We start from the raw sequence: 144,179 nt of genomic DNA on the forward strand, positions 1-144,179 counted from the left end.
TGATTAGGAGAAGAGATTCTGGCTCTGAACTTAACATAGTGATTGATCAAGAATTTAACCTCTGGAGCCAAACTGCCTGGCTTTGTCTGCCATTCGAGGACTTTTCCCAACCTCATTTCTCACTTTGTAGTCAACCCAAAACACCTCCCTCCGTCTCCCACCTAGCTTTTGTTTCTCACTTAACTTTTAAAGTCCAGCTCACATGTCACTTTACTCACTTCCCAGAATTGTAATCTTCGTTTCGGAACTGCTCTTGCAGGTCAGCTATGCGTCTCAGTACCTGCTTTTGTACCATTATGTGCGTTTTTTCTCTTTTTATAAAAAAATCTCTTTCAGGGAACGCATAGTTCTTGAGGGCAGGATATTACTGTTTTATTTTTATATCTCCAGTAAGTCACAGTGTGACTTGCACTGTGGTTGCTCGATAAATGTTAGGTGAATGACATCAATTTACAGAAATAAATCCAACTCTGAGCGTCTCCCCTTGAGGACCGTGTTTTGTTCATCTGCACGCTCTCCAGGTCCCGCACTGCGCCCAGGACCAAGAAGACGCTGGACCCTTATTAGGAGAACCGAGGCAAGAGCCGGCTGGAGCCGCCGGGAACCCGCTTGCCCCGCCCACCCGCCTAGCGCCGGTGAGCCTGCGGCTCCCGCGAAGCGCGGCCCCGCCCCCTCGGCGCCAGGGCGCACGCGCAGAGCTGGAGCCGGCGCGGAGGAGGGGGCGGCCGCGGCTGTCCAGTCTCCTACCCCTCACCGCGCGCGCGCGGGGACCCAGTAGCCGCGGCTGCTTCGGTTGCCGCGGTCGGTGGTCGTTATGGATTCTCCATGGGACGAGTTGGCTCTGGCCTTCTCCCGCACGTCGATGTTTCCTTTTTTTGACATCGCGCACTATCTGGTGTCAGTGATGGCGGTGAAACGTCAGCCGGGTGAGTGCGGGGTGCCGCGGGCCGGACCCCTCAGAGTGCCCCTGACGGCGAGGACCGTCTAAGTCGGGTGGGTCGGGTGGGCGGCTGAGTGGCCGCTAGCTCAGACAGTTCGATGGTAGAGTTGGAGGGGCGCCAAGGGCCGGTTGGTCTGACTTACTGAGTGCAGATGGGGAAACAGAGCGGGGGAGGAAGGAGGCTCTAGTACTCCTCAAAGGAGGCGTGACCTGGGGTCCGCGACGCCCTAGCCTGGGCGAGCAGGGCCGACCTTGCCAACTGCCCGCATCAGTCCCAGGACTGACAGAAGCTGCCGCAGCGTTTCGGAACCACAGATATCCGCACCAGCCCAGGGCTTGCGCGGCCTCCTGGCGGTACCGCCACTCGCTCGCACAGTGTTTGAAAGTCACGTGAGGAGACAGCAGGTTTCTGACTCAGTCTCTTGGAGTAATAGATGGTTGCGGACTACTCTCCAGTTATGAAAGTTGTAGAAGCACTGAAACAAAAAGCCTCCTGTAGCCAGACCAGGATACCCCTTCACGCAGTGTCCTAACACCCTGCCTAGCTTGTGAGAAGCGAGTGCGTTCCCCTTTTCACAGTCACGATGGACACTGTACAAGCAAGAGTTAACCTGGCGTAGTTTCACTATCTGCAGAATGGGGATATAGTCTTGAAACAGCATTTTGAGTTCCTTTAGCAGTGCGATCAAGGGACAGTAGTTGTATTTTACTGGATTTTACACCAGGGTGCGTTTGCTCTAATACTGCTTTACTTTTGTAGTTATTCTACTGTCCTTTTAGTTGTATGGACCTCTTCTTTCTTTGAGGTCAGGCATTTCTTTGCGTGCTTTCTTTGTGTTCTTGCTGTCTTTCATCTGCCTTGCCCTACAGATAGTTGATGAGTGAGGTCTGGAGGATGATGCTGTATCTTTCTTATGGACTACTTACTGGTTTTAAAAAATCCTGAGACCTCAGAAATATTTTTCATTTATGTTGAAGTTTGTAGCTCAGTTTAAATCGTTGGTACAAATTTTGACCTGGATGAGGATGGTATTACTGCATTAAAGTAGAACACATTATCTGCATAAGATATTATTTCCTTGATTTGAAAAAAGTAAGTTTTGTTGCTACTACATGTTCAGAATTTGATTAAAAAAAATTTTTTTTTGTATAGGCTGAATCAGATGTTTACACTGTGGTCCAGGGACCCATGGGATTCTCTGACACTGCCATTAAAATTACTTTCATAATAATATGCAGATGTTATCTTTTTCACTCTCATTTTTTCAAAAGTGTACAGTGGAGTTTTCCAGAGGCTACCTGAATTGTGATACTGCAACAGAAGGAAGTAGATATGAGAATCTAACAGTTTTCTATTTGAAGCCAGACATTTGTTAAAATGTACAACAGTGTGATTCTTCTCACTAAATGTTTTTTGTTTTGGAAAAGTTATTTTTCATCAAGAATACATTATCATTATTATTATTATTATTTTTGAGACGGAGTCTCTCTGTCGCCCAGGCTGAAGTGCAGTGGCGCGATCTCGGCTCAATGCTGCAACCTGTGCTTCCCAGGTTCAAGCGATTCTCCTGCCTCAGCCTCCCGAGTAGCTGGGATTACAGGCGCCTGCCACCACGTTCGGCTAATTTTTGTATTTTTAGTGGTTAAGACGGGGTTTCGCCATGTTGGCCAGGCTTGAAGAATACATTATTTATGTTAACATTTAATACATTTACTTTTTAAAAAATGAAAACATGAAGAACAATTGTTGCATAGTGGACAGGTCTATGCAGTCCTATCCCCAAAGGCTGAGGAAGCTGAAAGGCTGAGGAATCCAGTTTCTTAGAAAGAAACCTTTCAAAGGGACTTAAGAACAGAAGCCATGTCTTGGGTGGCCCCAAGGAGATGGTGGATCACCCCGTTACCCGACTCCCAACCCCCAACCAGAGATGTGTAGGACAGTTGCTTAAGAGCAGGATTTATGGTGAGTGAAATAGCGTCAAGGTTGTTTGACCTAAGGGCAAGATTGGTAAGTGTATACTTTTACACAAGGAACAGTAGATAAAATATAAATCTTAGAGGCAATCCCAGAACTGGGGTTAATCATAAGTCAACATGGCGGATGTTGGAGTTGCTTTAGCCTCCACAACTATTTAAAATTTTCTCAGTTATAATTTCTAAGATGCTAAGTATTGATACTTGTAGCCAACATAAACAAAACCTTTTGGCGTTGTCAAGAAATTTAAGTCCGATTTTTTAAAATGTGTAATTTACATAGAGTCTGTTCACCATTTTTAATAAAAAGTTCTGTGTTTTTGGACAGACACATACAGTCATTCAACCACCATCACAATCAAGATACTGAACAGTTTCCTCACCCACCCCAAATTCCTTCCTGCACTTTTGTGTAAGCTGTCCCCTATCCTTGGCAAGCATTAATCTGTTTACTAATTTTTAGGGATGTAGAGGGCTCCTGAGATTCCAAAATTTGAGAACCACGTGATTATTGAATACTAATATAGTATCATACAGTACCAGTACTTGTAAAGAGGTAAAAATGATAGAATTCAGACACAAGAGTGAACAGTGTACCTGTTTAGCCTTTTACCCGAAGTGTGTTAGACTGCCCATTTCCTTTGACAGTTCTATTATTGGTCTTCAATATCTTGCCATTCTGATGATCAGAAAACAATTTTTCATTTACATTTGTCATGGTACTTATGAGTTTGTGCCTCTTATTTGTCATTTGTATTTCATGTAAATTGCTTAATTTTTTTTTTGTCCATTTTCTTATTGGGCTGTAGGTTGTTGTCTTCTATTGACTGTCTTTGTGGATCATGGATATTCATTCTATTTATGTCTGTAGTCCTTTTTTCCCATAACTCTTGCTATCTTTTAACTTTGTTTATATTGTCTTTTATGGCAGAAGTTTAAAAAATTTCATAATATTTTTACTTTTTCATAAAAAATCTATTAATTTTTTTCTCCTATGTCACTATTGGGATTTGTGTATTTTAAGAAGGGGGTTTCTCAGGTCTAAGGTTATAAAAATACTCGTCCTTGATCTTTTTTAAAAAAATTCTATAGTTCTATAAAAGTATAGGTTTGTAATCTATCTGCAGTGTTTTTTGTTGTATAGATGTTCCTTTGCAAGTCTGTTCATGGCTGGATAGAACAGTTGGAACTCAATGATCTCAGCAGAGTATGCTCTATGCTCATTGAACTGGTTCTGCTCTAGACCTTTTACTAAGATCATCCCACACATGCATAGACCTCTGGAATGTCCTTAGTTCTTGTTTGTTTTCTTTAGCCTCCCATTTTTTTTTTTCTGTGAGCTACTGAAATCCTTCCAATGAATTCTTTATGGCTTAAGTTTGTTGGTTTTTGCTGCTTGTAGCCAAGAACCCGGGTTCCATTTCTTTTTCTAGCCTCTTTATATTAAAGAGTGTTTTGTTGAATACTAATGATAGTGAGTGACTTTGTCTTACTCCTGATATTCCTGAATTTAATGAGAATGCTTTTAAAGTTTTCTCAAGAGTGATGTTTGCTATAGGTTTTTATGAGGGACACTTTAAGGAAGTTTTACTTTATTCCCAACTTTCTAGGATATCCCTATATCTTTACACCATCCTGGTGGAGAAGGTGACATATTTTATCAAGTGCTATTTTTTTTTTTTCGAAATCTATTGAGATCATATTGGGTTTCTCATTTAAAAATGTAATGTAGTGAATTACATTATTACATTTTTAAAAAAATGATGAATCATCCTTATATTCTTGGACTAAACTACTTGATACATTATTTTAATTCATTAGGGATTTTGATTTGGCAGTACTTCATGTAAAATTTTTGCATTTATGTTTATAATAGAAATGAGCCTATTAGGTTATTTTATTGTGTGACCCTCAGTTTGGGCCCAAGGTTATGCTGTTTTTGTAAAATAGATTGGGAAGCTTTCCATTTTTTAAGCTTGGAATGGTTTATTTAATAGGCATTGCTTGTTCTTTGATATTTGGTAGACTTCAACTATGTAGTTTTATGTTTCTTGGTATATTTTAATGGGTAAATCTTATTTTTTTTCCAATCCAGACTTAAGTCATTTTGGTAATTTATGTCTCTCTCAGGAATCATCTATTTCTTTTAGACTTGGAAGTCTATTGGAGTAAATGTTTACATTATATTGTAGAAAATTTCTCTGGATTCTTCCGTAGTTAATTCTTAAATGTTATCGATTTCACTTGAATCTTCTGGATCTTAATCACTTTATGTCCTATGGTAATTTTTTTACACCCCATATATGTCTTTTTTTCTTCTAACTCATTTTGAATAAGATACATTTGTTCAGGCTCTGTCAGTAGATGGAGTGAGTAGCTTGTATTACTCTCTATTTATGTGGTCAGCATTCCTTTTTCATAGTCAGAACTGAAGCTAATATGTGTGTACTCCTCCTACTCCAACACCATTTCTTTTAGATTTTTACTTAGAATATGTATGCATTACTTAATTGGCAACTTTTTCCTATCCCCCCAGTGATTGATTCTCTAGAACTCCCACCTACAGTAGACTATAATTCTCATATATACTACTGCCAGAGTTCTTCATATATTTACCCTCTCAGACGTGTTACTCCTTGAGACTTTATTTTGGTATGCACTCTACCACTAACAATACCTCACTCCCTACTTTCCCACCATTTATATCGGATCTTTTGTACTGTCTGCCTAGATCTTAAAAAATGCCACCAGAGGCAAAATGATAAAGGGGATTAACTCTTTTCTGCCTAAGGTGTGAAGGACTGCATTCCATTTTTGTTTGGTTCAGGTTTTTGGCTTTAAAATCCCAGGAAAGATAATACTCCTCCAGCCTTCTATGTAACTTTTGATTCATAAACAAAGACATAAAAGACATCAGGTAGTACAACAAGTGGGATTAATTTTTTTCTTTGTTTACCTCCATTTGTCTCATGAACAAACATGTGAATCCTCCTGAACCCTTGCGTGTGATTGGCTATAGTTTTCAGTTTGGGCTGATAGTGTAAGTTTTTTTTGTTTGTTTGTTTTTCTTTTCTCCGTCTCCTGGGCATTTTATTAGGAAGTTGGAATATGCTGTTTTGGTGGTTGCCAGTGAGAAGCCATTTTAACAGGAAGTTTACATCATTTCTTTTAATCTATCTTATCTTACATTTTAAATGTCTCTGAAGTCTTCATTAAAATAAACACATTTCTTCAATCCTACATTCACATCAAACCACCATTTTGTATAAGACTTCCTGACTACAGTAATTTCTATTACACACAAAATGTATTGTTTTACTCTAAATTCTGCCATGACTATTCTGCTAACCTCTCTCGAGTCATACATAATTAATTTTAGCAAATATTCATTGAAACTCTGTATTGGGCATTATATTAGATGTTTAGGATACCGCAATGAAAGATGCTGTTATAGCCCTAAAGAGACTTATTGGTGCTTTTTCTTTATTTTTGATAGTGTCCCATAAGGTTGCACTACCTTTTCTACACAATAATAGTAGCCATCATTGATTTTAGATACTGGGAGAACATTTCAGTATGTTAATTCTATTCCTCACACTTTCCTGTAAGGTAGGTATTATTTAACTCATTTTATAGATGAGGAATAGTTTTAAGGGATAAAATAACCTCCCTTAAGTCACATGGTTTAGTATACTATGGAGCTAGTTCTTGACTCCAGATCTGGTTAATTCCAAAATTTCTTACTATTCTGTGCCTTATCTTTGCATGCCCATTTACTGTTCCTGGTTTCAATAATTAGCAATTTCTCAATAAGGTGTCACTTGACATGGTTATTTTCTCCAATGATTTCTGTCGTTTCTATGATTTAAATCCTGGAATAAAGTTTGTCATTGTTCCTTTCCTGTAATTTGTGGGAGATGAAAGTTTGTAAGTCTAGAATTTATCTGTTCTGGGCATCCTGGAAAGGTGGCAGCAGTGGTGGCAGCTGAGTTTTGCAATGTCTTTATGAATCCCTGTGTAAAAACAGGGAAAAGTGCAAAAGTCATAAATGTACAGCTCAGTGGATTTTCAAACACACCCATATGCAGATAAAAATAGAACATTTATGACACTCCCCAAAGCCCCTTTGTTACATGATTTAAAGAGCCAGAGGCCGTGTGCACGGGTTCATGCCTGTAATCCCAGCACTTTGGGAGACTGAGGCAGGTGGATTACTTGAGTCCAGGAGTTTGAGACCAGCCTGGCCAACATGGTGAAACCCTGCCTCTACTAAAAATACAAAAATTAGCCAGGCGTGGTGGCACGTGCCTGTAATCCCAGCTACTCAGGAGGCTGAGGCACAAGAATTGCTTGAACCTGGGAGGTGGAGGTTTGCAGTGAGCTGAGATTGTGCCGCTGCACTCCAGCCTGGGTGACAGAACTAGATCCTATTAAAAAAAAAAAAAAAAAAAAAAATCCAGGTTTTAGTCCGGGATGTTTCAGAAATGACAGTTCATAATTTACTTCTGTGAGTTTAAAGAATTTTGCTTAAATTTATTTAATATTTTTTAAGTGAAAGAAAAGTTAGAATATTTGGGTGACCTGTCACAAAATATTAGTCAGGGAGTATGTTGTGGTAGAAAGAGCTCATAAAGTCAGGAGACCTGCATCTAGTTCAGAGTGTATCAATAATGGGCTAGGTAGCTTGGGATAAGAACTTAAATTCAGTATTTTATTTGTGTAATGAATGAGCTGTCTAGAACACCACCTGAGCAGTGTTTCCTCCACAGGGGTTTCAGTGTGGGCTCTAAAGAGCTCCTCCACCAAGTTTGTAAATTTTAATAATTTCAGCCTATTGTTCCCCCAGAGTAGTAGCTGCTTTCTGGAACTGAACTCTGTGATAACATAGTATTTACTTTTTGCCTTTTCAATAACCTAGTTAACAATTTTATACCTACTGAGTTCTATTTAAATAATGGTATTTTCTATCTCCTGACTAGACAGAAACCCAGGAGTAGGGTTTGAACTTCCTACTTTCTGGTTCGCATATATCTTATTAAGATAACTGAAGTACTTGCTACTTGCCACTCTTCAGACCCGGTCAGTGTAATGTCATCAGTGCAGCAGATCAGTGTGATGTGTGATCTCTCAATGTGATCAAAATCTCTGGACTATTTTAGAGAGCAAGAGTGTTAACATAGACCTGGAGCAAGACTGTAATGGTTGAACAAAGCACAAAGTGCTTCTGAGATTTTTTGCAAATTAATAGGAAGAAAAAAGCATTTGCTTCCAAGTTATAAGAATTGTGTTGATTTGACCCCGTAAAAATACTACATCTTAAATACTAGCTGCAATTAGAGTCACGACCTTTCTGTGTTTATAATTCATAGCCATTCTCCAAGATCCATCTGTCTTATATTTCGATCAAACAGGTAAGTTAGTGGAATGTGATAGCTATCACCACCTTTTTGTCTTTGGTTGTGGCACCAATTTCTGTGGTATTGTTTTTGGTTACTTTGTTGGTGAGGAGAGGAATATCTAGGGGCTTCTATGTGATCCATTATACCATATTGCTCCTTATGCCACAAATCAGAGAATCTGTATGGGCATTGAGTCAGTTGCCAAGTATGTCTGTTCTAATTACTCATTAAGGAACTGGGGAATAACTACAAGGTGAGTGTGTGGATCTACCTGGCCCACTATGATTCAGACTTGATCTAAGCCTGGTTGCACTGGCTCACGCCTGTAATCCCAGCACTTTGGGGGGCTGAGGCGGGAGGATCACTTGAGGCCAGAAGTTTGAGACCAGCCTGGCCAACATAGTGAGACCCCATCTCTGAAAAAATTTAAAAAAATTTAAAAACTAAAAAAATCCCCCAAACTTGATCTAAAACTCCTTGAATTGTGTCATAGATAATCTGTAAGCCTCTGTTGCCTACATGATTATTTTAAAATAATTTTGATGAAAAAGCGTACTTGAGGCATATAGGATATGTGTTCATTTTTCTCTCTTTTTAAAAAGAAGATAAATCTATAAAGGGGAAAGACTAAAGCAAAAGTAAACTAATATGTAATTTAAAAATATGTAATATGTAGAGTTGAAGCTTTAAGAAGGCTAGAACATTCCCAGGCTTCTTTCTAGAAGTTATGTCAGCCACTAGCAAGTTGAATGTCAACTGTTTTGAAAATAGCTACAGTGCAAGTAGTTCTTAAAAACAGGGACACACTCTGGAACTAAAATAGACTGAGTACAAGAAAATAAAGAAGTCATGTATGCAGTGCATTAACAAAATATCTTTCTAACTTTTGTTAAAACTGTAAGTTCATAAAACTATTAAGCGTAGTCTAATGATTCATTTTGCCAGAATTTGGGATTATTTTGTAGATGTGATTTTAAGTATATTTATGGAAGTACAGTGTGACTTTATTTCTCTTTGTAGCTTTCATTTCATGATGAAGTTGTTTATTTATTTATTTATTTTTGATACAGGGTCTCACTCTGTTGTCTAGGCTGAGTGCATTGGCACTATCATGGCTCACTGCAGCCTGGAACTCCTGGGCTTAAGTGATTTTTCCACTTTAGCCTCCTGAGTAGCTGAGACTACAGGTGTGTACTATCAAGCCTGGCTAATTTTTTATATTTTGTGGAGACGGGGGTCTTGCTATGTTGCTCAAGCTGGTCTTGACCTCCTGGACTCAAGCAGTCCTCCCAGCTTGGCCTCCCAAACCAAAATGTTGTGATTGCAGGTGTGAGCCACCATGCCTGGCTGAAAGTATTTTGATATTAAAGTTCATATGTGATTATTTGCATTTTAAACATCTTATATTTGGAATTAGATTTAGGTCTCAATGTGACAAATGTTGCTAAGAATTTTGGGGAAAATAATTCTATTGATAGCATATTTCAAACATCTTAAGGTAGGACAGAGAAATTTCTTTTTTCTCTTCTAAATGCCAGTACATTAAAATAAAATAATTTGAGTTGGAAGTCAGGTGTGGTGGCTCATGCCTGTAATCCCAGCACTTTGAGGGGCTGAGGCGGGTGAATCTCTTGAGGCCAGGAGTTCCAGACCAGCCTGGCCAACATGGCGGAACCCTATCTCTACTAAAAATACAAAAATTAGCCTGGTGTGGTGGCACGTGCCTGTAATCCCAGCTACTGAAATAGTCTTCTATTTCAGTTCAAGACTTGCTTGAACTCAGGATGCTGAGGTTGCAGTGAGCCGAGATCACTCCACTGCACTCCAGCCTTGGCAACAGAGTGAGACCCTGTCTCAAAATAAATAAATAAGTAATTAAGTAAACAAATAAATAAATATAGTTTGAGTTAGAGACATTGTTCATATCTAGAATGTTTTATTGGCCTTTTTTTGGGTGTTTTTTGACTTTGACATTTAAAAAATATAAGCCAGTTGTTGTTGTTGTTTGTTTTTTGTTTTTGTTTTCTCAGAGTAGCCCTCAGTTTGGGTTTGTCTGATTCGATTAGTTCAGGTTGTATATTTTTGTAAATACCACAGAAGTGGCTGGGCTCGGTGGCTCATGCCTGTAATTCCAGCACTTTGGGAGGCCGAGGTGGGTGGATCACGAGCTCAGGAGTTTGAGACCAGCCTGGCCAACATAGTGAAACCCCGTCTCTACTAAAAATACAAAAATTAGCTGGGCGTGGTGGCAGGCGCCTGTAGTCCCAGCTACTTGGGAGGCTGAGGCAGGAGAATTGCTTGAACCCAGGAGGTGGAGGTTGTGATGAGCCAAGATCGCATCACTGCACTCCAGCCTGGGAAACAGAGCGAGACTCTGTCTCAAAGAAAAAAAAAAAAGAGATACCACAGAAGTGATGATGTGTTCTCAGTGTATCATATCAGAAGTCACTTGATGTTATTTACAGTGATGTCTGCAAGGTTTCCCCCACTCTCAAGTTATTATTTTCCTCTACAATTAATAAGTAATTAGTTAAGACTCGTGTTGAGGTAGTATAAATATCTATTCCTAAGAAACCTTTCACCTTTAGGTTTATTTTGTTACTCTGTTTCTCACATGTCTTGTTGAAAGCTTAGTTTATTTATTTCAGCTTCTTTATTTTCCAATATACTTAAGATTGTAAATTTTTCTTAATAAATCACTTTGACATATTGTCTGGGAGTACTTACTGTAGGGTTTGGGATGGAAGGAGACATTAAGTGAGAATATTGTTTATAATAATCCATTACTAGGAAACTGGCAATGACAGCCTAAACAGAACAGAGTATTTTAAAGGTGCCAAAGTGCCAAAAATCACCCATTAACAAAATGTTTCCAGTCTTGCTTTAAAGAATAAAAGATATGGTTTTTAATGATTTTGACTGGCACACCTATGAATAATAGTTGTTGAAAATTATGAATTTAAGAAGTTTATTTGTTTAGTGCAACTTGTACTTTGGGGCTTGTTTAATAAATGTATAATGATCACAGACCGTATTTTACTTTACCATTTCAGGAGCAGCTGCATTGGCATGGAAGAATCCTATTTCAAGCTGGTTTACTGCTATGCTCCACTGTTTTGGTGGAGGAATTTTATCCTGTCTACTGCTTGCAGAGCCTCCATTGAAGTTTCTTGCAAACCACACTAACATATTACTGGCATCTTCAATCTGGTAAGCTGCCATTATGGTGACCTATGGGACATTTAAACAATTGTGTTGTAAATTCTTAGTAAAATGAATTTTTTTTTCTTTGAACAATATTTTATGTGCTTGAAAAGTTAATGCATCTGCAAGGAAGGAACCCAAATAATGCTAAAGGGTTTTTTTTTTTTGAGACGGAGTCTCGCTGTGTTGCCCAGGCTGAAGTGCAATGGCATGATCTTGGCTCACTGCAACCTCCACCTCCTGGGTTCAAGTGATTCTTCTGCCTCAACCTCTGGAGTAGCTGGGATTACAGCACCCACCCTCATGCATGGCTAATTTTTGTATTTTTTTTTGTTTGTTTGTTTTTTTTTTGTTGTTTTTTTTTTGTTGTTTTTGTTTTTTTTTCTTTTATTGTAATTATTATTATTATTATTATTATTATACTTTAGGTTTTATGGTACATGTGCCCAATGTGCAGTAAGTTACATATGTATACATGTGCCATGCTGGTGCACTGCACCCACCAACTCGTCATCTAGCATTAGGTATATCTCCCAATGTTATCCCTCCCCCCTCCCCCCAACCCACAACAGTCCCTGAAGTGTGATGTTCCCCTTCCTGTGTCCATGTGTTCTCATTGTTCAATTCCCACCTATGAGTGAGAATATGCAGTGTTTGGTTTTTTGTTCTTGCGATAGTTTACTGAGAATGATGATTTCCAATTTCATCCATGTCCCTACAAAGGACATGAACTCATCATTTCTTATGGCTGCATAGTATTCCATGGTGTAGATGTGCCACATTTTCTTAATCCAGTCTATCATTGTTGGACATTTGGGTTGGTTCCAAGTCTTTGCTATTGTGAATAATGCGGCAATAAACATACGTGTGCATGTGTCTTTATAGCAGCATGATTTATAGTCCTTTGGGTATATACCCAGTAATGGGATGGCTGGGTCGAATGGAATTTCTAGTTCTAGATCCCTGAGGAATCGCCACACTGACTTCCACAAGGGTTGAACTAGTTTACAGTCCCACCAACAGTGTAAAAGTGTTCCTATTTCTCCACATCCTCTCCAGCACCTGTTGTTTCCTGACTTTTTAATGATCGCCATTCTAACTGGTGTGAGATGGTATCTCATTGTGGTTTTGATTTGCATTTCTCTGATGGCCAGTGATGGTGAGCATTTTTTCATGTGTCTTTTGGCTGCATAAATGTCTTCTTTTGAGAAGTGTCTGTTCATGTCCTTCGCCCACTTTTTGATGGGGTTGTTTGTTTTTTTCTTGTAAATTTGTTGGAGTTCATTGTAGATTCTGGATATTAGCCCTTTGTCAGATGAGTAGGTTGCGAAAATTTTCTCCCATTTTGTAGGTTGCCTGTTCACTCTGATGGTAGTTTCCTTTGCTGTGCAGAAGCTCTTGAGTTTAATTAGATCCCATTTGTCAATTTTGGCTTTTGTTGCCATTGCTTTTGGTGTTTTAGACATGAAGTCCTTGCCCATGCCTATGTCCTGAATGGTATTGCCTAGGTTTTCTTCTAGGGTTTTTATGGTTTTAGGTCTAACATTTAAGTCTTTAATCCATCTTGAATTGATTTTTGTATAAGGTGTAAGGAAGGGATCCAGTTTCAGCTTTCTACATATGGCTAGCCAGTTTTCCCAGCACCATTTATTAAATAGGGAATCCTTTCCCCATTTCTTGTTTTTCTCAGGTTTGTCAAAGATCAGATGGTTGTAGATATGTGGCATTATTTCTGACGGCTCTGTTCTGTTCCATTGATCTATATCTCTGTTTTGGTACCAGTACCATGCTGTTTTGGTTACTGTAGCCTTGTAGTATAGTTTGAAGTCAGGTAGCGTGATGCCTCCAGCTTTGTTCTTTTGGCTTAGGATTGACTTGGCGATGCGGGCTCTTTTTTGGTTCCATATGAACTTTAAAGTAGTTTTTTCCAATTCTGTGAAGAAAGTCATTGGTAGCTTGATGGGGATGGCATTGAATCTGTAAATTACCTTGGGAAGGATGGCCATTTTCATGATATTGATTCTTCCTACCCATGAGCATGGAATGTTCTTCCATTTGTTTGTATCCTCTTTTATTTCCTTGAGCAGTGGTTTGTAGTTCTCCTTGAAGAGGTCTTTCACATCCCTTGTAAGTTGGATTCCTAGGTATTTTATTCTCTTTGAAGCAATTGTGAATGGGAGTTCACTCATGATTTGGCTCTCTGTTTGTCTGTTATTGATGTATAAGAATGCTTGTGATTTTTGCACATTGATTTTGTATCCTGAGACTTTGCTGAAGTTGCTTATCAGCTTAAGGAGATTTTGGGCTGAGACAATGGGGTTTTCTAGATATACTATCATGTCATCTGCAAACAGGGACAATTTGACTTCCTCTTTTCCTAATTGAATACCCTTGATTTCCTTCTCCTGCCTAATTGCCCTGGCCAGAACTTCCAACACTATGTTGAATAGAAGTGGCGAGAGAGGGCATCCCTGTCTTGTGCCAGTTTTCAAAGGGAATGCTTTCAGTTTTTGCCCATTCAGTATGATATTGGCTGTGGGTTTGTCATAAATAGCTCTTATTATTTTGAGATACGTCCCATCAATTCCTAATTTATTGAGAGTTTTTAGCATGAAGGGTTGTTGAATTTTGTCAAAGGCCTTTTCTGCATCTATTGAGATAATCATGTGGTTTTTGTCTTTGGTTCTGTTTATATGCTGGATTACATTTATTGATTTGCGTATATTGAACCAGCCTTGCATCCCAGGGATGAAGCCCACTTGATCATGGTGGATAAGCTTTTTGATGTGCTGCTGGATTCTGTTTGCCAGTATTTTATTGAGGATTTTTGCATCAATGTTCATCAAGGATATTGGTCTAAAATTCTCTTTTTTTGTTGTGTCTCTGCCAGGCTTTGGTATCAGGATGATGCTGGCCTCATAAAATGAGTTAGGGAGGATTCCCTCTTTTTCTATTGATTGGAATAGTTTCAGAAGGAATGGTACCAGCTCCTCCTTGTACCTCTGGTAGAATTCGGCTGTGAACCCATCTGGTCCTGGACTTTTTTTGGTTGGTAAGCTATTGATTATTGCCATAATTTCAGCTCCTGTTATTGGTCTATTCAGAGATTGAACTTCTTCTTGGTTTAGTCTTGGGAGGGTGTATGTGTTGAGGAATTTATCCATTTCTTCTAGATTTTCTAGTTTATTTGCATAGAGGTGTTTGTAATATTCTCTGATGGTAGTTTGTATTTCTGTGGGATCGGTGGTGATATCCCCTTTATCATTTTTTATTGCATCTATTTGATTCTTCTCTCTTTTTTTCTTTATTAATCTTGCTAGCGGTCTATCAATTTTGTTGATCCTTTCAAAAAACCAGCTCCTGGATTCATTTATTTTTTGAAGGGTTTTTTGTGTCTCTATTTCCTTCAGTTCTGCTCTGATTTTAGTTAGTTCTTGCCTTCTGCTAGCTTTTGAATGTGTTTGCTCTTGCTTTTCTAGTTCTTTTAATTGTGATGTTAGGGTGTCAATTTTGGATCTTTCCTGCTTTCTCTTGTGGGCATTTAGTGCTATAAATTTCCCTCTACACACTGCTTTGAATGCATCCCAGAGATTCTGGTATGTTGTGTCTTGGTTCTCGTTGGTTTCAAAGAACATCTTTATTTCTGCTTTCATTTCGTTATGTACCCAGTAGTCATTCAGGAGCAGGTTGTTCAGTTTCCACGTAGTTGAGCGGTTTTGAGTGAGATTCTTAATCCTGAGTTCTAGCTTGATTGCACTGTGATCTGAGAGACAGTTTGTTACAATTTCTGTTCTTTTACATTTATTGAGGAGAGCTTTACTTCCAAGGATATGGTCAATTTTGGAATAGGTGTGGTGTGGTGCTGAAAAAAATGTATATTCTGTTGATTTGGGGTGGAGAGTTCTGTAGATGTCTATTAGGTCTGCTTGGTGCAGAGCTGAGTTCAATTCCTGGGTATCCTTGTTGACTTTCTGTCTCGTTGATCTGTCTAATGTTGACAGTGGGGTGTTAAAGTCTCCCATTATTAATGTGTGGGAGTCTAAGTCTCTTTGTAGGTCACTCAGGACTTGCTTTATGAATCTGGGTGCTCCTGTATTGGGTGCATATATATTTAGGATAGTTAGCTCTTCTTGTTGAATTAATCCCTTTACCATTATGTAATGGCCTTCTTTGTCTCTTTTGATCTTTGTTGGTTTAAAGTCTGTTTTATCAGAGACTAGGATTGCAACCCCTGCCTTTTTTTGTTTTCCATTTGCTTGGTAGATCTTCCTCCATCCTTTTATTTTGAGCCTATGTGTGTCTCTGCACGTGAGATGGGTTTCCTGAATACAGCACACTGATGGGTCTTGAGTCTTTATCCAATTTGCCAGTCTGTGTCTTTTAATTGGACCATTTAGTCCATTTACATTTAAAGTTAATATTGTTATGTGTGAATTTGATCCTGTCATTATGATGTTAGCTCGATGTTTTGCTCGTTAGTTGATGCAGTCTCTTCCTAGTCTCAATGGTCTTTACATTTCGGTATGATTTTGCAGTGGCTGGTACCGGTTGTGCCTTTCCATGTTTAGCGCTTCCTTCAAGAGCTCTTTTAGGGCAGGCCTGGTGGTGACAAAATCTCTCAGCATTTGCTTGTCTGTAAAGTATTTTATTTCTCCTTCACTTATGAAGCTTAGTTTGGCAGGATATGAAATTCTGGGTTGAAAATTCTTTTCTTTAAGAATGTTGAATATTGGCCCCCACTCTCTTCTGGCTTGTAGGGTTTCTGCCGAGAGATCCGCTGTTAGTCTGATGGGCTTCCCTTTGATGGTAACCCGTCCTTTCTCTCTGGCTGCCCTTAACATTTTTTCCTTCATTTCAACTTTGGTGAATCTGACAATTATGTGTCTTGGAGTTGCTCTTCTCGAAGAGTATCTTTGTGGCGTTCTCTGTATTTCCTGAATCTGAATGTTGGCCTGCCTTGCTAGATTGGGGAAGTTCTCCTGGATAATATCCTGCAGAGTGTTTTCCAACTTGTTTCCATTCTCCCCATCACTTTCAGGTACACCAATCAGACGTAGATTTGGTCTTTTCACATAGTCCCACATTTCTTGGAGGCTTTGCTCGTTTCTTTTTATTCTTTTTTCTCTAAACTTCCCCTCTCGCTTCATTTCATTCATTTCATCTTCCAGGGCTGATACCCTTTCTTCCATTTGATCGCATTGGCTCCTGAGGCTTCTGCATTCTTCACGTAGTTCTCGAGCCTTGGTTTTCAGCTCCGTCAGCTCCTTTAAGCACTTCTCTGTATTGGTTATTCTAGTTATACATTCTTCTAAATTTTTTTCAAAGTTTTCAACTTCTTTGCTTTTGGATTGAATATCCTCCCGTAGCTCGGAGTAATTTGATCGTCTGAAGCCTTCTTCTCTCAGCTCGTCAAAGTCATTCTCCGTCCAGCTTTGTTCCGTTGCTGGTGAGGAACTGCGTTCCTTTGGAGGAGGAGAGGTACTCTGGTTTTTAGAGTTTCCAGTTTTTCTGCTCTGTTTTTTCCCCATCTTTGTGGTTTTATCTACTTTTGGTCTTTGATGATGGTGATGTACAGATGGGTTTTTGGTGTGGATGTCCTTTCTGTTAGTTTTCCTTCTAACAGACAGAACCCTCAGCTGCAGGTCTGTTGGAGTACCTGGCCGGCCGTGTGAGGTGTCAGTCTGCCCCTGCTGGGGGGTGCCTCCCAGTTAGGCTGCTCGGGGGTCAGGGGTCAGGGACCCACTTGAGGAGGCAGTCAGCCCGTTCTCAGATCTCCAGCTGCGTGCTGGGAGAACCACTGCTCTCCTCACAGCTGTCAGACAGGGACATTTAAGTCTGCAGAGGTTACTGCTGTCTTTTTGTTTGTCTGTGCCCTGCCCCCAGAGGTGGAGCCTACAGAGGCAGGCGGGCCTCCTTGAGCTGTGGTGGGCTCCACCCAGTTCAAGCTTCCAGGCTGCTTTGTTTACCTAAGCGAGCCTGGGCAATGGCGGGCGCCCCTCCCCCAGCCTCGCTGCCGACTTGCTGTTTGATCTCAGACTGCTGTGCTAGCAATCAGCGAGACTCCGTGGGCGTAGGACCCTCTGAGCCAGGTGCGGGCTATGATCTCCTGGGGCACCGTTTCCTAAGCCCGTCGGAAAAGCACAGTATTCGGGTGGGAGTGGCCTGATTTTCCAGGTGCTGTCTGTCACCTCTGGAAGGGGAACTCCCTGACCCCTTGCGCTTCCCGAGTGAGGCAATGCCTCGCCCCTGCTTTGGCTGGCGCACGGTGCGCTCACCCACTGACCTGCGCCCACTGTCTGGCACTCCCTAGTGAGATGAACATGGTACCTCAGATGGAAATGCAGAAATCACCCGTCTTCTGCGTCGCTCGCGCTGGGAGCTGTAGACCGGAGCTGTTCCTATTCGGCCATCTTGGCTCCTCCCCCTAATTTTTGTATTTTTGTAGAGATGGGGTTTCACCATGTTGGCCAGGCTGGTCTTGAACTCCTGACCTGAGGTGATCTGCCTGCCTCGGCCTCCCAAAGTGCTGAGATTACAGGTGTGAGCTACCGCACCCAACCATGCCAAAGGCTTTAAGTGTAAAGTATATCTCTTTCTTTTTTGTCTTCCCTTATCTTCTCCCAGAAACAATTATTGTCTGCCATTGTCTTATGTACCTTTTTTGTTGTTGTTGTTGAGACATAGTCTTGCTATGTGCAAGACTGCAAGTGCAGTGGTGCGCTCTTGGCTTGTTGCGGGACGCAGAGGATTAGAGAGACCACTATGGGTGAATACAGGAGGATATTTATTGTGAGGTACACACTGGCTCAGTGGATTTACCTCCAAAAAGCTGGGCCTTGAATAAAGACAGAGTGAGGTTTTTATAAGCGGGCTTATAAGAGCAAAACAAAGGTAGTTAATCATATAGTGCATAACTTGTGGCCTTGCATAGCTGGTGGCCTTTTAGCTGTGTCAAAAGAAAAATAAGAACTGGCTAAATACAGGCATTTGTAAAACACAGTTATGCTTAAGAGGCAAGGGAAAGGAGTAACAATAAAGGAATTTGTCTTTCTCTCTCTTTTTTTATTTTCCTTAACCTTGCTCTGGAGGGGGCGGGGGTGTCTGGAGCCCATTCCTCTGGCCTTGGCTTTTTGGACAGCGTTATCTTATAACTGTTCTTGAAGTGAGCTGCTAAGCAGAGGAAAACTTTTTTTTTTTTCTTTTTAACCCTTATTACAGGCTCACTGCAACCTCCACCTCCTGGGTTCCAGCGATTCTCCTGCCTCAGCCTCCCAAGTGGCTGAGATTACAGGCACGCGCCACCACGTCTGGCTAATTTTTTCTATATTTAGTAGAGACGGGGTTTCACGATGTTGGCCAGGCTGTTCTCAAACTTCTGACGTCAAGTGATCTGCCCGTCTCAGCCTCCCAAAGTGCTGAGATTACAGGCATGAGCCACCATGCCCAGCCTGTCTTATGTATCTTTAATAGAAGCATTTCCAATATGAAAGGGCATTAAGTATTTGGCCCTAGAGTTTATCTTGTGAACCTAACTGATACACGCAGATATACAACATGATAAAATCATGTATGTGACCAACTGAAACTAACCAAAAAGTCCAAATAATTATGGCTCATATTTAATTATTCTTCTCATACTCTGTTGATTTTATGAGATCTTTAAATTTTATAATTTTGAAGTGAAGAAAAAAATGTTACCCGGAATTGCTTTGAATTCTTGCAAATCCAAATTCGTTATCCTTAAGAGGATTGATCCATCAAGTTTAAAAAAATCTGTAATACAAATTATAGTGTTTTTTTATATATAAAGCAGAAACTGTTTTCTATTAAGAACCATATCATTAAATATATAACAGGAACACTTACAGTTCATTTTTATTGTGACAATTTTAAAATGAATATGTAACCAGTTCTAAAAGGGATATTACAAATAATAGTAGCAATGGGAAAAAGTAATCCTGGGAACCTATGGCAGTGTTGAGTTGTCACCATATGTCAGTTAAGTTCTTTATATTCATTGTCATATTTAATCACAGGAGTACTATAAGGTAGCTATTATTATTTCCATTTGACAAATGATAAAATTGAGGCATAGGGAAATGCTGCTATAACTTTCTTGTCTAGTAAGTGGTTGAGCTAGAATCAAAACAAAAAGTTTTTCACTTTAGAGTCTTCACACTTTGTAGCCACTATCTCTCACAGATTTGTTTAACCATCTCTTAAAGTGTAGTCTTCCAGTTGCTATGTGTTTTAAAAAACTTTCCCAAAGACTCTTATTTCTATAACAATATTTTTAAAAGTTATTAGCATTTTGGAAGAATTTTTTGATGTGTATAGATGCTGAGACCATACAAAAAGGAAGATATCCAGAATTTGATACTTTCTGTTATTTCTACTTCTGTTCCTATAATACTAACCTCCTGGATGATTGCAGGAGCTTCCTAAGTGGTCTTGCTGCTTCTTTGATTATCCCTTTGAGTCTATTCTTTATTCTTCATGGAGCAGACAAAATTATTACAGTTGGCCTTCTATACCCATGGGTTTTGCATGCTTGAATTCAACCAGCTGCAGATCAAAAATATTTGGAAAAAAATCCAATAAAAAATAACAATGCAACAATAAAAATAATGCAAATAACAAAATAATGTGTAACAACTATTTATATAGTATTTCCACTGTATTAGGTATTATAAATAATCTAGAGATGATTTAAAGTATAGTGGAGGATGTGTGTAGGTTATGTACAAATACTCTGCTATTTTATATAGGGACTCTCACATTCACAGATTTTGAAGGAGAATCCTGAAACCAGTCCCCTCCAGATACTGAGGGACAACTTAAGTTAGAACATGTCACTCATGTGCTCAGTAACTTCTTATCTTATGAAGAACAATATCCCAAACTTTTACCATGGCCTGTAAAACCCTGCAAAATATTCGCTTTCACTTTCTTTTATGTAACGTCTTACAACTCTATTCTTGCTCAATTTGCTCTAGTCACATGAGCTTTGCTATTTCTTGAACGTTCCAACGTAAGGTATTCTTCTACCTCAATGCGTTTGTACTTGCTTTCTTCTCTTTGTAATCTTTTTTTCTTCAGAAGTCTCATATTTTGTTTTATCAGAGAGGCCTTCCCTGACTAAAGTAGCACCTCCTCTCCCATGACTATCACATCATCCTTCTTTATTTTTCTTCTTAGAGTTATTGCTATCCAACATGTTATCTGTTGATTTTTTTTTTATGTTGCTCTAACTGTACTGGAATAATAGCCCATCAGATAGTGAGCCATCATGCCTGGCCCCTGGCTAATGTTTAAAATTTTTGTATTTGTTGAGATGAGGTCTCACTATGTTTCCCACATTGGCTGTTTTTTTTTTTTAATATAAAAGTTATTTATTCACTATACATAGAACATGTCCCCTATAAAATGTACGTGTAAATCACTAAAAAGTAAAATTTGGTGAACATTTTCTCAATTACAGAACATACTACATCAGTTGGGATAATAGCTGTCTACCTTAAAATAATCTAATTATAGCACCCAGTCTCCTTTATATCTAATGCAAAGTTAAATACTTATTTTGGGGGTTATTTCCTAGTATGTGTTTGGTGAGGCTGAATAAACAATTTAATATAACTCCAGTATATTACAGTCACTGTGCAATAAATCAGTTTATTACAGATTAAAACAAATCATTTTTTAATTATTTGTAATAATGGGATCAAACAAACACTGGATACTTTTAAATGGCATATAACCACACAATTACTTATCTTTGGTAGTATATTGGGTTCTATAATTATATTAAGATATGAATGGTATAAAATATTGTTACGAATAATACACCTCAAACAAAACAATTAGGCCATACTGTAATCATTCACTAGATTGTACTCAGTAGACATTTACTGAATAAGGTAATTATCTATTTTTCTCCTCAATTAACCAGTACAATGTTTTGCCCACAGTGTCAGCGCTCAATAAATATTTGCTGAACGTACTGACTAGGATAGAGGTGAGAAGAGATGGGCCCTCTTAGCTGGATGTTGAATATAATTGGAATTTACCTGGGAAGGAGAGTAGTTAAGGAAGATGTAAACTGCATGTGGTGTACAAGTAAATAAACGCAGATGCCAACAAAGCAAATGATTAAGCAGAAAACACTGACACCAAAATAAACAAAGGCAAGATTTGCCACTAATGGCGAAAATGGAACTTTTATATTGGACCATACCTTTTCCCACCTAAATCAGTTTGAGGCAGACCAACAGAGGCACTGTAAGAGACTACGGCTGTCTTCCTTGATATTCAGACATCCTAGTTTCCAATAATTTATTATGGATCTGTTAACCATGAATCAGTATACACTTATTCATATTTAGGGATTAGTTTCCGCAAGTACAAAGTTGAATTTCCTTTTATTTGTCCTAAAATGCTTACTTTCAAATTGAGGGGACTTCAATTATTCCATGTAGTTTCCGATAACATTCTTTTATCTTTTCAGACCAGAGTCAAAATATTTGTACAGTATTCATACTGCAGCACCTTCCACACACCCCTTGGTCGCTTGAACTGCCCTTCTTTGGTTCTTTTTCCACTTTCAGATCTTTCTTGAAGTCTAGTAAGCAGAACTGTACTGGATATTCCAGCTACAGTTTGGTCTGTCATTGTCGGAATGGCTTCTGCTACTCCTTGGTCTTCCAGCCAGTCTATTTCTAGGATTATATGATCTTCTATAGTTGTTATGAAAAGACTGACTTCTTGATCTCCTTCTTTCATAACTTCGGCTTCTAGGATGTCTGTATCTGTCATAATCATCATAGCGTGAAGAACTGTACATATTCCTCCCTTCCTTGGCTTTCGTCTGATTTGGTGTCTTCCGATCCCCCTTGGCAAACTGTATTTCAATCTGCCCTCCACAAATCCACTTTCTGTCCAAATTATATAAAGTGTCTTCAGCATCATGAACACCCTCAAATTGAACATAAGCAAATCCCCTCTTGGACGGTAAGTGTGGAAATCAAGTGGAACATACACATCAACTATAGGATCATAACGACCAAGTTCACACCGTAAATCTTCAGACCTGGTGTCGTTGGCTGTGTTCCTGACAAACAGAGATGTGTTGGGGGGACAGCACGTAGTGGGACATGAAGGCTGCGTGTCTCCACTGGGTGCACTAACGGGCCCAGCAAACCATCCATGGCTCTGGCTGCCAAGCCTCAGACACACACAGCCAGAGGGCTCCGCTATGGCAACCGCCTCTTTTCCTGAGACTTCACTCCCGCCTCCACTGCCCCGCTCCTACCTCTGCGCAAAGCTGGGACCACAGTGATTCTTTCCCGCAAGATCACCAGGCAGCTGGTGATTTTTTTAAATGCAAAATTTCAAGTAATAGTGAATTAGGTACAAAAAGTATTTATAAAATTATGCAAAATAGAATTGTGATATAATGAAGTTATAGATCCATCATTTAGATTAGGAAAAAAAATTGTCACTTAAATAAATCTTTGTATTAAAAAGTGAAAATAGCTGGGCGCGGTAGCTCAGGCCTGTAATCCCAGCACTTTGGGAGGCCGAGGTGGGCGGATCACCTGAGGTCAGGAGTTCGAAACCAGCCTGGCCAACATGGTGAGACCCTGTCTCTACTAAAATTACAAAAATTAGCTGAGCGTGGTGGCCTGTGCCTGTAGTCCCAGCTACTTGGCAGGCTGAGGCAGGAGAACAGCTTGAACCTGGGAGATGGGGGTTGCAGTGAACCGAGATCGTGCCACTGCACTCCGGCCTGAGTAACAGACCTAGACTCTGTCTCAAAAAAAAAAAAAAAGAAAAAATAAAAGAAAAGAAAAAAGAAAATACAGAAAACCACAAAGCCAAACATAAGACCTAATGAATTATTATAGGGTACATCCTTGTAACCACTACCCAAATCAAGAAATACAACTTTGCGCCTGGGACAGTTGCTCACGCCTGTAATCCCAGCACTTTGGGAGGCTGAGGCATCGCTTGAGCCCAGGAGTTTGAGATCAGCCTGAACAACATGGTAAAACCTGGTCTCTACCAAAAATTAGCTGAGTGTAGTGACGCATGCCTGTAGTCCCAGCTATTTGGAAGGCTGAAGTGGGAGAATCACCTGAACCCTGGAAGTCGAGGCTGCAGTGAGCTGTGATTGCACCACTGCACTCCAGCCTGCACGTAGGAGTGAGACCCTGTCTCCAAAAAAAAAAAAAAAAAAAAAAGAAAAGAAAAGAAATACAACTTTGTCACTTACCTGCTTATCTTAGAAGTCCTTTCTGTGTGTCCCATTCCAATCATAACTCCCTTCTCTCTCTTTTTTTTGGAGATGGAGTCTTGCTCTGTCGCCCAGGTTGGAGTGGAGTGGCTCTCGGCTCACTGCAATCTCTGCCTCCCCTCCTGGGTTCAAGCAGTTCTTCTGCCTCAGCCTCCTGAGTAGCTGGGACTAAAGGTGCATGACACTATGTCCAGCTAATTTTTGTATTTTTAGTACAGCTGGGGTTTCACCATGTTGACCAGGCTGGTCTCGAATTCCTGAGCTCAAGTGACCTGCCTGCATCGGCCTCCCAAGGTGCTGGGATTACAGGCGTGAGCCACTGTGCCCGACCGACTTCCCACTTTAAATAACCATTATGATAACATACCAGTATCCTGACTTTTATGGTAATCACTTTTTTGAATATTTTAATAATTTTATCACTCAATGCTTATCCTTAGATACTATAGTTTAGTCATGCCTATTCAAAAATTTCATTTGTTTCTTAAGCTTTTTAAAAAAATAGTTACCCCTTCATTTCTTTCTTTTCCTTAAACTTTATCTGTTGAAAACCAGAGCCAGTCAATTTGCATTTTTCCATAGTCCACAGTTTGCTGATTGCATAATCATGGTATAGATCATTATATTCTTCTGTTCTTTGTGTTTCCTCACAGTTGGAAGATTGATGCAGAATCCAAATCAGATTTAGGCTAGATCCCTTTACCAAGACTTCTAAGAGGTCATGTTTTGTGACATTAGCACCCTTTTACATTTAGTGCCTATTAATTAGGAATTGCAAAATGAAGATAGTCTAGTTTTATCTTTTCTTCTTATTTATTAGTTGTAATATTACTATAAATGATGACAGCCGCAGGCCATCTGGTGTGGCTGCTGCCATCATGTCAGCTGCTTCAGGGAGGGCACAGGGAGAAGGCGGACAGCCCCACACCCCCCACAGCCCACCAGCCACCCTTGGGGCCTCCACGATGCGGCTGGGCCAGGCTGGTTACTGCACTGGCCGAGGGGGAGCTTCAGGTCGCCCCTGAGCTTTGGAGCCACAAAGGGAGCTTGCACGGCAATGTTGCCCCTGTCCCGGAAGCCAGCCCAGGCCCAGTGAGGACCTGGAGCCCCCACCCTAGGCTGTGAGGGGACTTGGCCCAGTGCCATGCACCACGTTGCTGAGGGAGCTGGGGACATGTGGGAGCCCTGCGCCTTCCAAGTTGGTGTGGCTGGAGCTCCCCAGGTGCAACTGCAGCTGCCCAAGTCATGGCTGCAACCCTGGCACCCCTCTGCTCTTGGGAGCCAGGAGTAGGCAGTAGAGGGCAGGGCTGCAGCCTTCAAGTAGTGGCTGCAATCCCTGACCTGCCGCTCCACGGAGCAGGCGGGATCCCCGCTCCAAACCCCTCTCCGACAGTTGCAGCTCCCCAAACCGGGGCTGCAGACCCAGGCATACCTGCACTCTTGTGGGGTCTGGGAAGGGCCCCCTTGCTGTTGCAGGCTTGGAGGTGCCTGCTCCTGCTGCCTGGCCTCTCCCCAATCTTGGAGTAAGGTGGGGGCCGGGTTGGGGCTGAGCCTAGGTGCTGTCACAGCCTGGCTGGGTGTGCCCTTGCTTGGGGCAGTGCTGACGTGCCAGCCCCCTGCCACCTTGGCCCCCTCTGGACTTTGGGTGCTGAAGAATGCGGGAGGGGAAACTGAGGGGTGGCTGAGGGTGGCCAGGCACTGGCCTGCAGGTGCCCCTTGGTGCCAACAGCCTGGACACGATGGATGACGCGGGAGGCAGACAGGCTCCTTGGTGGAAGGGGGCGGGTCCCCAATGAAGCCCCACCTTCAGGCTCGGGCGGGTCTGAAGCCTGGAGCTGGGCTGCCAGTCCTGACACCAGAGGCGGAACTCATAGTGCCTTTTCCTGGGCCCACCCATGGTTTCCTGTGGCTGCTCATGGACAAATCAGCATGCATTTCTCTCCTCTGAGGCCCGTAAAAGCTCTGGGCTCAGCCAGGGCAGGGCAGAGTAGGAAGAGTTGACTGTATGGCCAGTTGCAGAGAGGACCTACCCTCTTTGGGGCCACCTCTGCTGAGAGCTGTAGACATGGGGATGACCAGCTGCAGGGAGGAGCTGTCCTCTCTCCTGAGAGCTGAGCACAGAGGAGTTACCCTCTCTGCAGGGCCTCCTCTCTGCTGAGAGCTGCAGATGTGGGGATGACCAGCTGCAGATGTGGGGATGACCAGCTGCAGAGAGGAGCTACCCTCTCTGTTGAGAGCCGAGCACTTGTTGGGATGACCTGCCTACAAACCGCAAAGAGGAGCCTCCTCCCTTCTGAGAGCTGCAGAGACAATGGGAGGACCTGCTTGCAGAGAGGAGCCACCCACCCTCCTCTCTGCTGACAGCTGCACACTCAACAGGATGACCTGCCTACAAAGAGGAGCTACCCACTGTGGGTCTTCTCTGAGCTGCTCTAACACAAAACAAAGCTTCTCTTTGTCTTGCTCACCCTCCGCTTGTCTGAATACTTCGTTCTTCCTGGATGCAGTTCAAGAGCTTGGTCAAGGGTGCCACCAGCCACAAAGGTTTCTGCCCAGAAAAGTGACATCCCAAAGATCCCAAAATACAAATAGATACTTCCTGTTTATCATCTATTTGGAAACCAGCTATACAGTTCATACTGGAAAGGTAATGCTTGATTCTTTCCCTTCATTTACCAGTTTTCAGTATAATGAACTGGATCTCTGTCATCCTCTAAAGATACCAGCTTAAATAAAATAATTATGAGCTCATGGACTAACCATATTTCATTGGTTTCAATGAAATTTCAGTTATTTTCATATCAAAGCTCAAATTATCCCATCTTCAGCCAGTGAAAGCCTCTTCAGATTGACTCCTGAGACAGATTTTGAATTAGTTTACTTTCTACCTGGTGGTGTAAGATTCATCGTGTGCTTTTCTTCTGGAATCACTTGTTTCTCTAAGACGTTCTGGTTTCTTTTGGTGAGCAGTGGCATATCAAGACCACAATTTGAGTGCTAGAGAGGCTCACTGTTATTGGGTTGATCATTATGTCTAGGCCTTTTTAGTGAACAGAGCTAGGAAAAATGAAGATAAAATAACTCATGAGTTCATATTCATATTTCTAATTCAAATTCAGGACCATATAGCTTTTTAAAATTTTTTCCCTGTTACATATATATCTTCTTTCTTCCACCCTAAGAATTTGGATTCTTAAGGACATAGGATGCGATTAAATTAATATATTCTAACATTACTGTTTTTTTCTCTATTATGCACACAGTAGTCTTAGAGTAATGTTAAAGACTACCAAAGAAATGATTAGAGAAAATTATTATTGCATATGTTCTATTAATTCTCCCATTTTAACAATAAATGTACTATTTTACACTGTCATTTTAAATATATTACTCCATTTTCTTCTGGCTTAAAGCACTGCTGTGAAGGTCTGGTGATCTTTTAATTTTCTTTCTCTGAAGATCTTTTTTTTCTAGATCCCTAAAGATTTATTTTTTCATTAAAGTCCGGTCATTTAAATAAAATATCTTGGTGTTGGTTGTTGTGCGACAGTATTCTCTTCTACATGGTGTGTTCTTTTTGGTACCTACACTTTTTTTTAATTGAGAAAGTAATACTGGTATTTGTATTCTTCCTTTGCATTGGTTAAGAACTCTTATTATTGGTATATTGGCTCTTCTTTGCCTTTCTTCAAGGATTTTTTTAAAATCTGTATTTCTAAAAAAATTAACCTGCTTTTCACTTGTTTTTCTCTTTTCTCTTTTCTCCTGCTGTTTCTTTGAAGACACTATCTGTTATGTTTCTCTTTGTGTTTTCTGGTTTGTTTTTTATTTTGGAAATGATTTTTTTTCTTTTATCTGTTATTCTCTCCTGAGTGTTGAATCTTTGGTTCTCAGTTTTGCTTATTCTTATGTGTGTTCTTTTATGTCTTACATGACTTTCTTAATGGCTTTAGCTTGTTTTGAAATAGGTTACAGTTTTGATCTGTTTTGTTTGCACATTTTCCCTGAGTGCTTACATTGTCTATAGGGATTTATTCTGCTTATTTTTTTTCTTGTAATAACTTTGTATAGGATTTGATCTTGATACTTTTGGTCATTTTTATATGGAATTGGCTTTCATAAACTTGCAGAATGTGGTGGAAATATTTTCTGGACTTCACAGAGCTACTGCTTTTGTTTTTATGTAGTGTTCAAAAGATGAGGACCTGCTTTTTGATATTTCCTGGATCTCTTACCTTCCTTGGCTTGGTGTGGACCTTTTCTTTCTTCTGTTCTATTCTGCTCAGGTTTGATTCTTCCCAGTTTCTTCTCAGTGTGGGGAGCTCAGGCTTGATTCTTCTCAGTTTCTTCTTAGTGTGGGGCTTATTACAGAAGAGAGCCCTGGTGGATCAGTTTCAAAAGCTTAAAGCTCAGAGGGACTAAATTGTTCCAACCCTTTCAGAACTTCTTATCATGGGCTCTTTGTCTTATCTGTTATTAGAGATGCCAGAACGTCTGTCAGTTGTAGCATTTGTGTGTGTGTGTGTGTGTGTGTGTGTGTGTGTGTTTCCAAATGAGTCTGCTCTGCTTTCCAGTGAATACCCGTTAGCTATTTTGGTATGATTTTGGTCTTAAGTTCATCAGTTGCCACCTTGTTGCTTTCTTCTTTCTTCCAAGTAGTACAGTGTTGTGGGTGTTGGTGATTTTTCTCTATCCACTTGCATTTTGGGGTTTGAGGGGATACCTTGTCACATAGTTTTGTTGTAAGTACAGTTGACCCTTGAACAACATGAATTTGAACTGTGTGAATCCACTTATGTGCAGATTTTCTTCTGCCTCTGCCACCCCTCAGATAGCAAGACCAACCCCTCCTCCTCGTCAGCCTACTCTTTGTGAAGATGAAGAAGAATGGAGACTTTTATGATGATCCACTTCCACTTAATGAATAATAAATACATTATCTCTTCCTTAACGTTTTCTTAATAACATTTTCTGTGGCTTAATTATAAGAATACATCGGGGACAGATAGGTGACAGTGAAAAAATTATGTAATACATATAACATAAAAAAATCTGTTAATCACCTGTTCGTATTATTGGTAAGGCTTGTGGTCAACAGTAAGGTATTAATAGTCAGATTTTGGAGAGTCAGAAGTTATATGTGGATTTTTGATTGCATAGGGGTTGGCATCCCTAACCTCCATGTTGTTGAAGAGTCAACTATTGTGCATGGGATTTTGGTTTTCCTATCTTGTTTCTCTGTATGTTTTTATGGTAATTTGAAGAGTATCAGAATGTATGCAGCCACTACCATCTTCTCAGAACCCTTACCATTAGTTTTTATATCCCTTCTATGGTCTCCTCCCATTCCATCTCTTTTCTTCCGCCTTCAGAGGTAACCATTATCTTCAACTTCATGATGCCCAGAGAAATAACTAGAAGCAATAAAAATGCTCATCCACAGAAGAAAAAATATGGAATTAATATAATGGCATTATCTAATAGAGTTTAAGACTCACTTTCCTAAAATAAGTCTTTAAGCATATAACAAGAGAAAATGTTGCTTATGTACAGATATGTGCAAGAATGTTTTTAGAAACACTATTTATAATACGGAAAACTGGGAACAACTCTCTGTCAGCAGAGAAATGGAAGGATAAATTATGGCATATTAATTCTGTTATGGTAAATGCTGGTGAAAATTAGTAATTATAACCACACACAATAAGAATAAATCTCAGGAATAGAGCTTAAACAGAAAAATACATATGATTCTATTTATAAAACCTTTAACAACTGTATTGTTTATGGATATAAACATATGCTAAAACTACATAAAAAAGCTAAGATTTGTATTCAACATTATGTTACTAAGATTCATCTGTGTGTTTGTATGTAGCTGTAGAACATAACTTCCCCCTGCTGTATAATCCATTATATTAATATCCATATTTTATTCTTTTGTTGATGGCAGTTTTCTTGGTTCTAGGTGTTTTGTTAGGCATTACAAAACAACAATAATAGCAATTACATAGCATTTACTGCGTCCCAGTTTTCTAAGTGTTTTGCTTATATTATCTCACTTAAACCTGACAAGACCCCTGTGACATAGGTATTATTTTATTCAATTACATGTAATTGAGCCATGGAGGGGTTAATAACTTGCCTAAGGTGTCACAGTTACTGAGTAGTTGAAGCTGGGATTCCAACCTGGCGCAGCTAGTCCTTTAATCTGTACTTACACAGTACATTGGTTTGTACTCTGGAAACAGGAATGTTATCTTTGTCTTCAGAGATCCTTAAATATAAAAAATTTATGGCTTAAAGACATAGTGTATTTTACTATTTTCTTTTTTAAAGTTTTCATATTTAGAACAAATTTGTAATCTTTGCTTCATTTGAGGGTTTTTTTTTTTTAGATGGGGTCTTGCTCTTGTTGCCCAGGCTGGAGTGCAATGGCACAATCTTGGCTCACTGCAACCTCCGACTCCTGGGTTCAAGTGATTCTCCTGCCTCAGCCTCCCAAGTAGCTGGGATTATAGGCGCCCGCCGCCATGCTGGCTAATTTTTGTGTTTTTTAGTAGAGATGGGGTTTCTCCATGTTTTGTCAGGCTAATCTTGAACTCTTGACCTCGTGATCCTCCCGCCTTGGCCTCCCAAAGTGCTGGGATTACAGATGTGAGCCACTGTGCCCTGCCCATTTGATTTTAATTTGAGAGATAAAATGATGTTAGAAATGTTTTTAAACAAGCAAGCAAGGTAATCTTTAGTACAGTAGCTCATAGTGTATACATCTGGAAATTAGCACCATCTACTGGCAAAGAGAAACAATAACTTGGTATGTCATAGTATTGTGTACACTTTCATAGGTTTTATTTGTTTTGAAAAGCTGTTTCCAGGGGAAATAAATATTTTATAATTTTTTGGTATGTTTATTTTTGTTTCCTATATATTTTTCTTAAAATTCCAAGTATCAATTACTTATATATGGCACATTTGTGTAACTGAGACTACATTTAGATGAGGAAAAATACAACAAAAGGTATCATTTTATAGTTGTCATTCTGTCTGTATTTTTCAAAGCATGTACGAAAAATTTTCAATTTATTGGAGTGATAAGAGCAAGAACAAAGCTGTCATATTGGACTAACATGAACTGTATTTAGTTTATCATTGTGTTTTGTCTTAGTTAAGTGATACTGTCTTCGATAGAGGAGTGGAATTGATAGTAGAGTGAAAACAGAGTTCTCAGTGACTAAGCCTGGGAAGCTTCTCTCTGTCTAACTTTTTGTATATACCTAAATTCTACTCTCACTTTTTCTTAAACTGGTTGAGATTTCATTTGTTTGTGGCCTAGGGTCTTGTTTGTATCCCGTTTGAGACGTTTATTCTTTCGTTATTTTTTCTCTCCATCAACTTAACCTATACAAGTTAAATGTATGAGAAGTCAACTGTTTTCTCATTCCACTTCCTCTCTCATTTTGTGATATGTTTTCTTTAGGCATTTTACAAGTTAAAGTTACCTTGGATATGATAATTTTAGTTAAAGGTGAAATTATGTTTACAGAAGGGTTACAAGGTTATTACCTAATAAGTGTTGGTTGAGGGATTTATTAAAAGAATTTTAAAAGCTAATTTGTTATAGAGCAGCAATGGTTGTTGAGTGTGCCAGTGGTCTGATATGTTTACTTGTAAGTCTACTGAGCACAATAAACAATTGTTCTTTTGCCCTGTGGCTACTTAACTCTCAAATGAAAACAGTTTTTTTGTTTAAAATGTTAGCTTATTGTAGGTGTGCTTTAGAAAGATCTGATTAAATAGAAGAGTTGCAATAAGTGGAAATTTTTTTATGTCTTATACTATAATGTCACATAGTTGAATATAGAAGTCCAAGATTGCTATTGTAATAGTATAACTTTTTAACTCACGTTAAAGTTAGGCTTAGTGTAAGGAATGAAAATGGGTCATTTGTAACATTCTTTTGGTTTTTTTTTTGAGTATTTTACTTTTGGGTGCTCATTACTGCTAAGGTGAAAACAAATCCCCCTTTCTTAATGTAATCTATAATAGATATAAAAATACATTTAAAAATTAAGTGTGTATACTTTTCCCCCATTACCTAAGCAACTTCTTAGAAATTAGTTCTATATTCAAAGAGAGAACTATGCAGAGACTTTCAAATTTTCTATGAATGTGTAAAAATTTTAAATCATACTAGTTGTTTTTAAAAATCTTATAGAACATGTACAATTTTAAAGCCATACAAATGGTCTTCAGAAATCTTTTTACTACTCTCAGATAGTTTATTCTTTTTTTTCAAACTCTTTAATTATCAACTAATGCTTTGATTTGCTGTATTTTGGATTTTGAATCCAGATTGACTGCTAATAAATGATTTAATTCAGGGCTACTTTTCATCATGCTGAGTTTTAGGTTAGAGGGTAACAAGATGAATGATTCCTGTCATCTAAGAACTATTATAGTTCATTATGAGCATTATAGCCTTTATTTTATATTATAAAGAAAAATGTATAAAGAGCTATTTTTAGGCATAGGAACCAATTGGTTTAGTTTTACAGAGCCATCAGAATGTAGTCTGAGCTGAGATGATAAAATAAAATAAGAATCCCAAAGTCAATGACTATGGTAATATTTGAGTGGCACCTTGAAGAACAGGAAGGAATTGGTAAGTGGAGATGAAGAAGAAAGGGTGCTTTAGGCTAAACGGACTATTGTATCTTTTTATTTAGTCGCTGAAGCAGTATTTTGGCAAACATTTCATATTTCATGAACATTGAAGAATTCTGACTTTATAAATCGTGAATTGCAATAAGATTAATAGCTTCTTTTAAAAGAGATATGATATTCTTTCATGCCATGTCTTTTATTTACCCCATTAGAAAGAAGATATGTTCTACTTTAAGCACAAAATTGTCAGCCAGAGTATTTGGAGAATGGAGAGAAAAAAGCAGTATGTTTTCCAATAGATCTTAACTGCTAGTATTTGAACAGATGCTTAGAACAAATGAAGTTTAAAAAAATAATTTACCAGAGATGGGATGAATTATTTTTAATCACAGTTTAATTTGGTTAAAACTTAAGCTTAGTGAACTAAATTAAAGAACAGCTTCATTTATTTCAGCTGTATAGAAATGTGTTTTTCCTTAATACAAATCTGCCTCCTTGTGAGCCATCATGTTCCTTTGTATAGATTGTAGTTTGTGTCCTGCACAGTGGGGCACAGGTGAATATGTTACTTGAGATTGAAATGTAGCCCTTGCTGTTACCAAAGGACCCTTTCTCTAATTCATTTTCCCAGAGGACAAAGACACTGTGTAGGAGTTCCTACCCCTGGAAATGATTATACATTTGTTTTGTTACTGGATTCAGCACTTAGCTTCTAGAACAATATAGGCACAAATTAAGAACTCACTAAATATTTCATGTATCTATAAAGTATTCAGAAGTCCACAATTTATATTCTTCTCTGATCATGACTTTTTGGCAGATGACGTATGTTTCATGTGATTTAAAAAATTGCCTCCCTACCCAAGTTGTGCTTTTATTGAAATCAAGTTAAATGTTTATATGGAGAATTCCATTCGTTGTGTTTTGCCAAATTGTTTTTGCTGTTAGGTTAGATTTTAATTTCTGTTCTTCCGATTCCATTAATATATTAAAATGTTTACATTTTGTTTTCAGGTATATTACATTTTTTTGCCCGCATGACCTAGTTTCCCAGGGCTATTCATATCTACCTGTTCAACTACTGGCTTCGGGAATGAAGGAAGTGACCAGAACTTGGAAAATAGTAGGTGGAGTCACACATGCTAATAGCTATTACAAAAATGGCTGGATAGTCATGATAGCTATTGGATGGGCCCGAGGTAATATTAACAATATGTGTTCATAAATATTCTGTTATTGGTGTATTATTAATACCATTACTGAACAATTCTCTAGTTACATTAATGGATCACATACTTTAATAACAGAGACTTTTTGGAAGGTAAAAACCTTGTTTCTGTTGGCTGGTAAAGTTAATTCAAAACTAGTACTAGTCATAAGCCATTATTTTGAGCCTGACTATCTTATGATAGAAAATTTTTATGATTGGTTTGATTAAGATCCCCAGAACCAGAAAGATTTATAGTTAATTAAGGTATAGTGCCTCTGTAAATAAAATAAGTTTACATAAGAAATTATGTGGTACATGTGAATAAAACATGTTGCTCTGTCTTTTCTGTGTTTTTTTCATTCAGAATTACTAGAAATAGTAAATATGATTGACTATGGGTTCATGATCATTGAACTTTACATCACTTGCCTTTTTGTTTTGTATGTAGGAATTGAACAAATCTCTCTAACCTCTTTTTACAGTATACTGCACCTAAAACCAGTCATATCAGGAAAGGAAATGATAAAGCAGAGGATTTTATTTTTCAGTTCTGAAACAAATCTCTAACCATATCTTTGTGCCCGAGGCACCAGTTTTAACAGTTGCCGTGCTGGTGAAAGGGAAGAATTGCAGTTGTTTTAGTACCCTAAATGTACAAGGCAACTTTTTTCTTCTTTCCAAGAGTTATATTTTGGGAATCCTCTTGGAATGTTTTATCAGGTGATAGAATTATGGCTCCCTTTAAATATGTTTTACAGGAAAATTTGGCCAAATATTCTTGTTTTATTTTCATATTTTTAGGTGCAGGTGGTACCATTATAACGAATTTTGAGAGGTTGTTAAAAGGAGATTGGAAACCAGAAGGTGATGAATGGCTGAAGATGTCATAGTAAGTTGGTATAAATTATACTGAGACCTAGAGGTTTATCCTTAGATCTTACCAAATTCCTTTCTAAGAACATTTTAGAGACTTTAAATGTGGGTGGAATATAGCTGAAAAAATAAATAGTAATGATAATGGGAAGAGAACTAGCAAATTTTGTTCTTTTAAAAAGTCTGCTTTCTCAAATGTAGTTTAAAATATATGTTTTCCTTCTCTGTGGGTTTCTCTCCTTAGAAAACAAAACCAAACAAAAACCTCTAGATTATAGTAGAATTGTGGGAAAAGTATATATTTATGAAGTGAAAGCTACGTAGGAATAGACTTCTCTGGATGAAAATGAATCGGTGATAGGCTCTTGGCATTTTCATTAATGACTATGACATCATCCAGATTTCAGGCTATATACGTAGTTCTGATAGTAAAATGTCAAGTTTATGGGATCAAATCAATACATTATCATAAAGTCCTTTGAGTTGCTTTAAAAAATGTCAGTTGAGCTTAATTACAGATAAAAATAAGAGAAAGATTAGAGAAATAACCCATTGTGTGATACAAACTGCCTTTTGCATCTATTTAAGATAATCTGTTCTCTGAAGACACTGACTTAGTCTTATTTATTACTTTTTTAAAGAGACAGATTCTCTTTCTATTGTTCAGGCTTTAGTGCAGTGGTGTAGTCATAGCTTACTGCAGCCTAGACCTCTTAGGCTCAACCAATCCTCCCACTTCAGCCTCCTAAGTATTAATAGTTGGGACTACAGGTGTGTGCTATCATGCCTGGCTAATTTTTGTATTTGTATTTTTTTTTTTTTGAGACAGGGTTTTATTCTGTCACCCAGGCTAGAGTGCGGTCACTGCAGTCTTGATCTCTTAGGCTCAAGTGATCCTTCCACCTCAGCCTCCTGAGTAGTTGGGACTACAGGCATCTGCCATCATGCCCTGCTACTTTTTAAAATTTTTGTAGAGACAGGGTCTCATCTCACTATGTTGCCTCGGCTGGTCTTGAATTCCTGGGTTCAAGCGATCCTTGTACCTTGGCCTCCAAAAGTGCTGGGATTACAGATGTGAAGCACCACACCCAGCCAGTATTTTTATTTTTGTAGAGATGGGGTCTTGCTGTGTTGCCCAGGCTGGTCTTAACTTTTGCCTCAAGTGATCTTCCTTCCTTAGCCTCCCAAGGGGCAGGGATTACAGGCATGAGCCACTGTGCCTGGCCGGACTCAGTCTTTATTTTTTTTTGAGTCAGAGTTTCGCTTTTGTCACCCAGGCCAGAGTGCAATGGCGTGGTCTTGGGCTCACTGCAACCTCCGCCTCCCAGGTTCAAGCAGTTCTCCTGCCTCACCCTCCTAAGTAGCTGGGATTTCGGGCATGTGCCACCATGCCCAGCTAATTTTTGTATTTTTAGCTGACGTGTGGTTTCACCATGTTGGCCAGGCTGGCCTCAAACTCCTGAGCTCAGGTGATCCACCTGCCTTGGCCTCCCAAAGTGCTGGGATTACAGGCTTGAGCCACTGTGCCTGGCCCAGACTCAGTCTTAAATAAGTCACAGATACGTTTCTGATGTACCTGAAAATGAAGTAGAGAAGTATAGTTACTGTTCCCATAATTCAAGAAGGAAAAGACTTAGAGAATGGTGGCTATAATAAGCAAGGTGAGGAAAGACTTCATGTAACAATAAGCTCATTTTCTAATTTAAATTGGATTAAAAATAGATTATAATGGATTGAAAATGAAGGTTGAGGCTGGGCATGGTGGCGCATGCCTGTAATCCTAGCACTTTGGGAGGCTGAGGCAGGCAGATCGCCTGAGCTCAGGAGTTCGACACGAGCCTGGGCAACATGGTGAAACCCCGTCTCTACTAAAAATACAAAAACTAGCTGGGCGTGATGGCATATACCTATAATCCCAGTTACTCAGGAGGCTGAGGCATGAGAATCACTTGAACCTGGGAGGCGGAAGTTGCAATGAGCTGAGATCGCACCACTGCACTCCAGCCTGGGTGACAGGCGAGACCCTGTCTCAAAAAAAAAAAAAAAGAAGGTCGAAAGGCAGTACAAGTGGTGAAGTACATTTGTGTGAACTAACAAATTTCGGGATATTTAACTTGAAAAATACCCCTTTAAGTTTGAATGAAGTAGTTTAGAAATAGAACAAAGAAAACTTTGATTAATGATAATTTATAAATAAGATATTCTTGATATTCAGGGGAGATTTTTCTCATTTTGAGTATATGCCTTGAAACACCTTCCATAAAACATTTTTTGGGGCTTTTATAACCAAAATCAAATTATGTTTCTACTTTGTTCAGAAACCTTGCATTGATTCCTCCAAATGGCCTGTAAGGCCCTCCAAATGTGCCTTTCCTCCTTTCCAGTTTGCTTTGATTTCATCTCTTGTTATTATCTCCCTTGCTCACTCTACTCCATGCTTGAGCAAGTCAAGTATGGTCTAGTTTAGCACTAGCTTTTATCACTACCTAGAACGATTTTTCTTAGATGGCTAACTCCCTTATCTACTTTGCTCAAAGTATTTTCTCAATGCTTCCTTCTCAGTGAGGACTACCCTGCTTAAAATTGCAACACCTCGTTCTATTTTACTTTTTTCTACAACATTTATCACCTTCTAACATGTTATATAATTTACTTAATCATTATGTTTATTCTCCGCTCCCCTTGGCTCCTCTCCCCACCCTTCAAAGAATGTAAAATGTCAGGGACAGAGATTTTTGTCTCTTTTGAATGCTTTTGTGTCCCAAGCACCTAAGCACATAGTAGATAATACATACTAGATGACTGTATGAATTATCAACAACTGGGTCAAGTGAGATAGATCACTGGTTCATTATGATGGTTTGTGTTTATGTATATAGTCATGTGTTGCTTAACGATGGGGATATATTCTCAGAAATGTGTCATTTCATCATTGTGTGAATGTTATCAAGTATACTTACACAAACCTAAATGGTATAGCCTACTACACACCTAGGCTGTATGGTATAGCCCATTTCTGTTAGGCTACAAACCTTTACAGCATGTTACTGTAGTGACTACTATAGGCAATTTTAACATAGTGGTAGGTATTTGTGTATCTAAACATATCTAAACAGAAAAGATGTGGTAAAAATATGGTCTGAAAGATAAAAAATGATACACCTGTATAGGGTACTTAGCAAGAATGAAGGTGGCAGGACTGGAAGTTGCTCTCTGTGAGCCACTGAGCAAATGGTAAGTGAAGACCTAGGACATTACTGTGCACTACCGTAGACTTTATAAACACCGTACACTTAGGCAACACTAAATGTATAGAAAAAATTTTTCTTTAATAATAAATTAACCTTAGCTTACTGTAACTTTTTTTCTTTTTAAAAAAATTTCCCTTTACTTATTTTTAAAATTTTTTATTTTAAGCATTATGGGTACATAATAGTACATATTTATGGGGTACATGTGATATTTTGAACCAGGCATACAGTGTGTAATGACATCAAGGTAATTGGGATATCCATCACTTCAAGCATTTATCATTTGTTTGTATTAGGAACATTCTAATTCTACTCTTTTAGTTATTTTGAAATGTACAATAAATTATTGTTAACTGTATTGTACTATTATGCTACCAAATACTAGATCTTATTCCTTCTAACTGTAATATTTTTACTTGATAAACTTTAAATTTTTAAAAACTTTTTGAAGCTTTCGTAGTAACACTTAGCTTAAACACAAACACATTATACAGTTGTACAAAAATATTTTCTTTCTTTGTATTCTTATTCTGTAAGTGTTTTTCTGTTTTTAAGATTTATTTGTTTTTTACTTTTTAAACTTTTTTTGTTAAAAATGAAGACATAAACACATACATTAGCCTCGGCCTACACAGGGTCAGGATCATCAATATCATCATCTTCCACTTCCACATCTTGTCCCACTTGAAGGTCTTAGGGGCAATAATGCACATGGAACTTTCATCTCCTGTAATAACAGTGCCTTCTTCTGTAATAGTTCCTGAAGGATCTGACTGAGGCTGTTTTACAGTTCACTTAAAAAATAAATAAATAAAAATAGAAAGGGGCCACGTGCAGTGGCTCATGTCTGTAATCCTAGTACTATGGGAGGCTGTTGCAATCTCTATCTTTTAATTGGAGGGCTTGGTCCAATTAATTTGTAACTTGGGGTGATAAAATATATGAGTATATATAAGTTGTATTAAAATAACATAATTATTGATACGGTTGCATTTAGGTCTATGATTTTATTATTTATTGTTTCCTCTAGTCCTTTTTTTTGCCTTCTGTTGACTCCAAGAGAATATTTGTAGGAATTTCATTTTAATTTACTTGTTGGCTTATTAGCTATACCTCTTTGAATTATTATTTTTACTGGTTGTACTAGCAATTATATCTTCAATTTTTCATAGACTACTGAGAACATTATACTGCTTCATATCCATCATCTCACATAGTTTCTTATTTTGTGTGTGTGCAGCAGGAGCAGCCACAGTCTACCCATTTAACAAAAATCCTGAATACATTACACTATAATTAGCTATAGTCCTTGTGTTATACATTAGATCTTTAGACTTGTTCATCCTACATGTGTGCTCCTTTGTATCCATTGACCTATATTTCACATTTCCTCCCCAGACCCTGCCCATTGGTAATTGCTGTTTTATTCTCTGTCCTTGTATATTTGACTTTTTTTCCCGAGATCCCATGTATAAGTGAGATCATGCAGTAATTTTCTTTCTGTGTCTGATTTATTTCATTCAGCATAATGTCCTCTAGATTCATCTATGTTGTAGCAAATGGCAAGATCTCCCTTTATAAGGCTAAATAGTATTCCATTGTATATACAAGGTGACTATCTCTTATTTGAAGTGGTTGGGACCAGAAGTGTTGTGGATTTCAGATATTTTTGGATTTTGGAATATTTGTATTATATACTTACTTGGTTGAGCATCCCAAATTCAAAAACCTGAAGACCAAAATGTTCCAATGAGCATTTCTTTTGATCATGTTGGTACTCCAAAAGTTTTCTATTTTAGAAGATTTAGAATTTCAGATTTTTGGATTAGGGATGCTCAACCTGTATATATCACAGTTTCTTTATCCATTCATCTGTTGATATGGTTTGGGTGTTTGTCCCCTCCAGCTCATGTTGAAATGTGATTCCCAGTGTTGGAGGTGGGGACTGGTGGGAGGTGATTGGATCATGGGGGCGGGTCCCTCATGAATGATTTATTACCATCCTGTTGTGATAAGTGAGTTCTTGTTCACTGAGTTCACACAAGATCTGGTTGTTTGAAAGTAGTTCCTTTACCTCCTCGTTCTCTTGTTCCCAGTCTCACCATGTGATGTCCTCCCTTTTTGCCTTCTGCCATGATTGTAAGTTTCCTGAGGCTCTCACTAGAAGCTGGGCAGATTTTGGTGCCGCGCTTGTACCTCCTGCAGAACTGTGAGCCAATTAAGCCACTTTTCTTTATAAATTACCGAGCCTCATATATTTCTTTTTTAAAAATTATTATTATTATACTTTAAGTTCTAGGGTACATGTGTACAACGTGCAGGTTTGTTACATAGGTATACATGTGCTGTGTTGGTTTGCTGTACCTATCAACTCGTCATTTACATTAGGTATCTCTCCTAACACTATCTCTCTCCCAGCCCCCCTGCCCCCAACAGGACCCCGTGTTTGATGTTCCCCTCCCTGTGTCCATGTGTTCTCATTGTTCAACTTCCACTTATGAGTGAGAACATGCGGTGTTTGGTTTTCTGTTGTTGTGATGGTTTGCTGAGAATGATGATTTACAGCTTCATCCGTGTCCCTGTAAAGGACATGAACTCATCCTTTTTTATGGCTGCATAATATTCCATGGTGTATATGTGCCACATTTTCTTTATCCAGTCTATTATTGATGGACATTTTGGTTGGTTCCAAGTCTTTGCTATTGTGAATAGTGCTGCAGTAAACATACGTGTGCATGTGTCTTTACAGCAGCATGATTTATAATCCTTTGGGTATATACCCAGTAATGGGATCACTGGGTCAAATGGTATTTCTAGTTCGAGATCCTTGAGGAATCACCACTGTCTTCCACAATGGTTGAACTAATTTACACTCCCACCAACAGTGTGAAAGCATTCCTATTTCCCCACATCCTCTCCAGCATCTGTTGTTTCTTGACTTTTTAATGATCGCCCTTCTAACTGGCATGAGATGGTATCTCATTGTGGTTTTGATTTGCATTTCTCTGATGACCAGTGATAATGAGCATTTTTTCATATGTCTGTTGGCTGCATAAATGTCTTCTTTTGAGAAGTGTCTGTTCATATCCTTTGTCCACTTTTTGATGGAGTTGTTTGATTTTTTCTTGTAAATTTGTTTAAGTTCTTTGTAGATTCTGGATATTAGCCCTTTGTCAGATGAGGAGATTGCAAAATTTTCTCCCATTCTGTAGGTTGCCTGTTCACTCCGATGGTAGTTTCTTTTGCTGTGCAGAAGCTCTTTAGTTTAATTAGATCCCATTTGTCAATTTTGGCTTCTGTTGCCATTGCTTTTGGTGTTTTAGTCATGAAGTCTTTGCCCATGCGTATGTCCTGAATGGTATTGCCTAGGTTTTCTTCCAGGGATTTTATGGTTTTAGGTCTAACATTTCAGTCTTTAATCCATCTTGAATTAATTTTTGTATAAGGTGTAAGGAAGGGATCCAGTTTCAGCTTTCTACATATGGCTAGCCAGTTTTCCCAGCACCATTTATTAAATAGGGAATCCTTTCCCCATTGCTTGTTTTTCTCAGGTTTGTCAAAGATCAGATAGTTGTAGATATGTGGCGTTATTTCTGAGGGCTCTGTTCTGTTCCATTGATCTATATCTCTGTTTTGGTACCAGTACCATGCTGTTTTGGTTACTGTAGCCTTGTAGTATAGTTTGAAGTCAGGTAGCTTGATGCCTCCAGCTTTGTTCTTTTTGCTTAGGATTTTCTTTGCTATGCAGGCTCTTTTTTGGTTCCATATAAACTTTAAAGTAGTTTTTTCCATTTCTGTGAAGAAAGTCATTGGTAGCTTGATGGGGATGTCATTGACTCTATAAATTACCTTGGGCAGTATGGCCATTTTCACGATATTGATTCTTCCTATCCATGAGCATGGAATGTTCTTTCATTTGTTTGTGTCCTCTTTTTTTTCGTTGAGCAGTGGTTTGTAGTTCTCCTTGAAGAGGTCCTTCACATCCCTTGTAAGTTGGATTCCTAGGTATTTTATTCTCTTTGTAGTAATTGTGAATGGGAGTTCACTCATGATTTGGCTCTCTGTCTGTTCTTGGTGTACAGGAATGCTTGTGATTTTTGCACATTGATTTTGTATCCTGAGACTTTGCTGAAGTTGCTTATCAGTTTAAGGAGATTTTAGGCTGAGACGATGGGATTTTCTAAATATACAATCATGTCATCTGCAAACAGAGACAATTTGAATTCCTCTCTTCCTATTTGAATACGCTTTATTTCTTTCTCTTTCCTTTTTGCCCTGGCCAGAGCTTCCAATACTATGTTGAATAGGAGTGGTGAGAGAGGGCATCCTTGTCTTGTGCTGGTTTTCAAAGGGAATGCTTCCAATTTTTGCCCATTCAGTATGATACTGGCTGTGGGTTTGTCATAAATAGCTCTTATTATTTTGAGATACGTTTCAGCAATACCTAGTTTATTGAGAGTTTTTAGCATGAAAGGCTGTTGAATTTTTTTGAAGTCCTTTTCTGCATCTGTTGAGATAATCATGTGGTTTTTTCGTTGGTTCTGTTTGGATTACGTTTATTGATTTGCGTATGTTGAATCAGCCTTGCATCCCAAGGATGAAGGCAACTTGATTGTGGTGGATAAACTTTTTGATGTGCTGCTGGATTTGGTTTGCCAGTATTTTATTGAGGATTTTTCCATCCGTGTTCATCAGGGATATTGGCCTAAAATTCTCTTTATTTGTTGTTGCCAGGCTTTGGTATCAGGATGATGCTGGCCTCATAAAATGAGTTAGGAAGGATTCCCTCTTTTTCTATTCATTGGAATAGTTTCAGAAGGAATGGTACTAGCTCCTCTTTGTACCTCCTGTAGAATTTGGCTGTGAATCTGTCTGGTCCTGGACTTTTTTTGGTTGGTAAGCTATTAATTATTGCCTCAATTTCAGAGCCTGTTATTGGTCTATTCAGAGATTCAGCTTCTTCCTGGTTTAGTCTTGGGAGGGTGTATGTGTCCAGGACTTTATCCATTTCTTCTAGATTTTCTAGTTTATTTGAGTAGAAGTGTTTATAGTATTCTCTGATGGTAATTTGTATTTCTGTGGGATTGGTGTTGATATCCCCTTTATCATTTTTTATTTCATCTATTTGATTCTTCTCTCTTTTCTTCTTTATTAGTCTTGCTAGCCATGTATCTATTTTGCTATCTTTTCAAAAAACCAGCTCCTGGATTCATTGATTATTTGAAGGGTTTTTTGTGTCTCTATCTCCTTCAGTTCTGCTTTGATCTTAGTTATTTCTTGCCTTCTGCTAGCTTTTGAATGTGTTTGCTCTTGCTTCTCTAATTCTTTTAATTGTGATCTTAGGGTGTTGATTTTAGGTCTTTCCTGCTTTCTCTTGTGGGCATTTAGTGCTATAAATTTCCCTCTACACACCACTTTAAATGTGCCCCAGAGATTCTGGTACATTGTAGCTTTGTTCTTATTGGTTTCAGAGAACATCTTTATTATTATTATTATTCTTATACTTTAAGTTCTAGGGTACATGCGCACAAAGTGCAGGTTTGTTACATATGTATACATGTGTCATGTTGGTGTGCTGCATGCATTAACCTGTCATTTACGTTAGGTATTTCTCTTAATGCTATCCCTTCCCCCTCCCTCTCACCCCACAACAGGCCCTGGTGTGTGAGGTTCCCCACCCTGTGTCCAAGTGTTCTCATTGTTCAACTTCCACTTATGAGTGAGAACATGCAGTGTTTAGTTTTCTGTCCTTGTGATAGTTTGCTCAGGATGATGGTTTCTAGCTTCATCCATGGCCCTACAAAGGACATGAACTCATCCTTTTTTATGGCTGTATAGTATTCCATGCTGTATATGTGCCACATTTTCTTAATCCAGTCTATCACTGATGGACATTTGGGTTGGTTCCAAGTCTTTGCTATTGTGAATAGTGCCGTAATAAACATATGTGTGCATGTGTCTTTATAGCAGCATGATTTATAATCCTTTGGGTATATACCCAGTAATGAGATCGCTGGGTTAAATGGTATTCCTAGTTCTAGATCCTTGAGGAGTCGCCACACTGTCTTCACAATGGTGGAACTAGTTTACAGTCCCACCAACAGTGTAAAAGTGTTCCTATTTCCCCACATCCTCTCCAGCACCTGTTGTTTCCTGACTTTTTAATGATCACCATTCTAACTGGCATGAGATGGTATCTCATTGTGTTTTTGATTTGCATTTCTCTCATGACCAGTAATGATGAGCATTTTTTCATATGTCTGTTGGCTGCAAAAAAGTCTTCTTTTGAGAAGTGTCTGTTCATATCCTTCACCCACTTTTTGATGGGGTTGTTTGATTTTTTTCTTGTAAATTTGTGTAAGTTCTTTGTAGATTCTGGATATTCACCCTTTGTCAGATGAGGAGATTGCAAAATTTTCTCCCATTCTGTAGGTTACCTGTTCACTCTGATGGTAGTTTCTTTTGCTGTGCAGAAGCTCTTTAGTTTAATTAGATCCCATTTGTCAATTTTGGCTTCTGTTGCCATTGCTTTTGGTGTTTTAGTCATGAAGTCTTTGCCCATGCGTATGTCCTGAATGGTATTGCCTAGGTTTTCTTCCAGGGATTTTATGGTTTTAGGTCTAACATTTCAGTCTTTAATCCATCTTGAATTAATTTTTGTATAAGGTGTAAGGAAGGGATCCGGTTTCAGCTTTCTACATGTGGCTAGCCAGTTTTCCCAGCACCATTTATTAAGTAGGGAATCCTTTCCCCATTTCTTGTTTTTTTCAGGTTTGTCAAAGATCAGATGGTTGTAGATGTGTGGTGTTATTTCTGAGGGCTCTGTTCTGTTCCATTGGTCTATATCTCTGTTTTGGTACCAGTACCATGCTGTTTTGGTTACTGTAGCCTTGTAGTATAGTTTGAAGTCAGGTGGCTTGATGCCTCCAGCTTTGTTCTTTTTGCTTAGGATTGTCTTGGCAGCGTGGGCTCTTTTTTGGTTTCGTATGAACTTTAAAACAGTTTTTTTGAATTCTGTGGAGAAAGTCATTGGTAGGTTGATGGGGATGATACTGAATGTATAAATTACCTTGGACAGTATGGCCATTTTCACAATATTGATTCTTCCTATCCATGAGCATGGAATGTTCAAAGAACATCTTCATTTCTGCCTTCGTTTAGTTATTTACCCAGTAGTCATTCAGGAGCAGATTGTTCAGTTTCCATGTAGTTGTGCGGTGTTGAGTGAGTTTCTTAATCCTGAGTTCTAATTTGATTGTACTGTGGTCTGAGAGACAGTTTGTTGTGATTTCTGTTCTTTTGTATTGATGAGAAGTGTTTTGCTTCCAGTTATGTGGTCAATTTTAGAATAAGTGCGATGTGCTGCTGAGAAGAATGTATATTCTGTTGATTTGGGGTGGAGAGTTCTGTAGCTATCTATTAGGTCTGCTCAGCTCTGGGCCTCATGTATGTCTTTATAGCAACACAAACAGCCATCTCTTGATGGACACATGGGTGGTTCTCCTATCTTGGCTATTTGAATTTGGTTTACTAATATGGTATTGAGGTTTTTTACACCAATTTTCATCAGAGATATTGGCTTGCAGTTTTCTTTTTTTTTTTTGCGGTGTCTTTGTCTGGATTAGGCATGAGCTGATGCTGGCCTTTGAAAATGTGTTAGGTATATTCCCTCTAGCTGTGTTTCCTTGGAAGAGTTTAAGAAATATTGGTATTAATTCTTTTTTGAAACTTGGTAGAATTCATCTGTGAAGCCGTCTAGTTCTGGGCTTTTTAGTCCCTTGGGAGACTTTAAGTTTATATTCCAGTCTCTTTGTTTGTTATTGACCTGTGCAGGCTTTGTACTTCTTCCTGATTTAATCTTGGTTGGTTATTTTTTTTAGGAATTTATTCACTTACTCTAGGTTATCCAGTTTGTTGGCATATAATTGTTCATAGTAGTTGCTTATTATTCTTTTTATTTCTGTGGTGTCTGTTGTAATGTCTCTACTTTTATTTCTGATTTTATTTAAGTCTTCTATCTTTTTTGCTTAGTGTTTTTAAGCATTTGTCAATTTCATTTAGATTTTCAAAAAACCAACTCAGTTTGATTGATTTTTTTCCCCTATGTTTTTTCTATTTGATTTATTTCTGTATTCTTTCCTTCTTTGTGCTAATTTTGGGTTTACTTTGTTCTTTTTTTATTTCCTTGATGCATAATGTTAGTTATTTATTTGAAATATTTCTTTTTTTAATGTAGTTATTTATTGCTATAAACTTCCCTCTTAGACCCACTCTTGCTGCATCATGTAAGTATTGGTATATCTTATTTCCATTGTCATTTGTTTCAGAATATTTTTAAATTTCCTTTTTGATTTCTTCTTTGACCCATTGGTTGCCCAGGAGCATCCTGTTTAATTTTCACATATTTTTGAATTTTCCAAAATTCCTCCTGTTGTTGATTTCTAGTTTTATACTATTGTGGTCAAAATGACACTTGATGTGACTTTAATATTATTAAATTTGTTAGGACTTGTTTTGCAGCCTAACATGTGGTCCATCCTGGAGAATGTTTTATGTGCACTAGAGAAGAATATGTATTTTGCTGTTGTTGGATGGAATATTCTAGATGTTTATGAAGTCCATTTGGTCTAAAGTATAGTTCACATTCAGTATTTCTTTATTAATTCTTTCTCTGGTTGATCTGTGTTGAAAGTGAGGTATTGACGTACCCTACTATTATTGTATTGCTGTTTCATCCCTTCCTGTCTATTAATATTTGTTTTATATATTTAGTTGCTCCAATGTTGGGAACATATATATTTATAATTATTATGTCCTCTTGATGAATTGACTTTTTTATAATTAAATACTGACCTTCTTTGTCTTTTCTGAAAGTTTTTGAGTTGACATCTGTTTTATCTGATATAGGTGTATCCACCTCTGCTCTTTTTTGGTTACCATTTGCATGGAATATGTTTTTCATTCATTTACTTTCAGCCTGTGTGCATCCTTAAAGCTAAAGTAAGTTCCTTGTAGGCAGCATGTAGTTGGATCTTTTTTTTTTTGTCAGTTCAACCATTATATATCTTTTTTAGGGAATTTAATCCATTTACATTCATCCTAGAAAAGGGCTTTTCTCCTGCCATTTTGTTAATTGTTTTCTGTTTATTTTGTAGATCCTTTGTTCCTTTCTTCCTCTTGTTGTTTACCTAGCTTTATTTCATTTCTCTCTAATTTGCATATTTACTGTATTTTTTGTGTGGTTACCATTGGGCTAACATTAAGAATCTTTTAGTTAAAACAGACTATTAGACTATTTCAAGCTGATAACAACTTAACTTTACTCACATAAAAGTACGCTAGACATTTTCCCTATCCTTAATTTATATTTTTGTTGCCTTAATTTACTTTTTTACCTTTTGTGTGTTCCTTAACTTTGAATTATAGCTGTTGTTTTTGAGCATTTTGGCTTTTTATGTTTATACTAGAAGATTGAAAGATTTATATAGCACCATTATAGCACTGGGGTATTTTGAGTTTGATTTTGAAGTTACTTCCAGTGGTGAATTACATACTTTCACATACTTTCATGATAGTAATTATTGTCCCTTTGCTTTCAGTTCTGGCACTCTTAAGCATTTCTTGTAAGACTGGTCTAGTGGTGTGAATTCCCTCAGCTTTTGCTTATCTGGGAAGGTCTTTATGTAACCTTAATTTCTGAAAAACAGCTTTGCTGGGTATAGTATTTTTGGCTGAAGTTGTTTTCTTTCAGCTGTCTAAATGTATCATCCCATTTTCTCTTGGCCTGTAAGATTTCTGTTGAGAAGTCAACTAATGATCTAATGGAGATTCCCGTGTATGTGACATGTCAGTTTTCTCTGGATGTTTTTAGAATTCTCTCCTTGCCTTTTACTTTTGACAGTTTGGTGATTATGCATCTTGGTAAAGATGTCTTTGGGTTGAACCTGTTTGGGGACTTTTGAGCTTCCTGGTTGTGGATATCAGTATCTCAACCAAGACTTGGGAAATTTTCAGCAATTTTCATTTATTAAAAAAAATTTTTTTAGAGACAGTGTCTTGCTCTGTTGCCCAAGCTGGAGTGCAGTGGCGTGGACATAGCTCACTGTAACCTCGAACTCTTGGGGTCAAGTGATCTTCCCCTCCTCAGCCTCTCAAAAATAGCTGGTATTTAGAGATTGCTGCACCATGCCTGACTAACTAAAACACATTTTTTTTTGTTTGTTTTTTTGGTAGAGATAGGATCTCACTATGTTGCCCAGGCTTGTCCTGAACTCCTGGCCTCAAGCAACCCTCTCATTTTGGCTTTCCAGAGTACTGGGATTACACACGGATTATTTTATTAAATAAGCTTTCTGTCCCTTTTACTGTCCCTTTTCCTTCTGTAGCTTTCATAATGTGAAAATTTGTTTGCCAGATAGTGTCCTATAAGTCCCACAGGCTTTCTTTACTCTTTTTCATTCTTTTTCCTTTTTTCTCCTGACTGATTAATTTCAAAAACTTGTTTTTAAGTCACAGATTCTTTTTTCTACTTTTCTAATCTGCTATTGCAGCTCTATTTTTTTTTTAATTCATTCATTGAATTCTTCAGCTCCAAGATTTTTGATTGGTTCTTTTTAAATGATTTCTTTCTCTGTTGAGCTTCTCATTCAGATAACTAATCGTTTTCCTGGTTTTGTTGAATTATCTATCTGTATTCTCTTGTGTCTCACTGAGTTTCCTTAAGATCATTATTTGAATTCCTTTTTAGGCAGTTTATAACTTTTCATTTCTTTGGGGTCAGTTACTGGAGAATTGTTGTGTTTCTTTTGTGGTGTCACATTTCCTTGCTTTTTCCTATTTTGTGTGTCCTTCCCAGCATTTATATCTGTACCTCTGGTGGAACAATCACCTCTTCCAAACTTTACATAGTGGTTTTCATAGGGAAAGGCTTTCACCTGTATGTACCAGTTGGGCAGGTTATGGTGACTCTTGTTCTGAGTGGGCACACTGGTATAATTTCTGTGCATCTTCTTTAACTATAATCAATGTCATTGATGACCTTGGGTGCCTAAGTGGCTTGAGCTTTTAAGAGTTTGTGGCAGCAGTACTGGCAGCATGAGTTGTTAGGATCCTCAGTTGCAAGGACTTTTGGGGTCCTCTAGTTCTTGTTTTCCCAACAGTGGGAGGGATCCTAGCTGAGGGGATCCTTCTTGGTGTCTCATCTGACATGGCCCACAGGCAGTCACAGCAGTGCTGGGCTGCAGGGTGCGTGCTTGGATTGGCCGTGGAGCCAATGTGCTGAGCTTGAAACTTCTGTAGCACCTTGGGCTGCACATTTACTCTATGAGGTCAGAGTAGATGCAGATTGGCCACAAAATTAGGGTCTGTGATGCTGAGGTTCACCACAGCAGTTTGTTCCCATGGGGCAGGGATATAGCTGTGACTCTAATCCTGGAGGCAGGACATAGAACTGGCATAGCTCTGGAGAAGAAGGGGTGCTCCAGAGGCCTGAGTTCCAGGGAGTAAGAGTCCCAGAGTCAACAGTACACACCAGAAACTCAGGCCCTGGGGAATGAGGCACTATGCAGTGGGGACTCTGGACCCTGGGCTGGTAGTACATGGCAGAGGCCCAAGTTTTGTGAGGCCACGTGCAGCAACAACAGTTACCCAGTAATGGTGGAGCACAGCTGTGTCTTGGGCCCTGGAGGGCAAGCAGTAGCACAATGACGACTCTACTCTCTGAGGAAGTGGGATGCCTCAGCAGCGTAGACTCTGGGGACTAGTCCAGTTCTATGGAAGTAGGGTGTTGCATCCGTTCCACCTGGAAGACAGGGTGGTTCAGCTCAACCAATGCTCTATTTCCCTGGGATGCGGGGCTCTGCATGTTTCAGGTGCCAAGGGTGATCAACTGCTTGGCTAGACCAGTGCACGGATTCCCTGGGAATTGGGGTGCCATGTCAGCTCTGGTGCTGCTTTGGCTCAGGTGTCAGAGGTGTGACTGCTCTGCTTGGCCAAAGTCCTTATTTCTCAGAAGGTGAAGTGCTGCATTAGCTTAGACCCTGAGGAGTAGGACACAGAAACAACTGGGATGCAGGGGATGGAGTGGCTCCATAGCAGCTTGACCCCAAGGGTAGGGCATTGTAGCAGGTAGGCTTGAGGATGGCCTGCAGGCATGGTACAGTGACAACAAAACCTCAGGGATGGAAGGGTATGGTAGCTATTTGCCTACAGAGCAGGATGCACTCCCCGAGAGGCTCTGTTTTCAAGATGGTGTAGCACAGTAGCAGGTTGGGCTACAAAAGATGAAGGAGGTGTAGGATTCTTCCTTGGGGTGAACACAGCCATATGGACTCTGAACAATTCCCTCAGCTGGGCTCAGTACCTATGAGGTCTGCAGAAGTCCACAGTGGTGAAGACTGTGGGTGTTCACAGTGGTGATGAGGGTTGTTGGGGTTCTGTTGTTTACCTTTTCTTGGAAGAGAGAAGTCCCTCCTGGTTTCAAGCTGACCCTGTCAGGGGAAGTAGTGGTGGAGACAAGGTCTTTTCTTCCCTTCTCTACATGGCCATACTGTGTTTTTGTGCTCTATATATAGAGTTGCTTCTACTCCTTTGCTGCATTCTGGTACTTTCCTTTAGTTATTTTCATCAAGATGTAGTTGTTATTTATTGTTTTGTTTGTTTGTTTTGGGGTGGGGGACAGTGCTAGGAACTTGTAGTTGGCCACCTTGCTAACATCACTCTATTTTCTTGTTTCTTATGCTTTTGATGTCAAGAAGAATCCATTGACAAATCTAAGGTCATGAAGATTTTCCCATGTTTTCTTTTAAGAGTTATCTTAAAAGAAGCTCACAGATCCATTTGAGTTAATTTTTTTTTCTTTCTTTTTTTTTTTTTTTTGAGACAAGGTCTCACTCCGTCGCCCAGGCTGAGTGCACTGGCACTGTCACAGCTCACTGCAGCCTCGACCTCCCAGCCTCAAGCAATCCCCCCATCTCAGCCTCCTGAGTAGCTGGGACTATAGGCATATATTGCCACACCCAGGTAATTTTTATTTTGTATTTATTGTAGAGATGGAGTCTTACTATGTCACCCAGGCTAGTTTCAAACTGCTGGATGCAAGCGATACTCCTGCCTAGGTCTCCCAAAGTGCTGGGATTATAGGTATGGGTCACTGTGCCTGGCCTGAGTTAATTTTTATATATCATATGAATAGGGGCTCACCTTCATTCTTTTGTATGTGGATGTATAGTTGTCCTAGCACCATTTATTGAATTCTTTTCCCACTGAATAGACTTGGTACCCTACCAGAAAATCAACTGAGCATAAATATATAGGTTTATTTCTAGACTGTCTGTTCTATTCCATTGTCTGTATGTTTATCATTGTGCTAGTACCATACCATTTTGATTACTGTAGCTTTTTAGTTAAGTCCTCAAATTGGGCAGTGTGTGTCCTTTAATTGGTTCTTTTTTTTTTTTCCAAGATTGTTTTGGCCATTCAGGGTCCCTAGCAATTTCACGTGAATTTGAGGCTTCCTTAAAAATCCTAGGTAATTTTTTCCATTTCTGCAAAACAAAAAAAAGTAATCAAGCAAAAAGCAAAAACAGTGATGGAACTTTGATAGAGGTAACATTGACCCCATAGATGGCTTTGGGAATTATTGCTGTCTTATAACTATATATATATATTTTTTTTTAATTAATTAATTTATTTTTTATTATTATACTTTAGGTTTTATGGTACATGTGTGCAATGTGCAGGTTAGTTACATATGTATACGTGTGCCATGCTGGTGCGCTGCACCCACTAACTCGTCATCTAGCATTAGGTATATCTCCCAATGCTATCCCTCCCCCCTCCCCCCACCCCACAACAGTCCCCAGAGTGTGATGTTCCCCTTCCTGTGTCCATGTGTTCTCATTGTTCAGTTCCCACCTATGAGTGAGAATATGCGGTGTTTGGTTTTTTGTTCTTGCGATAGTTTACTGAGAATGATGATTTCCAGTTTCATCCATGTCCCTACAAAGGACATGAACTCATCATTTTTTATGGCTGCATAGTATTCCATGGTGTATATGTGCCACATTTTCTTAATCCAGTCTATCATTGTTGGACATTTGGGTTGGTTCCAAGTCTTTGCTATTGTGAATAGTGCCGCAATAAACATACGTGTGCATGTGTCTTTATAGCAGCATGCTTTATAGTCCTTTGGGTATATACCCAGTAATGGGATGGCTGGGTCAAATGGAATTTCTAGTTCTAGATCCCTGAGGAAGCGCCACACTGACTTCCACAAGGGTTGAACTAGTTTACAGTCCCACCAATAGTGTAAAAGTGTTCCTATCTCTCCACATCCTCTCCAGCACCTGTTGTTTCCTGACTTTTTAATGATTGCCATTCTAACTGGTGTGAGATGGTATCTCATTGTGGTTTTGATTTGCATTTCTCTGATGGCCAGTGATGATGAGCATTTTTTCATGTGTTTTTGGCTGCATAAATGTCTTCTTTTGAGAAGTGTCTGTTCATGTCCTTCGCCCACTTTTTGATGGGGTTGTTTGTTTTTTTCTTGTAAATTTGTTTGAGTTCATTGTAGATTCTGGATATTAGCCCTTTGTCAGATAAGTAGATTGTGAAAATTTTCTCCCATTTTGTAGGTTGCCTGTTCACTCCGATGGTAGTTTCTTTTGCTGTGCAGAAGCTCTTTAGTTTAATTAGATCCCATTTGTCAATTTTGGCTTTTGTTGTCATTGCTTTTGGTGTTTTAGACATGAAGTCCTTGCCCATGCCTATGTCCTGAATGGTAATGCCTAGGTTTTCTTCTAGGGTTTTTATGGTTTTAGGTCCAACGTTTAAGTCTTTAATCCATCTTGAATTAATTTTTGTATAAGGTGTAAGGAAGGGATCCAGTTTCAGCTTTCTACATATGGCTAGCCAGTTTTCCCAGCACCATTTATTAAATAGGGAATCCTTTCCCCATTGCTTGTTTTTCTCAGGTTTGTCAAAGATCAGATAGTTGTAGATATGTGGCGTTATTTCTGAGGGCTCTGTTCTGTTCCATTGATCTATATCTCTGTTTTGGTACCAGTACCATGCTGTTTTGGTTACTGTAGCCTTGTAGTATAGTTTGAAGTCAGGTAGCGTGATGCCTCCAGCTTTGTTCTTTTGACTTAGGATTGACTTGGCGATGCGGGCTCTTTTTTGGTTCCATATGAACTTTAAAGTAGATTTTTCCCATTCTGTGAAGAAAGTCATTGGTAGCTTGATGGGGATGGCATTGAATCTGTAAATTACCTTGGGCAGTATGGCCATTTTCACGATATTGATTCTTCCTACCCATGAGCATGGAATGTTCTTCCATTTGTTTGTATCCTCTTTTATTTCCTTGAGCAGTGGTTTGTAGTTCTCCTTGAAGAGGTCCTTCACATCCCTAGTAAGTTGGATTCCTAGGTATTTTATTCTCTTTGAAGCAATTCTGAATGGGAGTTCACTCATGATTTGGCTCTCTGTTTGTCTGTTATTGGTGTATAAGAATGCTTGTGATTTTTGTACATTGATTTTGTATCCTGAGACTTTGCTGAAGTTGCTTATCAGCTTAAGGAGATTTTGGGCTGAGACAATGGGGTTTTCTAGATATACAATCATGTCATCTGCAAACAGGGACAATTTGACTCCCTCTTTTCCTAATTGAATACCCTTTATTTCCTTCTCCTGCCTGATTGCCCTGGCCAGAACTTCCAACACTATGTTGAATAGAAGTGGTGAGAGAGGGCATCCCTGTCTTGTGCCAGTTTTCAAAGGGAATGCTTCCAGTTTTTGCCCATTCAGTATGATATTGGCTGTGGGTTTGTCATAGATAGCTCTTATTATTTTGAGATACGTCCCATCAATACCTAATTTATTGAGTGTTTTTAGCATGAAGGGTTGTTGAATTTTGTCAAAGGCCTTTTCTGCATCTATTGAGATAATCATGTGGTTTTTGTCTTTGGTTCTGTTTATATGCTGGATTACATTTATTAATTTGTGTATATTGAACCAGCCGTGCATCCCAGGGATGAAGCCCACTTGATCATGGTGGATAAGCTTTTTGATGTGCTGCTGGATTCGGTTTGCCAGTATTTTATTGAGGATTTTTGCATCAATGTTCATCAAGGATATTGGTCTAAAATTCTCTTTTTTGGTTGTGTCTCTGCCCGGCTTTGGCATCAGGATGATGCTGGCCTCATAAAATGAGTTAGGGAGGATTCCCTCTTTTTCTATTGATTGGAATAGTTTCAGAAGGAATGGTACCAGTTCCTCCTTGTACCTCTGGTAGAATTTGGCTGTGAACCCATCTGGTCCTGGACTTTTTTTGGTTGGTAAGCTATTGATTATTGCCACAATTTCAGCTCCTGTTATTGGTCTATTCAGAGATTCAACTTCTTCCTGGTTTAGTCTTGGGAGGGTGTATGTGTTGAGGAATTTATCCATTTCTTCTAGATTTTCTAGCTTATTTGCATAGAGGTGTCTGTAGTATTCTCTGATGGTAGTTTGTATTTCTCTGGGATTGGTGGTGATATCCCCTTTATCATTTTTTATTGCATCTATTTGATTCTTCTCTCTTTTTTTCTTTATTAATCTTGCTAGTGGTCTATCAATTTTGTTGATCCTTTCAAAAAACCAGCTCCTGGATTCATTAATTTTTTGAAGGGTTTTTTGTGTCTCTATTTCCTTCAGTTCTGCTCTGATTTTAGTTAGTTCTTGCCTTCTGCTAGCTTTTGAATGTGTTTGCTCTTACTTTTCTAGTTCTTTTAATTGTGATGTTAGGGTGTCAATTTTGGATCTTTCCTACTTTCTCTTATGGGCATTTAGTGCTATACATTTCCCTCTACACACTGCTTTGAATGCGTCCCAGAGATTCTGGTATGTTGTGTCTTTGTTCTCATTGGTTTCAAAGAACATCTTTATTTCTGCCTTCATTTCGTTATGTACCCAGTAGTCATTCAGGAGCAGGTTGTTCAGTTTCCATGTAGTTGAGCGGTTTTGAGTGAGATTCTTAATCCTGAGTTCTAGCTTTATTGCACTGTGATCTGAGAGATAGTTTGTTATAATTTCTGTTCTTTTACATTTACTGAGGAGAGCTTTACTTCCAAGTATGTGGTCAATTTTGGAATAGGTGTGGTGTGGTGCTGAAAAAAATGTATATTCTGTTGATTTGGGGTGGAGAGTTCTGTAGATGTCTATTAGGTCCGCTTGGTGCAGAGCTGAGTTCAATTCCTGGGTATCCTTGTTGACTTTCTGTCTCGTTGATCTGTCTAATGTTGACAGTGGGGTGTTAAAGTCTCCCATTATTAATGTGTGGGAGTCTAAGTCTCTTTGTAGGTCACTCAGGACTTGCTTTATGATTCTGGGTGCTCCTGTATTGGGTGCATATATATTTAGGATAGTTAGCTCTTCTTGTTGAATTAATCCCTTTACCATTATGTAATGGCCTTCTTTGTGTCTTTTGATCTTTGTTGGTTTAAAGTCTGTTTTATCAGAGACTAGGATTGCAACCCCTGCCTTTTTTTGTTTTCCATTTGCTTGGTAGATCTTCCTCCATCCTTTTATTTTGAGCCTATGTGTGTCTCTGCACGTGAGATGGGTTTCCTGAATACAGCACACTGATGGGTCTTGAGTCTTTATCCAATTTGCCAGTCTGTGTCTTTTAATTGGAGCATTTAGTCCATTTACATTTAAAGTTAATATTGTTATGTGTGAATTTGATCCTGCCATTATGATGTTAGCTGGTTATTTTGCTCGTTAGTTGATGCAGTCTCTTCCTAGTCTCGATGGTCTTTACATTTTGGCATGACTTTGCAGTGGCTGGTACTGGTTGTGCCTTTCCATGTTTAGCGCTTCCTTCAGGAGCTCTTTTAGGGCAGGCCTGGTGGTGACAAAATCTCTCAGCATTTGCTTGTCTGTAAAGGATTTTATTTCTCCTTATGAAGCTTAGTTTGGCTGGATATGAAATTCTGGCTTGAAAATTCTTTTCTTTAAGAATGTTGAATATTGGCCCCTACTCTCTTCTGGCTTGTAGGGTTTCTGCTGAGATATCCGCTGTTAGTCTGATGGGCTTCCCTTTGATGGTAACCCGACCTTTCTCTCTGGCTGCCCTTAACATTTTTTCCTTCATTTCAACTTTGGTGAATCTGACAATTATGTGTCTTGGAATTGCTCTTCTCGAGGAGTATCTTTGTGGCGTTCTCTGTATTTCCTGAATCTGAATGTTGGCCTGCCTTGCTAGATTGGGGAAGTTCTCCTGGATAATATCCTGCAGAGTGTTTTCCAACTTGGTTCCATTTTCCCCGTCACTTTCAGGTACACCAATCAGACATAGATTTGGTCTTTTTACATAGTCCCACATTTCTTGGAGTCTTTGCTCGTTTCTTTTTATTCTTTTTTCTCTAAACTTCCCTTCTTGCTTCATTTCATTCATTTCATCTTCCATGGCTGATACCCTTTCTTCCATTTGATCGCATTGGCTCCTGAGGCTTCTGCATTCTTCACGTAGTTCTCGAGCCTTGGTGTTCAGCTCCATCAGCTCCGTTAAGCACTTCTCTGTATTGGTTATTCTAGTTATACATTCTTCTAAATTTTTTTCAAAGTTTTCAACTTCTTTGCCTTTGGTTTGAATATCCTCCCGTAGCTCGGAGTAATTTGATCGTCTGAAGCCTTCTTCTCTCAGCTCGTCAAAGTCATTCTCCGTCCAGCTTTGTTCCATTGCTGGTGAGGAACTGCGTTCCTTTGGAGGAGAAGAGGCACTCTACTTTTTAGAGTTTCCAGTTTTTCTGCTCTGTTTTTTCCCCATCTTTGTGGTTTTATCTACTTTTGGTCTTTGATGATGGTGATGTACAGATGGGTTTTTGGTGTGGATGTCCTTTCTGTTTGTTAGTTTTCCTTCTAACAGACAGAACCCTCAGCTGCAGGTCTGTTGGAGTATCCGGCCGGCGGCCGTGTGAGGTGTCAGTCTGCCCCTGCTGGGGGGTGCCTCCCAGTTAGGCTGCTCAGGGGTCAGGGGTCAGGGACCCACTTGAGGAGGCAGTCTGCCCGTTCTCAGATCTCCAGCTGCGTGCTGGGAGAACCACTGCTCTCCTCAAAGCTGTCAGACAGGGACATTTAAGTCTGCAGAGGTTACTGCTGTCTTTTTGTTTGTCTGTGCCCTGCCCCCAGAGGTGGAGCCTACAGAGGCAGGCAGGCCTCCTTGAGCTGTGGTGGGCTCCACCCAGTTCAAGCTTCCAGGCTGCTTTGTTTACCTAAGCGAGCCTGGGCAATGGCGGGCGCCCCTCCCCCAGCCTCGCTGCTGCCTTGCTGTTTGATCTCAGACTGCTGTGCTAGCAATCAGCTTGACTCCGTGGGCGTAGGACCCTCTGAGCCAGGTGCGGGTATAATCTCCTGGTGCACCGTTTCCTAAGCCCGTCGGAAAAGCACAGTATTCGGGTGGGAGTGGCCCGATTTTCCAGGTGCTGTCTGTCACCCCTGGAAAGGGAACTCCCTGACCCCTTGCGCTTCCCGAGTGAGGCAATGCCTCGCCCCTGCTTCGGCTGGCGCACGGTGCGCTCACCCACTGACCTGCGCCCACTGTCTGGCACTCCCTAGTGAGATGAACACGGTACCTCAGATGGAAGTGCAGAAGTCACCCGTCTTCTGCGTCGCTCACGCTGGGAGCTGTAGACCGGAGCTGTTCCTATTTGGCCATCTTGGCTCCTCCGCCCTTATAACAATATTAAGTGTTCCTTTTTCTTTTTTTAGACAGTGTGTCACTCTGTCCCCAGGCTGGAGTGCAGTGGCGTGATTTCAGCTCACTGCAACCTCTACCTCCTGGGTTCAAGTGATTCTCCTGCCTCAGCCTCCCAAGTAGCTGGGATTACAGGCAGGTGCCACCACGCCAGTCTAATTTTTGTATTTTTAGTAGAGAAAGGGTTTCACCATGTTGGCCAGGCTGGTCTCAAACTCCTGACCTCAAGTGATCTGCCCACCTTGACCTCCTAAAATGTTGGGATTATGGGCATGAGCCACCATGCCTGGCCGGTTTTAAGTCTTTCAATGTATGAACATGGGATCGCTTTCTATTTAATTATGTCTTTTTAAACTTTTTTTTTTTTTGAGACAGAGTCTTGCTCTGTCACCTAGGCTGGAATGCAGTGGTGTGATCTTGGCTTACTGCACCTTCTGCCTCCCGTGTTCAAGTGATTCTCCTGCCTCAGCCTCCCGAGTAACTGGGATTACAGGTGCACACCACCACGCCCAGCTAGTTTTTGTATTTTTAGTAGAGATGGGGTTTCACCATGTTGGCCAGGCTGGTCTCGAACTCTTGACCTCAGGTAATCCACCCGCCTTGGGCTCCCAAAGTGTTGGGCTTACAGGCGTGAGCCAGCACTCCTGGCCTTAAAGTTTTTTCAGTAATGTTTTATAGTTTTTAGTGTGCAAGTCTTCCACTTCCTTCATTAAATTTATTCCTAGGTGTTTTTTGTTTTTTTTGAAACAGGGTCTTGCTCTGTTGCCCAGGCCAGAGTGCAGTGAAGTGATCTTGGCTCACTTCAGTCTCCCTGTCGTCCTCCCAGGCTCTAGTGATCCTCCCATCTCAGCCTCCCAGGTAGCTGGGACCACAGGCATATGCCACTGTGCCCAGCTAATTTTTGTATTTTTTGTAGAGACCAGGTTTCACCAGGTTGCCCAGGCTGGGCCTGAACTCCTGGGGTCAAGTGATCCACCCTCTTCAGCCTCCCAAAGTGCTGGAATTACAAGCATGAGCCACCACGCCCGGCCCCTAGGTATTCTTTAAATGCTAGTACGTGGAATTGTTTCTTAATTGCCTTTCATATTGCTTATTGCTGCCAGTTCATTTAATAAAAAAATCTAGTCCTGCCAAAAACAAAGTCAAGTTGTCCGCTGTCCCCACAAGTAACTCTTTTAGAGTGTTTTCATTCTTTTCGTTCTCCACCCCAAAGTTTTAAGAAGTAAAATACACGTATTGTGGAAAATTTGGGGAAATGTTAACATAAAAGAAACTTCTAATCTATTGTTTAGTGACAATCTCTGTTAATGTGTCAGTATATTTCTATATTTTTCTGCATAAACATATTTTTACAGTAAATAAATGCAGTAAGACTGAATAATGGTTTCTAAAGTTCTAATGGTGTTTAACCTCTGGAACCTGAAATGTTACCAATATGGGAACATGCTCTTTGCATATTTGCAAATTAAAAATCTTGAGATGAAGAGGTCATCCTGGATTTCTGGTGGGACAGAATGCAGTCACATGTATCCTTATAAGAGGAAAACAGAGGGAGATTTGACCACACATCTGAGAGATTAGACTGCTGTAGCCACAAGCCAAGGTAGCCACCAGAAGCTGAAAAAGACAAGGAATGGATTCTCTCCTAGTGTCTCCAGAGGTAGTGTGGCCCTACTGACGCTGATTTTGACTGATACTGATTTTAAATGTCTCTGTTTTAAGCCACTGAACTTGTAATTTATTACAGTAGCCACAGGAAAGTAATAGAGGTTTTGGTACAGGATGTGGTGTGCTGCTGTAACAGATACCTGGGATTAGATCATTGGTGGAGGCTAGAGGAATTTTGAAGTGCGCAGTAGAATTATGGATGTTAAAGGCATTTCTGGTGAGGGGTCCAAAGGAAGTGAGGAGCATATTAGAGAGAGCCTATAAATATGTAGTCTTCGATAATACATATATTGTTATAAGCAAAATGTACATGTAGGAATATTGTTAAAGGTGCTGGTGAAGACTTCGAAGGAAATAAGGAACATGATATTGGGAACTGGAGAAAGGTTATCCTTGTTATATTGTGGTGGAGACTTAGCTGCACAATTGTTTGCCACAGTTGTGTGGAAAGCATAACTTGTGATCAGTGAATGTGGATATTTTTGCTAAGGAAATTTCCAAGCAAAGTGTTCCAGGTACAGCCTGGTTTCTTCCTGATGCTTATAGTAAAGTGCAAGAGGAAAGAGTTAAATTGAGGGAATAAATGCTACTAACCAAACAAATAAAACCCCTCAAAACCAGGACTCAATCATTTGGGAAATTCTCAGCCTATTGAAATTGCAAAGTTGATAAAACTGAGATTCACTCTGGAGAGAAGTGAGGGTGTGGCTGGACAACTTTTCCTAGTGTTGAAGGGATTGGATGTTTGACTCATGGATCCATTCAATCGTTATAGCAGAAGCCAGGGACAGAGAGGAGGTTATCCAAGAAAGATCTGTGGAAGACTCTCTTTGCCTAGTAACATGGATTGCTGTGCATACACAGGAGACCCACTGGGGATTTGGAAATATTAAATCAGAAGAAACACTGCCAGCTTGGACTGAAAGGAAAAAGACAGGATTAAATGAAAGAAGGCTGTCAGACTTTTAAAATTCTGCATGCCAGAATCAGGCTGATAAAACTGCTCAGCTGCAAACATATGCTTGAAAAAGGAAGGAAAAGGAACAATGACTTCATGGTAGGAGGTACAGGCCTAGAGGCCTGTGGCCGGGCCCATAGGCTGGATTCAGGTGCAGAGGTCAGAACCACCAATGTAGAGGTTGAAGCTGTGGACTCACCTCAAGCCACAGAAGATTATTCCCAGGCTTTGAGTCCTAATGGAATTTGCCCTTCTGGATTTCAAAATGGCTTGGGACTGTTGAACCTTTTTCCTCCTCTTTTCTCCCTTTTGGAATGGCAATATCTTTAACTGTTATTCAATGCTTATTTCACCATTGCATTTTGGAAGCAGATAACTTGTTTGCTAGTTTCAGAGGAAACTGATATAGTAAGCATAAGAATTTTCTAAATGCATTCTAATCTTTTAAACAAATCCATACTCCAATTTAAAATGGACTTTTTCCTAAATTTAAGCCCTTCTCCAATGCCTTGCCCCAGTGCATTGTCTATGACATCCTTGTTTCTTAGATTCAACCCTTAAGAGAATACAATCCAAAATGGTAGATGTGTATGCCAAGGTGATGCTCATAATGAGCCGCTGTGGTGCAGAAAACAAACAGTGAGAAAGAAAGAAAGAGTAGCAGAATAACCCTAAAACAGATATAATTCCATGTTTTTATCTTATCCTTTTAAATTTTTAATTTTGTGTACATTTTATAATACAGTACATTATATAATACAGTTATATAATACAATATAATTTCCAAATTAATTGATAACCATAATTTGGGAATGTTGTAAAACTTTTTTTTTAACCAATAGGAATGTACAATCAAAAAGGTTTAGAGACCACTGTTCTAAAACATGATCGTTGGCAGTGCATTTGGTGGTCCCGCGGATCTGTTCCTTGCTTCAACAGTGTTTGGATGGAACAGATCTGGGGACTAAAGAAAAAAACAAAGAAGAAGAAAACAATAAAATAAAACATGACTGTTACCCAATCATATTGTTAAGTGAGATCCAGAACCTGAAAAAGACAAGGAATGGATTCTTTCTTAGAGTCTCTGGAAGTAGTGTGGCCCTACTGACACTTTGATTTTAACTGAGTGATACTCATTTTAAATTTTTCTGTTTTAAGCCACTGAATTTCTTGTAATTTATTACCATAGCCACAGGAAAGTAATACAGGTTTGGTCTGTTGTCCAAACCTCATCCTGTTTTGAACTCAGTCCTTAGCTTGCAATAATTAAATAAATTAAATAATAAAATGGCTTATAGGAACCTTTAGATTTGTCCTATTTTGCAGTGTGGCATTCTTAGAGTTTATCATTTATCTTTTTTACTTGTGAGATAGAGAGTTAGACAATGATTTGTTACTGAGATATACTTTAAATATGTGGCAAATATATAACGTAAAGTAATGCTTCTTATTTGGTAAATTAGCATCTTATTTTAGACTTTTCAATTTAAGCATTAATATATTAGCTAAAACTAATATGCTGTGCTGGAGTTAGCTAAATGATGGGCTGGAGATGGCTTTTATCATTTTATGAGAACCAGTTGTGTACATCTCTCCTCTTCCATGCAGCAGCCTGACATTGGCCATGATGCGAGTATTTACATCATGGAAATGGGCAAATGCTAAAACTCCGGGCTTTCTTTTCCTGCATTCCACCCTGTGAGCTTTTTAGCACTGTAAGGTTTTTAATGACTAATTCCAAATCGTGCTGTACAATGTGGAACTTTGAAATCCTTTATGAAAAATTTGTTATATAGCCAAATATGTTTCAGAAATATTGTATATAGAAATGTACTCTTTTTGTTGGAGAGTCAGAATATGTATGATTATTCTAAAATCTATAGTTTGTGATGTGAAGAAAGGTATTTAACTTTGTATAACTCAACATTTTCTTTTTTTTTTATTTTTGCTAAGTTTAATTCCTTTATTTGACAAAAGACATCATAAATAAATACCAAAACCATGGGTTGGGATAAAATATTTATAATGGCTAAAACCAGCAAAGAATTCATATGTAAAATATAATTTATATATAAAATCATAAATTAAGAAAAATATAAACAATAGAAGAATGGATGAAGGCTGTGAACAATTTGCAAAAGATAATCGTGAATAACTTGAAATTTATAGGAGTAAAAAATGAGACATGTTTTCATAGATTTTCTATTCTTTCAGTTGAATGTGAGGAATATATAGGAAGACAATAAATGAGTATGTCAACCTGCCATTTTTAACTTAGAACCTGTTATTTTGCATCAATAATCTGAATATTTTTGCAAAGAATAGGATCATAGCACTGTCTACGTATCCAAGTATGAAGGCATACTTGGGATGAATATATACTCAAGCTGCTTTTACTTTCCATCTAGTCCTAAGAAAAGATATTTATTGACTGTTTTAGCAATGTAATTTCTTTTTTTATTTTTTATTATACTTTAAGTTTTAGGGTACATGTGCAGAACGTGCAGGTTTGTTACATATGTATACCTGTGCCATGTTTGTGTGCTACACCCATTAACTTGTCATTTAACATTAGGTATATCTCCTAATGCTATCCCTCCCCACTTCCTCTACTCCACGACAGGCCCTGGTGTGTGATGTTCCCCTTCCTGTGTCCATGTGTTCTCATTGTTCAATTCCCACCTATGAGTGAGAACATGCGGTGTTTGGTTTTTTGTCCTTGCGATAGTTTGCTGAGAATGATGGTTTCCAGCTTCATCCATGTCCCTACAAAGGACATGAACTCATCCATTTTTATGGCTGCATAGTATTCCATGGTGTATATGTGCCACATTTTCTTAATCCAGTCTATCATTGTTGGACATTTGGGTTGGTTCCAAGTCTTTGCTATTGTGAATAGTGCCGCAATAAACATACTTGTGCATGTGTCTTTATAGCAGCATGATTTATAATCCTTTGGGTATATACCCAGTAATGGGATGGCTGGGTCAAATGGTATTTCTAGTTCTAGATGCCTGAGGAATTGCCACACTGACTTCCACAATGGTGGAACTAGTTTACAGTCCCACCAACAGTGTAAAAGTGTTCCTATTTCTCCACATCCTTTCTAGTACCTGTTGTTTCCTGACTTTTTAACGATCACCATTCTAACTGGCGTGAGATGGTATCTGATTGTGGTTATGATTTGCATTTCTCTGATGGCCAGTGATGATGAGCATTTTTTCATGTGTCTGTTGGCTGCGTAAATGTCTTCTTTTGAGAAGTGTCTGTTCATATCCTTTGCATACTTTTTGATGGGGTTGTTTTTTTCTTGTAAATTTGTTTGAGTTCTTTGTAGATTCTGGATATTAGCCCTTTGACAGATAAGTAGATTGCAAAATTTTTCTCCCATTCTGTAGGTTGCCTGTTCACTCTGATGGTAGTTTCTTTTGCTGTGCAGAAGCTCTGTAGTTTAATTAGATCCCATTTGTCAATTTTGGCTTTTGTTGCCATTGCTTTTGGTGTTTTAGACATGAAGTCCTTGCCCATGCCTATGTCCTGAATGGTATTGTGTAGATTTTCTTCTAGGGTTTTTATGGTTTTAGGTCTAACATTTCAGTCTTTAATCCATCTTGAATTAATTTTTGTGTAAGATGTAAGGAAGGGATCCAATTTCAGCTTTCTACATATGGCTAGCCAGTTTTCCCAGCACCATTTATTAAGTAGGGAATCCTTTCCCCATTTCTTGTTTTTGTCAGGTTTGTCAAAGATGAAATAGTTGTAGATGTGTGGTATTATTTCTGAGGGCTCTGTTCTGTTCCATTGGTCTATATCTCTGTTTTGGTACCAGTACCATGCTGTTTTGGTTACTGTAGCCTTGTAGTGTAGTTTGAAGTCAGGTAGCGTGATGCCTCCAGCTTTGTTCTTTTGACTTAGGATTGACTGGGCAATGCAGGCTCTTTTTTGTTTCTGTATGAACTTTAAAGTAGTTTTTTCCCATTCTGTGAAGAAAGTCATTGGTAGCTTGATGGGGATGGCATTGAATCTATAAATTACCTTGGGCAGTATGGCCATTTTCACGATATTGATTCTTCCTACCCATGAGCATGGAATGTTCTTCTATTTGTTTGTGTCCTCTTTTATTTCATTGAGCAGTGGTTTGTAGTTCTCCTTGAAGAGGTCCTTCACATCCCTTATAAGTTGGATTCCTAGGTATTTTATTCTCTTTGAAGCAATTGTGAATGGGAGTTCACTCATGATTTGGCTCTCTGTTTGTCTGTTATTTGGTGTATAAGAATGCTCGTGATTTTTACACATTGATTTTGTATCCTGAGACTTTGCTGAAGTTGCTTATCAGCTTAAGGAGATTTTGGGCTGAGACGATGGGATTTTCTAAATATACAATCATGTCATCTGCAAATAGGGACAATTTGACTTCCTCTTTTCCTAACTGAATACCCTTTATTTCTTTCTCCTGCCTAATTGCCCTGGCCAGAACTTCCAACACTATGTTGAATAGGAGTGGTGAGAGAGGGCATCCCTGTCTTGTGCTAGTTTTCAAAGGGAATGCTTCCAGTTTTTGCCCATTCAGTATGATATTGGCTGTGGGTTTGTCATAGATAGCTCTTATTATTTTGAGATACAACCCATCAGTGCCTAATTTATTGAAAGTTATTAGCATGACGGGCTGTTGAATTTTGTCAAAGGCCTTTTCTGCATCTATTGAGATAATCATGTGGTTTTTTGTCTTTGGTTCTGTTTATATTCTGGATTATGTTTATTGATTTGCGTATATGGAACCAGCCTTGCATCCCAGGGATGAAGCCCACTTGATCATGGTGGGATAAGCTTTTTGATGTGCTGCTGGATTCGGTTTGCCGGTATTTTATTGAGAATTTTTGCATCGATGTTCATCAGGGATATTGGTCTAAAATTCTCTTTTTTTGTTGTGTCTCTGCCAGGCTTTGGTATCAGGATGATGCTGGCCTCGTAAAATGAGTTAGGGAGGATTCCCTCTTTTTCTATTGATTGCTATAGTTTCAGAAGGAATGGTACCAGTTCCTCCTTGTACCTCTGGTAGAATTTGGCTGTGAATCTGTCTGGTCCTGGACTTTTTTTGGTTGGTAAGCTATTAATTATTGCCTCAATTTCAGATTCTGTTATTGGTCTATTCAGGGATTCAAGTTCTTCCTGGTTTAGTCTTGGGAGAGTGTATGTGTCGAGGAATTTATCCATTTCTTCTAGATTTTCTAGTTTATTTGTGTAGAGGTGTTTATAGTATTCTCTGATGGTAGTTTGTATTTCTGTGGGATCGGTGGTGATATCCCCTTTATCATTTTTTATTGCGTCTATTTTAGTCTTCTTTCTTTTCTTTTTTATTAGTCTTGCTAGCGGTCTGTCAATTTTGCTGATCTTTTCAAAAAACCAGCTCCTGGATTCATTGATTTTTGAAGGGTTTTTTATGTCTCTATCTCCTTTAGTTCTGCTTTGATCTTAGTTAGTTCTTGCCTTCTGCTAGCTTTTGAATGTGTTTGCTCTCGCTTCTGTAGTTCTTTTAATTGTGATGTTAGGGTGTCAATTTTAGATCTTTCCTGCTTTCTCTTGTGGGCACTTAGTGCTATAAATTTCCCTCTACACACTGCTTTAAATGTGTCCCAGAGATTCTGGTATGCTTTGTCTTTGTTCTCGTTGGTTTCAAAGAACATCTTTATTTCTGCCTTAATTTTGTTATGTACCCAGTAGTCATTCAGGAGCAGGTTGTTCAGTTTCCATGTATTTGAGCAGTTTTGAGTGAGTTTCTTAATCCTGTAACTCAGCATTTTCAACACTTTTTAAAGTGTTTTAGCAAAACTCATTTTTGCATTACATCTATTAATAACCCATTAAGTTAATGTTTTGCAGAGCACTCTTTGAGAAAGATAGAGATATGTTATATTTATTACTTGCTTATTTAAAATGTGTTTTATTTTCAGCCCTGCCAAGGTAACCCTGCTGGGTTCAGTTATCTTCACATTCCAGCACACCCAGCATCTGGCAATATCAAAGCATAATCTTATGTTCCTTTATACCATCTTTATTGTGGCCACAAAGGTAAGAATTCAAAGTACCTATAATTATTACAAATCCTGTATAACTATTCCCCTTTGATACAATTTTGCATGCTGGGCAAGTAAGAGGAACATTTATTTATTGTTATTATCTAAGAGGAATAATTTGGGGAGCTTTACTCAGCACATCCATGACTTTCTGAAACTTAGCTTTTCTGTGATTTCTCATTTGCTTTATGCTAGGGCTATCAGGAAACAGTGGCAGATAGCCTAGTAGTATATTGGAGAAGACAGAGTAGTGGAAATAGCCAAGGCTGATCAGAGACTGCGAAGATGATACTTTCTCATTTGTAAAATGAGGCACTTGAGATAGATATTCTCTGAATTTCCTTTAAGCTCTAAAATTTGAAATATTTTATATTAGGACATATTTGTGGTCATTCTTTTCTATTACTATTGCCTGGGTGGAAGCTTTATTCCTTCCCGAAGATAGGTTAGAGACAGGCAGTCTTGGGTTCAAATCCCAGTTTTGCTGCCTAGTCCCTGAATAGGCAAGCCACTTAATGTCTCTGAATCCTAATTTTCTTATCTTCATTGTACGATTGTTGAGAGGATTGGAGAGGATGCATGTCTTTCTGTCACTGTATCTCACGTATCTTACGAATTTTGTTTGCAGCTGTATCATGAGGCTAATTCTGACTATTCATACCATGATTAAGTATTGTTCCCTATTCACAAGTAGACAACTGAGTTTATAATAAGATTATTATTTAAGTCTAGAAAATTTTATGGCCACCTCTATTTTAAAGACTAGATATTTTTGGCTAAAAACTTATCTACAGGGTTTTTAAAAGGAAAACAGGATAGATTATATAAATATGTGTCTTAGAATGGAGTCACTGTATGAATCATTTATTTTTGTTTCAGTAGTCTCTGAATTGGAGATGGTCTGTGGCTGTAATTCAGGTAACAAATATTGGAGGCAAAATCTCTTCACATGTAGTCTCTTCCAGTCCTCAAATTTTGAGCCGTGTATATTTTTTCTAACAGCTTTATTGAGATATATTTTCCATACTATGTTAGTCTGTTCTCATGCTGCTAATAAAGACATACCTGATACTGGGTAATTTATAAAGAAAAAGAAGTTTAAGGGACTCACATTTCCACATGGCTAGGGAGGCCTAACAATCATGGTGGAAGGCGGAGGAGGAGCAAAGGCACATCTTACATGGTGGCAGGCAAGAGAGCTTGTGCAGGGGAACTCCCATTTATAAAACCATCAGATTTCGTGAGACTTACTATCCCAAGAACAGCACAGGAAAGGCCCTCATGATTCAGTTACCTTCATCTGGCCCCGCCCTTGTACAATTCAAGGTGAGATTTGAGAGTGGAGATATGAGTGATGTATGGTTTGAGCCAAACCATATCACATATCGTACAATTCACTTAAAGTGTATAATTGAATAGTTTTTTAGTATATTCATGGAGTTGTGCAGTTATCACTACAAATCAGTATTAGAACATTTTTATCACTCCAAAAAGAAACATCGTATTCTTTAGAAGTCATTTCACATTTTCCCCAATACTTCCAGCTATAGGCCATTTTATTTATCCACTCATCAGTTGATGGACATTTTGATTGTCTCACTTTTTGGCTAATATGAATAATGAGCTGTGAACATTCATGTAAAAATTTTTGTGTGGACGTGATTCATTTCTCTTGAGTATATCATCTGTGAATGGAATTTTTAGGCCATATGTTAATTCTGTTTATCCTTTTGGGGAACTGATACATTGTTTTCCAAAGTGGCCTTATCTTTTTATAATTCCCACCAGCAATGTATGAGATTTCCAATTTCACCACACCATTACTAGTGCATATTATTGTCTTTTTTATTATAGCCACCCTAGTGGGTGTGAAGTGGCATCTCATTGTGGTTTTGATGTACATCTGAGTATCTTTTTTGTGCTTGTTAGGTATTTGTATATCTTCTTTGGAAAAATATCTAGTCAGATCATTTGCCCATTTTCAATTTATATTTTGTTTTAATGTTGAGTTGTAAAATTCTTTTCATATTTTAGATACTAGAATCTTATCAGACTTAATGATTTGCAGATATTTTCTTCCATTCTGTAAGTTTTTTTTTCACTGATAGTGCCCTTAGAAGCACAAACTGGTAAAATTTTGATGAAGGCCGGGCACAGTGGCTCACACCTGTAATCCCAGCACTTTGGGAGGCTGAGGTGGGTAGATCACCCGAGGTCAGGAGTTTGAGACCAGACTAGCCAACATGGTGAAACCCTATCTCTACTAAAAATATAAAAATTAGTTGTGCGTGCCTGTAATCCCAGCTACTCAGGAGGCTGAGGCAGTAGAATCACTTGAACCAGGGAGGCAGAGGCTGCAGTGAGATGAGATTGCACCACTGCACTGGAGCCTGGGCAACAGAGAAAGACTCTGTCTCAAAAAAAACAAACAAAAAAACCCACACTTTTTTTATGAGTCCAATTTACGTATTTTCTCTTTTATTATGTATTCTTTGTGTGTCATAGCTGAGAAACCATTGCCAAATCTAAGGTCATGAAGATTTACCTCTATATTTTCTTCAAGAGTTTTATAGTTTTAGCTCTTGTATTTAGTTTTTATGATCTGTTTTGAGTTAAGTTTTGTGTATGGTATGACGAACAGTCCAAGTTTTCTCATGTGGATATATAGTTGTCCAAGCACTATTTATTGTAAAAACAGTTCTTTTCCTTTGTGAATTGCCTTTACAATCTTGTCAAAAATCAGTTGACTGTAAATTTGAGGGTTTATTTCTAGATTCTCAATTTTATTCCATCCATATGTGTGCCCGTCCTTATGCTATTACCACTATGTCTTAATTGTTGTAGCACTGTAGTTAGTTTTGAAATCAAGACGTGTGACTCTGGTAGGATCCAAGATGGCTGATTAGAAGCAGCTGTGGTCCATGGCACTCATGGAGAGAAGTGAAAAGGGGCAAGTGAATTCAGCAGCTTCAACTGAAATATCCAGCTTCTTGCATTGGGACTGTCTAGGCAGACAGCTTAACCCATGGAGAAGGAAGAAAAGCAGTGGGGTGGGGGACTATGGCCCACCTGGGAGCAGCATGGAGCCAAAGGAACCCCCACTGCTAGCCAAGGGAAGCCGTGAGTGATTATGCAACCTTGCCCAGGGAACCACACTTTTCTCATGGACCTTTGCAACCCGTAGATCAGGAGATCCCCTCGTGAGCCCATGCCACCAGGGTCTTGGGTCCAATACACAGAGCTGTGTGGAGTTTTGGCAGAGTGGCTGCTCAGGCGTACACAGAGACCCAGGAGTTTATATACTCTGGCCCTGGCGTCCTCAGCAAGTGAGGAAATCCATCCGTACATATTCCTAGGAAGAGGGCTGAATCCAGGGAACCAAGCAGCATTGTGCTGCAGGCCCCACTTCCATGGCACCTCACAACTTAAGACCCACTGGCTTGGGTTCCAGCCTGCCAACAGCAATAGGCTGGAATCTGCCTGAGACAGGTCTTGAGTTCCTGGGGGGAGGGGCGGCTGGCATCTATGCAGTTTGGTAGACTCAGCCGTTCCAGCCTGCCAGCTTTGGAGAATACAAACAGTCCAGATGAGGAAGGGTCCCCCACAATGCAGCACAGCTGCCTTGGCAGATCATGGCCAGACTGCTTCTTTAAGCAGGACCCTGATTCTTTCCTCCTCACTGGGCAGGACCTTCCTGTGGGGCCTTTAGCCACTTCAAAAGGGTTCTATTGGGACGTAGCTTTCAGGGGGAGGAGTGGCCACCATTTTTGTGGTTTGGTAGACTCAGCTGCTGTAGTCTGCTGGCTTTGGAGAATACAAATGTTACAGATGAGAAAGAGTTTCCCCACAATGCAGCACAGCTGCTTTGCTAGATCATTACCAGACTGCTTTTTAAAGCCGGACCGTGATCCATTCCTCTTCAGTGGAGAGGACCTCCCTATGGGGACTTCATCCATTCTAGCCAGGGTTCTCCATCTCTCCCTGGGATGGAGCTCCCAGAGGGAGGGGCAGTCACCATCTCTGTGACTCAGTTGACTCATCCATTCTAGGCTGCTGGCTTTGGAATGCCCAAATGGTTCAGACAAGGAAGGTCTCCCCCAGTGCAGCACGCCTCTACCAAAAAGCAGTCAGACTGCTTTGTTAAGCAGGTCCCTGATTCTGTTCCTCCTGACCGGGTGAGACCTCCCTACAGGGATCTGTAACCACCTCCTACAGGTGTGTTCGGTCCGGCAGCAGGTCAGAACCCACCTGGGGCAGAGCTTCCAGAGGAAGGAGCTGGCTGCCATCTTTGCTGTTTCATAGCCTTCACTGATGATACCTCCAGGTTTGGGAAAAACCAAGGTAACTAGGGTCTAGAGTGGACCCTCAGCAAACCGCAGCAACCCTATGGTAGACTGGCCTGACTGTTAAAAACAAACAGAAAACAACAACGACATAAACAAAAAAGACCCCACAAAAACCCCATTCAAAAGTCAACAACCTCAAAGACCAAAGGTAGATAAGCCCACAAAGATGAAAAAGAATGCAAGAATGGTGAAAACTCAAAAAGCCAGAGTGCCTCTTCTCCCCAAAATGATTGCAACATCTCTGCAGCAAGGGCATGGAACTAGGCTGAGGCTGAGATGCCTGACTTGACAAAAGTAGGCTTCAGAAGGTGAGTAATAATGAACTTCACTGAGCTAAAGGGGCATATTCTAACCCAATGCAAAGAAGCTAAGAATCATGATAAAACAGTAAAGGAGCTGATAGCTAGAATAGCCAGTTTAGAGAGGAACAGAATTGACCTGATGGAACTGAAAAACACAACATGAGAACTTCACAATGCAATCACAAGTATCAACAGCAGAATACATGAAGCAGAGGAAAGCAGCTCAGAGCTTGAAGACTATCTTTCTGAAATAAGACAGGCAGACAAAAATAGAGAAAAAATAATGAAAAAGAATGAACAAAATCTCTGAGAAATAGGGGATTATGTAAAGAGACAGAACCTATGATTGGAGTACTTGAAAGAGACGAGGAGAATGGAACCAAGTTGGAAAACATACTTCAGGAGATCATCCAGGAGAACTTCCCCCACCTAACAAGACAAGCCAACATTCAAGTTCAGGAAATCCAGGGAACCCAGTCAGATACTCCACGAGAAGGTCAACCCCAAGACACATAATCATCAGATTCTCCAAGGTCGAAATGAAAGAAAAAATGTTAAGGGCAGCCAGAGAGAAAGACCAGGTCACCATCAAAGGGTAACCCAGCAGACTAACAGTGGACCTCTCAGTGGAAACCCTACAATTCAGAAGAGATTGGGGGCCAATATTCAATATTCTTAAAGAAAAGAATTTACAACCCAGAATTTCATATCCAGCCAAGCTAAGCTTCATAATTGAAGGAGAAATAAGATCCTTTTCAGACAAGCAAATGCCGAGGGAATTCATCACCACCGGGCCTGCCTTGCAAGAGCTCCTGAAGGAAGCACTAAATATGGAAAGGAAAAACCATTACCAGCCACTACAAAAACACACTGAAGCACAGACCAGTGACACTATGAAGCAACCATATAAACAAGCCTGCAAAATAACCAGCTAGCATCATGATGATAGGATCAAACTTACATAACAACAATACTAACCTTAAATATAAATGGGCTAGAGGCCCCAATGTAAAGACACAGAATGGCAGGCTGGATAAAGAGCCAAGACCCATCAGTATTCTGTCTTCAAGAGACCCATCTTCCATGCAAAGACACACATAGGCTCAAAATAAAGGGATGGAGGAAAATTTACCAAGCAAATGGAAAACAGAGAAAAGCAGGGTTGCAATCCTAGTTTCAGACAAAACAGACTTTAAAACGAATGAAGATAAAAAAAGACAAAGAAGTGCATTATATAATGGTAAAGGATTCTAAATATATATGAACCCAATACAGGAGCACCCAGATTCATAAAGCAAGTTCTTAGAGATCTACAAAGAGACCTAGACTTCCACACAATAATAGTGGGAGACTTTAACACCCTACTGACAATATTAGATCATTGAGACAGAAAATTAACAGAGATATTCAGGACCTGACCTCAGCTCTGGATCAAGCAGAGCTGATAGATATCTACGGAACTCTCCACTCAAAAGCAACAGAATGTACATTCTTCTTCTTGCCACACAGCACTTAATATAAAACTGACCACATAATTGGAAGTAAAACACTCCTCAGCAAATGTAAAAGAACTGAAATAATAACAGTCTCTCAGACCATGGATCAAATTAGAACTCAAGACTAGTAAATGCACTCAAAACCAGACAACTACATGGAAATTGAACAACCTGCTCCTGAATGACTCTTGGGTAAATAATGAAATTAACACAGAAATCAAGAAGTTCTTTGAAACTAATGAGAACAAAGAGACAGCATACCAGAATCTCTGGGATGCAGCTAAGGCAGTGTTAAGAGGGAAATTTATAGCACTAAATGCCCACATAAAAACCTAGAAAGATCTCAAGTTAACAACCTATCACCTCAACTGAAAGAACTAGAGAACCAAGAGGAAACCCCAAAGCTAGCAGAAGACAAGAAATAATCAAGATCAGAGTTGAACTGAAGGAGATAGAGACACAAAAAGCCCTTCAAAAAAATCAACAAATCCATGAGCTGGTTTTTGGAAAACGTTTATAAATAGACTGCTAGCTAGACTAATAAAGAAAAACAGAGAAGAATCAAATAAACACAATCAGAAATGATAACACTGACCCCACAGAAATACAAACACCATCTATATAGAGAATACTGTACTATAAACTATTCTATAAGCAGAGAATACTAGAAACACCGCTATGCAAATAAACTAGAAAATCTAGAAGAAATGGATAAGTTCCTGGACACATACACCCTTGCAAGACTGAACCAGGAAGAAGTTGAATACCCAAATAGACTAGTAATTAGTTCTTAAATTGAGGCAGTAATACATAGCCTACCAACCAAAAAAAGCCCAGGACCAGATGGATTCACAGCTGAATTATACCAGAGGTACAAAGGATTGCTGGTACCATTCTACTGAATCTAGTCCAAAATATTGAAAAGGAGAGACTCTTCCCTAGCACCCACTGGGGCCTGTCAGGGGAAGGTGGAGGGAGGGAGAGCATCAGGAAAAATAGCTAATGGATGCTGGGCTTAATACCTGTGTGATGGGATGATCTGTGCAGCAGTCCACCGTGGCACACATTTACCTGTGTAACAAACCTGTACATCCTGTACATGTACCCCTGATGTTAAATAAAAGTTGAAGAATGAAGAAAAATAAATAGTAAAAAAGAAGTGTGACTCCTCTGAGTTTGTTGTTCTTTTTCAGAATTGTTTGACTATTCTGGGTCACTAGCATTGCCATATCAACTTTAGGAACAACTTCACAATTTCTGCAAAGAAGCCAGCTCTTATTTTGATAGGGATTGCTTTAAATCTGTAAATTGATTTGAGAATAATTGCCATCTTAACTATAAGGTTTCCAATTCATCAACACAAGAGTTCTTTTGATTTAGTTGGGCCATCTTTGTTTTCAGTATACGAATCTTACACTTTTTTTGGTTAAATTTATACCTAAGTATTTTATTCTTCTTTGATTTTATACTAAATACAATTGTTTTAAAATTTCACTTCCAGGCTGTTTATTACAAATATGTAGAAATACAAATTGATATTTGTATATTGATTTTGTATCCTGCAACCTTGCTGAACTCATTTATTAGTTCTAATAGATGTTTTAAAAGGCAGATTCCTGGCTGAGCGTGGTGGATCATGCCTGTAATCCTAGCACTTTGGGAGGCCAAGGTTGGCAGATCCCTAGAGGTCAGGAGTTCGAGACCAGTCTGGCCAACATGGTGAAATCCTATCTACTAAAAATACAAAAACAGAGGTTTCAGTGAGCCAAGATCGTGCCGCTGCACTCTAGCCTGGGCAACAGAGCCAGACTCTGTCTCAAAAAATAAATAAATAAATAAATAATAAAATAGAAGGTAGATTCCTTAGGATTTTCTATATGCAGGATCATGGCATCTGCAAATAGAGATAATTTTACTTTTTACTTTTCAATCTGCATGTCTTTAATTTTCTTGCCCAGTTGTCCTGGCTAGAACCTTCAGTATAGTGTTGATAGAAATGGAGAGAATGAGCATTCTTGTCTTTTTCTTCATCTTAGGGAGAAAGCATTTGGTATTTCACTATTAAGTATAGTGTTGGCTGTGGGTTTTTCCTAGATGCCTTTTAGCAGAGTAGGAAGTTAGTTCCCTTCTACTCCTAGTTTGCTGAATGGGTAGGAGCTGTATTATTTTTGAGTTTCTAACTTTAATCTTTAAAGAAAATGAATGTGTATTATGGGTTTGGTAAGAATAAATAGCACTGGTATCTTACATTTTCTTGAGTTACAGCATCAATTTTTGTTCATAGCCTAATTTGTGGAATAAAAATGGTAATTTTTCTTACAATTGTTGATGGATGTAAAGTTCTATATTTTAACACCCAAACTTAAACACCATACTGCAATGTAATAATAATAAAGATATTTAAAAATAGGAAAACATACGATGTTGAACTTCTCTTATAATATTTCTCAACATTTTCCTAATTATAAAGTATATCCACCAGTTTCTAAATAGAATATTCATTTTTAACTAATTCATTTGCCTAAATCCCATTTAGATTTTACTGATACTGATAATATATTTGATAATCATAATTTTTTTTTATCTTTTAAATTTTATTTCAATAGTTTTTGGGGAACAGGTGTTTTTTTGGTTACATGGATAAATTCTTTAGTGGTAATTTCTGAGTTTGGTACACCTGTCACTTGAGCAGTGTATACTGTACCCAATGTGTAGTCTTTTGTCCTTCATCTCTTTCCCACCCTTCCCCGCAAGTCCTCAAAGTTCATTGTATCATTCTTATGCCCTTGCATCCTCACAGCTTAGCTCCCACTTATAAGTGAGAACATATGATATTTGGTTTTTCATTTCTTGAGTTACTTCACTTAGAATAATGGTCTTCAACTCCATCCAGGTTGCTGCAAATGCCATTATTTTATTATTTTGTTCCTTTTTATGGCTGATTAGTATTCCATGATGTATACATACCACATTTTCTTTATCCACTTGTTGGTTGATGGGCATTTAGGCTGGTTCCATATTTTTGCAATTGCTAATTGTGCTATAAACATGAGTTTGCAAGTGTCTTTTTCATATAATGACTTATTTTACTTTGTGGAGATACCCAGTTGTGGGATTACTGGATCAAATGGTAGTTCTACTTTTAGTTCTTTGAAGAATCTCCATACTGTTTTCCATAGTGATTGTACTAGTTTATATTCCCACCAGCAGTGTAAAAGTGTTCCCTTTTCACCACATCTGCACCAATATTTTAAAAATATTTAAAAATAAAAATTATTTGAAAAAAGATTGAGGAGTGTGGGTTATCTATTGGCTGCTCAGTAAAAGGAGTAATTGTGAAATAGAGCTGTTGTGAAATAAAGCAGAAGGAATGGTAAAGAATGACTAAAACTGAAAAGAGGCTGTTGGGTTTCGAAATTAAGAGATATTTGGTGACCTTAGTAAAAGCAATTTCAGTGGACTTGTAAGGGATAGAAAAATGATTGTAATCAATTGAGGTGAATAAAAAAGTGAAGATGAAGAGTATAAACTATTTTAAAGGGATTTGGAGGGAGTATAAACAGGAATAAAACTTGGGAGAGCAGTTTGGCAATATCTGACAAGGTTGAAGATTCACATATCTTGTGACCTGTTAACTCTATTTTTAGGTATAACCAACAGCAGTGTTTCCCAAGGTATGGTGCAGGGCCCAACTTTATCAGGACCACTTTAAAAAAATTCTTTAGCAGATGCTATTCAAATCGGCAGCAGGGCCAGTGGTTGTGCTGAGACTTGCCACTGCCCGGGCCGCTGGGCCTGAGTGTCGCCTTTGCTGCCATGGATGCCAGTGGGCACTGACAGACCTATGGAGAGTTGGGGTGTGCCTCCCAGGCCTTATCGGGCCACCAAGCTGGAATGCCCTTCAGGCGGGCATGTATTATTAGTCCTGCTTTACCAGTGTGGACACTGAGGCTCACAGACGTTAAATCCTTCTAAAGACACATCTACAGCAAGTGGCAGAGCTAGAATTCAGATCTTCCTGGTATGGCGATCTTACATGGATTCTGCTACTTATGGAATGAAATTACTACATCTTTTCGAGCAGGAATGCCTCTAAGAAAACACAGACAACACTTAAAAAATATGGCAGTTGTTTCACAGCAGGACAAGCAGCGGATTGGCTTTATGACCTATTAAGAAATAATAGCAATTTTCATCCTAAAGTTACAAGGCAACAGACTATCCAACTGTTGAGGAAATTTCTTGAGAATCATGTAATTGAAGATATCAAAGGCAGGTGGGGATCAGAAAATGTTGATGATACTAACCAGCTCTTCAGATTTCCTGCAACTCAGCCATTTGAAACTCTGCCACGAAGACATCTAGAATTGAGAAAAAACAACATAGAGAACTTTTCCAAAGATAAAGATAGTATTTTTAAATGACGAAACTTATCTCATAGAACTCCTAAAAAGCATGGATTACATTTATCTCAGGAAAATTCCGAGAAAATAAAGCATGAAATAATCAATGAAGATCAAGAAAATGTAGTTGATAATAGAAAACTAAGCCAGGAAGATGTTGAAGAAATTTGGAGATATGTTATTCTGATCTACCTGCAAACCATTTTAGGTGTGCCATCCCTAGAAGAAGTCATAAATCCAAAACAAGTAATTCCCCAATATATAATGTACAACATGGCCAATACAAGTAAACATGGAGTAGTTATACTACAAAACAAATCAGATGACCTCCCTCACTGGGTATTATGTGCCATGAAGTGCCTAGCAAATTGGCCAAGAAGTGATGATATGAATAATCCAACATATGTTGGATTTGAACAAGATATATTCAGCACAATCACAAATTATTTTCTAGATCTCCTTGAACCTCTTCTTACTTTTGAATATTACGAATTATTTATGAACATTTTGGTTGTTTGTGGCTATGTCATAGTTTCAGATAGATCTAGTGGGATACGTAGAATCCAAGATGATCCACGGTCTTAAAAATTCCTTCACAATCTGGGGACTGTTGTGGGGTTGGGGGAGGGGGGAGGGATAGCATTAGGAGATATACTTAATGCTAAATGACGAGTTAATGGGTGCAGCACACCAGCATGGCACATGTATACATATGTAACTAACCTGCACATTGTGCACATGTACCCTAAAACTTAAAGTATAATAATAAAAAAAAAACAAGAAAAAAAATTCCTTCACAATTTGAATTCCTTCAAATCAGTGGAGTGCCTTCTTCTCAGTCTGCTTCATAGAGAAAAAAGAAGAATCAGATTCTACTGAGAGACTACGGATAAGCAATCCAGGATTTCAAGAAAGATGTGCTAAGAAAATGCAGCTAGTTAATTTAAGAAACAGAAGAGTGAGTGCTAATGATGTAATGGGAGGAAGTTGTCATAATTTAATAGGGTTAAGTGGTATGCATGATCTGTCCTCTAACAGCAATCCAAGATGCTGTCCTTTGGAAGGAATTGTGGATGTGTCAGGGAATTCAAGTAAAGAGGCATCCAGTGTAAAGAGGCATCAATCTTTTCCAAACATAGAAGGACAAAGTACTAAACTGTTTTTAGAGTCTAAGCCCAAACAGGAATTCCTGTTGAATCTTCATTCAGAGGAAAATATTCAAAAGCCATTCCATGCTGGTTTTAAGAGAACCACTACTTTGACTGCTCAAGACCAAGAGGAGTTGTGTAATGGGAAATGCAAGTCAAAACAGCTTTATAGGTCTCAGAGTTTGCTTTTAAGAAGTAGTACAAGAAGGAATAGTTGTATCAATACACCAGTGGCTGAAATGATCATGAAACCAAATGTTGGACAAAGCAGCACAAGTGTGCGAACAGCTATGGAAAGTGAACTCGGAGAGTCTAGTGCCGCAATCAATAAAAGACTCTGCAAAAGTTCAATAGAATTTTCAGAAAATTCTTTACTTCCAGCTTCTTCTGTGTTGACTGGTACACAAAGTTTGCTGCAACCTCATTTAGAGAGGGTTGCCGTCGATGCGCTACAATTATGTCATTTGTTACTTCCGCCACCAAATTGTAGAAAGCTTCAACTTTTAATGCGTATGATTTCCCAAATGAGTCAAAATGTTGATATGCCCAAACTTCATGATGCAATGGGCAAGAAATCACCGATGATACATACCTTTTCTCAGTGTGTGCTATGCTGTGCTGAAGAAGTGGATCTTGATAAGCTTCTGGCTGGAAGATTAGTTTCTTTCTTAACGGATCATCATCAGGAAATTCTTCAAGTACCAACTTATTTACAGACTGCAGTGGAAAAACATCTTGAATACTTAAAAAAGGGACGTATTGAAAATCCTGGAGATGGACTATTTGTTCCTTTGCCAACTTATTCATACTGTAAGCAGATTAGTGCTCAGAACTTTGAAAAGCAAAAAGTTTCTACCTCTCAAGCTGCAATTACAGAACTTTTAGAAAATGTTATTAAAAACAAGAGTTTACCTCTAAAGGAGAAAAGAAAAAAACTAAAACAGTTTCAGAAGGAATACCCCTTGATATATCAGAAAAGATATCCAACCACGGAGAGTGAAGCAGCACTTTTTGGTGACAAACCTACAATCAAGCCACCAATGCTGATTTTAAGAAAACCAAAGTTTTGTAGTCTAAGATACTAACTGAATTAAAAATTATGTAATACTTGTGGAACTTTGATAAATGAAGCCATATCTGAGAATGTAGCTAATCAAAAGGAAGTCTGTTATTAATAAGGTATTTCTAAATAAGCACATTATGTAAGGAAGTACCAAAATAGTTGTTTATCAATGTGAGACTCCTAGGAGACTAACTAGATCTCAACTGAGAGCACATAACAATAGGCGATACCAAATACTTTTTGTTTTTAACACAGCTATCCAGTAAGGCTATCATGATATGTGCTAAAATTTTATTTGCTTGAATTTTGAAAATTGAGCTGTGTTCATTAAGATTAAACTATAATTCTGTTTTTAAAAGAAAATGTATCTGCATATGTGCAAGTTCTGAGATATTAGCTAATGAATTAGTTGTTTGGGGTTACTTCTCTGTTTCTAAGTATAAGAATGTGAAGAATATTTGAAAACTCAGTGATATAATTCTCAGCTGCCAAATGTTGCACTCTTTTGTATATTCTTTTTCCACTTTTGATCTATTTATATATATGTATGTGTTTTTAAAATATGTGTATATTTTATCAGATTTGGTTTTGCCTTAAATATTATCCCCAACTGCTTCAGTCATTCATTTGTTCAATATATATATATTTTGAATTCTAATTTGCATAATCTATTAGAAGGTGGGGACGTAAAAGAAGTATAAGGCAATCATATATTCATTCAAAAGATGCTTATTTAGCAACTGCTATGTGCCTTTCATTGTTCCAGATATGTGGAGACAATGATAAATAAAACATATAATTTCTTCTGTAAGGTATTTATTTTTAATCAAGGGAGATACACCTATCAGATGCTTAAAATAACAACACTGCCTACTGCCATCAGGGCATATAGAATCATTCAGCTCAAGACTGACTTCTATGATGATGGAACAGGTCTCTAAGCTAGTGGTTTTCAAATTGGTGCACATTAGACTCACCCGAGGAGTTTTAAAACAGCCTATATGCCCAGGGCCTAACTTACACTAATTAAATCTGAATTTTAGGGATGTTGTATAGGGATTAGTATTTCTTTTAATCTAGGTGATTCCAGTATTCAGCCAACTGTGAGAATCAATGTCCCAAGTGCTTTTTATAAACATTTTTATAAGTGTCAAGATAGTGGCACATTGACTTTATTTTTTCATTGGAAGAAAATGCCTGCCAAGTATAAATGCCTCTCATCTTAAAACAAGGTTCTTCAGGTTTCTGCTTGATCGACTTGGTACAAACTTGAAGCAAGTTGCCTTCTATTTTTTACTCCAAGGTTGTTTAATATCTATTCCTTAAGTGTAAAGAAATATATAATGCCTGGGTTGCAATAAAATCTTAATGTTTAATGACTATTCTCATTTCTCAATATAATTTCATAATATTTCTCTATAAAATGATAGTGTTCCATTTAACATTACTGATTTTTATTAAAAATCTGGACAGAAAATTATAAATATGACTTTATCCTAGAAACTGGCTATAAAATTATTGGACCAAATTGAATTCTTTCTAAGGCATTTGTATGCTAAAACTTTTTTTGTTTATAGATATGTAAAATGTGGATTATGTTGCAAATTGAGATTAAAATTATTTGTGGTTTTGTAACAATTTTAAAAAATGCTTTAGCAAAGTAGCATTTAATATTTATTTATGAAATCATTAGAAATGAGCTCCTTTAAAAATTTTTAAAAGTCAACTTTTTAGAAGTATAATTTATGCATATTAAACTATATTCATGGATAATAAAGTACATTCAATCTAGGAGTACATTTTGATGAGTTTTGACAAATTTGTATACCTGTGTAACTACTACCACAGTCAATGTATGAAACATTTCTATCCCTTCGGAGCATTCCCTTGTACCTTACTCTAGTAAATCCCAGCCACTACCCATAGCCCCAGTATACCATTTATCCACTTTGTATCACTACAGATTAGAGTTGTCTTTTCTGTAGTTTCATATAGAGTCATATAGTATGTACTCATTTTGTTTTTGAGATTTACCCATGTAATTACATATTCCTAAGTAGTATTAGGTACCACAATTTGTTTTTCCAGTTATCTGTTGATGGGTTTTGGTGTATTTCCAGCTTTTGATTGTTTGAATAAGGTTGTTATAAATAAAGCTGCTATGAATATGTGTACATATATGTCTATACATAGACACATATTTTCTTTTTTATTTTTTTTGAGACGGAGTCTTGCTCTGTCACCCAGGCTGGAGTGCAGTGGCGTGATCTTGGCTCACTGCAACCTCCGCCTCCTGGGTTCAAGTGATTCTCCTGCCTCAGCTTCTCAAGTAGCTGGGAATATAGGTCTGTGCCACCACGCCTGGCTAATTTTTCATATTTTTAGTAGAGATGGGGTTTCACCATATTAGCCAGAATAGTCTCGATCTCCTGACCTCATGATCCGCCTGCCTCGGCCTCCCAGTGCTGGAATTACAGGCATGAGCCACTGTGCCCGGCCAGACATGTATTTTCATTTCACTTAATAACTAGGAGTAGAATTGCTAGGTCATCTGAAAAGCATATGTTTAACTTTTAACTGCCACACTATTTTTCAAAATGGTTGTATCATTTTACATTCCCACTAGCAATGTGTGTGAGTTCTGATTGTCCTAGATCCTTGTTAATTATTTGGTATTATCAGTCATTTTAATTTTAGCGTTTTATAGGTATGAAGTGATATCGCATTATAGTTTTCTTTTACATTTCTGTGATGGCTAGAGATTTGAGCGTCTTTTCATGTGTTTACTGGCCATTCATATATGATCTTTTGAATAGTGTCTGTTTAAATATTTTGTCCATTAAAAATTGTATTATTATTGAGTTGTGACAGTTCTCTGTATATTTAGGATGTCAATCCTTGGTGAGATATATGTATTGCAAATAATTTTCTCCAAGTTTATGCTGTTCGTTTTTCTTTCTTTAGTGTTGTCTTTAGAAGAGCTGAAGTTTTAAATTTTGATGAAGTTTACTTTACTAGATTTTCCTTTCATGGCCCTTCTTTTTGTGTCCTATTTAAGAAATTATTTTATTCCTCAAGGTTTTGAAGAGTTTTCACCTGTTTCTTCTAAAAGTTTTATAATTTTTGCTTTTTTTCTGTTTTCTTTTTTTTATTATTATACTTTAAGTTCTAGGATACATGTGCAAAACGTACAGGTTTGTTACATATGTATACATGTGCCATGTTGGTGTGCTGCACCCATTAACTCGTCATTTCCATTAGGTATATCTCTTAGTACTATCCCTCCCCCTTCTCCCCACCCCACAACAGGCCCCGGTGTGTGGTGTTCCCCACCCTGTGTCCAATTGTTCTCATTGTTCAGTTCCCACCTACGAGTGAGAACATGCGGTGTTTGGTTTTCTGTCCTTGCGATAGTTTGCTCAGAATGATGGTTTCCAGCTTCATCCGTGTCCCTACAAAGGACATGAACTCATCCTTTTTACTTTTAGAGTCTGTGAACCATTTCAAATTAAGTTTTACGAGTCCTGCAAGGTAAGGGTCAGGTTTTTTTTTTCCATATGAATATGAAGTTGTTACAACACTGTTGAAAAGACAGTTCTTTCCCTCATTGAATGATCTTGCCACCTTTGTTGAAAATCAGTTGGCTTGATCTATGTGGGTCTATTTCTGGACTATATTCTGTTCTATTGATTTATATGTCTATTTCTAGCCAATACTAAACTGTCTTAATTACTATAACTTTATAGTAAGTCTTAAAATCAAGTAGTACAGTTTCTCCAACTTTATTTTTTCAATATTTCTTAGGATAGTCTATGTCTTTTATATTTCTAAATAAGTTTTATGATTAAGTTGTCACTTCCTATGGAAAAAAATGCCTTCTGGAATTGTTTTTGAGATTGTATCTGTAGATTAATTTGGGAAGAAATCAGATCTTAAAAAGATTTAGTCTGTCGATCTCTGAACATGGTATGTTTCTCCATTTATTTAGGCCTTTAAATTTTTGGAGTACTGTTTTGTGGTTTTCATTGTTTTATATGTATCTTGTTAAATTTAAATTTATCCTGAAGTAGTTCATATTTTTGGATGCCTTTAGAAATAGTAGTTTTTCAGATTTTCATTTGGAATTTTACATTGCTTGTATTTAAATATATAGTTAATTCTTACACATTGTTCTTGTATCCTGTGAGCTTGCTAAATTGCCTGTTGGTTCTGGTAGCTTTTGTGTAGATTCCTTAGCATTGTCTATAAACATGATCTTGTCTATGATAAAGACAGTTTTACTTTTTCCTTTTCAATCTGGATGCTATTTTTTTCCTTGCCTTATTATATTGGCTAGAATGTCCTGTACAATGTTGAAGAGAAATGGTGAGAGTAGACATCTTTGTTTTGTTTGTGACCTTAGTGGAAAAACATTCAGCTTTTTACCTTAAATAAGATATTAGCTATTAAGTGTCTTATAGATATCGTTTATGAGGTTGAGGAAGTTCTCTTTTATTTCTAGTTTGCTGAAAGTGTTTATCATGAATGGGTGTGGGATTTTGTCAAATGCTTTTGTTCTGTATCATTTAAAATAATCATAGGGGTTTTCTCCTATATTCTGTTAATATTAGTGGATTACATTGATTGATTATTAAAATGTTACATAAATCTTTCATTCCTGTGATAAACCCCATTTAGTCATGATGCAGTATCCTTTTTGCATATTACTGAATCCATTTTTAAAAATATTTTCAAGGATTTTTTTCCTGTGTGTTAATGGATATTGGTTTGTAGTTTTCTCTGTAATTTTTTTCTCCTTTTTGTATTAACATAAAATTGGGCTCATTAAATAAATGGAAAAGAATTTCTCTATTCTCTGAGTTTATGTAGGTTTGATATTATTTATTGGTAAATGTTTGATAGATTCACTAATGAAGTCATTTGGGCCTAGAATTTTCTTTAAAGGAAGGTTTTTGATAACAATTTCTTACATAGATATAGGGCTATGCAGATTTTCTATTTTTCTATTTTATTTTTCTGTTTTACTAAGTTGTATTTATTAAGGAATTTGCCATTTCACTTAAGTTTTTCATTGTTGGCATGAAATTGTTGATAATAGTTTTTTGTTATCCCTTTAGTGTCTGTAGAATTTGTGGTAATGTCTCCACTTTCATTCCTGATATTGGTAATCTGTGTTTTCTTTTTCTGTCTTTTAAAATCCCTCTACCTAGAGGTTTGTCAGTTTCATGGATTTGTTTCAAAGACCCAGCTTTTGGTTTCATTGGTTTTTCTGTTTTAGATTTCATTAATTTCAGGTCTTTTTTATATCCTTCCTTCTGTTTACTTTGGGGTTTACTTGGTTCTTCCTTTACTATAAAGAAAAGATTGATAAATTTGACTCTATAAATTGTTTTTTAAAGTTGCATGGCAAAAGCCACTGTGGACAAAGTCAAAATATAGCTATCAAATAGCTGTGATAAAATACTTGCAACATATATCAGAGGGCTGGTATGCCTGATATATAACAACCTCTTAAAAATTAAGGGATAAAGGACCAAAACCTGGTGGAAAAGTTAAAAGAAAGTTATCAACAGACAATTCACACAGAAAAGATCAGGAAATGTTCCTCAAACATATTAAAAAATGTGGAACTCATACTTGAGAAACATTAATTAAAATAACACTGAGATACCATTTCTCATTCATCAAAACTGGCATAAAAGTTTAGATTTTTATTTTATTTTAGTTTTGAGACAGGGTCTCGCTCTGTCGCTCAGGCTGGAGTGCAGTGGCATGATCACGGCTCACTGCAGCCTTGACTTCCCAGGCTCAAGTGATCTTCCCACCTCAGCCTCCTGAGTAGTTGGGACTACAGGTGTGTGCCACCATGCTTGGCTAATTTTTGTAGTTTTTGTACAATTTTGGTTTCACTGTGTTGCCCAGGCTGATCTCAAACTTGGACTCAAGCAACCTTCCCGCAAACGAAAAATTTAAAAGTCTGGCTACACATTCTGCTGATGAGGCTGTGGAGAATCAGGCACTCCTGCAAATGTTCTTTTTCAGTGTTTTCTGGATTTCTTCTGTGTTTGTGTTTTTTCAATGTATTTTTAGCTATTCTTGTATATTGATATGAACTTTAATAGCTGTTTGTCTAGCTCTGTAAAAAACCGTGTTGATATTTTTATTGCAGTTGTGTTTATTGTTTATTGCAATTTATAAGCTAATTTAGGGAGGCAGTTATAGGAAGAAAAGCATGGAATGAGACAGGAGTGAGGACAGAGCCATAAAGTTCTCTAATATTTAGAGAAGGGAAATCTAGAATGGGAAATGGAAAAGGGGTGGTTGATGAGAGTTTTAAGGAGGAGGAGATAGTTTTAAGGAGTGTAGATGTGCTGAATACTGATGAGAAGTGTCTTCAGGTAATGTATTGTTTAATACATGAATGAGGGACACTGTTCTTAGGCCCTTTTGGGGATCCAAATGATCATATATACATTGAATAAGGTGTAATGTATACATTTTATTCATTGTTGCATTCAATAAGATGTAATGTATTATTGAATACATGAATGAGGAACACTGTTCTTAGGTGCTTTTGGGGATATAAATGATTATATAAACGTTGAATAAGACCCAAATCCTATTCTTAAGATATTATTGTCTAAAAAGGAACACGAGATATGCTAACTTGACTTTTAAACTTTATGAGGAGAGGTACTAAGTTTGCAGTATTCATCACTGCATCCTTAGCATTGAGTCTAGTGTATGTAGTTGATTTTTAATATATATTTGTTGACTGACTAATAAATGATCAAAATGCTCTTTCACAGGTTTCTTTATTATTCCACACTTAAAGATATACATTGAATAAGGTATAATGTATACATTTTATTCATTGATGCATTGAATACTATTCCACACTTAAAGATATATACCAGAAATGAACAGTTCATTCACCTAGGTTTTTTTTACATTTGTAAAAATGTAAACCCTATGATTTTAATTTATTTGAATCATTCATGTTAATAATTAGCGAAGTCTGAGAGAATAAGAAAACCTACTTGAATATGCCATGTGCTGTTAGGGATTCATTTTAGGGCAAGTGACTTTGATTGGAAGATACTGATAAGGGCCTATTGGAAAGGGATTCATTTTAGGGCAAGTGACTTTGATTGGAAGATACTGATAAGGGCCTATTGGAATAGACACGAGTTACACTGAAAAGGATTATTTGAATTTGGGCAGGTGGAGACAGGAAGAAGTATGTTCTGGATGAAGAGGGAGATTAATTGTGCAAATTTTTCTTATATAGATATATTTCAGTATTCTTTGGATTTATTGCTGTGAAGTAGATGTTATATTTATTCATTCAGTGTGTTCTCAGTGCTAGGCACTATAGAGAATATAAAAGTAGACATAAGTGCCATATTGGGTGTCACATTTTACTGGACATTTTGAGATGGTGTAACTTGAGATATAAAGAATGTGGCAGAGCTTTAAACAATTTCTTTACCTGAATTAATTTATATTTTAGGATATGTTGAAAATGCCAAAATATTTTTGGGGCTTCTATTTTCTTTTGTTTCCTCTCCTTTTTAAGTAAGAGACTATGAAGCCAAATACTATTTAATTTAGGTAATATACTTTTTCTTTTAATATTTTGCTAAATAAGGAGACAGTTTTATATTTTATTTGTAAAAGAATAAGGATTTATTCTATTTGTCACAAGTATATTTGTCACCTTGTTAAATCAAGGTCTGATAAGAGGCTGAATTCACAGAAGTTTGTCCTTGAACCTCATATGTCTATCTCAGCAGTAATTTCTGATGCCAGCAATACTTCTCAACTGAGTGATGAGTCTTTTGGGAGTGGAGATTCTATTAAAACACTCGACTTTGAAAAATACATATTATAGTTCATGTTCTCAGAAAATACTTTAAACCCTGACACTCTTCTCTTTTGGATTTTGTAAAAAAGACGTTGCTGTTTTCCTGACAGTAGACCATTGTTTTTGATTTGAATTCTATTATCTTTTATTTGCAGTTCCTAAGTCAAGCTATGACCGAGGTAATTATGCTAGTGTATCTCATTGTAACTATTTATTCTAAGGAATAATTTAATATAAAAAAGTCCTTAGATCTTATCCAATAATGGCATAAACTTGGAGGTTAATGTTATATTTGGACTCCTCATTTTACATTCTCTCCGGGTGTGTACACTCATATTTATGCATTTACCTTTCACTTGTATGATAAATGACTTCCAGATCTATATCTATTATTTAAATGTTCCTGGGAAATCTCTATTGCCGCCCTTACTCTTCTTTACTGTTTGGTAATTACTGATTTACTTGCCTGTCTCTGACTAGTCTGTAAGCTCCTTGAGGGCAGGGATTACATTCAACATCTTCTGGATGACAGTTAATGCACAAGCAGAATATTTTAATCATATTGTTAGTTTTAGACTTAGTGCTGTATTGTACTTCAGTTTGCCCTTCTACAGTGTAACCCTTTTGGGGTCTTACTTTAAGCCTGAAGTACATCCCTGGGCAGTTTCACCTTGTCCGACCTTGAATTCCAACTTATCTTCCCAGTACCAAGCAGCTGGCTGCTAAAGTATCTGCTTAGCTCTTTGACCTCTCAGCTATTGCTGTCTGGTAGGCTTTTGGATTCTCTTCCTTCTTATGTATGCAGAGTTTAGGGATTGGTAAATTCCTCCAGGGTGAATTGCACCAGGATTTTAGGGCTTACTTCCATGCGATATCCTCCTCTTTGGGCTGTATTGACCTCAGGTCCTTACAGCTTTGGCCTTCTCACATTCCAACCTATGGCTCCTTATCCCCCCTGGTCTTCTGCTTTCTACTCCCCTGTGCTGTGAATTTAGGTACATATCTTCACAAGAAAAAGCAAGGGTAAATGTGGAACTCACTTTATTCAGCTTTTTTTGTCTTGAATAGTAGCCCCATCAGGTTCTGCCTATTTCAGTTGTTTCCCAGTGTCTTTTAGCAGTTACTTTATGTACTTCTGTCTTTTGTTGATTTTGGTGAGAGACTGAGTCCTGATATAAGCTATTTAATCATGACGGGCCTGAAGTCCATGGGCATGTATTTAAAAAAAATTTTTTTTTAAATTGAGTTCAAATTCACATACAATTAGCTGTTTTAAAATATACATTTCAGTGACGTTTAGTACTCTCACAATGTTGTGTGTGGATGTGTTTTTAATTTATATAGATGATAGTACACTATGGCTCTTGTTTTGTGTCTCATTTTCACCTAACAGTATGTTCTAAGAATTTTTCACTTTTTCTTTTCTATTCTAACTATTGCATAGTATGCGTTTAACTTATCTATTCCTTTTGTGATGAATATATACTTTTCTTCCGACTCCCCACACTGTATTGCAACTAGTAAGAATTTATTCTTGATACCATTTTCCCCAAGCAGGTAGGTTATGTAGGGGTCTTCTTTGAAAATTTGATCCCCAGAATTTCTAGTTTGAGTCATTATCTGTGTTCTGGAGGAACTGACTCTTGGGGAAATTCCTGGATTCTTTGGAGCTGTTCTAGACTTGAAAGTTCTCCTCCAAGATTTATTTTGGCATTAGTCTAGTTTCTTGAGTATATCTAAACATCTGTGAACACTGTGCATTTTGCCACATAAAGGAATAGGAGCACTCTCTACCCCTTGAGGTCTTGGTTCCTTTATATAAAAATATATGTGGAAAAATTGGGGGATAGAGACATTCTACAATCTGTTGAGGGTAGCATTCTGCAATTCACTAAAAGTCTGTAACTTTAGATGATGATAGTCAGTGTATTCAGTAATCGAACTCAGAATCTGGATATTGCAAACTTCTTTACCACTTATTAGCTTTGTGACTTTGGGCAAGTTATTTAACCTCTCAGAGCCTTGGTTCCACATCTCAATGATGAGGGTAATAATAGAATAGTTGTTGGGTTAAAGATAAAGAGAATGACAATGTAAAGCACTTATCTTAGTTCTGACACATGTTAAGTGCATAGTAATGTTGATATTTTATCTTATTTCCTTTGAATACTAAATGTATTTTTGTGAAAGTGCTTATTCTGCTCATTCGGTACCCCAAAATATGGTACCTTGTATTATTTTTAATGAGTTGTGTTATTTTCCATTAAGTAGAATCTCATGGAGAACAGATTTTACCAGAATCTAGCTTAGATTGCTTCTCCTGCAGATTACATTAATAATGCATTTTGATTTTTTTTCCTTTTGTTTCTCTCTCTTGAGAAACAGAAATCATTTGTATTTAAATTCAAAATTAAACTTTTTTCCCCCAGATAACCATGATGACTACACAGACTTCTACTATGACATTTGCTCCTTTTGAGGATACATTGAGTCGGATGCTATTTGGCTGGCAGCAGCCGTTTTCATCATGTGAGAAGAAAAGTGAAGCAAAGTCACCTTCCAATGGCACTGGGTCATTGGCCTCAAAGCTGGTAGATGTTGCTTCAGATAATGTTAAAAAGAAACATACTAAGAAGAATGAATAAATTTATGTGATGAGCTCTACAAGGCCAAAAATTTTTTTTCTTACCTACCTGTTAGTTGTGCTAATTTTTCTGTGTATGTGATGTGAAATGAAGACTATATATATGGAATGGAGGTGACAGAAAGAAAGAAATTCTTTGAGGGAGACTTCCCCTTTCTGGATTGTAATTGTTGAGTGTTATGAGTGTATCATGTGATTATGCTTTACTGGTATAAGAGATTCTGTTGTGATTATTTGAATAGTTTTATATTAATAAAAGAAGGCAAAATTTTTTAAATGTTAGAAAAAGCAGATCTGTCATTGCAAAGTAACAAAAATTTTAAGCTTTTAAAAATGTAGATATTCTCATATTTTAAAAATTTGAATCTATTTGAGCTTTAGTTCAGCAGAATTAAATTTTACTTTACATTATCATTAAAATTGCTAGGTATGGAAAACAATTCCTATTTTATTTTGAACACTGAGAAGAGTAAACTTTTCCTAAAACACTTTATATTATAAATGAAAATAAATTGCTAGTTTATATTTTAGATATAAACATCATATTTTTTATTAATGCCTACATCAAATGGAAAATATCTGAAATTTTTTTTCCATAGCAGTTATTTTCTACTAGAAGTAATTTTACTACTTTTCTTTTAGAACAGAGTAAGAGTCTTAATCTGAAGTCTTTTTCATGCCCTTGTTTTTAAAAAACTCCTTTTTTTCCCCTCGAAAAAATCAAGGGTGTAATTTTTAATAAATTGTTAATCCTATGTTTTGTAATTTTCATTTTAGGAGCTTGACTTATTTTTTTCTCTCTCATAAAAACACATTTGTTTTAATTGTAGGAGAAATTACTTTTCTCAGCATTTTGCATGTTCTTTCTAATCTTCGTTGGTCTGAATATATTGGTAGTAATTACTGTAATTATTCAACAAAAACTATATCCGTTGAAAAATTTTTCCACTATGTCTTCTTTCTAGTGGCTACTGTTTTAGTTTTCTAGTTGAATATCTCTGACAAGCTTTCGTATGGTTTTGTGGTATTTTCATCTACATGTAATGTGTTATTAATTTTATTTTAAATGAAAACTAATCACCTTCATGTGGAAATGCTCTGAGAATTCTCCTCAGGCATTTGGTAGTAACCAGCTAACCAAGAAGAAACAGAGAAACCAGAACTTCATATGGCAGTCCATTCAGATGAAGAATGATGACATAAAATCTGGTTCCTTCTTAGCAAAATAAAAAACAAACAAGAAAAGATATTAAATGATGTTAATTTTCTTACTTTATGATTTAGAAGTCCAGTTATAATATTAAAACTCTGTGACATAGTTTCTTTTACCAAAACCATGAACCTACTCCCTGTATCAGGTATTTTCGATGGTTTGGAAGTACTCAAGTCACATTCAAGTTAGAAGTTTTTTTTTGTTGTTGTTATTTTAAATTTTTAACAAATATAAACACCAGCAGGTACTATTACTTGCTTAAAAAATTGGGAGGGGGCACTTTTCATAGTCTTGGAATGCTAAGAAGTTTATTTTTAATATTGTGACAGAAAGTATTTAAGAGCTGTGTATTATATTTGATACTCTTACAGTTAAAAACTTTTCAAAATTAATACATTGTTAATTATTGACCAGTTTTGAAGTTTGGGTTTAACTGTAGTTGAAATGGAAGGACTCTTGTTTTACACTTGTATTAAAGATAAATTTATTAAAATAAGTTATTTAGCACCAATGGAGTATTACATTATTTTTATGTTTGTTTTATATCTTTCTTGAGGTAGAGTTTCAGAACTCATCTAGTGTTTTGACTAATATATATTCAGTGATTACTGTTCAAATGGGACATTGGTAGAAACTTTATGAAATCTATGCAAGTATCCTATAATCCTCAATTCAAGGCTCTTTTGTAAAAAATGTACTGGAGAACATGGCTTAGGCCTGAAACCCATCCTGAATCTATTCAGGTCACCTGTAGAGTCTTGACTTGAATTTGCAAAGCAGATTGTTAGACTCCTTACCCAATGTGAAGCGTGAATAAGGCCTATAGGCCTGCCTCACACAGCTAATCAGAGGTGGCACTGAGAAAGTCAAGTCCTAATAGGTCTCCTTAAAAAAAAGAGACAAAAAGCTGGCAAGAACATGAGCCAGCTTCCCTCAGTGCTGTCACTCTCAAGTAAAACATGGCCAAATGAATATCAAACTGATTTATCAGATTAGTCACTCTTCCTTACTGAGAGAGTATGAAGTAAGGGCTGGAGAGAGACCAGATATGTGGAGTGGGTGGGTTTCAGTGGAAATGCTAGCCTCCCTGTGGGTAGAGACCAAAAGGTAGAGAGATGACAGAAGAAGGGAGACTCTGGTTAGTGTTTTTTTTTTTTTTTTTTTTTTTGTCTATTCCTTAAAGCCCAGACACCTTTCCATTAAAATCCACTTCAAATCACAAGTTGATTACAATTGAGTGGAATATTCCATGTTGTAAATGGAATAATGTGTTCAGAATGCTCTCCCTTTCCCCCAATAAAGCCCTTTATAGTGTTTGCCCCAGGTGTAATTCACATCCTTGGTAATATTCATTCAGTTGTTTATTCAGCAAATACTGAGTACCAGTTATGGGTCAATCATTGTCCTAGGATCTGAAGATAACAGAAAAAAGAAAAATGCTTTCTCCCTTGGAGTTTATATGCCAGTGGCGGAGAGACAGATAATAAACAAATATATTCTTGTGGTGGTAATAAAAGTTACCAGTAAATATTAAGTAGGACATAAGGATAGAAAGTGAGGGGAGTGGGATTGTTTGTTACAATAGGACTGCTAGGCCTTTCTGTTAAAATTGCATTTTAGCAGAGACCCGAAGGACATGAGGGAGCAAACCATGTAGACTTGCGGGTAAGTGTAAGGTTCATACTTCTTGATTTAAAGCATATATTCCCCCCAAATTATTGAATTTATTTTTCTTATTAAGAACAATTTTACTCTGTAGTTTGTAACAGACATACTTCTTAAACAATTTATTTTTTTACAGTTTTTTCTGTTGAGGTAAGGTTTGCATACGATAAAATGCACAAATAAGTAAGTGTGCATACCATGAGTTTTGAAAAATGCATACAACTTTATAACCTAAACTTCTACTTAGATATGTTACTAGCACTTCTGGAAGTTCTTTTCCAGTTAACTCCCCTACAACTGAACTTAATATAACTGAGTCATGCAATATGTTCTCTTTTGTGTAGACTTCTTTACAACTCAGCATAATGCCTTTGAAATCATCCATCTTGTTGCATTTATCAGTAGTTCATTCCTTTATAATTGCTTAGTAGTTTTACTCTATGGATATACCACAATTTTTATCCATTGATGCACATCAGTTCTGTTTCTTGTTTGGAGTTATCTGAATAAGCTACTCTGAACATTTTTATATAAGTCTTTGGTGAACATTTTGGTGAATGATTTATATTCCTTTGGGCACATACCCAGTAATGGGATTGCTGGATTGAATGGTAGTTGTAAGTTCTTTGAGAAATCTCCAAACTGCTTTCCACAATGGCTGAAGTAATATACATTCCTACCAGCAGTATGTAAGTGTTCTCTTTTCTCTGCAGCCTCACCAGCATCTGTTATTTTTTTTTACTTTTTAATAATTGCCTTTCTTTTTTTTTTTTTTTGAGATGGAGTCGCACTGTCACCCAGGCTGGAGTGCAATGGCACAATCTCTGCTCACTGCAACCTCCGCCTCCCAGGTTTAAGCGATTCTCCTGCCTCAGCCTCCCAAGTAGCTGGGATTACAGGGTGTGCCACCACACCTGGGTAATTTTGTATTTTTAGTAGAAATGGGGTTCCACCATGTTGGCCAGGCTGGTCTCGAACTTCTGACCTCAGGTGATTCACCCATCTTGGCCTCCCAAAGTGCTGTGATTACAGGCATGAGCCACCACACCCATCCAATAATTGCTTTTCTGACTGATGTGAGATGGTATCTCGCTATGGGTTTGATTTCCATTTCTCTAATGGTTAGTGATATTGGGCATTTTTTCATATGCTTGTTGCCACGTGTATGTCGTCTTTTGAAAAGTGTTGATGTTCTTTGCCACCACCCTGCCCATCCCCCCCCTTTTTTTTGAGACTGAGTCATGCTCTGTTGCCCAGGCTGGAGTGCAGTGGTGCAGTGGCACAATTTTTGCTCGCTGCAACCTCTGCCTCTCGAGTTCAAGTGATTCTCGTGCCTCAGCCTCCTGAGTAGTTGTGATTTCAGGCGTGCACCACCGTGCCTGGCTAATTTTTGTATTTTTAGTAGAGACAAGGTTTCACCATGTTGACCAGGCTGGTCTCGAACTCCTGGGCTCAAGCAATCCACCCACCTTGGTGGGTGCTGGGATTACAGGTGTGAGCCGCCGCCAACCCAGCCCTTTGGCCATTTTTTTTTTTTTTGAAGAGAAATGCTCATTTTGAAGAGACATGCTCATTTAATGCCACTGTGTTCCAAACGGAAATCTTAAGTTTTTCTGTAAGCAATGGTGAATCTCCTCATTAATGCCATCAATATATACATACATACATCATAACATACATACATGCATGCATATATATATTTCAACTTCTATCTGTATCTATCATCTAACTATATATATAGATATATAGATATTTTCATTTTAGGTTCAGGAGGTACATGTACAGGTTTGTTACATTGGTATATTGCATGATGCTGGGGTTTGGGGTATGATTGATCCCATCACCCAGGTACTGAGCACGGTATCCAATAGGTAGTTTTTCAGCATTTGCCCACTTCCAATTCTCCCCTAATAGTCCCCAGTGTCTATTGTTCCCATCTTTGTGTCCATGTGTACCAAATGCTTAGCTCCCACTTATCAGTGAGTACATATATTTGGTTTTCTGTTCCTGTGTTAATTCACTTAGCATAATGACCTCAAGCTGCATCCATGTTACTGCAAAGGACATGATTTCATTCTTTTTTACTGCTTTTTAGTATTCCATGGTGTATATGTACATTTTCTTTTTTTTTTATTACACTTTAAGTTCTAGGGTACATGTGCACAACGTGCAGGTTTGTTACATTTGTATATGTGTGCCATGTTGGTGTGCTGCACTCATTAACTCGTCATTTACATCAGGTATAGCTCCTAATGCTATCCCTCCCCCTTCCCCCCACCCCACAACAGGCCCCAGTGTGTGATGTTCCCCTTCCTGTGTCCAAGTGTTCTCATTGTTCAATTCCCTCCTATGAGTAAGAACATGCAGTGTTTGGTTTTTTGTCCTTGCAAAAGTTTGCTGAGAATGATGGTTTCCAACTTCATCCATGTCCCTGCAGAGGACATGAACTCATCCTTTTTTATGGCTGCATAGTATTCCATGCTGTATATGTGTCGCATTTTCTTAATCCAGTCTATCATTGTTGGACATTTGGGTTAGTTCCAAGTCTTTGCTATTGTGAGTAGTGCCGCAGTAAACATACGTGTGCATATGTCTTTATAGCAGCATGATTTATAATCCTTTGGGTATATACCCAGTAATGGGATCACTGGGTCAAATGGTATTTCTAGTTCTAGATCCTTGAGGAATTGCCACACTGTCTTCACAATGGTTGAACTAGTTTACAGTCCCACCAACAGTGTAAAAGTGTTCCTATTTCTCCACATCCTCTCCAGCACCTGTTGTTTCCTGACTTTTTAATGATTGCCGTTCTAACTGGTGTGAGATGGTATCTCGTTGTGGTTTTGATTTGCATTTCTCTGATGGCCGGTGATGATGAGCAGTTTTTCATGTGTCTGTTGGCTGCATAAATGTCTTCTTTTCAGAAGTGTCTGTTCATATCCTTTGCATACTTTTTGGTGGGGTTGTTTGATTTTTTTCTTGTAAATTTGTTTAAGTTCTTTGTAGATTCTGGATATTAGCCCTTTGTCAGATGAGGAGATTGCAAATTTTTTCTCCCATTCTGTACTTTGCCTGTTCACTCTGATGGTAGTTTCTTTTGCTGTGCAGAAGCTCTTTAGTTTAATTAGATCCTATTTGTCAATTTTGGCTTTTGTTGCCATTGCTTTTGGTGTTTTAGACATGAAGTCCTTGCCCACGCCTATGTCCTGAATGGAATTACCTGGATTTTCTTCTGGGGTTTTTATGGTTTTAGGTCTAACATTTCAGTCTTTAATCCATGTTGAATTAATTTTTGTATAAGGTGTAAGGAAGGGATCGAATTTCAGCTTTCAACGTACGGCTAGCCAGTTTTCCCAGCACCATTTATTAAATAGGGAATCCTTTCCCCATTTCTTGTTTTTGTCAGGTTTGTCAAAGATCAGATAGTTGTAGATGTGTGGTATTATTTCTGAGGGCTCTGTTCTGTTCCATTGGTCTATATCTCTGTTTTGGTACCAGTATCATGCTGTTTTGGTACCAGTATCATGCTGTTTTGGTTACTGTAGCCTTGTAATATAGTTTGAAGTCAGGTAGCATGATGCCTCCAGCTTTGTTCTTTTGGCTTAGGATTGACTGGGCAATGCGGGCTCTTTTTTGTTTCCATATGAACTTTAAAGTAGTTTTTTCCAATTCTGTGAAGAAAGTCATTGGTAGCTTGATGGGGATGGCATTGAATCTATACATTACCTTAGGCAGTATGGCCATTTTCACGATATCAATTCTTCCTATCCATGAACATGGAACGTTCTTCCATTTGTTTGTGTCCTCTTATTTCGTGGTGGTAATAAGTTTGTAGTTCTCCTTGAAGAGGTCCTTCATATCCCTTACAAGTTGGATTCCTAGGTATTTTATTCTCTTTGAAGCAATTGTGAATGAGAGTTCACTCATGATTTGGCTCTCTGTTTGTCTGTTATTGGTGTATAAGAATGCTTGTGATTTTTGCACATTGATTTTGTATCCTGAGACTTTGCTGAAGTTGCTTATCAGCTTAAGGAGATTTTGGGCTGAGACAGTGGGGTTTTCTAAATATACAGTCATGTTATCTGCAAACAGGAACAATTTGACTTCCTCTTTTCCTAACTGAATACCCTTTATTTCTTTCTCCTGCCTGATTGCCCTGGCCAGAACTTCCAACACTATGTTGAATAGGAGTGGTGAGAGAGGGCATCCCTGTCTTGTGCCAGTTTTCAAAGGGAATGCTTCCAGTTTTTGCCTATTCAGTATGATATTGGCTGTGGGTTTGTCATAAATAGCTCTTATTATTTTGAGATACGTCCCATCAATACCTAATTTATTGAGAGTTTTTAGCATGAAGGTCTGTTGAATTTTGTCAAAGGCCTTTTCTGCATCTATTGAGATAATCATGTGGTTTTTTTGTCTTTGGTTCTGTTTATATGCTGGATTATGTTTATTAATTTGCATGTGTGGAACCAGCCTTGCATCCCAGGAATGAAGCCCATTTGATCATGGTGGATAAGCTTTTTGATGTGCTGCTGGATTCGGTTTGACAGTATTTTATTGAGGATTTTTGCATCAGTGTTCATCAGAGATATTGGTCTAAAATTCTCTTTTTTTTTGTTGTGTCTCTGCCAGGCTTTGGTATCAGGATGATGCTGGCCTCATAAAATGAGTTAGGGAGGATTCTCTCTTTTTCTATTGATTGGAATAGTTTCAGAAGGAGTGGTACCAGTTCCTCCTTGTACCTCTGGTAGAATCTGGCTGTGAATCCGTCTGGTCCTGGACTTTTTTCGGTTGGTAAGCTATTAATTATTGCCTCAATTTCAGAGCCTGTTATTGGTCTATTCAGGGATTCAAGTTCTTCCTGGTTTAGTCTTGGGAGAGTGTATGTGTCCAGGAATTTATCCAATTCTTCTAGATTTTCTAGTTCATTTGCATAGAGGTGTTTATAGTATTCTCTGATGGTAGTTTGTATTTCTGTGGGATCGGTGGTGATATCCTCTTTATCATTTTTTGTTGCATCTATTTGATTCTTCTCTCTTTTCTTTATTAGTCTTGCTAGCGGTCTATCAATTTTGCTGATCTTTTCAAAAAACTAGCTCCTGGATTCATTGATTTTTTGGAGGGTTTTTTGTGTCTCTATTTCCTTCAGTTCTGCTCTGATCTTAGTTATTTCTTGCCTTCTGCTAGCTTTTGAATGTGTTTGCTCTTGCTTCTGTAGTTCTTTTAATTGTGATGTTAGGGTGTCAATTTTAGATCTTTCCTGCTTTCTCTTGTGGGCATGTAGTGCTATAAATTTCCCTCTACACACTGCTTTAAATGTGTCGCAGAGATTCTGGTATGTTGTGTCTTTGTTCTCATTGGTTTCAAAGCACATCTTTATTTCTTCCTTCATTTCGTTATGTACCCAGTAGTCATTCAGGAGCAGGTTGTTCATTTTCCATGTATTTGAGCGGTTTTGAGTGAGTTTCTTAATCCTGAGTTCTAGTTTGATTGCATTGTGGTCTGAGAGACAGTTTCTTATAATTTCTGTTCTTTTACATTTGCTGAGGAGTGCTTTACTTCTAACTGTGTGGTCAATTTTGGAATAAGTGTGTTGTGGTGCTGAGAAGAATGTATATTCTGTTGATTTGGGGTGGAGAGTTCTGTAGATGTCTATTAGGTCTGCTTGGTGCAGAGCTGAGTTCAATTCCTGGATATCCTTGTTAACTTTCTGTCTTGTTGATCTGTCTAATGTTAACATCTAATGATGTTAAAGTTTCCCATTATTATTGTGTGGGAGTCTAAGTCTCTTTGTAGGTCTCTAAGGACTTGCTTTATGAATCTGGGTGCTCCTGTATTGGGTGCATATATATTTAGGATAGTTAGCTCTTCTTGTTGAATTGATCCCTTTACCATTATGTAATGGCCTTCTTTGTCTCTTTTGATCTTTGTTGGTTTAAAGTCTGTTTTATCAGAGGCTAGGATTGCAACCCCTGCCTTTTTTTGTTTTCCATTTGCTTGGTAGATCTTCCTCCATCCCTTTATTTTGAGCCTATGTGTATCTCTGCACGTGAGATGGGTCTCCTGAATACAGCACACTGATGAGTCTTGAGTCTTTATCCAATTTGCCAGTCTGTGTCTTTTAATTGGAGCATTTAGCCCATTTACATTTAAGGTTAATATTTTTATGTGTGGATATGATCCTGTCATTATGATGTTAGCTGGTTATTTTGCTCGTTAGTTGATGCAGTTTCTTCCTAGCATCAATGGTCTTTACAATTTGACATGTTTTTGCAGTGGCTGGTACTGGTTGTTCCTTTCCATGGTTAGTGCTTCCTTCAGGAGCTCTTTTAGGGCAGGCCTGGTGGTGACAAAATCTCTCAGCATTTGCTTGCCTGTAAAGGATTTTATTTCTCCTTCACTTGTGAAGCTTAGTTTGGCTGGATATGAAATTCTGGGTTGAAAATTCTTTTCTTTAAGAATGTTGAATATTGGCCCCCACTCTCTTCTAGATTGTAGAATTTCTGCCGAGAGATCCACTGTTAGTCTGATGGGCTTCCCTTTGTGGGTAACCCGACCTTTCTCTCTGGCTGCCCTTAACATTTTTTCCTTCATTTCAACTTTGGTGAATCTGACAATTATGTGTTTTGGAGTTGCTCTTCTCGAGGAGTATCTTTGTGGCGTTTTCTGTATTTCCTGAATCTGAATGTTGGCCTGCCTTGCTAGATTGGGGAAGTTCTCCTGGATAATATGCTGCAGAGTGTTTTACAACTTGGTTCCATTCTCCCCGTCACTTTTGGGTACACCAATCAAACGTAGATTTGGTCTTTTCACATAGTCCCATTTTTCTTGGAGGCTTTGTTCATTTCTTTTTACTCTTTTTTCTCTAAACTTCTCTTCTCACTTCATTTCATTAATTTGATCTTCCATCACTGATACCCTTTCTTCCAGTTGATCAAATTGGCTACTGAAGCTTGTGCATTCATCATGTAGTTCTTGTGCCATGGTTTTCAGCTCCATCAGGTCATTTAAGGACTTCTCTACACTGGTTATTCTAGTTAGCCATTCGTCTAATCTTGTTTCAAGGTTTTTAGCTTCTTTGCAATGAGTTCGAACTTCCTCCTTTTGCTTGGAGAAGTAAGTTTGATTGTCTGATGCCTTCTTCTCTCAACTTGTCAAAGTCATTCTCCATCCAGCTTTGTTCCATTGCTGGCAAGGAGCTGCGTTCCTTTGGAGGGGGAGAGGTGCTCTGATTTTAAGAATTTTCAGCTTTTCTGCTCTGGTTTTTCCCCATCTTTGTGGTTTAATCTACCTTTGGTCTTTGATGATGGTGACATACAGATGGGGTTTTGGTGTGGATGTCCTTTCTCTTTGTTAGTTTTCCTTCTAATAGTCAGGACCCTCAGCTGCAGGTCTGTTGGAGTTTGCTGGAGGTCCACTCCAGGCCCTGTTTGCCTGGGTATCAGCAGCGGAGGCTGCAGAACGGCGAATATTGGTGAGCAGCAAATGTTGCTGCCTGATTGTTCCTCTGGAAGCTTCGTCTCAGAGGGGTACTCGGCAGTGTGAGGTGTCAGTCTGCCCCTGCTGGGGGGTTCCTCCCACTTAGGCTACTCGGGGGTCAGGGACCCACTTAAAGAGGCAGTCTGTCTGTTCTCAATCTCAAACTCCGTGCTGGGAGAACCACTACTCTCTTCCAAGCTGTCAGACAGGGGAATTTAAGTCTGCAGAGGTTTCTGCTGCCTTTTTTTCGGCTATGCCCTTTCCCCAGAGGTGGAGTCTACAGAGGCAGGCAGGCCTCCTTGAGCTGCGGTGGGCTCCACCCAGTTCGAGCTTCCAGGCTGCTTTGTTTACCTACTGAAGCCTCAGCCATGTTGGCCAACCCTCCCCCCAGCCTCGCTGCCGCCTTGCAGTTTGATCTCAGACTGCTGTGCTAGCAATGAGTGAGGCTCTGTGGGTGTGGGACCCTCTGAGCCAGGTGCGGGATGTAATCTCCTGGTGTGCCGTTTGCTAAGACCGTTGGAAAAGTACAGTATTAGGGTGGGAGTGACCCGATTTTCCAGGTGCCATCTGTCACCCTTCCCTTGGCTAGGAAAGGGAATTCCCTGACCCCTTGCACTTCCTGGGTGAGGCGATCCCTCGCCCTGCTTCGGCTCACACTCGGTGGGCTGCACCTACTGTCCTGCCCCCACTGTCCAACGAGCCCCAGTGAGATTAACCTAGTACCTCAGTTGGAAATGCAGAAATCACCCGTCTTCTGTGTCGCTCATGCTGGGAGCTGTAGACTGGATCTGTTCCTATTTGGCCATCTTGGAACCTTTTTTTGTTTTTTGCTTGTCAATTTGTTTAAGTTCCTTGTAGATTCTGAATGTTAGACCTTTGTCAGATGCATAGTTTGCAGATATTTTCTCCCATTCTGTAGGTTGTCTGTTTACTCTCTTGATAATTTCTTTTGTTTCCCAAGGCAGATGTCCAGAATGGTGTTTGCTAGGTTATCTTCCAGAGTTTTTAGTTTTCAGTTTTACATTTACTTCTTTAGTCCGTCTTGAGTTGATTTTTGTATATGGTAAAACGAAGGGGTCCAGTTTTAATCTTTAGGATATGGCTAACCAGTTATCCTGACACCTTTTATTAAATAGGGAGTCCGTTCCCTGTTGTTTGTTTTTGTCAACTTTGTCTAAGATTAGATGGATGTAGGTGTGCAGCTTTATTTCTGGGTTCTCCAATGTGTTCCGTTGGTCTATGTGTCTGTTTTTGTACTAGTATCATGCTGTTTTGGTTACTATAGCTTTGTAGTATAGTTTGAAATTAGATAGTATGATGCCTCCAGCTTTGTTGTTTTTGCTTAGGATTGCTTTGGCTATTTGGGCTCTCTTTTGGTTCCATAGGAATTTTAGAATACTGTTTTCTAATGCTGTGAAAAATGTTGGTAGTTTGATAGGAATAGCAATGAATCTGCAAATTGCTCTGGGCAGCATGGCTATTTTACCAATATTGATTCTTCCTATCCATGATCATGGAATGTTTTTCCATTTGTGTTGTCTCTGATTTCTTTCAGCAGTGTTTTGTAATTCTCACTGTAGACATCTTTCACCTTCCTGATTAGCTGTATTCCTAGGTATTTTATTATTTAATATTGTTATTTTGTGGCTATTGCAAATGGGACTGAATTCTTGATTTGGCTCTCACTTGGACATTATTGGCATCTAGAAATGCCACTAATTTTTGTGTGTGATTTTGGTGCCTGAAACTTTTCTGAAGTTGTTTATCAGATCTAGGAGGCTTTCAGCAGAGACTCTGAGGTTTTCTAGGTATAAAATCATATCATCTGCAAAGAGAGATAGTTTGACTTCTTCTTTCCCTATTCAAATGTCTTTTATTTCTTTCTTTTGCCTGATTGCTTTGTCTAGGACTTCCAGTACTATGTTGAATTGGAATGGTGAGAGCAAGCATCCTTGTCTTGTTTGGTTCTTAAGGGGAATGCTTCCAGCTTTTGTCTGTTTAGTGTGATGTTGGCTGTGGGTTTGTCATAGATGTCTTTTGTTATTTTGAGGTATGTTTTTTCGATGCCTAGTTTGTTGAGGATTTTTGGCATGAAGGTATATTGAATTTTATTGAAAGCCTTTTCTGTGTCTGTTTAGATGATCATGTGTTTTTTAAGCTCTGTTTATGTGACGAGTCACATTTATTGATTTGTTTATATTGAACCAACCTTGCATCTGTGGAATAAAGCCTACTTGATCATGGTGGATTAGCTTTTTGATGTGGTGCTGGATTCCTTTTGCTAGTATTTTGTTGAGGATTTTTGTATCTATGTTCATCACGGATATTGATGTAAAGTTTTCTTTTTTTGTGTGTTTTTGGTGGGTTTTGGTATCAGAATGATGCTTGCCTCATAGAATGAGTAAGGGAGGAGTCCCTCATTCTCAGTTTTTTGGAATAGTTTCAGAAGGAATACTCCTTGCGGTATTCACAGTAATATTGTCTCCCCCACTGGATATTAGGAACAATATCACAAGGGGGTTGTACACCTCTTATGATATTGGGAGTAATATCATCCTTTTTCCCCGTTGATATTAGGAAAAATATCACAGAAAAGGTGTACACACCGTGTGATACTGGAAGTAATATAATCCTCTCCTTTCCTAAATATTAGAAACTATATCACAGAAGAAGTGTACACCTTCTCAGAAATTGGGAGTAACATCATCCTCTCCACTGCTTGATGTTAGGAACAATATTGCAGAGTGGGGGTGTACACCCCCTGCGATTTTGGGAGTAATATTATCTTCTACCCCCTGACCCTGGATATTAGGAACAGTATCACAGGAAGGTGTACACCCCCTTCGCTATTGGGAATAATATCATCCTCTTGCTCCCTGGATATTAGGAACAATATCCCTGGGCAGGGTGGGGGGAGCGGAGTACAACCCCCGCGATATTAAGAGTAAAGTCATCCTCTTTTGCTTTGGATATTAAGAACAATATCGCAGGGGGAGTGTATATCCCCTGCGATATTGAGCATAATATAACCCTGTCCCAATTTGAATATTAAGAAAATTATCACAGGGGGGATGTACACCCTGTGTGATATTGGGAGTAATATCATCCCCCCCTTCCTGGACTGTAGAAACAATATCACAGGGTGGGAGTGTACACCCTCTGCGATATTGGGTGTAATATATTCCTCCACTTTCTGGATATTAGGAGCAGTATCACATGGGGGCTGTACACATCCTGAAATATTGTGAGTAATATTCTCTCCCCGACCCCGGATATTAGAAACAAAATCACAGGGTGTTGTATACCCCCTTGTGATTTTGACAGTAATATCATCTTCTCCATCCTTGGATATTAGGAACAGTATCACAAAAAAGGTGCACAAACCCTGTGATATTGGGAGTAATATCATCCTCTCCCCACCTGGATATTAGGAACAGTATCACAGGGGGGTGTATAATCCCTTCGATATTGGGTGTAATATCCTCTCCTGGGATATTAGGAATGATATCACAAATATGTGTACATCCATTGCAACATTGAAAGTAATATCATCCTCTCCCCACGGATATTAGGGAGAACATCACATGGGGGATGTACACCTTCTGCGATATCGAGAGTAATAATCACCCTTTCCTCCTTGGATATTAAAAAAAAACCAAGAATATCACAGAGGGTGTGTACACCTCCTTTGATATTGGGAGTAACATTATCCTCTCCCCTACTTGATATTAGGAACAATATCACAGGAGGGGTGTACACCTTTTGTGATATTGGGAGTATTGTCATCCTCTCCTCTTCTAATTATTAGGAACTATATCAAAGGAGTAATGTACACATCCTGCGATATTAAGCGTAATATCATTCTCTCCCCACCTGTATATTAGGAAAAATATCACAGTGGGAGTGTACACCAACTGCGATATTAGAAGTGATATCCTCTATCCCTTGGATATTAGGAACAATATCGGGGGGGGTGGACACACCCTGTGAAATTGGGTGTAATATCATCCTCTATGCCCCTGGATATTAAGAACAGTATCACGGAGAAGATGTACACCTTCTGCGAGATTGGGATAATGTTATTTTCTCCCCCCAAGGATATTAGAAACAATATCACAGGGGGAGTGTACACACCCTGCAATATTGGAAGTAATATCCTCTTCCCCTATGGCTATTAGGAACAATTATCCCAAAGGGGGGTGTAAACCCCCTGCAATATTGGGTGTAATATCATTCTTTCCTTCTCTGTATATTAGGAACAATATCACAGGAAGTGTGTACACCCCCTGCGATACTGGAATTAATATCATCCTCTCCCTTACTGGATATTAAACACAATATCACAGAGGGGGTGTACACCCCTGTGATATTGTGAATAATATCATATACTTTCAACCTCGATATTAGGATCAATATCACAGAGGGGTTGTAGGCTCCCTGCGATATTGGGAGTAATATCTTCTCCCCCCAGATATTAAAAACAATATATCAGGGGGGTGCACACCCTCTGCGATATTGGGAGTAATATCATCTTCTCCCTCGCCTGCATATTAGGAACAATATCACGGGGGGGAATGTACACCCCCGGCAATATTAAAAGTAATGTCATCCTCTCTTCCCCTGGATACAAAAAACAATATCACAGGGGGCGTGTACATCCCCTGCAATATTGGGGGTAATATCATTTTCTACCACCTAAATTTTAAAAACAGTGTCACCGGGGAGGGTGTTCATCCTCTGTGATATTGGGAGTAATATCCCCCCTCCCCATTTGAATATTAGGAACAAGATCACAGAAGTTTGTACATTTCCTGCGATATTGAAAGTAATATCATCCTCTCCCCCCTTGAATGTTAGGAACAGTATCACAGGGTGGGTGTACACACCCTGAGATATTGGGAGCAATATTATCCTCTCCCTCCATGCTTATTGAAAACAATATCGCAGGGATTGTGTACACCTTCTGTGATATTGAGAGTAATATCATCCTCTCCCACCCTGGATATTAGGAACAATATCACAGGTGGGTGTACACCCCTGCAATATTGGGAGTAATATCATCTCTCTCTCCCCCCTGGATATGAGGAGGAATATCACAGGGTGGGTGTATACCCCCTGTGGTATTTGAAGTAATATCATCCTCTCCCCTCCTGGATATTAGGAACAAATATCAGATTGATGAGTACACTCCCTGGGATGTTGAAAGTAATATTATTCTTTCCCCCCATGGATATTAGGAAGAATATCACAGGGGTGTGTACACCGTCTGCAATACTGGGAGTAATATCATCCTTTACTCCCTGGATATTAAAAACAATAGCACAGGAAGTGTGTACCCTTATGCGATATTGGGAGTAATATCATCCTCTCCCCTCAGGCATATTAGGGACAATATCACAGGGTGTGTACGCCCCCTGTGAAATTGGGAGTAATATCATTCTTCTCCCCTCTGGATATTAGGAACAGTATCACAGGGGGAATGTATACTTCCTGCGTTATTGGAATAATATCATGCTCTCCCCACCTGAATATTAGAAACAATATCACAGGAGGGGTGTACACCCCCTGCGATATTGAGAGTAATATCCTCCTTTTCTCTGGATATTAGAAACAGTATCACGGGAGGATGTAGAGTCCCTACAATATTGAGAGTAATATCATCCTTTGCCTTCCTAAATAGCGGGAGCAATATCAAAGCAGGAGTGTACATCCTCTGCGGTATTGATAGTAATATCATCGTCTCCCCACTTCGATATTAGGAACAATATCACAAAAGGGGTGTACACTCCCTACGATATTGGGAGTAATATCATCCTCTCTCCTCCTAAATATTAGAAACATTATTACAGGGGTGGTGTACACCCCTTGAGATATTGGGAGTAATATCATCCTCTCCCCCATAAATATTAGGAACAATATCCCAAAGAGGGTGTACACGCCCTGCGATAATGGGAGTAATATCATTTTCTCCCCCCATGTATATTAAAAACAATATCACAGGGAGGTGTGCACCCCCTGAGATGTTGGAAGTAATATCATCCTCTTTCTCCTTGGATATTAGGAACAGTGTTACAAGAGGGTGTGTACATCCCCTGCGATATCGGAAGTAATATCATTCTTTCTCCCTCTTTATTTTAGGAACAATATCACAGGGGTTGTGTACACCCCCTGCGTTATTGGAATTAATGTAATCCTCTGTCTTACTGGATACTAAAAACAATATCACAGGAGGGGCGTACACCCCCTGAGATATTGGGAATAATATCATTTCTTCCCCCCTGGATATTAGAAATAATATCTTCGGGGGTGCACTCCCCCGGCGATATTGGGAGTAACGTCATCCTCTCCCCCCTGGATATTAGAAACAATATCACAGAAGGGATGTCCACCCCCTGCGATATTGGGTATAGTATCACCCTCTCCAAACCTGGATAGTAGGAACAATGTCACAAGGGAGGTGTACACCGCCTGCTATGTTGGGGGTAATGTCATCCTCTCCACCCCTGGACAGTAGGAACACTATCTCACACCTCCTGCAATATTGGGAGTAATATCATTCTGTCCCCACATGGATATTAGGAACAATATCACGGGGGGGTATACACCCTCTTCAATATAGGGATTAATATCATCCTCGCCCCTGTGGGATATTAGGAGCAGTATCACAGGGGGTTGTACACCTCCTGGGATATTGACAGTAATATCATAGTCTCTGTCTATAAATATTAGAAACAATATCACAAGGGGGTGTACGCCTCCTGTGATATAAGGAGGAATATCATCCTCTCCCTCCAGGGATATTAGGAACAATATCACAAAAGTGTGTACACCCAATGCAATATTGGTGGTAGTATCATCCCCCCCCTCAAATATTAGGAGCAATATCACAAAGGGAGTGTACACCCCCTGCGATATTGGGAGTAATGTCATGCTCTTCCCTCTGTATTTTAGGAACAATACCACAGGGGGTTTGTACCCCATCTTCAATATTGGAAGTAATATCTACCTCTCCCCACATGGATATTAGAAACAATATCACAGGGGGTCTGTACACCCCCATCAATATTGGGAGTAATATCATCCTCTCTCCCCTGGATACTAAAAACAATATCACGGGGGGGTGTACACCCCCTGCGATTTTGAGGGTAATAGCCCCAAATATCGCAGGGGTTGTACAGCCCCCCTTTGATATTGTTCCTAATATTCGGGGGGGAGAGGATATTACTCCCAATGTCGCAAGGGGTGTACATTTCCCTGTGATATTGTTCGTAATATCCAGGGGTATATTAAACCCAATATGGAAAGGGTTGTACACACCCCTGTGATATTTTTCCTAATATTCAGCGGGGGGAGGGGGGAAGAGACTGATATTACTCCCAATATTGCAGGGAATGTACACCCTTCTTGTGATATTGTTCCTAATATCTACGGGGGGAGAAAGTAATATTACTCCTAATATCACAGAAAGTGTACACCCCTTCTGTGATATTGTTCCTAATATCCAGGCGGGGGAGAGGATAATATTACTTCCAAAATCGCAGGGAGAGTACAATTCCCCTGTGATATTGTTCCTAATATCCAGGGATGGAAAGGATACTATTACCCCCAATATCGCATGTGGCTTTTAATAACCAGGGTGGGGAGAGAGGGGTGATATTACTTTCCATACGGAGGGGATGGACACCCCCTGGCATATGGCTTGTAATACCCAGGGGGTGAGAGGGGGGTGATATTACTCCACATATGGCGGGGGGTGGACGTTCCCCTGCGATATTGGGAATAATATCACCCTCCTCTCCACTGCTGGATATTACAAACCATATGGCAGGTGGGGTGTACACACCCCGCAACTTTGGGACTAATATTATCCTCCTCTCTCTTTTTGAATATTAAGTGTAATATTACAGGTGGGATGTACACCCCCGGCGTTATTGGGATTTATATCATTTTCTCCCCCCTTGGATATTAGCAACAATATCACAGAGGTGGTTTACAACTGCTGCAATATTGAAATTAATATCATCCTGTCCTTACCTAAATATTAGGAACAATATCTTTGGGGTGGTGTACACCCCTTGCAATATTGAAAGTAGTAACATCCACTCCGCCTTCCCATGATTATTAATTACAAGTCACAAGGATGTGTACAACCCCTCGGATATTGTAAGTAATATCATCCTCTCCTCCCCTGTATGTTAGGAAGAATATTACAGGGGTGTGTGTACATCCTCTGCGACATTGGGAGTAATATCATCTTCTCCGCCCTGAATATCAAAAACAATTTCACAGGGGATTGTACACTCCCTGCGATATTTAGAGTAATATCATATTCTTTTTCCCTGGGTATTAAGAACAATATTACGGGGGGGGGAGTGTACATCCCCTGCGATATTGGATGTAATATCACCCTCTCTTTCCCTGGATATTAGGAACAATATCATGCAGGGGGTGTACAACCACTGCGATATTGGGAGTAATATCATCTTCTTCCACCCCTGGATATTAGGAACAATATCACAATGGTGGTGTGCACAGCCTCCGCTCTTGGGAGTAATATCAACCTCTCCCCCCGTGAATATCAAAAACAATATCACAGGAGGAGTGTGCAGCCGCAGCACTATTGGGAGTAATATCATCCTCTTTCCCCCTGGATATTAAAAACAATATTTCAGGAGGTGTGTACAACCCCTGCGATATTGGGAGTAATAACACCTTCTTACCCATTGGATATTGAGAACCATATCCCAAAGGGGGTGTACAAACTTTGCGATATTGTGTGTAATATTAACCTCTCCCAACCTGGATATTAGGAACAATATCATGGGGGGCGTTGTACACCCTTTGTGGTATTCACAGTAATATCATCGTTTCCCCCATTGGATATTAGGAACAATATCACAAGGTGGGTGTACACCTCCTGTGATATTGGAAGTAATATCATCCTTTCCCCCTGTGGATATTAGGAACAATATCGCAGAAAAGGTGTACACCCACTGTGATATTGGAAGTAATGTCATCCTCTCCTTTCCTAAATATTAGAAGCTGTATCACAGAAGAAGTGTATACCTTCTCGGAAATTGGGAGTAATATCATCCTCTCCACCGCTCGATATTAGAAACAACATCACAGGGGGTGTACAGCCCCCCTGCGATATTGGGAGTAACATCATCTTCTCCCCCCCTGGATATTAGGAACAATATCACAGGAAGATGTACACCCTTTTCGCTATTGGGTTGGGAGTAATATCATCCTCTCCCTCCCTGGATATTACGAACAATGTCCCGAGGGGGTGTACAACCCCTGAGATATTAAGAGTAATGTCATCCTCTTTCACCCTGGAATTTGGAACAATATCACAGGGGGAGTGTACACTCCCTGCGATATTGAGCGTAATGTAACTCTTTCCCAATTTGAATATTAGAAAAAATATCAGGAAGGAGGTACACCCTGTGTGATATTGGGAGTAATATCATCTTCTCCCCGCACCGGACTGTAGGAACAATACCGCAGGGTGGGTGTGTACACCCCCTGCAAAATTGGGAGTAATATATTACTCCACCTTCTGGATATTAAGAGCAATATCACATGGGGGTGTACGCATCCTGCAATACTGGGAGTGATATCATTCTTTTTCCCACCCCGGATATTAGAAACAATATCATGGGGTGGTGTATTCCCTCTTGTGATATTGACAGTAATATGATTTCTCCATCCTTGGATATTTGGAGCAATACCACAAGAGGGGTGTGCAAACTCTGCGATGTTGGGAGGAATAGCATCCCAACCTGGATATTAAAAACAGTGTCACAGGGGGGCTGTACACTCCCTGTGATATTGGGAGTTATATCATCCTCTCCCCAATTGGATATTAGGAAAAATATCACAGTGCGGGTGTACAACCCCTTCAATATTGGGTGTAATATTATCCCCTCTCTCCCTGGATATTAGAAACAATATCACAGGTATGTGTACACCCATTGTGACATTGAAAGTAATATCATTCTCCCCCCCCATGAATATTAAGAAGAACATCAGACGGGGGATGTACACCTTCTGCGATATTGAGAGTAATATCACCCTCTCCCTTTTGGATATTAAAAAGAATATCACAGAGGGTATGTACACTCACTTCGATATTGGTGGTAATATCATCCTCTCCCCTACTTGATATTAGAAACAATATCACAGAAGGGGTGTACACCTTTTGTGATACCGGGAGTAATATCTTCTCCTCTTCTAAATATTAGGAACTATATGAAAGGAGTAATGTACACACCCTGCGATATAAAGAGTAATATCATTCTCTCCCCACCTGGATATTAGGAACAATATCACAATATTGGAGGTAATATCATCCTCTACCCCCTGGATATTAGGAACAATATCGGGGGTGGACACATCCTGTGATATTGGGTGTAATATTATCCTTTATGCCTCTGGATATTAAGAACAGTATCACGGGAAAGGTGTACACCTTCTGCGAGATTGGGAGTAATACCATTTTCTCCCCCCATGGATATAAGAAACAATATAATGGGGGGGAATGTACACCCCCTGCGATATTCGAAGTAATATTATCCTCTTTCATTGTCAATATTAGGAACAATATCCCAAAGACGGGGTGTAACCCCCCTGCGATATTGGGTGTAATATCATTCTTTCCTTCCCTGTATATTAGGAACAATATTACAGGAAGCCTGTACCCACCCTGCGATATTGGAATTAATATCATCTCCCTTACTGGATATTAAAAGCAATGTCGCAGAGGGGGTGTGCACCCCCTGTGATATTGTGAATATTATTATATATTTTCAACCTCGATATTAGGATCTATATCACAGAGGAGGTGTAGACTCTCTGCGATATTGGGAGTAATATTATCCTCTCCCCCCTTGGATATTAAAAACAATATCTCAGGGGGGTGCACACCCTCTGCAATATTGGGAGTAATTTTATCTTCTGTCCCCCGTATAATAGAAAAAATATCACAGATGGGGTGTACACATTCTGCGACATTGGGGGTAATATCACTTTCTCTGAACCTGGATGTTAGGAACAATATCACAAGGTGGGTGTACGCCCCCTGCGATATTGGTAGTAATATCATCCTTTTTCTCCCTGGACAGGACAATCTATATGACAGGGGGTTGTACACTCCCTCTGATATTAGGGGTAATAACATCCTCTCCCCCCTGAATATTAGGAACAATATCACATTTGGCATGTACATCCCCTGCCATATTGGAAGTAACATCATTCTCTCTTCCCATGATTATTAGGAACAATATCTCAGGCGGTGTGTTACACCTCCTGCGATATTGGGAATAATATCATCCTGTCCCCACCTGGATATATTAGAAACAATATCACGGGGGGGGGGGGTGTACACCCTCTTCAATATTGGGAGGAATTTCATCCTTTTCCCCCGGGGATATTATAAACAATATCACAGGGAGGTGTACATCCTTTGCGATATTGAGAGTCATATTATCGTCTCTCCCCTTGAATATTAGGAACAATATCACAAGAGGGGTGTATGCCCCCTACAATATTGGAAGCAATATCATCCTCTCCCCCCTGGGATATTAGGAAAAATATCACAGAGGGGTGTACACCCCCTGCGATATTGGTAGTAGTATCCTCTCACCTTAAATATTAGAAACAATATCACAAAGGGGGTGTACACCTCCTGGGATGTTGGGAATAATATCAACTTCTGCCACCTAGATATTAGGAACAATTTCACAGGAAGTGCGCACACCATCTGGAATATTGGAAGTAATATCAACCTTTCCTTACCTGGATATTAGGAAAAATATCAGGGGGTTTACACCCCCTGCGATATTGGGAATAACATCATCTTGTCTACTACTTGATATTAGGAACAATATCGAAGGTGATGTACACACCCTGCGATATTGGGAGTAATATTACCTTCTCCCCCCGGGATATTATAAACAATATCATGGGGGTGGTGTACACCCTCTGTGATGTTGGGAGTAATATCATCTTCCCTTTCCCTGGATGTTAGGAACAATATCACAGAGGTGGTGCACATTTTCTGCTAAATTTGGAGTAATATCATCCTTTTTTAACCTGGATATTAAAAACAATATCACAGGGGAAGTGTACACCCCCTGTGATATTGGGAGTAATAACATCCTCTCCCCACCTGGATATTAGGAACAATATCACAATATCACAATATTACAGTTGGGATGTATTATTCCCAACATTTTGCGATGTTGGGAATAATATCCTCTTCTCTCCCCTTGGATATGAGGAAGATTGTCACAGGGTTGATAAACACCCCCTGCGACATTTGGAGTAATATCAACACCCCTAGGTATTAGGAACAATATCACATTGGTGTGAACACCCTTTGCCATATTGAAAGTAATATCATCCTTTCCCCCACTGGATATTAAGAGGAATATCAAAGGGGTGTGTACAACCTCTGCAATATTGGAAGTAATATCATCCTCTCTTCCCTGGATATTAAAAACAATATCATAGGAAGTGTGTACCCCCCCTGCTATATTGGGGCTAATGTTATCCTCTACCCCCCTGGATATTAGACACAATGTCACAGGGGTGGTGTACATCCCCTGTGATATTGGGAATAGTATCATCCTCTCCCCCTGGAATGCTAGATACAATATCACAGAGTGGTATATACCCCCTGTGATATTGGTGGTAGTATCATCCTCTCACCCTTAAATATCAGGTACAAAATTACAAAGTGGGTGTACACTCCCTGCGATATTGGAAGTAATGTCATTCTCTACCCCCTAAATATTAGGAACAATACCACAGGGGGTGTGTACACCACCTGCAATATTAGGAGTAATGTCAACCTCTTTCCACCTGGATATTAGAAACAATATCACAGGGGTGGTGTACACCCACTTTGATATTGAGAGTAATATCATCCTCTCCCCCCTAAATATTAGGAACAGTATCACAAAGGGTGTGTACACCCCCTGCGATATTGGGAGTAATGTCATCCTCTCCTTCCTGTATATTAGGAAAAATACCTCACGAGGGTGTACACCCTCTGCGATATTGGGAGTAATATTATCTTCTCCCCCCGGATATTTGGACCAATATCACAAAAGGGTGTACACACCCTGTGATATTGGTGATAATATTATCTTCTTCGCCCACGGATATTACAAACTATATCACAAGGGGAGTGTACACCCTCTGTGATATTGGGAGTAAGATCATTCTTTTTCATTCTGGATATTAGGAACAATATTACACGGGGGGTGTACACCCACTGTGATATTGGGAGTAATATTTTCTTCTTCCTCCCTGGATATCAAAAATAATATCACAAGGGTGGTGTACGCCTTCTGCGATATTTGGAGTAATATCATCCTCTCCCAACTTGGATATTAAAAACGTTATCACAAGGAAGGTGTACATCGCCTGCCATATTGGTAGTAATAACATCCCCTTCCACCCTGATACGAGGAACAATATCACAGGGGCGTGTACACCCCTTGCAATATTAAGAGTAATAACATCTTCTCTCCACCTGGGTATGTGGAAGAATATCACAGGGTGGGTGTACACCTACTGCGATATTAGGAGTAATATAATGCTGTCGCCCTCTAAATAGTAGGAACAATATTACATTGATGTGCACATTCTTTGTGATATTGAAAGTAATATCATCCTCTCCCCCCCTGGATATTACGAAGAAGATCACAGGGGGGTGTACACCTTCTGCGATATTGGGAGTAATATCCTCTCCCCCCTGGATATTAAAAACAATATCACGGGTTGTGTGAAACCTTCCTGCGATATTAAGAGTAATATCCTCCTCTCACCCGCTGGATATTAGGGATGAAATCACAGGGACATAATATCATCTTCTTCCCCTCTGGATATTAGGAATAATATCACAGGAGGTTTGTACACCCCCTGTGATATTTGGAGTAATATCATCCTCTCCCCTCCTGGATATTAGGAACAATATATCACATTGATGAATACACCCCCTGCAATATTGAAAGTAATATCATTCTTTCCCCCCATGGATATTAGTAATAATAGCACAGGGATGTGTACACCATCTGTGATATTGGGAGTAATATCATCCTCTCCCCCCTGGATATTAAAAACAATAGCACAGGAAATGTGTACCCCTCTGCAATATTGGGAGTAATATCATCCTCTCCCCTCAGGCATATTAGGGACAATATCACAGGGTGTGTACACCCCCTGCGAAATTGGGAGTAATATCATCCTTCTCCCCTCTGGATATTAGGAACAATATCACAGGGGGAATGTACACATCCTACAATATTGGAATAATATCATGCTCTCCCTACCTGAATATTAGAAACAGTATCACAGAAGGGGTGTACACCCCTTGCGATATTGAGAGTAATATCGTCCTCCCTTCCTCAGAATATTAGAAACAATATCACAGGGGGGGTGTATAGCCCCTGCAATATTGGGAGTTATATCATCCTCTGCCCCTGTAAATAGCAGGAACAATATCAAAGCGGGAGTGTACACTCTCTGCGATATTGATAGTAATATCATCGTCTCCCCGCTTCGATATTAGGAACAATATCACAAAAGGGGTGTACACCCCCTGCGATATTGGGAGTAATATTATCCTCTCTCCTCCTAAATATTAGAAACTATATCATAGGGGTGGTGTACACCCCCTGCAATACTGGGAGTAGTATCATTCTCTCCCCCCTAAATATTAGTAACAATATCCCAAAGAGGTTGTACACACCCTGTGATATTGGGAGTAATATCATCTTCTCCCCACATGGATATTAGGAACAATATCACAGGGATGTGTGCACCCCCTGAGATATTAAAAGCAATATCATCCTCTTCCCCCGTCGATATTAGGAACAGTATTACAAGGTGGTGTGTACATCCCCTGCGATATTGGGAGTAATATCCTTTCTTCCCCTGTATATTAGGAACAATATCACAGGGGGCGTGTACACCTTCTGCGTTATTGGAATTAATATCATCCTCACTCTTACTGGATATTAAAAACAATATCACAAGAGGGGCATACACCCCCTGAGATATTGAGTGTAATATCATATTCTTTTGACCTCAATATTAGGAACAATGGTACAAAAAAGTGTACACTCTCTGTGGTATTGGGAGTAATGTCATCTCTTTCCCCCCTGGATATTAGAAATAATATCTTCGGGGATGCTCACTGCTTGCGATGTTGGGAGTAACATTATCCTCTCCTACTTGGATATTAGAAAAAATGTCGCAGAAGTGGTGTCCACCCTCTGCAATATTGGGCATAGTATCACCCTCTCCAGACCTGGATAGTAGGAAGAATGTCACAAGGGAGGTGTACACCCTCTGCAATATTGGGAGTAATAGCATTCTCTCCCCCCAGGACAGTAGGAACTATATCACAGGGGGTTTTGTGATATTGGGAGTAGGATCATCCTCCCCCCTGGATATTAGGAACAGTATCACATTTAAGGTGTACACCACCTGCCATATTGGAAGTAACATCATCCTCTTTTCCCGTAATTATTAGGAACACTATCTCAGGCAGTGTGTACACCTCCTGCGATATTGGGAGTAATATCATCCTGTCCCCAACTGGATATTAGGAACAATATCATGGGGGAGTGTACACCCTCTTCAAAATAGGGAGTAATATTATTTTCTCAACCCCGGGATATTAGGAAGAGTATCACAGGGCGTTATACACCCCATGCGATATTGACAGTAATATCATAGTCTCCCCCTTTAAATATTAGGAACAATATTACAAGGGGGTGTATGCCCCCTGTGATATAAGGAGGAATATCATCCTCTCCCTCCTGGGATATTTGGAACAATATCACAACAGGGTGTACACCCAATGTGATAGTAGTAGTATCATCCTGTCACCCCTAAATATTAGGAGTAATATCCCAAAGGGAATGCACAATCCCTGTGATATTGGGAGTAATGTCATCCTCTACCCCTTGGATATTAGGAGCAATATCACAGGGGTTGTGTACCCCACCTTCAATATTGGAAGTAGTATCAACCTCTCCCCACCTGGATATTAGGAACAATATCACAGGGGGTCAGTACACCCCCATTGATATTGGAAGTAATATCATCCTCTATCCCCTAAATATTACGAACAATATCACAATATCACAAAGGGGATCTACAGCCCCTGCGATATTGAGAGTAATATCATCCTCTCCCCCTTGAGTATTAAAAAAAATCACAGGGATGTGTATAACCCCTGCGATATTGAAAGTAATATCATCCTCTCCTCCCCTGGATATTAGGTAGACTATCACAAGTGGTGTGTACAGCTTCTGGGATATTGAGAATAATATCATCCTCTCTCCCCTGGATATTAAAAACAATATCACGGGGGGATGTACACTCCCTGTGATACTGGGAGTAATATCATCCTCTCCCCCCTAAATATTAGGAACAATATAACGGGGGGATGTGTACACTTCCTCAGCATTGGGAGTAATATCATCTTCTCCCCCTCTGGATATTAGGAACAATATCACAGAGAGGGTGTACAATTCCAGCTATGTTAAGAGTAATATCTTTTTCTCCCCCACTGAATATTAGAAACAATATTACAGGAGAGGTGTACACCAACTGTGATATTGGGAATGATATCATTCTCTACCCCCTGAATATTAGGAACAATATCACTGGGGGTTGTACACCACTTGTGATATTGGAGGTAATATCATTCGCTCTTCCCCAGGATATTAGGAACAATATCACAAAGGGAGTACACTCCCTGCTCTATTGAGAGAAGTATTATTTTCTCCCCTTCTGGATATTAGGAACAATATCACATATCATCCCCTTCCAACCTGGATATTAGAACAAATATTACCCCCTACGAGATGGGAGTAATATCATCCTCTACTTCCTGGATATTAAAAAGAATATCACAAAGGGAGTGTACAACCCTGGGATATTCGGAGTAATATCATACCCTCCCCTCCTGAGTATTAGGAGCCATATCGAAAAAGAGGGTGAACACTCCCTGCTGTATTGGGAATAGCAACATCCTCTCCATGCCTGGATATTAAAAACAATATCATGGGGGGTGAGGTTTACACTCCCTTCGATATTTGTATTAATATCATCCTCTCTTCCACTGAATATTGGGAGCAATATCACAGGGTAGGTGTAAACCCCGGTGATAGTTACGGTAATATCGTCATTTCCCACATTGAAAAATACCAATATCACAAGTGAGGTTTACACTCCCTGTGATATAGTGAGTAATATTATCCTCTCCATTTTTAATATTAGGAACAATACACGGGGGGGATGTACACTGTCTGTGATATTGGGAATAATATCATTTTCTTTCTCACTTGTTACTAGGAAAAATATCACAGGGGCGTGTACACCTCCTGAGATATTGGGAGTAATATCATCCTATACCCCCCCGCCCTGCGATTTTGGCAGTAATATTGTCATCTTCCGCCCTGAATATTAGGAACAATATCACAAAGAGGGTATACACATCCTGCGATACTGGGAGTAGTATTATCCTCTGACGCCCTCGATATTAGGAACAATATCACGGGGAGAGTGTACACGCCCCGTGATATTGGGAATATTATCCTCTCACCCATAGGATACTAGGAACATTATTATAGGGATCTGTAAACCCCTTGTGATACTGGGAGTAATGTCATCCTCTCCGTCCCTGGGTATTAGGAACAATATCACAGAGGGGGTGTACACCTCCTGCGCTATTGGGGATAATATTGTCGTCTCCCACCGTGGATATTAGGAGCAATATTACAAAATGGGTATACAACCCCGCGATATTGGAATTAATATCATTTATTCTCCCCCTGGATATTATAAACAAAATCACGAGGGGGAGGTGTACACCCCCTGCGATATTGCAAGTAATGTCATCCTCTTGCCGCCTGTATATCTCGAAATATATCACAGAAGAAGTGTACAGCTTCTCTGATATTGAGAATAATATCCTCCTCTCCCCCACTCAATATTAGAAACAATAACGCAGGTGGGCTGTACCCCCTCTGCCATATTGGGAATAATATCATCCTCTCCCCCCATGGATGTCAGGAACAATATCACAGGAAGGTGTACACTTCATGAGCTATTGGGAGTAATATCACCCTCTCACCCTCTGTATATTAGGAACAATATCTCAGGGGATGTGTACAACCCCTGTGATATTGGGAGTAATATCCTCTCCCCCGCTAAATATTAGGAACAATATTACAGGGGCAGTGTACACCCCCAGCGATATTGAACGTAATATAACCCTCTTCCAACCTGGATGTTACAAACAATATCACAGGGGCGATGTACATTCCCTGTAATAGTGGGAGTAATATCAACTTCTCCCCCCTTCCCGGGGCAGCTGGAACAATATTACAGAGGGGGTTTACACCTCCTGTGATACTGGGATTAATATCATTCTCTCCCTTTTGATTATTAGAAGCAATATTACATGAAGTGTTTACACCTCCTGCAATAGTAAGAGTAATATCCCCTTCCTCCGTCCTCTCATATAAGGAACAATATCATGGGGGGGGGGTGTATGCCCCCTTGAAATGGACAGTAATATCATCTTCTCCCTCCTTGGCTATTAGAAAGAATATCACACGGGAGGCATAAACCCCCTTCGATATTGGGAGTACTCTCATCCTCTCCCCACCTAACACCCACCTGGATATTACTAACAGTATCACAGGGGGGTGTACACCTCCTAAGATATTGGGTGTAATATCATCCTCTTCCCACCTGGATATTGGGAACAATATCATAGGGGTGTGTACATTTCCTGAGATATTGAGAGTAATATCATCCTCTCCCCCTAAATATTAAAAACAATATCACAGAAAGGGTGTGCACCGCTTGCGATGTTGGTAGTAATATCATGATCTCTCCCGCTTGGATACTGGAAAGAATATCACGGAAGGGGTGTGCACTCCCTGAGATTTCAGGAGTGATATCATCCTTTCCCCCGTTGATATTACAACTATACAAAGGAGTGGCGTACACACCCTGCGGTATTAAGAGCAATATCCTCTCCCCACCTTGATATTAGGAACAATATCACAGGGGGAGTGTACATCTCCTGTGCTATTGGGGGTAATATCTCTATTACCCCCAATACTGGAGGTGTACATCTCCCCTGTGATATGAGGAACAATATTACAAGGAGGGTATACACCCCCTGCAATATTGGAAGTAACATCCTCCTCTTTCCCCCTGGATATTATGAACAATATCACAGGGGGTGTGCACCGCCCTGTGATATTGTTCATAATATTCAGGGGAAAAGATGATATTATTTTTGATATTGTAAATACCCTGTGTGTACAACGTCTGTGATATCGTTCGTAATATCCAGGGGTAGAGAAGATAATATTACTTCTCATATTGCAGAAGGTGTACACCCCTTTGTGATATTGTTCCTAATATTCAGGCGGGGAAGGATGATATTACACTTTGTATCATAGGGGGTGTACACCCCCCTGTGATATTGTTCATAATATCCAACGGGGCAGGAAATGATATTATTCCTCATATTGCAGAGGGTGTAGACTTCCGTGTGATATTGTTCTTAATATCCAGGAGGGGAGAGGATAATATTACTCCTCATATCGCAGGGGGTGTACACCCTTCTGTGACATGGTTTGTAATAACCGGGGAAGGAGAAGATAATATTACTCCCCATAATTGCAGGACGTGTACACCCTATTGTTCGTAATATCCAGGGGGGAGAAGATGATATTACTCTCCATATCACAGGAGGCTTACACACTCCAGTGATATTGTTTGTAATATCCAGGGGGGAGAGGAAAATATTACTTCCCATATTGCAGGGTGTGTACACCCTCCAGTGACATTGTTTATAATATCCGGGGGGGAAAAGAATAACATTACTCCCAATATTGCAGGGGATGCACACCACCCTTTGATATTGTTTGTAATATCCAGGGAGAAAGAGGATAATATTACTCCCCATATTGAAGGGGGTATACGCCCCCCTGTGATATTGTTCATAATATCCAGGTGTGGCGAGGTGGATGTAACTCCCCATATTGAAGGGGGTGTACAGCCCGCTGTGATATTGTTCATAATGTCCAGAAGGGGAGAGGATAATATTACTCCCATATCGCAGGTGGTGTACACCCCCCTGTGATATTATTCAAAATGTACAGAAGGAGAGAGGGTGATATTACTTCCCTGTGATATTGCTCATAATATCCAGAAGGGAAGGGATGATATTACTCCCCATATCACAGCAGGTGTACACCTCACTGTGATATTGTTCATAATATCTAGGGGGGAGAGAATAACATTACTCCCAATATCACAGGGGGTGTACATTTTCCTGTGATATTGTTCATAATATCCAGGAAGGGAGAGAATGATATTACTCACAATATCACAGGGGGTGTACACCCAGCTATGACGTTGTTTGTAATGTCCAGTGGAGAAAGAATAATATTACTTCCAATATCACAGAGGGTGTACACTCCCATGAGATATTCTTCACAATACCCAGATGGGGAGAGGATGATATTCTTGTCAATATCACAGGAAGTGAACACCCCACTGTGATATCGTTTTTTATATCTGGGGGGAAGAGGATGATATCACTTTTAATATTGCAGCTGTTGTACAACCCTTTGTGATATTTTTGATAATATACAGTGTGGGAAGGATGATATTACTCCCAATATCTCAAAGGGTGTTCCCCTTCTGTGATATTGTTTGTAATATCCAGGAGGGTAGAGAATGATATTACTCCCAATATCACAGGGGGTGTACACCTTCTGTGACATTGTTCCTAACAGCCAGCAGGAAAGAGGAAGATATTGCTCCCAATATCGCAGGGGGTATACACCCCCTTGTGATATTGTTCCTTATATCCTGGGAGGGAGACGATGATACTAGTGGCAATATTGCAGGGGGCGTACACCCCCCCATGATATTATTCTGAATATCCAAAGGGGGAGAATATGATATTACTCCCAATATCACAGGGGGTGTACATCCTCCTGCTATATTTTTTCTTATATTTAGGGGGGAAAGGATGATATTACTGCCAATATTGTGGGGGTTGTACACACCTCCTGGGATATTGTTCCTAATATCCCGAAGGGGAGAGCATAATATTACTCTCAATATCGCAAAGGGTGTACGCTTCCCCTGTGATATTGTTCTTAATATCCGTGATGGGATGCTGAGACCAGCTCAGTCAGAGACACCCTAACCCAACAGCACTAGAGGAATTAAAGACACACACACAGAAATATAGAGTGCGGAGTGGGAAGTCAGGGGTCTCACAGCCTTCAGAGCTGAGAGCCCCCGAACAGAGATTTACCTGCATATTTATCGACAGCAAGCCAGTCATAAAATTTACTCAAAATATTCCTCACGGGAAATAAAGGGATGGGCAGAAATAAAGGGATGGGCTCTGGCTAGTTATCTGTAGCATGAACATGTCCTTAAGGCACAGATCGCTCATGCTTTTGTTTGTGGTTTAAGAACACCTTAAGCAGTTTTCCGCCCTGGGTGGGCCAGGTGTTCCTTGCCTTCATTCTGGTAAACTGACAACCTTCCAGTGTGGGCATCATGGCCGTCACGAGCATGTCACAGTACTGCAGAGATTTTGTTTATGGCCAGTTTTGGGGCCAGTTTATGGCCAGATTTGGGGGCCTGTTCCCAACAATGGGAGAAGATGATATTATTCCCAATATTGCAAGAAGTGTACAGCCTCCTGTGATATGGTTCCTAAAATCTAGGTGGGGAGAGGGTAATATTACTCCCAATATTGCAGGAGTTGTAAAACCCCTTAGATATTTTCCCTACAATCCAGGGGGGAGAAAATGATATTACTCCCAATATTGAAGAAGGTGTACCCACCCTCTATGACGTTGTTCCCAGTATCCACATTGGGAGATGATGATATTATGCCCAATATTGCAGGAGATCTACACCCACTCTGGGATATTGTTCCTAATATAGAGGGGGGAGAGGATGATATTACTCCCAATATCACAAGAGCTGTACACCCCTTCTATGATATTGTTCCTAATATCCTAGGAAAGAGAGCATGATATTACACCCAATATCGCAGGGGGTGTACACCCACCCAGTGATATTGTTGTTAAGGTCCAGGAAGGGAAAGGATGTTATTACTTCTGATATCGAAGAGGTGGTACTGACTCCCTGGGATATTGTTCCTAATATCCAGGGGAAGAGAGGATAACATTTTGCCCAATATCTCAAGGGATGTCCACCCACACTGTGATATTGTTCCTAATATCCAAAGGTAAAGAGGATGATATTACTCACAACAGGGGGTGTACACCCATCTTGTGATACTGTTCTTAATATTTAGGGGGGAGACAATGATATTACTGTCCATATCGCAGGGGTGGAAAATACCCCTTTGATATTGTTTTTAATATTTAGTGGGCGAGAGGATGATATTAATTCCAATATCACAGAAGACACACCCCCTGTGATATAGTTCCTAATATCCAGGGGAACAGAAATAATATGACTCACAATAAGGCAAGGGGTGTACAGCCCCTCCATAATATTGTTCCTAATATCCGGGGGGATTAGAATATTACTCCCAATATCGTAGAGGGCGTACACCCCCCTGTGATAGTGTTCCAAGTATTTAGGTGGGGGAGAGGATGATATTACTCTCAATATCTCAGAGGGTGTACACCCTTCCTGGGATATTGTTTCTAATATCAAGTGGGGGAGAGGATGATATTGCTCCCAATATTGCAGGGGGTATACACCCCCCTGTTATTTTCTGCCTAATATCAAGGTTGGGAGAGAATGATATTACTGCCAATATCGCAGGAGTTGTACACTCCACCTGTGGTATTACTCCTAGTATCCAGGGGAAGAGAGAATGATATTACTCCCAATAGTGAAGGAGGTGTACACACCTCTGTGAAATTGTTCCTAATATCCAGTGGGTGAGACGATGATATTACTGGCAGGGGGTGTGCACCCCTCTGTGATGTTGTATTTAATATCCAGGAGGTAGAGGATTACATTACTCCCAATATCGCAGTGGGTGTACACCAACTCTGTGGTATTGTTCTTAATATCCAGGGAGGGAGAAGATGATATTGCTGTCAATATAGCCAGGGGTGGACACCCCTTCTTCGATATTGTTCGAATATCCAGGGAGGAGAGCGTGGTATTAATCCCAATATCGCTAGTGTATACACCCCTTTTTGATATTGTTCCTAATATCCCGGGGTAGAGTCTGTGGTATTACTGGCCATATCACAGGGTGTGTTCACCACCACTGTTATATTGCTTCTTAGTTCAAGCAATGAAGAAATCGATATTCCTCCCAAAATGGAATGGGCTGTACACCTCCCATGAGATATTGTTCTTAATATATCCCCTGGCTATTTTCGCAGGGGGGTGAGGCACCCTCCGCGATATGGGGAGTAATAGCACCCCCTCTCCTGCCCTGGCTTTTACGATCCACGGTGGACTCATAGCCTGTTAACGATATTTCGACTAATATCATCTCCCCCTCTGGAAATCATGAACTATTTCACAGACGAGTGTACACCCTCAGTGTACAGAGGGTGTACACCTGTCTGTATTGGGAGTAATATCATCCTCTTCCTCCCTGAATATTAAGAACAGTATCACAGGAATGTTTCTACTCCCTGCAATATTGGGTGTCATATCCTCCTCTCCCACATTGAAATGAGAAACAATATCACTGGGGGCGTGTATACCTTCTGTGATATTGAAAGTAATATCATCCTCTTCCCTCCAGGATCACGGGAACAATATCCCTGGGGAGTGTACACTTTCTGCGATATATGTAGTAGTATCATCCCCTCCGCCTTGGAATATTATTAAGGACCTCTCACACTAGGGTGTACAACCCTGCAATATTGGGAATATTATTATCCTCTCACCCCCCTGCTTATTTGGAAAAATATCAGTGTGAGTGTACACCTCCTGCGATATGGGGATTAATATCCTCTTCTCCCTTTCTGGATATTAGAAACAATATCACACGGGGGTTTACACTTTCTTCGATATCTGGAGTAATGTCATCCTCTCCTTTTTTGAATGGCAAGAACAATATCTCAGGAGGGATGTACACCCCCTGCCATATTGGGAGTAATATTATGCTCTTCCCTTCTTGATATTAGGAGCAAAATCCCAGCGTGGGTGTACACCTCCTACTACATGGAAAGTAATACCGTCCTCTCCCTTCGTGAATTTTAGGAACAATATCACAGGGTGGGTGTACACAGCCTGTGATGTTGAAAGTAATATCATCCTCTCCCCCTCTGGATATTAGGAACTATCCGGAAGGGTTGTACACTCTCTGTGATATTGGGAGTAACATCATTTTTGCCTTCCCTGAATATTAGGAGTAATATCCCCAGTACACCCACTGTTATACTGGGAGTAATGTCATACTCTACCCCTTGGATATTAGGAGCAATATCACAAAGTGGGTGTACACCCACGGCAATATTGGGGGTAATATCATGCTCTCCCTCCCTGGATATTAGGAACAATATCACAGGTGGGTGTACACCCCCTACAGTACAAAGAATGATATTATCTTCTCTTCCTTTAGTTATTAAGAACAATATCACATGGGGGGTGTACACCCCCTGCTCTATTGGGAGTAATATCATTCTCTCTTATTCTGGATAGTAGGAAAAATATCCCAGGAGGGGTGTACAACCCCTGTGATATTGAGAGTAATATCATCCTCTCCCAACGTGGATATTAGGAACAATATCGCAGGTGGCATGTACACTTCTTCGATATTGGTAGTAATATCATCCTCTCCTCCCTGGATATAAGAAACAATGTGACAGGCGGGGTGGACACCCCCCGCGATATGGAGTAATATCCCTCCTTGGATATTAGGATCCACTGTGGACACACAGCGTGTTTACAATTTTGTGAGTAATATCATCTCCCCCTCTAGAAATTACGAACAATATCAAAGACGGGTGTACACCCTCTGCAGTATAAGGAGGAATATCATCCTCTCCTCCCCTGGATATTAGGAACAATATCAAAGGAGTGTTTATAACCTCTGCAATATTGGGAGTAATATCATCCTCTCCCACGTTGAAATTAGTATCAATGGGGGCGTGTACACCCCCTGCGATATTGAAAGTAATATCATCCTCTTCCTTCCTGGATCATGGGAACAATATCACTGGGGGGGCATACACTCTCTGCGATATTGAGAGTAATACCATCTTCTCCGCCTTGGAATATTAAGGACAACATCACGGGGTGGGGGTGTACATCTTCTGCAATATTGGGAATAATATTATCCTCTCTCCCCCTGCATATTAGGAAAGATATCACAGAGTGGGTGTTCACCTCCTGCGATATGGGGAGTAATATCTTCTTCTCCCCTTCTGGATATCAGGAACAGTATCACATGGGGGTGTACACTTTCTGCGATATTGGGAGCAATATTAACCTCTCGGCCTTTGAATATTAAGAACAATATCGCCGGGTGGATGTACACCCCCTGCCATATTGGGAGTAATATCAGCCTCTCCCCTCCACGCATATTAGGAACAATATCTCAGGGTGGGTGTACACCTCCTGCTCTATGGGGGAGTAATATCATCCTCTCCCTTCCAGGATATTAATAACAATATCACAGGGTGGGTGAACACAGCCTGTGATAGTGGAATTATTATCATCCTCTCCCCCTCCGGATACTAGGAACAATATCACAAAAGAGGAGTACACTCCCTGCAATATTGGGAGTAATATCATATGCTTCTTCCGTGAATATTAGGAGCAATATCATTGGGTGGCTGTACATTCATTGCTATGTTGGGAGTCATGTCATATTCTACTCCCTGGATATTAGGATCAATGTCACAGGGTGAGTGTACACCTACTGCGATATTAAAACTAATATCATGCTCTCTGTCCCTGGATATTAGGAACAATATTACAGGTAGGTATACACCCCCTGTGGTATTAGGAGTAATAATAATATTAATTATTAAACATCAATTATCAATTTTAATATCGATGTTAATATTAATTAATAGCTTAACATTATTAATTAATAATTATTTTAAATATATTATTATGCATGAATAAAATTAATTATTAATATTAATGTCATTTATCAATAATATTAGTTATTAATCTTAATATTAATTATTTTATTACCAACATTACTTATTGATTTAATTAAGTAACATTAATTACTGATATCATTATTTTATTATTAATAGTGATTTAATAGTGATATGACTATTAATTATTAATGGTAATCATTAATATTTTAAACCAGTATTAATTTTTACTGTTTATTGCAATTATTAATATCAATGGTTACCATTAATTTTTGTTATATTTATTAATATTAATAATTAACATAATTGTTCCTGATATCCGGAGGGGAGAGGATGATCTTACTCCCAACATCACAGAAAGTGTACGCCCCTCTATGATGTTATTCCTAATAGCCAGAGGGGGTAGAGGATGACATTATTGAGAATATCGCAGTGGGTGTACATCCCTTCCGTCATCTTGTTCCTAATATCCTGGGTGGGAGGGGACAATATGACTCCCAATATAGCAGGGGGCATAGACCTTCCCCGTGATATTGTCCCTAACATCCAAAGGTGGAGAGGATGATATTTCTTCCAATTTCTCAGGGGGTGTACAACAACCCTATGATATTGATCCTATTATCCAGGGGGCGAGAGGATGATATTAGTCTCAATACTGCAGGAAAGTGTACACTCCCTAGTGATATTGTTCCTAACATCCAGGGATGGAGAGGATGATATTACTCCCAATATAGCAGGGGGTGTACAGCCGTTCTGTGACACTGTTCCTAACAGCCAGCGGGGGAGAGGAAGATATTACCCTCAATATTGCAGGGGTGTACACCCCCTTGTGATATTGTTCCTTATATGCTGGGAGGGAGATGATACTAGTGGCAATATCGCAGGGGGTGTACACATCTACTGTGATATTGTTCCGAATATCCAGAGGGGGAGAAAATAATATTACTCCCAATATCGCAGGGGGCGTACATCCTCCTGTGATGTTGTTTCTTATATTCAGGGGGAGAGGATGATATTACTCCCCCTGCGTGTACACACCCTCTGCAATATTGTTCCTAATATCCCAAAGGGGAGAGCATAATATTACTCTCAATATCGCAGGGGGTGTACACCTCCTTTGTAATATTTTTCTTAATATCTGTGATGGGCGAGGATGATATTACTCCCAATATCGCAAGAAGTGTACAGTCTCCTGTGATATAGTTCCTAATATCTAGGTGGGGAGAGGATGATATTACTGCCCATATCGCACGAGTCGTAAAACCCCTTCGATATTTTGCCTACAATCCCGAGGGGAGAGGATGATATTACTCCCAATATCGAAGAGGGTGTACAACCTCCTGTGACATTATTCCCAATATCCACGTTGGGAGACGATGACATTACGTCCAATATCGCAGGGGATGTACACTCACCCTGAGATATTGTTCCTTATATCGAGAGGGGGAGAGGATGATATTACTCCCAATATCGCAGGAGCTGTACACCCCCCCTGTGATATTGTTCTGAATATCCTAGGGAAGAGAGGATGATACTACACCCAATGTCGCAGGGGGTGTACAGCCACCCAGTTATATTGTTCTTAATGTACTCCACCTGCCTCCACCAGGGATATTGTTCCTAATATCCGGGGGAAGAGAGGATAACATTATGCCCAATATCGCAGGGGGTGTACACACCCTCTGTGATGTTGTTCCTAGTATCCAAAAGTAGAGACGATGATATTACTGGCCATATCGCAGGCGGTGTACACCCTTCTGTGATATTGTTTTTGATATTCAGTGGGGGAGAGGATAACACTAATCCCAATATCGCAGAAGGTGTAGAAACCCCTGTGATATAGTTCCTAATGTACAGGGAAAAGAGAATAATATTACTCTCAATATCGTAGGGGGTGTAACCCCCCCCCCGTATATTGTTCCTAATATGCAGCGGGGTAGAGGCTGATATTACTCCCAATGTCGCAGAACGTGCACACATACCTGTGATATAGTTCCTAATATCCAGCGGGAAAGAGGCTGATATTACTTTCGATATCGCAGTGGGTGTACACCCCCGCGCTGTGGTATTGTTCCTAATATCCAGGTGGGAAGAGGGTGATACTGCTAAAAATATCAAAGGGGGTATACACTTCTTCTGTGATATGGTTCCTGATATCCAGGGGGTGAGTGGATGATATTACTCCCAATAACGTAGGAACTGTACACCCACCCTGTGATTTTGTCCTTAATAACCACGTGGGGAGAGGTGATATTACTCCCAATATTGCAAGGGGTGTACACCCCGCCTGTGATATTGTTTCTCATACCCAGGAAAGGAGAAGATGGTGTTACTACCAATATTGAAGAGATGTACAGCTCCCCTATGGGATATTGTTCTAAATATACAGGTTGAAAGAGGATGAGATTACTCCCAATATAACACGGGGTGTACACCCCGCCTGTGATATGAATCGTAAAATCTAGAAGAGGAGAGAATGACATTGTTTCCAAAAATACACGGGGTGTACACCACCCCGTGATATTGTTCCTATCATCTAAAGGAAGAGATGATGATATTACTCCCAATACCGCAGAAGATGGACATCCCGCGATATGGGGAGTAATAGCACCCCCTCTCCCCCCCTGGCTATTACGATCCACATCGCAGGGGGGTGAGGCACCCGCCGCGATATGGGGAGTGATAGCACCCCCCTCCCCCCCTGGCTATTACGATCTACGGTGGACTCATTGCCTGTTAACGATATTTCGAGTAATATCATCTCCCCCTCTGGAACTTATGAACTGTTTCACAGACGAGTGTACACCCTTTCTAGTTTTGGCAGTAATATCATCGTCTCCCTCCCTAAATATTAAGAACAGTAGCACAGGAGTGTTTCTACTCCCTGCGATATTTGGTGTCACATCCTCCTCTCCCACGTCGAAATGAGAAACAATATCACTGGGGGCGTGTACACCTTCTGTGATATTTAAAGTAGTATCATCCTCTTCTCTCCTGGATCATGGGAACAATAATCACTGGAGCGTGTACACTTGCTGCGATATATGTAGTTAATATCATCCCCTCCGCCTTTGCATATTACGAACAATCTCACACGGGGGTGTACAACCCCCGCGATATTGGGAATATTATTATCCTCTCACCCCCATGCATATTAGGAAAAACATCAGAGTGAGTGTACACCTCCTGCGATATGGGGATTAATATCCTCTTCTCCCCTTCTGGATATTATGAACAATATCACGCTAGGGTTTACACTTTCTTCGATATCTGGAGTAATGTCATCCTCTCCTTTTTTGAATGGCAAGAAGAATATCACAGGGGGGATGTACACCCCCTGCGATATTGGGAGTAATATTATGCTCTCCCCCAACTTGATATTAGGAACAAAATCCCAGCGTGGGTGTACACCTCCTACTATATGGAAAGTAATATCCTCTCCCTTCCTGGATTTTAGGAACAATATTCCAGGGTGGGTGTACACAGCCTGCGATATTGAAAGTAATATCATCCTCTCGCCCTCCGGATATTAGGAACAATATCACGGAAGGATTGTACGCTGTCTTCGATATTGGGAGTAATATCATTTTCGCCTTCCCTGAATATTAGGAGCAATACCCCCGGGTGGATGTACACCTGCTGTTATATTGGGAGTAATGTAATACTCTACCCCTTGGATATTAGGAGCAACATCACAAAGTGGGTGTATACCCACGGCGATATTGGGGGTAATATGCTCTCCCTCCCTGGATATTAGGAACAATATCACAGGTGGGTGTACACCCCCTGCAGTATAAGGAATAATATTCTCTTCTCTTCCTTTAGCTATTAAGAACAATATCACATGGGGGTTGTACACCCCCTGCTCTATTGGGAGTAATTTCATTCTCTTATTCTGGATAGCAGGAAAAATATCCCAGGCGGGGTGTACAACCCCTGTGATACTGAGAGTAATATCATCCTCTCCCAAAGTGGATATTAGGATCTATATCACAGGTGGCGTGTACACTTCTTCTATATTGGTAGTAATATCATCCTCTCCCCCCGGATATAAGAAACAATATGTCTGGCGGGGCGGACACGCCCTGCGATATGGGGAGTAATATCCCTTCCTGGATATTATGATCCACGGTGAACACACAGCGTGTTTATGATATTGTGAGTAATATCATCTCTCTCTCTAGAAATTATGAACAATATCAAAGACGGGTGTACACCCTCTGCAATATAGGGAGGAATATCATCCTCTCCCTTCCTGGATATTAGGAATAATATCAAAGGAGTGTTTATAACCCCTGCGATATTGGGAGTAATATCATCCTCTCCCACATTGAAATTAGGAACAGTGTCCCTGGAGGCATGTACACCCCCCGCGATATTGAAAGTAATATTTTCTGCCCTCTGGATCATGGGAACAATATCACTGGGTGGCGTACACTTTCTGTGATATTGGGAATAATAACATCCTCTCCGCCTTGGAATATTAAGGACAATATCACAGGGGGGTGTACATCTTCTGCAATATTAGGAATAATAGTATCCTCTCTCCACCTGCATATTAGGAAAGATATCACAGAGTGGTTGTTCACCTCCTGTGATATGAGGAATAATATCATCTTCTCCCCTTCTGGATATCAGGAAAAATATCACACTGGGGTGTACACTTTCTATGATATTGGCAGTAATATCAACCTCTCGGTCTTTGACTATCAAGAACAATATCATAAGGTGGATGTACACCCCCTGCGATATTGGGAGTAATATCAGCCTCTTCCCTCCATGCACATTAGGAACAATATCCCAGGGTGGTTGTACACCTCCTGCTCTATGGGGAGTAATATCATCCTCTCCCTTCCAGGATATTAATAACAATATCACAGGGTGGGTGAACACAGCCTGCGATAGTGGAATTATTTTCATCCTCTCCCCCTCCGGATACTAGGAACAATATCACAGAAGAGGAGTACACTCGCTGCAATATTGGGAGTAATATCGTAAATATCGTACTCTTCTTTCGTGAATATTAAGAGCAATATCACCGGGTGGCTGTACATTCACTGCTATGTTGGGAGTCATGTCATACTCTATCCCCTGGATATTAGGATCAGTGTCACAGGGTGAGTGTACACCTACTGCGATATTAAAACTCATAACATGTTCTCCATCCCTGGATATTAGGAACAATATCACAGGTAGGTGTACACCCCCTGAAGTATTAGGAGTAATATTATTGTTAACCATCAATGATCAGTTTTAATACGATCAATGTTAATATTAATTACTAGTATATTATTAATGATTAATAATTATTTTAATTACATTCTGTATGACTTTAAATATTAATATTAATATTCATCAAAACATTAATTATTAATCTTAATATTAAATATTATTTTATTATCAATATTATTTAGTTATTGATTTAAGTAACATTAATTACTGATATTATTATTTTATTGTTAATAATGATATTGCTATTATTAATAGTAATCACTAAAAATATTTATAATCAATATTAATTTTTACTATCATTATTATAATTATTAATATCGAAGATTACTATTAATTTTTATTATATTTATTAATATTAATAATTAATATTATTCTTCCTGATACTCGGTGGCGAAGTGATGATATTACTCCCAATATCGCAGAAAGTGTACACCCCTCTATGATGTTATTTCTAATAGTCAGGGGGTAGAGGACGACATTACTCAAAATATCGCTGTGGTTGTACATCCCTTCCGTCACCTTCTTCCTAATATCCTGGATAGGAGAGGATGATATTACTCCCAATGTCGCAGGGGGCGTAGACCTCCCCTCTGATATTGTCCCTAATATCCAAAGATGGATAGGATGATATTTCTTCCAATTTCGCAGGGGGTGTACACCACCCCTGTGATATTGTTCCTAAAATCCAGGGGGCGAGAGGATGATATTAGTCTTAATATCGCAGGAGGTGTACACTCCCTAGTGATATTGTTCCGAATATCTAGGGACGGAGAGGATGATATCCCTCCCAATATAGCAGGGGGTGTAACACCCCTTCTGTGATATTGCTCCTAATTTCCAGAAGGCAGAGTGTGATGTTCCTTCCAATATAGTAGTGGGTGTACCCCCGGCCTGTGATATTTCTCCGAATATTCAGGGAAACACAGGATGATAAAACCCCAAATCTCGCAAAGAGTGTGCACCCATTGTGTAATATTGTTCCTAATATACGAAGGTGGACAGGATGATATTAGCTTCAATATCGCACGCTGTGTACACACACCCTGTGAAATTGTTCCTAATATCCAGGAGGAAAGAGAATGCTATTAATCGACATTCCACATCGCCGGGGGTGCCCTACCCGCCGCGATGTGGGAAGTAATAGTAGCCCCCTCTCCCCACCTGGCTATTACGATCCACATCTCAGAGGGGTGAGGCACTTCTTGCGATATGGGGAGTAATCGCGCCCCCCTCTCCCCCTCTGGCTGTTACGATCCACATCTCAGCGGGGTGAGGCACCCCTCTGCGATATGGGGAGTAATAGCACCCCGCTCTGCCCCCCTGGCTGCTACGATCCTCATCGCGGGGGTGTGAGGCACCCCCCGGCGATATGGGGAGTAATAGCACCCCCCTCTCCCCCCCGGCTTTTAAGATCCACATCGCGGGTGTGTGAGGCACCCCCGGCGATATGGGGTGTAATGGCGCCCTCCCTCTCCCTCTCTGGCTGTTAGGATCCACTTCGCAGGGTGGTGAGGCACCCCCCACGATATGAGGAGTAATAGCACCCCCCTCTCCCCCGCTGGCTGTTACGATTCACATCGCGGGGGAGTTAGGCACCCCCCGCGATATGGGGAGTAATAGCACCCCCCTCTCCCACCCTGGCTATTAATCCCCATCAGATGTGCAGTTTGCAAATATTTCCTCCCATTCTGTGAGATGTCACTTCAATTTGTTGATGGATTTTTTTTCCTTTGCTGTGCAGAAGCTTTTTGTTTTGGTGCTTGTGCTTGTGGAGTATTACTGAAAAAATGTTTGCCCAGACTAATGTCTTGCAGAGTTTCCTCAGTGCTTTCTTTTAGTAGTTTCATGGTTTGAGGTCTTAGATTTAAATCTTTAATCCATTTTGATTTGACTTTTTGTATATGATGAGAGATAGGGGTCTAGTTTCATTCTTCTGCATATGGGAATCCAGTTTTCCCAGCACCATTTATTGAAGACACCGTCCTTTACCTAATGTAAGTTCTTGGCGTCTTTGTTGAAAATGAGTTCACCATAGATGTATGGATTTATTTCTGGGTTCTCTATTCTGTTGCTTTGGTACATGTGTTTGTTTTTATGTCCGTATCATGCTATTTTGGTTAGCATAACTCTGTAACACAATTTGAAGTCAGGTAATGCGATTCCATCAGTTTTGTTCTTTTTGTTCAGGATAGCTTTGGCTATTCTAGGTCTTCTGCGGTTCCATATAAATTTTAAGATAGTTTTTTCTATGTCTTGAAGAATGTCACTGGTATTTTGACAGGGATTGCATTTAATCTGTAGATTGCTTTGGGTAAGACGACCATTTTAATAACATTGATTGTGCCAATCCATGAACATGGAATATCTTTCCATTTTTTTTGGTGTCATTTTCAATTTGTTGCATCAATATTTTATAGTTTTCATTGTAGAAATCTTTTACTTCTTTCGTTTAGCTAATTCCTAGGTATCTTATTTTATTTGTAGCTATTATAAATGGGATGAGTTTCTTGATTTCTTTTTCAGATTGTTCATTGTTGGCATCTAGACATGCTACTGATACATGTATATTGATTTTGTATCCTGCAACTGTATTGAATTTGTTCATCAATTCTAATAGCATTGGTGGAGTCTTTAGGTTTTAACAAATATTAATATAAGATCATGTCATTTGCAAACGATGATAATTTGCCTTCTTCCTCTCCAATTTGGATGCCCTTTGTTTCTTTCTCTTGTCTGCTTGCTCTAGCTAGGACTTCCTGTACTATGTTGAATAACAGTGATGAAAATGGTCATTCTTGTCTTTTTCCAGATCTTATGGTCAGACCGGCTTTCAGTTTTTCCCTGTTTAGTATGATACCAGTTGTGGGTATGTCATATATGGTTTTTATTGTGTTGAGGTATATCCTTCTATACCCAGTTTTTTCAGGGGTTTAATCATGCAGGGATGTTGAATTTTATCAAATGCCTTTTCAGCATCAATTGAAATGATTATATAGGTTTTGTTCTTCATTGTGTCTATATGATTTATGACTGATTGATTTGCATATATTGAACAATCCTTGCATTCTTGGGAAAATCCCAGTTGATCATGATGAATTACCTTTTTTTAATGTATTATTGACTACTGGTTGTTAATATTTTGTTGAGGATTTTTGCATTGATATTCATCAGGGATATTGGCCTATAGTTTTCTTTTTTAAATGTATTTTTGTCTGGTTTTGGTATCAGGATAATACTGGCCTTGAGAAATGAGTTTGGAAATATTCATTCCTCTGTTTTTTTTTTAAAATAGTTTGAGTAGAATTCATATTAGTTATTCTCTAAATGTTTGGTAAGATTCAGCAGTGAAGCCACTGGGTCCCAGGCTTTTCTTTGCTGGGAGACATTTTATTACAGCTTCAATCTCATTACTTGTTATTGGTCTGTTCAGATTTTGGATTTCTTTAGGGTTCAATCTTGGTAGATTGTATGAGTTTAGGAATTTACCCATTTCTTCTAGGTTATTTAATTTATTGGCATATAGCTGCTCGTAGTAGCCTCTAATGATTCTTTGAATTTCTGCAGCATCACTTATAATGTCTCCTTATTCACCTATAATTTTATGTACTTGGGTCTTCTCTCTTTTTTTCTTAGTATTGCTAAAGATTTGTTGATTTTGTTTATCTTTTCAAAAAACAACTTTTCATTTCATTAATATTTTGTTTTTTATTTCAATTTTATTTGTTTTTGCTGTGATCTTTTTAATTTTCTTTTTTCTTTTCTTCCCTCCCCCTTGTTTTTTTGCAATTCTTATTTCAGCATTGAATCTGATCTTTATTATTTATTCCTTATTTATTTATTTAGAGACAGGGTCTCACTCTGTTGCCCAGGCTGGAGTGCAGTCACACAATTTCAGCTCACTGCAGCCTTTGCATCCCAGGCTCAAGCAATCTGCCCACCTCAGCCTCTTGAGTAGCTGGGACTACATGCCCATGCCACCATTCCTTGCTAATATTTTTGTATTTTTGTGTGTGTGTGTGTAGAGATGGGGTTTCACCATGTTCCCCATGCTGGTCTCAAACTCCTGAGCTAAAGTGATCTGCCTGCCTCGGCCTCCCAAAGGGCTGGGACCACAGGCCTATGCCACTGCACTCAGCCTATTTCTTTTCTTCTACTAATTTTGGGTTTGGTTTTCTTTTGCTTTTTAAGTTTTTTAAGATGTATTGTTGGGTTGTTTGAAGTTTTTCTACTTTTTTTGATGTAGGCACTTATTGCTATAAACTTTCCTCTTAGTACTGCTTTTGCTGTATCCATAGGTTTTGGTATGTTTTGTTTCCATTTTCATTTGTTTCAGAAAAATTTTAAATCTTTTTCTTAATTTCTTCATTGACCCACTGCTCATTCAGGAACATATTGTTTAATTTCCATGTGTTTGTATAGTTTCCAAAATTTCTCTTGCTATTGATTTCTGGTTTTATCCCATTGTAGTCAATGAAGATATTTGATATAATTTCAATTTTGTTTGAAATTTTTAAAACTTGTTTTGTGGCCTAACATATGGTCTATTCGTGAGAATGATCCGTGTGTTAAAGAGAAGAATGTGTATTTTGCAGCTGTTGGATGAAATGTTCTGTAAATATCTATTAGATCCATTTGGTCTACAGTGCAGATTAAGTCTGATGTTTCTTTGTTGATTTTCTGTCTGGATGATCTGCCCAGTGCTGAAAGTGGGGTGTTGAAATCTCCAGCTATTACTGTATTAGAGTTTCTCTTTCTCCTTAGCTCTAATATTTGCTTTATAATCTGGGTGCTCCAGCGTTGGGTGCGTATATATTTACAATTGTTATATCCTCTTGAGCCCTTTATCATTACATGGTGATCTTTTTTGGTCTCTTTTTACAGTTTTTGTCTTGAAATCTATTTTGTCTGATGTTAGTATAGCTACTGCTGCTCTTTTTTGGTTTCCATTGGCATGGAATATCTTTTTTCATCCCTTTGTTTTCAGTCTCTATGTGTCTTTGTATATGAAATGTGTTTCTTGTAGGCAATAGATAATTGATCATTGGGCCTTTTTTTTTTAAATCTATTTCAGCCACTCTATGTCTTTTGATCAGAGAGTTTAGTCCATTTACATTCAATGTTATTATTGATAAGTAAGGACTTACTCCTGCCATTTTGTTATTCATATCTGGTTGTTTTGTGGTCTTCCCTTCCTTCTTTCCTTTTTTCCTGTCTTCCTTTTAGTAAAGGTGATTTTCTCTGGTGGTATGTTTTAACTTCTTGCTTTTACTTTTTGTGCTCTTTGATTTGACATTACCAGGAGGCTTGCAAATAATATCTTATAACCCATTATTTTAGACTGATGAAAACTTAACACTCATTGTACAAGCAAAGAAAATAACAAGTAAAGAGAAAACTAATAAAAACTAAAATTTAACTTCATCCATCTGTTTTTAACTTTCTGTTGTTTCTGTTCACATCTTATTGTACCGTCTATGTCTTGAAAAGTTGTCATAGTTGTTATTTTTGGTTAGGTTCATCTTTTAGCTTTCCTACTCAAGATATGAGTAGTTTACATACCACAATTACAGTGTCATAATATTCTGTGCTTTTCTGTGCACTTACTACTACCAGTGAGTTTTGTACTTTCAGATGATATTTTATTGTTCATTAACATTCTTTTCTTTAGATTGAAGAACTTTCTTTAGCATTTCTTGTAGAACAGGTCTGGTGTTGATGAAATCTCTTAGCTTTTGTTTGTCTGGGAAAGATTTCTCCTTCATGTTTAAAGGAAATTTTCACTGGATATACTAATCTAGGATAAAAATTTTTTTTTTTCCTTCACCACTTGAAATATGTCATGCCACTTTCTCCTGGCCTATAAGATTTCCACTGAGAAGTCTGCTGCCAGTATTGGAGCTCCTTTGTATGTTATTTGTTTCTTTTCTTTTGCTGCTTTTAAGGTCCTTTATCTTGGACCTTTGGGAGTTTGATTATTACACATCTTGAGGTAGTCTTATTTGGGTTAAATCTGCTTGGTGTTCTATAACCTTCTTGTACTTTGAATATTGATATCTTTCTCTAGGTTTGGGAAGTTCTCTGTTATCATCCCTTTGAATAAACTTTGAACCCAGATCTGTCTACCTCCACTTTAAGGCCAATAACTCTTTGATTGGTCCTTTTGAAGCTATTTTCTAGATCTTGTGGGTGTGCTTTTTCTTTTTTAATCTTTTTTTCTTTTGTCTCCTCTGACTGTGTATTTTCTTTTTTCAGTTTTTGTTTTTGTTTCAGACAGGATCTTACTTTGTTGCCCAGGCTGGAACACAGTGGTGTGATCATGGCTCACTACAGCCTTGACCTCCTGGGCTCAAGTGATCCTCCCACCTCAGCCTCATGAGTAGCTGGAGCTACAGGCACATGCCACCATACTCAGCTAATTTTTGCATTTTTTTGTAGAGATAGGGTTTCACCATGTTGCCCAGGCTGGTCTTGAATTCCTGGGGTCAAGTGATCTGCCCACCTTAGCCTTCCAAAGTGCTGATATTACAGGCATGAGCCACTATGCCTGGCCTGATTATGTATTTTCAAAAAGCATGTCTTCAAGCTCACTAATTCTTTCTTCTGCTTGATCAATTCTGCTGTTAAAAAAAACGCTGATACATTATTCAGTATGTCACTTCAATTTTTCAGCTCCAGAATTTCTGCTTAATTCTTTTTAAATATTTCAACCTCTTCGTTAAATTTATCTGACAGGATTCTGAATTCCTTCTGTGTTATCCTGAATTTTATTGAGCTTCCTCAGAACAGCTATTTTGAATTCTCTATCTAAAAGGTCACATATCTCTGCCTTCCCAAGATTTGTCACTGGTGCCTTATTTTGTTTATTTGGTGAGCTCATGTTTTCCTAGATGATCTTGATGCTTGTGGATATTTGTCAGATAAATGGAGTCTCTCTCTCTCTCTCTCTCTCTTCTTAGCTGCCTGGAGCTGAGGGTGGGGGAGATGACACAAGCCCTCCTGTGGCCACCACCACTAGGACTGTGTATAGTCTGACCCAAAGCCAGCACAGCACTGGGTCTCACTCAAGTCCTACAGTGACCACTGCCTGGCTACTGCCTATATTCACTCAAGGCCAAGGAGCTCTACAATCAGTAGGTTGTGAATTCAGCCAGGTTTGTATCCTTCCCTTCATGGTGGAGAGTTCCTCCTCAGACCCAGGTGGGTCCAGAGACGCCATCCAGCAGCCAGGGCTTGAAATGGGGAACCTTAAGAATCTATCTGGTGCTCTATTATACTGTCACTAAGCTGCCACCCAAGCTGCAAGACAAATTTCTTCCCAGTCTTCCCCCTCCCCTTTCCTCAAGCAGAGGAGTCTCTCCCTGTGGCCACCACTGCCCGAGGCCCACAGCGAGTACTGCCTGGCTACTGCCAATGTTCACTCAAGGCCCAAGGGGTGTTCATTCAGCTTGTAGTGAATGCTGCCAGGCCTGGGGCTCTCCCTTAAGAGGAGTGGGCTCCTCTCTGTGCCAGGGCAGGTCCACAAATGCTGTCCAGGGGCCAAGCCTTGGAATTAAGGACCCCAGGAGCCTGCTTGGTACTGTACCCACTGTGGCTGAGCTGGTATCCAAACTACAAGACAAAGTGCCCTTTACTCTTCCCTCTCCTTTCCTTAAGCAGAAGAGTCTCTTCCCACAGCCTTCACAGCTGGGAATGTGCTGGGTCGCACCCGAAGCTGGCATGACTCTGAGTCTCCCCCAAGGCGCACAGTGAGTGCTACGTGGTTACCACTGCTTGTGATTCAGGGCCCAAGGGCTCTTTAGTCAGCAGGTGACGAATCCTGCCAGGACTGGTTCCTTCCTTTTCTCTTTCTGCCTTAAAGGCAACAGGTTCCCTTCTGGCCCAGTGTATGTCTAGAAATGTCACCTGGGAGCTAGGGGGCCTCACAACTGTGCCCAATGGCCTATTCTATTGTGAATGAGCTGGTATCCAAGTTGTAAGACAAAGTTCTCTTTACTTTTCCCATCCTCTCCTCAAACAGAAAGGAGTTTCTCCCAAAGCTGCAAGGTGCACTGCCTGGGGTTGAGGAGGAGTGACAGAAGCACTCCCTTGGTAGCTACAGCTGGTATCTCACCAGGTTGCATGCATTCCAAGTCTACTGACTGAGCTCAGCAGTGCACCAGGACTTGTCTAGGAATTGTACTCCTTGTGGCCTAGGCTGCCTTTCAAGTTCATTTAGGATTCCGGAGCACTTTAGCCTATGATGGAGAGGCTTGCTAGAACTCAGGTTCTGACTGCTGGGATGGATAATTCCCCTCTGGCTAGGGCTGGTCTAAATGCTCCTTCCTTGGGCACTGGCTGAGCTCTGCCTGGTGTTGCTTTCTGCTGTGACAGGGCAGCACTGAGTTCCAATGCAAAGTCCTACAATCAGTGCTGTCTCCCTCCCCCAAGTTCACAGATTATGTGTCTGCACCATGTGGCTGTTGCCAGGTGATGGGAGAGGGTGTAAGCAATTCAAGACTACCTTTCCTACCCTCTTCAGTGCCTCTTTCCTAAATATGATGTTAAAACCAGGCACTGTGATCACTCACCTGTTTTGTGTTTCTTATGAAGGGGCTTTTTTCTCCCCCCGTGGATAGTTTTTCAATTTGGTGTTCCTGCAGTGGGAATGATCTCTGGAGGGTTCTATTTGGCCATCTTGTTCTGCCCTCCTCCAGAAAATTTAAATTTTAATAAATTCCAACAACATTATTTTCCTTCATGGATTATACTTTTGATGTTATATCTAAAAAGACATAATTAAACCCAAGGGCACATAATTTTTCTCTTATGTTTTCTTCTAGAGGTTTGATGGTTTTGCATTTTACATTTAGATTTATGGTTCATTTCAAAGTAATATTTGTGAAAGATGTATGGCCTGTGACTTTGTTATTATTATTATTTTTTCATGTGTATGTCCATTTTTTCCAGCAGCATTTGTGGAAAAGATGATTCTTTCTCCATTGAACTGCCTTTGTTTGTTTGTCAAAGATAATTTGACTCTATTTGTGTAGGTCTATTTCTGGGCTTTCTATTCTGTTCCATTGATATATGCATCTATCTTTTTGCCAGTACACCCTCCTTATTATTGTAGCTTTACAGTAATATACATTTTTGGCAACCATCTTTTTAATGTTTTCAATGATTGTTTTTCAGTTGATTCTCTTGTGATTTTTTTTTCATTTTTACCAATATATTCACAAAATTCACTGAACTTCCAGGGCAATATTAAATAATGGTAATTGTATGCTCAGTGGCTCTCAAACTTAGGTATTCACACAATTCAGCTGCTATGATGGCTAATACGGCTAGTTTTATGTGTCAGCTTGGCTAGACTATAATATTTACTAATTTAATCAAACACTAATTTAGATGTTGCTATGAAGGCAATTTGCAGATGTAGGTTACATCTACAATTAGTTGACTTTAATTAGAGGAGGTAGTACCCTTGACAATGTGGATGAACCTCATCCAATCAAGTTAACTGCTTAAGAATAAAAACTGAATTTTTCCAGAGAAGGAGAAATTCTGCCTTAACACTGCAAATCGACTGCTGCCTGAGTTTCTAGCCTGGCCTTTAAAGATTTTAGACTTGCCAGCTCCATAACTGTGTGAGCCAATTCCTTAAAATAAATCTATGTATGTATGTTTGTATGTATCCATTCATCTATCCATCCATCCATTTATCCTATAAGTTCTGTTTCTCTGGAGAACCCTGACTGATACAGCATCCAAAAGAATAAAATCCATAGGAATAAATTTAATGAATAAGGTAAAAGATTTGTGCTTGAAAATTATAACACTGCTGAAAAAATTAAAGAAGATCTAAATAAATGAAAAGATATATTCCATGTTTATGCATTGCAAGACTTACTATTTTTTAAATGATTATGCTTCTCAAAGCAATCTACAGATTCAAAGCAATCGCTATCAAAATATCAATAATTACTTTTGCAGAATTTGAAAAGCTTATTCTAAATGCATATGGAGGTTATGCACGAGTTCAGTAACATGGGCATCCACTCACCAAGGCTGACTTGGCTACAGGCACTACCAAGTGCCCAATTTGCCAACAGCCAGAGAACAATACTGAGTTCCCATTATGTCACCATTCCCCAGGGTGATCAGCCAGCTACCTGGTGGCAGGTTGATTACACTGGATTGTTTCCATTACGGAAGGAGTAGCATTTTGTTCTTACCTGAATAGATGTTAGTCTGAGTGAAGATTTGACATCTTTGCTTATAATGCTTCTACCAAAACTATTGTCTGTGCTATGTTAGGCCATTCCTTTGTTGCTATAAATAAATATTCAAGGATGAGTAATTTATGAAGAAAAAAGGTTTAGTTGGCTCATGGTTCCGCAGGTGTACAGGAGGCATGGCTCTGGCACAGGCTTCTGGGGAGGCCTCAGGGAACTTTTACTCATGGCACAAGGCAAAATGGAAGCAGGCACATCACATGGCAAGAGTGAGAGAAAGGGGGAAGGCGCCACACACTTTCAAACAACCAGATCTCCCAAGAACTCATTATCGCAAGGACAGCACCAAGCCATGAGAGATCTGCCCACATGACTGAAACACCTCCCACCAGGCCCCACCTCCAACCTTGATGATTACATTTCAATGTGAGATTTGGGTGTTAGGAATAAGCCAACCATATCATGTTGACTTACAGAATGCCTTATGCACATATTCCATTGTATGTGTAATTCCACATGGCATTGTTTCTGATCAGGGAAGTCACTTCAGAGCAAACAAGGTGCAGCAGCAGGCCCATGCTCATGAAATTCACTGGTGTTACCATGCCCCCATGTTTCTCTCTTGTGTCTCATCTCTGCTCTTTACTGATTCAGCGACCTAAGGTCCTAAGCCCAAGTGTTGTAGGAAGAGCACATTTCAGATAGGGATTCAGAACACCCTTTACAACATTTTAAAACTGGGTTACAGAAGTTTTAGTTTCAGCAGTTCCTAATTACCTTAAAGAAGGCAATTTCCACGTCTTATAAAAAACCAGTTTGAAAAATCTACTCTAGAAAAAGCAAGGAAAATCAGTAATATTGCAGCCTGCTTTTGGATTCTTTCATCTCTTCATAGGGTGGCACTGAAGTTACAGACTTACATCCTCCCTCATTGAGGAAGACTTGTCAAACCATCTCTGGATGAACAGACTGAGAGAAATAGACTCAGGGCTGTGGCTGTGTACACTCTCCCATTTCCTTTCCACAAATCTTGCCTTTCCCATCCCTGAGCCCATAGGTGCTGTTCTTAGTTAGATGGCATTGGCAGAAAGATGCTGGGATCTCAGCCATGCATGGTAGAAAATATAAGCAAGCTGGGGCTGAGTACAAGCCAGGAAGATTAACTCATCAATGACGAGGCTCCTTGTGAAGGACACTCCAAAGACTACTATTTAATCGGGGCATAACCACTTGTATTAATTGGATAGGCCAACTGCAGTAACTAAGGTTCCTGAGTGTATGATGACTCATGAACAGTCCAAAATAGTTCCAGTTGGTGGATAACTATGCTTCACCCAGAAATCTAGGGATCCAGGCTGACAGGATCTACCATCTTTAATACATGACTTTCAAGGTTGCCCTGGACATCAACACCAAGCCACTGGAAAGGAAAAGAGGTCACATAGGAGATTTTTATGGGACAGACCTGGAACACTACTTCTCATGTTCCTTTGGTAGAACTGAATCATATGTCCACATCTAACTGCAAGGGAGACTGGGACATAGGCCCAAGAAGAAGAGGAAATAAATTTCATGAGGAACAGCAATCTCTTACACAGTGTCTGTGCCCAAGTGATGGTGATGAGCTGTCTGGATTAGGGCAGCAGGAGCTAAAGACAAGATTTTGCTGAAATTCAGACAAGAGGCAGCATTTTCTTTTGAATGGTTCTGCCTGGCTTAGAGTAAGACCTAGCCAATTGGAGGTGTGGGAAATGGTTTTGGTGGTGGGAGTGTTACGGATGTTAATGTCCAGGCCCTGGGGAAAGGGATTGCAAGAATGAAGTAGGGTGGAGTTCCTGAACCTAAATCACAAGGACTAAGATTCAAGTCCAGGTTCTAGTGTTGATATTGAAGGCCAATAATGTGGACAGAGATTTAAACAAAGGCTTACGTGTGAGGACTTGCCTTGACATTAAGACATAATTCCAGGTCTCCATTGTCAGTGTGTCTAGAACTGCTTGGCTTGGCTCTGGGTTAGTTTGGGGTTGGTCCTTATGCTAAAATTCTCCTTAGGCCTCTCTTTTCCAGAAGGGCACTCACTTATGCCCTTCAAAGGGCTTAATTTCTCAGAAGCAAGGGATGGAGGGGTGACTGAATCCTAGTACCTACGGCTTCCTCAAGCAGCCTTAGTCACACTTCCTAGCTTTTAGGAGTTTACATTAAAATGATGCTAGGATACAGTTTACAAATTTCTGATGTCCTGTGATGTCATAGGTCACATTCCGTCTCACAGTTTAGGCATATAACTTAGGGGCTGAATAACTACCATTAGATTCTATATAGAGAGCTGGAACATAAATTGTATGCTTTGTTTACTTTCTTCTTTGTGGGTGGCCAAAAAATCTTAAAAATTGTTAAGCCTTTCTGAAAATTGTCTTTTAAGGATGATACGGCATGTACTGTCTAGAGATGTAGTTGGAACAGATGTTGCAAGAGGCTCTTACACTCTAATATGCTGAGAATGTCTGTGTATGCTCCAGGCGTGATCGCAGAGAACGCAACACATTCATAGCACTACAGGGCGTTACCTTCCACTTGACCCTTCCATTCTCTTGATTGTTCAATGCACAAGGGTCATTAAGAGGCTGAATGATGATTATTACACTCCATTGTGGTTGCCAGCTATGTGCTGGCAGATTTTCAAAAACAGAAACCACTGCAGGTTAATGGTATAATGGAATGTGAAAGATT

At 39.3% G+C, this 144,179-nt stretch overlaps 2 protein-coding genes and 2 pseudogenes across 3 annotated transcripts; 3 read left to right on the forward strand and 1 right to left on the reverse strand.

Moving 5' to 3' along the window:
* The first annotated feature begins 657 nt into the window (after positions 1–657).
* TMEM38B (transmembrane protein 38B) lies at positions 658–91,235 on the forward strand. Of its 2 annotated transcripts, none has more exons than XM_054500387.1 (6): positions 658–926; positions 11,367–11,523; positions 33,491–33,675; positions 34,488–34,575; positions 66,120–66,237; positions 89,297–91,235. In XM_054500387.1, the coding sequence occupies exons 1-6, from the start codon at positions 815–817 to the stop codon at positions 89,510–89,512; spliced, it is 876 nt and encodes a 291-aa protein (XP_054356362.1). In that variant the 5' UTR covers positions 658–814; the 3' UTR covers positions 89,513–91,235. The 2 variants fall into 2 exon arrangements, with proteins under 2 accessions (XP_054356362.1, XP_063505854.1); XM_063649784.1 differs by lacking the exon at positions 658–926 and adding an exon at positions 9,479–9,500.
* LOC129044408 (serine/arginine-rich splicing factor 10-like) lies at positions 22,118–24,686 on the reverse strand (annotated as a pseudogene).
* LOC129043625 (DEP domain-containing protein 1A-like) lies at positions 76,410–78,852 on the forward strand (annotated as a pseudogene).
* LOC134737975 (DEP domain-containing protein 1A-like) lies at positions 77,718–80,346 on the forward strand. Its single transcript, XM_063650428.1, has one exon. It carries the CDS (start codon positions 77,718–77,720, stop codon positions 79,020–79,022), a length of 1,305 nt encoding a protein of 434 aa, XP_063506498.1. The 3' UTR covers positions 79,023–80,346.
* Positions 91,236–144,179: the final 52,944 nt, after the last annotated feature.

This window comes from Pongo pygmaeus, chromosome 13 (assembly GCF_028885625.2).
Source record: "Pongo pygmaeus isolate AG05252 chromosome 13, NHGRI_mPonPyg2-v2.0_pri, whole genome shotgun sequence".
NCBI classification, from domain to species: domain Eukaryota; kingdom Metazoa; phylum Chordata; class Mammalia; order Primates; family Hominidae; genus Pongo; species Pongo pygmaeus.

Excerpts from the sequence above, each read along its gene's own strand:
- TMEM38B (XM_054500387.1), top strand. The coding sequence starts at position 815 with ATGGATTCTCCATGGGACGAGTTGGCTCTGGCCTTCTCCCGCACGTCG. Across the intron at positions 927-11,366 it reads GGCGGTGAAACGTCAGCCGG|GAGCAGCTGCATTGGCATGG; the intron begins GTGAGTGCGGGG and ends TTACCATTTCAG. Across the intron at positions 34,576-66,119 it reads GAATGGCTGAAGATGTCATA|CCCTGCCAAGGTAACCCTGC; the intron begins GTAAGTTGGTAT and ends TTTTATTTTCAG.
- LOC134737975 (XM_063650428.1), top strand. The coding sequence starts at position 77,718 with ATGCAGCTAGTTAATTTAAGAAACAGAAGAGTGAGTGCTAATGATGTA.